This window comes from Aotus nancymaae, unplaced genomic scaffold, assembly GCF_030222135.1.
Source record: "Aotus nancymaae isolate 86718 unplaced genomic scaffold, 86718_ANA_hifiasm-v0.15.2.pri h1tg000155l, whole genome shotgun sequence".
Lineage (NCBI taxonomy): Eukaryota > Metazoa > Chordata > Mammalia > Primates > Aotidae > Aotus > Aotus nancymaae.
Genome location: NW_026988570.1, coordinates 5,287,916 through 5,430,933, shown reverse-complemented (window position 1 = coordinate 5,430,933; position 143,018 = coordinate 5,287,916). Strand labels below are relative to the sequence as shown.

Here is a 143,018-nt window from a genome sequence, read left to right as displayed (position 1 = left end):
TCCCCACCCCCTGCTGTACCTCCCCTATTTCTTTCTGATAGACCCCAGTGTGTGATGCTCCCCTCCTTGCGTCCATGCGTTCTCATTGTTCAACACCCACCTATGAGTGAGAACATGCGGTGTTTGATTTTCTGTTCTTGTGTCAGTTTGCTGAGAATGATGGTTTCCAAGTTCATCCATGTCCCTACAAAGGACACGAACTCATTGTTTTTGATGGCTGCATAGTATTCCATGGTGTATATGTGCCACATTTTCCCTGTCCAGTCTATCATCGATGGGCATTTATTTGGGTTGGTTCCAGGTCTTTGCTATCGTAAACAGTGCTGCAATGAACATTTGTGTGCATGTGTCCTTATAGTAGAATGATTTATAATCCTTTGGATATATACCCAGTAATGGGATTGCTGGGTCAAATGGAATTTCTATTTCTAGGTCCTTGAGGAATTGCCACACTGTCTTCCACAATGGTTGAACTAATTTACACTCCCACCAACAGTGTAAAAGTGTTCCTATTTCTCCACATCCTCTCCAGCATCTGTTGTCTCCTGATTTTTAATGATCGTCATTCTAACTGGTGTGAGATGGTACGTCAATGTGGTTTTTATTTGCATTTCTCTAATGACCAGTGATAATGAGCATTTTTCATATGTTTGTTGGCCTCATGTATGTCTTCTTTTGTAAAGTGTCTGTTCATATCCTTCTCCCACTTTTGAATGGGCTTATTTGTTTTTATCTTGTAAATCTTTTTTAGCTCTTTGTAGATTCTGGATATTAGCCCTTTGTCAAATGGGTAGATTACAAAAATTTTTTCCCATTCTGTTTGTTGCCAATTCACTCTAATGACTGTTTCTTTTGCTGTGCAGAAGTTGTGGAGTTTGATTAGGTCCGATTTGTCTATTTTGGCTTTTGTTGCCAATGCTTTTGGTGTTTTAGTCATGAAGTCATTGCCTATGCCTATGTCCTGAATGGTTTTGCCTAGGTTTTCTTCTAGGATTTTTATAGTGTTAGGTCTTATGTTTAAGTCTTTAATCCATCTGGAGTAAATTTTAGTGTAAGGTGTCAGGAAGGGGTCCAGTTTCTGCTTTCTGCACATGGTTAGCCAGTTTTCCCAACACCATTTATTAAACAGGGACTCCTTTCCCCATTGCTTGTTTTTGTCAGGTTTGTCAAAGATCAGATGGTTGTAGATGTGTGGTGTTGCCTCCGAGGCCTCTGTTCTGTTACATTGGTCTATATCTCTGTTTTGGTACCAGTACCTTGCTGTTTTTGTTACTGTAGCCTTGTAGTATAGTTTGAAGTCTGGTAGTGTGATGCCTCCTGCTTTGTTCTTTTTGCTTAGAATTGATCTGGCTATGTGGGCTCTCTTTTGGTTCCATATGAAGTTTAAGGTGGTTTTTTCCAGTTCTGTGAAGAAGGTCATTTGTAGCTTGATGGGGATAGCATTGAATCTGTAAATTACTTTGGGCAGTATGGCCATTTTCACGATATCGATTCTTCCTAACCGTGAGCATGGAATGTTTCTCCATCTGTTTGTGTCCTCTCTTATTTCATTGAGCAGTGGTTTGTAGTTCTCCTTGAAGAGTTCCTTTACGTTCCTTGTTAGTTGTATTCCTAGGTATTTTATTCTCTTTGTAGCAATTGTGAATGGCAGGTCATTCTTGATTTGGCTCTCTTTAAGTCTGTTATTGGTGTATAGGAATGCTTGTGATTTTTGCACATTGATTTTGTATCCTGAGACTTTGCTGAAGTTGCTTATCAGTTTCAGGAAATTCTGGGCTGAGATGATGGGGTCTTCTAGACATACAATCATGTCGTCTGCAAATAGAGACAATTTGACTTCCTCCTTTCCTAATTGAATACCCTTTATTTCTTTTTCTTGCCTGATTGTTCTGGCTAGAACTTCCAATACTATATCGAATAGGAGTGAAGGCATACTTGTCTAGTGCCAGATTTCAAAGGGAATGCTTCCAGTTTTTGCCCATTCAGTATGATATTGGCTGTTGGTTTGTCGTAAATAGCTTTTATTATTTTGAGATACGTTCCATCAATACCTAGTTTATTGAGGGTTTTTAGCATAAAGGGATGTTGAATTTTGTCAAAGGCCTTCTTTGCATCAATTGAGATAATCATGTGGTTTTTGTCTTTGGTTCTGTTTATGTGGTTGATTACGTTTATAGACTTGTGTATGTTTAACCAGCCTTGCATCCCAGGGATGAATCCTACTTTATCATGGTGGATAAGCTTTTTGATGTGCTGTTGCAATCGGTTTACCAGTATTTTATTGAAGATTTTTGCATCTATGTTCATCATGGATATTGGCCTGAAGTTTTCTTTTCTTGCTGAGTCTCTGCTAGGTTTTTGTATCAGGATGATGTTGGTCTCATAAAATGATTTGGGAAGTATTCCCTCTTTTTGGATTGTTTGGAATAATTTCAGAAGGAATGGTACCAGCTCCTCTTTGTATGTCTGGTATAATTCGGCTGTGAACCCATCTGGACCTGGGCTTTTTATGGGCGGTAGGCTCTTAATTGCTGCCTCAATTTCAGACCTTGTTATTGGTCTATTCAGGGTTTCAGCTTCTTCCTGGTTTAGGCTTGGGAGGATGCAAGTATCCAGGAATTTATCCATTTTTTCCTGGTTTACTAGTTATGTGCATAGAGTTGTTTGTAATAATCTCTGATGATGGTTTGAATTTCTGTGGAATCTGTGGTGATATCCCCTTATCGTTTTTTATTGCATCTATTTGATTATTCTCTCTTTTCTTTTTTATTAATCCAGCTAGTGGTCGATTTTGTTGATCTTTCCAAAAAACCAGCTCCTAGATTTATTGATTTTTTGAAGGGTTTTATGTGTCTCTATCTCCTTCAGTTCTGCTCTGATCTTAGTTATTTCTTGTCTTCTGCTAGGTTTTGAGTTTTTTTGATCTTGCTCCTCTAGCTCTTTCAGTTTTGAAGACAGGGTGTTGATTTTAGATCTTTCCTTGCTTCTCATGTGGGTATTTATTGCTATATATTTTCCTCTAGATATTCCTTTAAATGTGTCCCAGAGATTCTGGTACATTGTGTCTTTGTTCCCGTTGGTTTCGAAGAACATCCTTATTTCTGCCTTCATTTCATTGTTTATGCAGTCAACATTCAAGAGCCAGTTGTTCAGTTTTCATGAAGCTGTGCGGTTCTGAGTTAGTTTCTGAATTCTGAGTTCTAACTTGATTGCGCTGTGGTCTGAGAGACTGTTTGTTATGATTTCTGTTCTTTTGCATTTGCTGAGGAGTGACTTACTTCCAATTATGTGGTCAATTTTAGAGTAGGTGTGATGTGGTGCTGAGAAGAATGCATATTCTGTGGATTTGGGGTGGAGAGTTCTGTAAATGTCTATTAGGTTTGCTTGGTCCAGGTCTGAGTTCAAGTCCTGGATATCCTTGTTAATTTTCTGTCTCGTTGATCTGTCTAATATTGACAATGGGGTGTTAAAGTCTCCCACTATCATTGTGTGGGAGTCTAAGTCTCTTTGTAAGTCATTAAGAACTTGCCTTATGTATCTGGGTGCTCCTGTATTGGGTGCGTATATATTTAGGATCGTTAGCTCTTCTTGTTGCATTGATCCTTTTACCATTATGTAATGTCCTTCTTTGTCTCTTTTGATCTTTGTTGGTTTAAAGTTTATTTTATCAGAGACAAGAATTGCAACTCCTGCTTTTTTTTGCTCCCCATTTGCTTGGTGAATCTTCCTCTATCCCTTTATTTTGAGCCTTTGTATATCCTTGCATGTGAGACGGGTTTCCTGGATACAGCACATCGATGGGTTTTGGCTTTTTATCCAGTTTTCCAGTCTGTGTCTTTTGATTGGGGCATTTAGCCCATTTACATGTAGGGTTAATATTGTTATGTGTGAATTTGATCCTGCCATTTTGATGCTAGCTGGCTGTTTTGCCCATTAGTTAATGCAGTTTCTTCATTGTGTTGATGCTCTTTATCATTAAGTATGTTTTTGGAGTGGCTGGTACTGGTTGTTCTTTCTATGTTTAGTGCCTCTTTCAGGAGCTGTTGTAAAGCAGGCCTGGTGGTGATGAAATCTCTGAGTACTTGCTTGTTCACAAAGGATTTTATTTTTCCTTCACTTATGAAGCTTAGTTTGGCTGGATATGAATTCTGGGTTGAACGTTCTTTTCTTTAAAGATGTTGAATATTGAGCCCCACTCTCTTCTGGCTTGTAGGGTTTCTGCTGAGAGATCTGCTGTGAGTCTGATGGGCTTCCCTTTGTGGGTAACCCGACCTTTCTCTCTGGCTGCCCTTAGCATTGTCTCCTTCATTTCAACCCTGGTGAATCTGATGATGATGTGCCTTGGGGTTGCTCTTCTTGAGGAATATCTTTGTGGTGTTCTCTGTATTTCCTGGACTTGAATATTGGCCTGCCTTGCTAGACTGGGGAAGTTTTCCTGAATAATATCCTGAAGAGTATTTTCCAACTTGGATTCATTCTCTCCATCACATTCAGGTACAGCTATGAAACATAGAATAGGTCTTTTCACATAGTCCCATATTTCTCGGAGAGTTTGTTCATTCTTTTTTACCCTTTTTTCTCTAATCTTGCCTGCTTGTTTTATTTCATTGAGTTGATCTTCTACCTCTGATATCCTTTCTTCTGCTTGGTCAATTCAGCTGTTGAAACTTGTGTATGTTTTGCGAAGTTCTTGCGTTGCGTTTTTCAGCTCCATCAATTCACTTACATTCCTCTCTAAGTTGTCCATTCTTGTTAGCGTTTCGTCAAATCTTTTTTCAAAGTTCTTAGTTTCTTTGCATTGGGTTAGAACATGTTCTTTTAGCTCACAGAAGTTTCTTATTACCCACCTTCTGAAGTCTGATTCTGTCAATTCATCACACTCATTCTCCATCCAGCCTTGTTCCCTTGTTGGTGAGGAGTTGCGATCCCTTGTAGGAGGAGAGGCATTCTAGTTTCAGGTGTTTTCATCCTTTTTGTGCTAGTTTCTTCCCATCTTTGTGGATTTATCCATCTGTCATCTTTGTAGTTGTTGACTTTCAGATTGGGTCTCTGAGTGGACATCCAGTTTGTTCATGATGAAGTTATTTCTTTCTGTTTCTTAGTTTTCCTTCTAACAGTCTGGCCCCTCTGCTGTAGGAGTGCTAGAGGTCCACTCCAGGCCCTGCTTGCCTGGGGATCACTTGCAGCGGCTGCAGAACAGTAAGGGTTGCTGCCAATTTCTTCTTCTGCTATCTTTGTCCCAGAAGGATACCCGCCAGATGTCAATCTGAGCTCTCCTTTATGAGGTGACTCTTTGGATATACTGGGGTCAGGGAGCTGAGTGAGGAGACAGTCTGTCCTTTATAGGAGCTCAAGTGCTGAGCTGTGAGCTCCGTCATTCATTCAGAGCTGCTGGGCAGGTACGTTTAAGTCTGCTGCAGCAGAACTCATAAACCCCCCCTCTTTTTTTTTTTCCCCAGGTGTTCTGTCCCGGGGATTTAGCGCTTTATTTATGAGTTTCAGTTGTGCTGCTGACTTTTTTCAGGGCTGCCATGCCCAGCGAGTAGGCAGCCTAGTCACTGTCTGCCTGCAGAGGCTTTGCTGAGCTGCTGTAGGCTCCGCCCAGCTCCCATGTGAACTTCCCTGCAGTCCTGTTTATACGGGTATAGTTAGAACTGCCTTGGCAATGGTGGCCCACCTCTATAATGGCAGACTCTCTGTGTAATGGCGGGCTGCCTTGGCAATCGTTGGCTGCCTCAGCAATGGCAAACTACCTCCGTAGTGGTGGACTGCCTTGGTAATGGCGGATGCCCCTCCCCCACAGAGCTGGACTGTACCAGGTTCAGCTGTGCTTGCTGTGGAACTCTCAATCCAGAGCGTTTCTGATTGCTGTTTTTTTGTGGGGGTGGTACCAGCCGATCCTGATCACCTGGCTCCCTGCCTCAGAGCCCCCCCCACCGTTTTTTTCTTTTTAAGTTGAACGGTTGACTGCCTGCCAGGTGTTCCAATTGCCTGTTGAAAAGGTGCCAGGATCTGTGTGGTTTCCCATGCAGTGACCCACTGAACTGGCTGAAACAGCCATGCTGAGATTCATGGCACTTTTTTGCCCAGGAATCTCCTGGCCTGGCTCTCTGTTTCAGTCCCCTTTTTAATCAGATGAATGGGTGACTCTGACTTCCTGGAGCTCCAGTTGCCAGCTAAAATGGCACCCAGACCTGTGTATTTTGTACGGAGAACTGCCGTGCTGGGGTGTCAGCAAAACAGCTGCACAGGCGAAAACAGCCTTGCTGGCCAAAACAGCCACGCTGGTGACCCGTGGGGCTCCTCTGCCTCGGAATCTCCTGGTCTGTGGGCAATAAAAATCTGTCTGGAAATGTGGCATCCACTCACCCTCTGTGCTTTTGCTGGGAGCTGCAATCCTGAGCTGCTCCTAATTGGCCATCTTGGATCCCTCCACTCTACTCTTGTCTTTTAAAGGTCTAAGAATCCCACACACTTACCAAATGAATAGCATATTTTATATTTAATGTTTTATTCCATTTCATTTAAAGGACTAAAAGAAAAGCGCTTATGTGGGAGTCGAACAATGAGAACACATGGACACAGGGAAGGAAATATCACACACTGAGGACCGTCCGGGTGGGGGGCTAGGGGAGGGATAGCATTAGGAGAAATGCCTAATGTAGATGACGGGTTGATGGGTGCAGCAAACCACCATGGCACGTGTTTACCTCTGTAACAAACCTGCACATTCTGCACATGTATCCCAGGACTTAAAGTATATTTTAAAAAAATCCTACTAGTAAGAGATAAAATGGTACAGTTTGAAGGGCCTTTGGTAATTTGATTGAAAACATTAAAATGCATATTTTTTTCCAAAAAAAAAAAAAAGAAAAGCTATAAATATATTCTCTCTCCATCTGTCTCTCTGTCTCTCTGATTACTTACACTTGGCATTCAAGGACAAGTGGTGTATCACTGGATGAGGAAGTTAGGGTCCAGGTCCTGGTTTTGCTGAAAGGGCCATTAGCCAGGTCCTGCTTTGGGCTATCTGAGAAGCCTGACTCAGGGTTAACTGGCAGCATGGAGGCCTGATCGCCATTGGCCCCACCATCGAGGTGCGTGGCTATATCTTGGCAGAGCTGCAGCTCCTGTGTTGCTACAGCTTTTTTCTCCAATAATTTACTTTCCGGGATCACCATATCGGGAGACTGATTAATGAGTTTACCTTTGATAGCATTGGTCACACCTAGGTACCAAATCAAGGTTGGATTTTTGTCCTCTGGTGATACACACACACAGGGTGAATTCATTCTCCAGTGTGGGAGGAAATCACTGAGTGAGCAGCCTCTGTGAACATCGGGCCACAGAGAGAGGGCCATGTGCTCTCCTCAGTTCCTGTAAGATTAAGGGGTCTGCCCTTAAATCTCTTTTTCATGGGGATGGCTACTAGTTTAAATGTTGCTGATGGCATTAAGATGCTGTTACAGAAATCCAGAAACTTGGAGGGAGCCTAGGAATTATATAAAAACACGTAGAAGGGCCCAGATGACTCTTCCCTCAAAACTAAAAGAGAAGGCATACAGCGATACTGAGATTGTCATAGTAGACCAGCAAGGACCATAATTCATTCATTCATTCACCATTCATTGTTCACCAGGCACTGCATTAGGCACTGAGTAAGCAGAGAAATAAGAGCTTTATATAATTTATGGAATTTAGCACTTGTGGATTTTGGTACTTCCCTCTTTATTTCCTTATAGTGATGAGATACAAAAATCTTAAAATGAAAGGGTCTGCAATCCCAGTCTTAGGGGCAGGGGGAAGTGGAATGCTGGGCCATGCTTCCCTCTGTGGAGTCCCCAGCAGAGAGAGGAAGGCAGGAGGTTCCAGCAGAAGCTAACAGCTCTGGGGAAGAGAAAGAGACTGATGGAGTTTGGGGGGCCTGTGAGAAGAAAGAATATGATACTGGAGCAAGTATGCTCTCCTTGTTCTCCATCAAACCACCCTCCAAGTAGCCAGCAAAGATACCTACCTAAATACCCTAAGGGCTTCACCCTGTGCATAGCAGGGGTCAGCACGCTTTCTTTGTAAGAGGCTGAGTGGTGACTGCTTCAGGCCTTGCCAATCACATGGTGTTGGTTGCAGCTACTCAAGTCTGCTGTTGATTTGTGACAGCAGCCACAGGCGATATTAAACAGATACGTGGGGCTATGTTCCAATAAAACTTTATTTACAAAAACAGGTGGGGAGCTTTGGTTTGCCCTCTCTGCTGTATTGTATAAAGAGAAAACTCTTTAACTTGACATAAAAGTCACTTTTAGCCAACTTTTTCCTCCTTGAACCTCTGGCTGTGGTCATTCTCCTCATGTGAGTGGCCAGTGTCATCTTGAAGGCCCCATATTGCTGGTCTTTTTTTTTTCTTTTTATAACAACTTTATTTATATATAATTCACACACCATACAATTCACCCACTCACTTAAAATATACAATTCAGTAGTTTTTTAAGGCATATTCACAGAGTTTTACAATCAATTTTAGAACATTTTCATCACCCTCCCAAAATGCTGCGCCCTTTAGATGCTGTCCTCCAGGTCCCTGTTCCCAGTCCTCAGCAATCTCAATTCTACCTTATATCCCTATAGATTTCCTTAGTCTGGAAATCTCATATTATTGGAATCACACAGTATGCAGCCTTTTGTGACAGGCTTCTTTTATAATATTCTCGATCTTACATTTTAATTTCATTATCTTTTCAAGGTTCACTCATGCTGTAGCCTGTCTCACACTTCATTCCTTTTTATGGCTGAGTTGTATTGTGTTCTAGGAATATACTACATTTTGTGTATCCATCCATCAGTTGGTGGACATTTGGGTTGTTTCCTTCTTTTAGATGTTGAGAGTAATGCCACTATAGACATTCATGTATAAGTTTTTGTGTGGACAGATCTTTTAATTTTTCTTGAGTGTATACCTAGAAGTGGAATTACTGTGTCAAATGATGACTCTATTGAACTTTTTAAGGAACTGCCAAGCTATTTTCCCAAGTAGTTTCATCATTTTACATTCCTACCCCCAGTGTATGAGTGATATAATTTCTCTACATCCTCCACCAATCACAGTTATCATCTTCCTTTTTTATCATAGTCATCCCAATGAGTAGGAGGCGGCATCTCATGGTGGTTTTAATTTGCCTTCCTTAATGACTCATTAAGCTGAGTATCTTCTGGTCATTTGTGTATCTTCTTTGGAAAAAAATGTCTATTCAATTTCTTTTTTCATTACAAAAAAACATTCTTAACAGTTATATAATTACATGTATGTTTCAGTCAAAGCATTTAAAGTGGAAAAATTTCTAACTCTTATAGGTTAGCAAAATCACACAACACAGTATATAAGGAGGAAGGAGGTACTACAAAACATTCAAGTAAGAGCTAAGTATTTGAAAACAAAATAATATTTTAAAAATTCAAGATTTCTTTATGAGAGTTTGACACTACAAGCTAAATGTATTTTTTGAATGATTCTGTAATCAAGGCAGTTTCTTCTTTTAAAATATCATGAAATGCACAAATGCTTATTAATAAAGCCACCCTCAAGATTTCAATCTTGTTGGCTTTTTTAAATTAAAATTCACAAAGTATACAATTAAAATATGTAAAAAAACTGAATCTGCTACTCTGACAGGTGTCCATGCTTAACACTTAGAAGTTTATTTGACTAGGTCTTTTTAGGGGAAGAAAATGAATGACTGTAAAGTAGTTAGTTTGAAATAGTTGCTAATATTTTTATTACAAATAAAAATTTATGGAGGAAAAGTTATCATAAGGAAAATAAAGTAAAACACTAGAATGAGCAAACATTTTCAAAGAACAAGCACCACAAAGGACAATTACATTGCATTTTTAATATTTATCAGTGCATATTTCTTTCTCCAACCAGTCTACTTCATCAAATTTGGAAAATTGTGTGGGGTAGAGCTCACAGAGACAGGTGTATTGCCTATAGCTGGTGACCGAAGGTGATTTTCTATCACCTGCAGCAGCACTTACACGGGTGGTCAAGGATTTTGCACCTCCTCTTCCTTTAATTGGTGGAGGTGGTTCATGTGGCCTGACTGAGACCTTTTACTCAGCTCTCATCTGAGTCTTAGTTGTCTGACTAAATGACAAGGCAGAAAGCTGAAAGATCCGTCCATATGATCCACATGCTTCAGGGGCTTTGCTGCAAAGAGATTGGCATCATCTTCAGTCAGCTCCAGACTTGGGCCAGCTTCTGCCATCCTTTGTCTGGCTCATGAGAACAATCTAGATTTTTTTAGCTTCTCCTTTTGCTTTACCTTTCTCTGATCTAAAATGTTGCAACATTTTTTCTTTCATAAATCAAACTAATATCAAGGATTGGCACAAGTTTGCCCATTTAAAAATTGGTTTGTTTGCCCTTTTATTGAGTTGTAAGAGTTCTTTATATATTTTAGGCTGAAGTCCCTTTTCAGATATAGTATTAACAACTGTTTTCTTCTATTCTGTGGGTTTATTTTTCAACTTTCTTGATAGTATTTTTTCTATTCTGTTTTATTTTTCAACTTTCTTGATAGTATCTTTTGAAATACAAAAGTCTATAATTTTGACAAAGTTTCATTTAGTTATTTTTAATTCTTTTTTGTGCTTTCTTTGAGGATGGACCTCAATGCATCACAAAAATTTATACTGTTAATGTTTCTTTCATAAAAGGGTGATTATGCATTGAGGAAAATAAGATAATCAGACCCTTGGGGGACTACTAAATGCATAGACTTTGAACTGACACTGAGTTCCAGAGATCCAAAATTTCACTGTGGCCCATTACAGTCAGAGTAGCGGCTTATGGCGGTCAGATGACCAGTGGAACTCAGCTCAGGTGCATCTCACAGTGGGTCCAGTGTGTTTCTGAACCCATCCTGTGGGTATTTCCCTAGTTTTGAAATGCACAATTGCTCTAGACATATTCAGCAGATGGCAGAATCCTCACATTGTTTCCTTGGCTTGTGGAGTGAGGGCTCTTAAGGTGAGAAAAACCAAGTGGCAGTCACTAGATCTGCCTTTACCTAGGAAAGTGGTAAATCGAAAGCAAATCCACATTTCTAGAGGAACTGCAGAGACTAGTGCCACAATCAAGTACTTGAAAGATGCAGGGATGGTGACTCCCACCACATCCCCATGTAACTCTCCTGTTTGGCCTTTACAGAAGACAGATGGATCTTAAAGAATGACAGTGGATTATCGTAAGTTTAACCAGGTGGTGACTCCAATTACAACTGCTACACCAGATGTGGTTTCATTGCTTCAGCAAATTAACACATCCCTGAGGGCTGTCATGCAGCTTTTTATCTGGTAAATTCATTCTTCTCCATGCTTGTCCATAACACTCACAAGAAGCAGTTTACTTTTAGCTGGCAAGGCCAGCAACGCACCTCACTATTGTTCCTTGGGGGCTCTCAGTTCTCCAGCTTTATGTCATAATTTAGTTCACAGAGATGTTATCACCTTTACCTTCCATGAGATATTTCACTGTTCTGTTTATTGATGACATGATACTGATTGGACCTTGTGAGAGAGAAGTAGCAACCACTTGGGGCTTACTGGTGTGATATTTGAGTGTCAGAGGGTAGGAAATAAATTTGACTAAAATTCTGCCTCAGTGAAATTTCTAGGGGTCCAGTGGTGCAGGACATGTCGAATTATTTCTTCTAATGTGAAAGGTAAGTTCTTGCAACTTTTCCCTTCTACTTCTTCAAAAATGAGGCAGAGTGCTCAATAGGCCTCTTGGGATTTTGGAGGCATCATCTTCCTCTTTGTGTGTCTTATACCAGCCCATTTGCTGAGTGACCTGAAAATTCATTATGTTTAAGAAGGACCCAGAAGATCAGAAGTCTCTGCAATAGGTCCAGGCTGCCACACAGGCGATTCTGCCATTTGTGCCACACGACCCAGGATATCTGCTTGAGGTGTCAGTGGCAGACAGGGATGCTGTGTGGAAGCTTTGGCAGCCCATGTAGGTGAATCAAAGTCCAGGTCTTTAGGATTTTAGAGCAAGCCCATGCTATCTTCCACAGATAACTACTCTCGTTTTGAGAGATAGCTCTTGGCCTGCTATTGGGCCTTGGTAGAGACTGAATGCTTAACCATGGGCCCTCAACATACCATGTGATCTGAGATGCCCATCATGAACTAGTATCTAATCCACAAAGCCGTAAACTTGGGTGTGCAGAGCAGCAGCTCAACATGAAATGGAAGTGATGTATACATGATTGGGCCTGAGCAGGCCCTAAAGGCACAAGTAAGTTACATGAAGAAGTGCCCCAAATGTCCATGGTCCCCATGCTCCAAGATAGAGACAAGAAAGAGTTTGTCTGGAATCCTGGAGATAACTTTGAGTATTTGTGTACCATGCCTTGTGATTAAGTTCAGTGGAAAACTACAAATGAATTTGGGCAGGACTACTTATAGTCCAGGCCTTTCAGGATGAAGGCTCAGATCACCTCACCAGGTAATGGTGTATGACCAGCTGAGGTGTTTGCTGGAAGCATGGGAATATGGAATGGATAGTGAAAGAAGGTAGTTACAAATATCAGCTATGACCACGTGACCATTTACAGAACTAGGCCTGTAATTGTCATGAATATTTTTTGTTATGAACGTGTGTATATAAACGTGTATTAAGCAAAGTCTTTGTTTTCTTCCTTCTCTCATCCCCATCAAGTAACAGAAGATATATTGCTTTTAAATTATAATGCTAAGGTATTATTAATTTTATATCATAGTGTTGAAGTTACTGGATATCAAGGGGAAAGATACCCAATAAAACACTGTTTTTGTAAACAGCAAATTGGAAATCAAAAATTACAAGGAATAAATGGTTAAGGAGGAGAAGGAGCAGCAGCAGGAGGAGGGTCATTTTAAACATTTCCAGCACTGAGGTGCTGTGGAGGGATATTACTTGTGGAGGTGGGAAGATCTACTGGGCAGCTGAAAACATAATAATTCTGGAGAAGATTTGGAACTGGAGATTTAGATGTGGGACCAAACCACATAGAGGTGCCATTTGGAACTTTTGAAGGGAGAAGATGATCTATTCATATTTGAATTTCAAGTTCATTGCCTCTAGGTTGGAACGATCCTTAGAGTGTTTTCTTATTTCCATCTCCCAATCAGTTGGAAGCTTGTAATGTTCCATCTCTCACTCTGTCTCTCTTTTTTTTCTTACAATGAACCCCTATCTCTCACTCGCTTTCTCTCTCTCTCTTTTTTTTGAGATGGCATCTTGCTCTGTCACCCAGGCTGGAGTGCAGTAGCGCTATTTTGGCTCACTGCAACCTCTGCCTCCCAGGTTTAAGCGGTTCTCCTGCCTCAGCCTCCTGAGTAGCTGGGATTATAGGTGCCCACCACCACAGCCAGCTGTTTGTATTTATTTTTTTGTTTTTTAGCAGAGATGGGGTTTCAACATGTTGATCATGGCTGGTCTCAAACTCCTGACTCAAATGATCCGCTTGCCTTGGCCTTCCAAAGTGCTAGTATTTGGCATGAGCCACTGCACCCAGTCTGAGCCCCATCTTTTAATCAGAAATATATTTAAAGTGAAATGTCCTTAGATGGGTTGGCAGAGGTATAAGCATGCTTGAGAAGCAGCGTCAGGTCCCTGTGCCTGAGACATGAAAGACTTCCAGTTCTATCGATTGCTGACTGACATTTATGACAACATTCCAGAAACAAGGCTGAAACTCAAGGCTTTTAATCACAGACCTTCACAGGCACATTATGTAAAGTCTTGTGTTCAGATTGCTTTATTATTTCCAAATAGTTTTTCAGCTTTAGATTGACTTTGGCATAATCGCGCACCAGGCTGAATGTCCAAAGGCTTTTTGCAAAGGCAAACCCTTGGAAGACAGGAGCATCCTGCTGGAGGCTGATTGCCAGGTAGTCACCTCTGTGAAATCCCATGGCATGCAGGCATCAAGATGTACCCACAAAGCTAAATACACTGAAAACTGAAAAGCAGTTTTCAGTGTCTATATATATCTCTGTCTCTATATCCTATCTATCTATTTATCTATCTATCATCTAATCATTTATCACAATAAAAGATTTCATCATAAAATTCAGTGTCAGGTGGAAAAGTATAGCAGTTTCACATTTTCAGCTTTCTCTCAGAAATTAAAGATCCATTTAATATACCCCAAAAACAAACCATTATTTTGTCCCTTTAGTTTAAGTGGAGCAAGTCTGCGGTATGAGTTTTGGCATCATCACAGCCCAGCGTTCAGGCATTTTTCCCAGAAATCCTTTCTGGTTGTTTATTTTCCCTGTTCTTCCCTGTTCCCCTTGTGCCTTCAGCATTGTGTTTTAGTCATGAGACATGCCTCAGGCTGTCCCCAGAGTGTCTTCTCCAGCTTCCTGGTCTCAGGCCCCATCTTCGTTTCTGTGACTTTCGACTCCGACCCTGGCTCTCTCAGTTACTGGAGGTCCTGCTGCCCTAAGTGGGAAACACCCTGGCCTAGGACCTCCGTGGCTTGGACCTGTACCCCTGCCCCGTGGAAAGGGACTAGGATGTTGCATCTCACATTCTAGGTGTTTCACACCTAAGTGGCCACACTCTCTATCAGGGCAGCAGGGTGTGGAGCTCTAAGAAGGGGGATTTCCCCTTAAGGTTGCAGGCTCTCCAATTTGGCTGGCAAAGACCAGGGCAGAGCTCACAGATCAATGTTGAGCTGGCAGATCAATCAATCCCACATGTGCCAGCACTACAGTTCATTGCCCTCAACAGTCCTCATGTGGGCACCCTGTATTACTGACTACTCAGCTTCCAGCTTCAGAGGGAAACTTTTCAACCATACAGAGGTCAGGGTTCTTGGTGGCACTCAAACAGTGCTGAGTTTTTCATGTGGGATTCAGAAGTGGGTTCCTCCTCACTGATGCTCCCTGGTAATGAAGCTGAGCTCCTAATGCTCTGCCCAGATGCTGTCAGGTCCCCACCGCCAGTCCACACCTCATCCCCTACCCTTTCTTCTACGAACCTGGACCTTGGTATCTGAGTGGCTTTACCCAGAGGCTTAGAGACCACAGGCTAGAGAACACAGGTACGGGAGCTGACATTTCCCCGGGGCATCTCAAAGGGAGTGACTGTGAGATGCCCCAGGAAAGTCCAGCTCCCTGCCTCAAGTAGGGATAATCTCTGCATTGCCCCTGAGGATCAGGCTGCACCTAGGACTGTGCTAAGTCCATACCCTTGCTTGGCTACTTCCCCTCCAGCCTGCCTCACCACACCCTGATCATTCTCTCCTAGGAACACTTTTTAAATAAATCACTTACACAGAAATTCTCATACCAGGGTCTGCTTATGGTGACCCAAACCCAAATACAGGATGGCATATGTTGCTTGCACACTGTGGGATTTCACAACGATGTCTTACTGGCACACCAGCCCCTAGCAGGATGCTCCTGTCTTCTAAGGTTTTGCCTGTGCAAACAGCCTTTGGACATTTAGCCTGGGATGCAGTTATGACAAAGTGCTATGGCTGCAGTTTCCTACTTGATCACAACCAGGGTGTGACCTGACATTCCACCAAATTCCAACTCCCTGGGACCTTAAGGGGCATGACTGGAGATGTTTTGTGCTAGTTTCCTGAGCTCATGTCCATGTAAATTGTTGGGGAGGGTGTCTGAACTTTTATTTGGCTGTTGTAGCTGATTCTACTCTGAGTCTTGTGTAGGAAGCCAGCTTGGCCTGCCTCTCCCTGCACCTGTATTGTTCCGTAATTTCCATGGTTAGTACTGGTGGTGATCGGGGATGTTCTCCATCAGTTTGGAGCTTAAGGGGGCAGCCAGTGGCCTCCTGGTTAGGGACATGCTGGACTCTGGAGTTTTAAACCTAGGGGTCGACCAAACCCTAGCCAGTTTGGCTACCTTTTTCTGCTAAACTTTGCACCTAGGGCTGACCTCTGTGAGTAGACACCACTAATGACTGCTCCTGGGGGCCTGAAGACCCATAAGACCACAGCAATCCAGCCGGACAGTGGGGATGACCTAACATGTGCAGAGCTGTCTATCAGCCACACATAACCTTTCTTGATCCTTATATTCTGGCTGGAGGCCATGTTCAGGTCACTACCTGAAAACTGCACCTGCACTTTACGGTCCTTGCCATCATGGCCCACATACACCATTGGTCACTTCTGTGCCCACCTGCTTGTTCCTGGGACCACAATATGTACACCACTTCCCAGGAGGTTCTTCCAGATGGGAGGGTGGGTGGAGGAATAGCTCCTGCCTCAGGAGCATGAGAGCTGTTGTGGCCTGGGACCTCCCTTGGCTTCAAGAGCTGGGAGTACTTCCCCCACACGCTTCAAAGGGAGGCAGGCCCTTTACCATGCACAGGTTCCTGTTGTTGGGAGTGCTCCTCAGAACTCTTTGGGAAGAAGGCTGGGAGGATCTCATGATGTCTGGATTTCTGGGACTCCCATGAGATCCTCACCCAGGACCCCTATCTTCACAAATACGGATCTGCAGGAGCCTTCTCATTCATCCACATAAGACCCAGTGCAAGCTGACTCAGAAACTCAGCTTGAGCCTACTGAGGTGGGCTGCCTTCATCAGCTGAGGTAGAAGGAAGCTCAGAGACATTTTCCATTTGTCTGAACTCAAACCATGCTCACTCTGACTGGACTTTCCTCACTTAACCCCAGTTAAGACTCAGACGAGTCAATTCAGGGATGGTCAACCAAGGCAGACAGAGATTTACGAAAAGTGCTAACATCCCTGAGTTCTGCCTGGTAGGGTTTGGAGGAAGTTGGTGTGACACATTCTATGGGTTTTCCAAGAACCAGCTGCCAATGTAAGGCAATTCCAGGACCTAGCCATGTGAGCATGTCCCCGAGAAGATGTGGCCCTGGACACATACAGAGAGACAGTGTGGGGAGGGAGATTTCTCAGAGGACTCAAACATGACAGGCAAAGGCTCTCTTTCTAGCTTTGTTTATGGTGAAGATGGAACATGAATGGTTGATTATTCTCATGAAGAGGCTGCAGAATGAGGAAGTGGAAGCCATGGCGTGCTTGGGAGTCACTGAAATGCAGAGACCGATCATGGGTCAGGGCTGGCGAGAGGGAGGAGAACAAGCACCACTGAGGAGAGACGGCCACATCACCTCTACTCTTCCATTGTGCCCCTGGGTGGAAGGTGGTGCCCAGAGATGGACAGGAACGATGACCCTGAGGGAGATGAGTTTGCTGGAAACAGCTCACATTGCCAACAAAGACGCAGCACTCGGGGCAGTCTGCAGACAGCTGAGGACCCCTGATTATCTTAGACCCATTGGAGGGTCCATGACTCCTGCTGCCCACAGCCCAGTGCTCAGCCCTCCTTGATTTAAAGGTGTCTCTGAGGAGCGCTGCCTCTTCTTCCCGAGGAGCGATTCTGAAGCACTTGGTGAAAGGGAAGACATTACGATGTCCCGAGAGAGCTCAGATACACAGACTGTAGGAAGCACTGCTGATGGGGCAGGGCATGAGGGAGGAGGACACCAGGGCCTGGATGTTTGTGCCAGCCATGCATAGTGGTCTTGGGATATGCTCTGTTCCTGCCACAGCGGGGCTGAGGGTGTTTGTCAATATTTATTCATTTGTAAAGCCAAATTTGGCAATTTTTGTTCCCTTCTCTTTTCCTCTGCTCTCCCTCCAAATAGCAGGTGTGCAGCGGTTGCGTCTGTGTGGCCGTGGTGCCTACAGCAGGGCTGGGTGGATGGTCATCCAGGGCCTCTGCCTAAAGAATAGGCCTGCTGGGGAGTTCTCCTAAACCAGGGGTCAGAAAACAGTTTCTGTAAAGGACCAGATAGGGAATATTTTAGGCTTTGTGGGTCACATATTCTTCTTTGTCATTTCTGTTGTTTTTATAACAACTGTTTATAAAAACAGTTTATTCACAGCTCCCAGTTATACTAAATAGCTGGATTTTTGGCCCACAGGCCACCTCTGTGGCCTAGACCAACCTCTGTGAGCCTAGACCAACAACCCATGAATGTAGAGAGAGAAAGGGCACTGATAATGGAGAAGGGCTGGGAAAGTCTTCCACTGATGAAAAACCTCTTTGGAGAAGACTGATCATTAGATTCCCCTAGTATGAACTCTAATTCTACTAAGCTGAAAACAATAGGAACTGTTAAGAGGTAAACTCTGACATTTTAAAGAGTTTGAGCAGGCAGTGATTCCTGAATATGGCTCTCCAAGCCGGAATGATTCAGGGCTCCTTTGAAGGAGCATGTGAGGAGACTTTTATATAGTGAATGGGAACCAGTGTAGGGGAAATGTTTAATTGGTCAAAGTGGAGCAATAAGTGGAAAGTCCCTAATCCGAGGTTGGCTGGTGGTTTCTGACCTGGTTGAGTCCTCAGTGTAACTGAATTTGGTCTCGGTTTGCTTCCATAGGAACCTGGGACACTGGAGGCACTCAGGTCTGATGGCCTTTCAGGTGATCATTTTAACAACCCCTATAAACGGTTAAGGATTTTTATTCCTGTCCTTAACCCTCCTTTCTGTCATTTGTTTATTGGCATTCCCCATACTTGAGTTTATACGGACTAAAATTTGCCTCACATGTTTTGAAGTTCCTGTAACAGCAAAACCCACAGTAGATTATTAGTGGGCAAAGGAACATAGCCTTTGGGGCTGCATAGGGAGCTCAGTTCACTCCGTTGAGGGCAGGCCCTGTGGGAGATTTGGTGAGATTGGGCAGGAGGCAGGGGGTGTCTGCCTGGTACCTACAAGCCAAAGAAAGCCCAGAAGCCCTGTGATGGGGATGGAGGGCAGAACTGGACTTTACTCAGCTTTCGGAAAGGGCAGTTTCTGCTGGGGTCTCCTTCGTGCTCATGGACATCTCCAAGATGCTCTAATGCAGAGACCCTATCTGGGAAGGGTCTCTAAGTGGATTCCTATTCAGGCTTTGTTGTTTTTCTTTTTCTAAGCAGGTCATTAGAAAAGTTTTGGAATCTCATGTAATCAGAAAATCCATAGAACCCCCAAGCTGTTCCAAGTGCAAAGAGGAAGTGAGTGAGTGCAAGATGCAGTCTGCAGAGAAGACTTTTGCAATCTGTGTGACTCCTGAAGTGTGTAGGGAGCTAGCCAGGGGCTGGGGGATCCTGATTTAACCGTGTCTGCCGTGACCTGTTTGTGAGGGTCATCTCTCTCTCCCCCTGGTTCTTATTCTTCTTATCTGAAAAGTGAGATTGTTGAATGATGTGATCTTTCTGATTCTTGTAATTCTCACTTTGAAATTTATGATTTTAACTTCCCATTGCTGCTTTTTATTTTCTTCTAAGTTAATGGTTCTAAAGTAAATTGAACATTTACAATTTGATCTTCTATGACTGTGGTGTATTTAAGAGTCTCTCTCTCTCTCTCTCTCTCTCTCTCTCTCTCTCTCTAAGTATGCAATAAGTGATCGGAACACAAGTTCTTTTGAAATTATCCATGACCATCAAGAATGTTAGATTAGGATACATGGATGGTCATCTTTATCATGTTTATTTTATGCAGCTGGACCAAAGATATTTTAAGATTGAATTAAACCATTAATTATTCTTCACAGTACTTTTAGCATTGCTTAAAAGGACATAGCAGAGCTTTGTAAAAGAGGATTCTAGAAATATTTTCTGTGGCTGAAATTTATAGAGAATATAAGAATGAAATCTATTTTTACAATTAAAGTAAAAATATTAGCCTTATAAAGGGAGAAAAGCAAGTTTTGCCTATTCGTACACTCTAGACCTTTGCCTATATTCTGATCAATACTGCCCATATGTCCAGTTTCTATCATAGTCATAAAGGGAGTCATTATGTGCTTGCCACCTACGTTGTTAGGCAGCTCTTGGAACATGAACCCAAGACATTTGGCGTGGGTGTTTCTGATAAAAATTCATTTGCTGTTGAATCACGCTGATTCAGTTCACCATATCTTTCCTCAGTGCAGGTCAGCACTCTGCATATATACTATACTGGGATATTTGTCATGTGGTTAATGATTTGCATGCTTACTTTAGAGAGGGAATGATGAAAGAATGCAAAGGGATATACTTTGTTACTGGGTGGGGTAGATAATTTTTTGTGTTGTATGATTTAATGATAAGGAAATCACCCATCCCACAAAATGTACCTTCCTCACATTAAAAAAAATAATACATGGATCTTTGTATAACTTGTATAAATGATGGCAGATATTTTCTTGGTACAAGTTTTGATAAAAAGAAGAAAAAGAATATAATCATAAGTGTAGTTGATCAACTTGGCAATGCTGACAGTTTTGCTAAGAGCCCTTTTTAAAAAAAGATAAAAATCCCAGCACTTTGGGAGGCCGAGGTGGGTGGATCACGAGGTCAAGAGATCGAGACCATCCTGGTCAACATGGTGAAACCCCGTCTCTACTAAAAATACAAAAAATTAGCTGAGCACGGTGGTGCGTGCCTGTAATCCCAGCTACTCAGGAGGCTGAGGCAGGAGAATTGCCTGAACCCGGGAGGCGGAGGTTGCGGTGAGCCGAGATCGCACCATTGCACTCCAGCCTGGGTAACAAGAGTGAAATTCCGTCTCAAAAAAAAAAAAAAAAAAAAAAAAGACAAAAAATGATTTTCCACAGAGGTGTGAAAGTTTTTCTTAATTTGCAACAGTTACTGAATATTTCATTTTTTCCTTGAGCTCAGTGAAGACTCTCTCTCTCTCTCTCCCCCCACCCCACCCCCTTCTCAGAAGTCCATCTGAAAGACAAAATCTTTCTCTGCTTTCCAGCCTTCTGTTGGCCACAGAACTAGGCTGAGTTTCTTGCTCATCTTGCATTCTAATTCCTCTCCTGTGGCCTCTCTATTTGGTTTTGGGACCGTTTCAGCTTGAAGCCACCTGAGTCAGACCCAGCTCACAGCATTCCATCCTTCATGCCACCCTCTGCACGTCCTAATCTGATATCTTCAAGAGTAGAACTATCCTCTGCCTCTCATTCTTGACCTTTAAAAATAAAAACCAGTTCCCCCTCACATTCTCCCTAGTGCCCACTTCTCATCCTCATTCTTCTCTTGTTCACTTTCTCTTATGTTGAAATTACACTCTTACTTATCTCTTTATTTATTTTACTATTGTAAACCAGTGATGGAACTAAGTTACCTTTATTTTGCCTTAGGACAGGTGAGTACATTATGTGGTTGGTGTCTACATGAGGGATCATGTATCTTAATTAAAAACTACCTAGGATTTGGTTACATTTTGATGAAGTATTATCATAGTGGCATAGGATCTATAGCTAGTGTGTAATAGCTCCAGACTGGAGGAAGGGTGTCTTTGTTTTAGGTGTCCTTGATCATGAGGCTTGAATGGCAAAAATCTGGTAAGAAAGTCCAGGGCAGACTCCCTGACTGCTCTCAGATCTCTGTGCGAAAGGTTAGGGTGCTTCCTGCCATCTTCTTCTGGTAGTCTTTATCAAATTCTTCATTTTGGGCCACAGTAAAATAGTTCTTCCAGTCTCCAGGCATCCCTGAAACAAGGCAAAATCTCACTGATTGCTGCAGGAGTACAGGGAGAGGTGAGCATGCACTCTTAGGACCCCACAAAGAATGGGGAGAAACAGGCAGCTTGCCTCTCAAAAGATGTACAGTGGTGCTGCTGGAAATAATATATAATGGAGCATGAAACATTACTGGAAAATCTAACCAGATCATGGGGACCACAAAGTTCCATTTGACACCTTAGACTACAAAGCTTATCTACCTTTCCTCATAAAAGGGGAGATGGAGTGGTCCATGAGGCTGGTGGGCAAAGTGGTATAGTTGGCCATTGGGTTTTGCTTCATTACATCAAAGGAGGTGTGATAGATGATTTTATTCAGAACTTCCTCTGATACGTCTTTCTCCAGGAACTTCAGTATCTTCTCAATTTCCCGCTTTGGGTCCTGTATGGGGAACAGTCACACCAAACAAATCATGTTGGGTCTTCCCTTGGGGATGATGTTCCATTTGGACAGTATTTTGAAAGAAATGAGTTAAAGGATCAATTCAAACATATTCCAAAAATATTTCACAAGTGACTCCTAGCGCAAGGCACTGTACTGTCTCAGATGCTGCAGCAACACAAAGGCGAGGGCTGTCCCTGCCCTCAGGAGGCTTCCCTTGCAGGAAGGGAATTAAACATAAACACAAACAACCACACTGCTGGTTGAAAAAGTACATATTGCCTGCAGAGTAGTACAGGGTGCCAGAAGATTTGGTGGGAAGGAGCAATGATATCTCCTGGGAGAGATCAGGGATAGTTGTGTGAAGGAAGAACAATGTTGGTGGTGAAGCATAGTATGACTAACTCTAGTATTTAGACTACAACAGATGGCAAAAAGAACCTATGAACTTACCAGAAGGTCACTAAGAGGAGGAATAAAAGGAATCTCTAGTTGACCTAGAAATATAAATCCTTATTTTTTGGATCCTTTTCATCAAAGAGATACAGAAAGAGAGAAAGCTATAGCTTTTGATTACATTTCCAAGGACATCTTAGATGCTACTTTTTAAATTCTAGGATGCTGATGTACTGGGTCATGAGAGTGAGTTTGTGCAGCCACTCATACACCATGGTTTGAAATTCATAAATCAGTCCACTGTCCCAATATATGGGATGAATCCTACCAGTGTTTTTGTGGAGTAAACTTTGCTTTATGATATGGGGTTGAGGTGTGCAAGAGGGAGAAGGAAGCTAAATTTCTTGAACACAACTATGTACACTTTACAAATGTGATAGTGTAAATCTTTAAAAAGATCTCATGAGATAGACATGATATCACTCTGTAGATAAAGGTATCTGGCTCGTAAGTATCAGGATCCAACAGATTGATTCAACTATAAAGCATGTGCTATTTCCTGTGGAAGAAGAATCTTTTGAAAACTGTATTAAAGCAAAGAAAATTTATAATACCAAAACAGTAGTTAGACCTTTGAGGATAAAACTGAGTTGCAAAGAGTGTTATGGACTTGCACTGAAGGCTCTTCTGTAGGAAAGCCCATGCGCTAGGGTTCTAAATGGGGATTGGTGTATCCTAGGATGTGGGAGGATTTGATGGAGATGGCACTGCCCTCACCTCCTTCATGTCCTCGTAGAAGAGGTAGAGAATGCGGTGCTGGTCTTTTGCATCCCACCATCCCTTTACGTGGTCATACCAGGAACCCCACAGCACTGAGGGGAAGGAAAGAGATAAGATGTCAATGCCACGATGAAGCTTGTAAAACAAACCTGAATGTTTCAAATAAAAGGGAACATTTAGTAAATACAACCAGAAGACCAAAGACCCTGGGGAGAATTCTCATTTGCAGAAGACAGGGATTTTTTTTTTTTAATTAGGATGACGATAAAAAGTATTCTGGATCCCTTGGTTTATATTTCCACCCTTGAACTTACTACTCCATGAAAGATTGTCTTGTGGCCAAGGATTCAACACCTTTATTTTCCTTGCATCATCACATAGTGCATTGGTCAATATTATACAATAAATATTGTTTCGGAACAGGCTGATTTTAAAAAGAAGACTTTTATTATGAAAAATTTATAAATACTGGGATATTTAGGCACCTTCACTCTCTTTGGTGGTAAATAGAAAAAAGAGAGGCTCGCTGGGTATTTTCTGTTGTCTCTGCCAACTCCACTCTCCATCCTCTTCCTCTCTGCTTGGTGCCCTGCATAGTGTCCTGCATCGACTGTGTCGATGGGCTCCTTTGCCCTCAGGATTGCAGCTGGACTGTGTCAGTAAGAGGCAGAGGAAGGCATTTAGAGGCAGAAGGAGAGGAGGACATTGTGTTTATTTCCCTGATGCCTTTCCTGTTGGCTCACTGTGGTTCACTACTTCCCCCACCAAAGGCCTTAGCTCCTGTCAAGGGGTCCTCTTTTGTCTTAGAGAGATCTGGCTCCCTGCTGGTACTCTCCCCAGAATACTGTACTAGCCCTTGCCAGTTTCCTCAAACTCTGCTCATAGCCTTGTAAATAGTCTTGTTGTTAGAGTCTTCCCAGATGACCTTGTTTGAGTGTGCCATCTACTTCCTCACAAGACCATGATGGATACAGCCATTCACTGAAAATTATCTTCCTTTCTGCTGTCAGCAGGTGAATGAATAAGGACATATGAATTCTTCCACTCACCTTTTCCAGCTTTGAATGTCTCAACATAGTCCTCCCATGTACCAGGGTCAGGCAACATTTTATTCATTCTTGAGAAATGGTAGTAGGAGACCAAACAGTCCTTGGCATTTCTAGCCATATAGATAATCTGGAATCGGCCAGCAAGAGGAATGAGAAGCAGAGAGAAAGCAAGACAGCAAAGTATCATCCAGTACAGAGGACCATAATCTTAGAAAGCCTCTTTGTAGAATCTTGGACTATCCTATTTGAATAATTGAATGTTTATGCATTTTCTATGATCAAAGGTGACTATCCCTTTCAGTTTGTCTAGGCACAGTTCCAATTTATAGCTGTGGTCTTAGCATGATCATTAAGAGCACCCCTTTTCTATGACAGAAGTGTCCTAGTTTGCATACTACACGGTGCATACTACATTTACCCTAACTGTGATATTTCTGGAAGTTAGGAGGATACCCATGTTGTTTTCATCCATCCAGGATTCTATAAAAAAAAACCACAGGCTGAGTGGCTCATAAGCAACAAAATCTTATTTCTCACAGTTCTACAGGCTAGAGAGTCCAAGATAAAAGTGCTGGCAGATTTGGTATGTGGTGACAATCTGCTGTCTTGAGACAGTTGTGCTTTATAAGACATGAATCCTATTCATGAGGGTTTCCCACCCATGGCCTAATCTCCTCTCAAAGGTCCTACCTCCTAATATTATCACTGTTGGGACTAAGATTTCACATATGAATTTTGACGGGACAAATGCAGATGATAGCATGTGGTATATTTTTCAGTGTGTGAAGGTTCCCATTGGCTTTCACTAAGCAAGGAATCTTAACTAGGTTCTAGGCTGGGAGGAGCTAAAGCAGCTAGCCATTTGGTTTAATTTCCATGATATGAATCCCAGCCTTAGTGATAAATTATCACTTCTACATCCATTTGCTGATGAGGTTCAAGGACCCTTGAGGACAGTGCTAAGTCCATCCTTGGAGCTGTGTGTGATGGTCTTCTCATAGGATAGGCAGTGCGTGGTCTGGTGAGAAGGAGCTGACCTCTTGGCTTCTTGTCCTGCTGACCCCTTTCTCCCCTCATTACTCTGGCTTCCATCCCATCTTACACTGCTGTATGATTCTCCGCAGGGCTGGAGAGGAACCATTCTCAGTGGTTTTTCAAGAATTTTTGTGCTGTGTCTTACTATGGAACTTCTGTATCCAACACAACCAATCATCCAGCCCTATTTTACTCTTAGTGAATTGCCCTAGGTTCTTGCTTTCCATCTTTGCTCACTCAGATGAACACAGTCACACAGTCCTGTTATGACTCTGTTTCTCTGCCTTGTTTCTTGCTACTGGATTTCTATCCAGCATTTATGAAAGCATTTATGGTATCAAAATAATAAATGATACAAGTGTAAAGTCTTATTATTATGTACATATATTTTGTGTAATATTCCTTAATGCTTATGTTGGTTATTGCCTTCTAGGCCTAAATGGAAATGGGAAGTCCTAGGCTAAACAGGGAACATATTCAAATGTACATTAGGTGTGGGGTCCAATGTCAAATACAATTTCTGAGAATCTTTTGATTCATCTGTATTAATTTTCAATTGCCGCTTTAATAAATTGCCACAAATAGCTTAAAACAATGTAGATTTGTTCTCTCGCTGTCCTGAAGGCCAGATTTCACTGGGTTAAAGTCAAGGTGTCAGCAAGGCTGGTTCCTTTAACAGATCTGGGGAGAATTCATTTTCTTGTTTTTAGTATCTAGAGGCCACCTGTACTCCTTGGCTCTTGACCCCTTCCTTGAATCACTCCAGATTCTTGCTTCAGTTGTCACAGCTCCTATTTCCTCCCTTGGTATGCTTGTTTCCATCTTTTAAATACCCTTGTGCTGATATTTAAGACCAAGACAATCCAAGATAATCTACCCATCTCAAGATCCTTAACTTAGTCACATCTGTGTAGCCCATTTTGCAGTATGTGGTAATATCTTCAGGTGCTGGTGATTAGTAGATGTAGCTATCTTGGAGTGACCATTTTTCAGGCCACCATACCATCATAAAATGAAAAACTTGGAATAAGCTCCCTACAGTCATTTCCTACTCAAATAATTCACACCAAGTCTAAATGGATAAATGGAAGTCCTACCACTGAGATGTTTACATTATTTAGAAGACCTGATTTTACAAAAAGAAGATGTTAGTCTGATGACTAACCAAGTGTTAGTGTGTCTTTTGACAACGAGTCTATAAGATTTGGAGAAAATATTGGTTCTTGAGGAATAAAATGAACATACAATTAATGAAGATATTTATCTGTGGAATAAACCAACAAGTTTTCGCACATCCAGGTGACCTGGGCATGATCTTAGGGAAGCAAATCAGCAAATCAGGGAAGCAAAGCAAGCAGATAATTGAAAAACTATTCAATTGTATTGTACCTTATTTGGAGATAGGAGATGGACAAAATAAAGAGCTGGTGAGTCATGAAAGCTCAGAAGAAAGAGGATGTCAAAAGCAATTACTCACATCATGTATCTGAGCACTGCACCAAAGAGAGAGTATTTGGTTAGATTTGACCGTTATGATTTTCTTGGTAAGTTCAGTCTAGAAGATTGTTAAGACTCTGCAGTTGTCTTAGCTGAAAAACACTTTTTAATATCAGCTGACTCTCTCAGCAATCTTCAGATAACTGCGTTTACAAAGCAGGTTGCTTAGAAAGAGATGATGTGCTGGTCTAGCTGATACAAGCATTTGGTTCTGCTGAATGGCTATACTTTTTATTACGAATGTATAAGTCAATATTTTGTTTATATTACACATTTCATTAATTTAAGACTAACTTATAAAGCAGAAATCAAAAGGAAACACTGGTACATTCAATGTACACTGCATTTATAGGATCTGAATTAGGAAGTGTCAAAATAAAAATATATATTTTTTGAAAGTGGAGGAAATAAAGGTGTAACAGTACCTAGGAGCTTGCTTCATGAGATATGCTTTCTGAGAGTCTGTTGATCTCTCAGCTGTCTATTAAGGTGTGTGTGAGGGGGGACAAACTAAAATAAGACAGACTCATACTTCTCATCCTGAAAGGAAGAGGAGCAGATTTTGGATACCAAGGTGTACATTATCTCATCAGGGCAGCCATATGGTGGCTATGAACATGAGCTGTTCAGATCTCTGGATGTGGAAAGTGTAAGTGATGGATAACCTCAAATGCTGTACTCTGAATCCACTATCATGTTCTTTACAAGAACACATTTCCAAATGGCTGCTCTTGGCTAATGAGTAAACACAGGAGGCATGCCTAGGCAGGTCCAGTCTATGAGATATGGGACTCTCTGATGGCTGACTTTGGCTGGAGGACTCCCCATCAGCTTGGATGAACCTTGCTCATGGCTGCACTATAGTCTGAGTCTTCAACTTTCCTTCCTTGCCTCTCCTTCATAGGGGTCAGACTTGCATCATGATCTTATTGCTCTCCATATTTACTTGACTTACTCCGCTTTTCACAGGTTTTCCTCCAAACAGTTTTCTTTCAGGTCTGACTCTGCTGGTTCCTTACAGGACAATCCAAGAGATCAGTCTTCCTCAGGAAATACCTGCTTGTTTCATTGATCACCTTCCTTGAATGTGGCTTAGATGGCAGACATTCAAAATAATTTTGTCTGAAAATTTCCCAATATGTACCCCAAAATAATATTTTGAAGGAAGATGAATCCAGAATGGAGTACGTGGAAATGTGGGGTAATGCCACCATCTGCGCTATTGATCCACTGGCTTTCTTTTAGTGTCTTTTATTGTTTCTACTTGGAGACATTATTAGGCCATGCTGATAAAATTGGGTTTGAAGAGTTGGCTCTTCTTACCTTTGAATTTTCTTTCCAGAAGGAAGGTGGTAGCATCTGAACAGGCAGATGAGTCTTCAGAGTTCTAGGAGAAGGCATTTTGTTAGCCAGATCCAGACCTGGGAAACAAGGCCACACCATTCAGCCAAACATTTCTCATCAGTGCATAGATTCGATATTACTGCTGTGCCAATCATTTGAAATCTGATTGAACCAATAGTCAGCTCTCTGTCTAAACTAATAATTTTTATGCCTATGTTTCCTTTCTGATGACAGCTTTATTGCTCATTCTGGTAGAGGAAAGCACTGATGAAATATTGAAAACTATGGAAGCATATTACTTCCCGTACTTGTAGGACATCAGTGTGTGCTTTTGTGGTCAGATAAATACGGTTGATGAGAACAGCTCTATAGCCCAGTAGCTCTGTCTAAAGAATGCAAAATTTTCTTTCAACTTTTACTTTCAAGGCCAAAAACTACAATAACCATAAGGCACGTACAAGCATTGTGCTGGGAAATATTTTCAGCTGAAAAACTGCCTTATAGTTATCAAGTTATTTTTCCAAGTCAGTAAATGTGAAAGCCAGGATTAGAAATCAGTCAGTCTGTGAGTGTGGAGAGCCAAGGAGGAGAAGCTTTGTAAAAAACAGTAGAGAGACAAGAAAGACTTAAATAAAGCACAGACAAAGTCATTCCTGGAAATAGAAAGTCCAATGCTGACTGCTAAAATGCTGAATATAAAAGGCTGGATGCTAAAATGCTAAAAGGCTGGATGTAGTCATATGCAGCACCAACCTCAGGGAAGGGGCTTGCAAATAAAGCTTAAATGTCAGCTATGGAGAAGATAGCTTCTGATGGAGAATGAGATATGTAAGGAAAGGGAGGTTCTCCTTGGAGGTACAGCAGTAAAGGGATAGAAGGAAGCAAGAGAGAGAAAATTAAAAATTCTGCATAAAAGAGAGAAAGTAAAAGGATGCCAATTTCTTCTCCTCCCAACTAACCTGTACTAAGTAATTGTAAACAAAACTGCACAGAAGAAGGCAGAACTGATGGAAGAGGACATTTTCAAACTAGAAACTATGTTCATGAAGTAAGTAAAAAAAAAAAAAAAGATTTCACTCACACAAAACTATTATAAAGATCAAAGAGTCAAATAAAAAAATCAAAGCAAATCCCCACAAAATCAACTACAAAGCTTAAAATGAAAATGCAACATTTTAAAATAAATTAAATATCTTGAAACAAACATTTGGGAATATGAAAATAAAATCTGAAATCAGAAGTACAAAAAGTACAAACAGATATGGACAGAAAAAGAAAGTGTAAAAGATTCAGTTGAACTCAAAGAAGTAGAAGAAAAAGGTAAGTTAGCATTAAAAATGAAATTATAAAAATGATAATGGGAAATAGAATAAAATGAAAATATAAACGCTATTGAAGAATAGCATTAAACCAATTAAGACAACGACGCAAGGAAAAGAAAGAAGTAAAAAGGTTCAGAGAGCAAGTGGCTGACACTGAAGACAGGTAAAGAAAGTCTAACATTAGTAGCAGCTGGAGTTCCTGAGAAGAAAATGAAAACAGTGGAATAAAACTAGTATTTAAACTTGTAATCTAAAACAGTTTTCTGGAGAAAAAGACTGGAATTTATATGTTAACGATGGGGCATCAGGGAAAGTTGATTCATAATGATCAATTTTGAAACATATGGTAAAATTATTATATTTTATGATTTAAAAAAATTCATGCTTCATGCAAAATATGAAATAATCCTTAAGGTCAGTGGAACCAAACTGGCATCAAACTCTTGAAAACATCATAAAAAGCAAGGAATCTGTTGATCAGCATTTTAAAGAAATTAAAGACAGAAAATGTAAACAAAAGATGTTATCTCCAGGCAGGCTGTGCTTCAAGTATCAAGGATAGACCAAAAAAAAAGGTTTAAATGTGCAAGGACTAGGGAATATAGTCCAGATGTAGCTTTCCTGATCAATTAGCTAGAATGAGTTCCATTCAATCAAGAAATGACTTGGAAATCTTTGCAAAAAGGATTGATGGTGAATATTTCACATTATATAATATTACAATTAAATTAATGAGGGTAGATCATGAGTAAAAGAATAATGTGTAAACTGTATAGGTTCCCATAAAGTAGTAATACAACTTAATATTTGGAATATGATTATTTGCTGTTGTATAATCAGTAGGAGGAGTCACAGATCCTTTGAAACCAGCAGACCAGATAGTAAAATATTAAGTAAGAGAAAAGAGGAATCAAGGTTTTGTAAACGGTAATAATACACAAGTAACCACTAGGAAAAAAAAATACAAACTTTCCTAAATACCAAGCACACCACCAAAACAAACGACCTCCTGCTTTTTTTATAACAAAAAGGAAAATGAAAAGGATACACTAAATAGGGAAAGAAACACAGTAAATATTACTTATTACCACAGTAATTTGAACAAATGATGATATGACATAATTGTGACCAAACATATCAGTCATATCAATAAATGTGCGTGGCTTAAATAACCTATTAATATTTTTCAAATTGGCTCATAAAAGAGAAGCCAACTATATGCATTGTTCAAGAGAATTCCCTAAAACATAATAATTAATATAAGGTAAAAATAAAAGAATGGATAAACATATAACACACAATGAAAACTATAAGAAAGCAAAGATTGTGAAGAGCAAGATGATGAATAGAAGGCTCCACTGATCATGCCACCCCTTTGCCCCCACGGCATCCAATGACTATCAACTTAACAACTATCTACACAAAAGAAGCACCTTCATAAGAACCAAAAATCAGATGAGCAGTCATAGTACTTGGTTTTAACTTTGTATCCCTGAAAGAGGCATTGAAGAGGTTAAATAAAATGACTCGAATTGCCAACAACAGCCCCCGTTTCGCCCCCATGAAGTGGCGGTGTGGTGCTGAGAGCATTTCTGTGCACTGGGGTAGGGAGCGCACAGCAATTGTGAGGCGTTGAACTCAGTGCTGTCTTCTTATAGCAGAAAGCAAAACCAGACAGAACTCAGCCGGTACCTACCCACGGAGGGAGCATTTAAACCAGCCCTAACCAGGGGGGAAATCACTGATTACCGTGGTCAGAATTTGAGTTCCTGCAAGCCTTGCCACAGAGGACTAAAGTGCTTTGGAGCTGTAAATAAACTCAAAAGGCAGTCTAGGCCACAAGGACTGCCACTATTAGGAGAGTCCTAGTCTGAACTGAACCCAGAGACAATGGACTGGTGGGGGCACATAATCTATTGAGATACCAGCCGGTGTGGCTAAGGAGTGCTGGCATCATTCCTCCTCTATTTCCAGACTGCACAGCTCACAGGCCCAAAGGGATCTGTTATTTCCACTTGAGGAGAGAAGAGGGAAGAGTGGGGTGGAGTCTTGCATCTTGAATACCAGCTTAGTCACAGCAGAATAGGGCACAGGTCAGAGTTTTAAGGCTTCCCTTCCAGGACCTAGTTCCCAGACATTTCTAGACACACTTTGGGCCAGAAGGGAGTCTGCTACCTTAAAGGGAAGGACCTTTAAGAATGAGTACCGGCAGCATTCATTTCCTGCTAACTGAAAAGTCCCTGGGCCCCAAATAACCTGCAGCAATTTTCAGGTACTATGTTGAGGGCCTTGAATGAGACCTTGAGGCATGCTGGCTTCAGGTACCAGCTCGGCCACGGTGGGGTACAGCACCAAGTAGGCTGTTGGAGACTCTGATTCCAGAACTTGGCTCTTGGATGACATTTCTGGACCTTCTCTGGGGCAGAGGGGAGCCCACTTCCCTGAAGGGTGTATCCCAGGCCAGGCAACATCCACCATAAGCTGACTGAAGAGCCCTTGGGCCTTAAGGAAACATCAGTGATAGTCTGGCAGTATTCCCTATGGGCCTGTGGTGGCGGTGGCCATGGGATGAGGCTCTTCTGCCTTTGGGAAGGGGAAGGAAGAGAGGGAAGGACTACATCTTGTGGTTTCAGTGCCAGCTTAGGCACAGCACAATAGAATATCAGGCAGATTTTCTAAGGTTTTTAACCAGATGGCACCTCTGGAGCATGTGGGAACTAATGATAAAAACCCTAGCTGGGCATAGAAGAAACATACCTCAACATAATAAAAGCCATATATGACAGACCCACAGCTAGTATCACACTGAGTGGGGAAAAACTGAAAGCCTTTGCTCTAAAATTTGGAATATGACAAGGATGCCTACTGTCACCACAGTTATTCGATACAGTATTGGAAGTCTTAGCTAAAGCAATCAGAGAAGTGAAGGAGATAAAGGGCAACCAAATTGGAAAGGAAGACATTAACTTATCCTTGTTTGCAGATGATATAATCTTATATTTGGAAAAACCTCAAGACTCCACAGAAAAACTATTAGAGCTGATAAAAATATTTGGTAACACAGCAGGATACAAAACCAAACATACAGAAATAAGTAGCATTTCTATATAACAACTGAATGATCTGAAAAAGAAAATTTAAAAGTACTCCTGATTATAATAATTACAAATAAAATTAAATACCTAGGAATTATCAAAGAACTGAAAGATATTTATAATCAAAACTATAAAACACTGGTGAAAGAAATTGAAGAAGACACCAAAAAAATGGAAAGATATTCCATGTCCATGGATTAGAAGAATCAATATTGTTAAAGTGATCATACTACCCAAAGCAATCTATATATTCAATGTAATCTCTTAACAAAATACTGATGACCTTTTTTCATAGAAATAGAATAAACAATCCTAAAATTTACATGGAACCACAAAAGACCCAGAATAGACAAGGTTATCCTAACCAAAATGACCAAAACTGGAGGAATCACATTACCTGACTTCAAATTATACTACAGAGCTACAATAACCAAAGCACCATGATACTGGCATAAAAACAGACACATAGACCAATGGAATGGTATAGAGAACCCATAAACAAATCCACACACTTACAATGAACCATTTTTGACAAAGGTGCCAAGAACGTACACTGGGGAAAAGAGAGTCTCTTCAAAAAATGGTGCTTGAGAAAACTGGATATCAGTAGGCAGAAAAATGAAACTAGACCTCTGTCTCTCACCATATACAAAAATCAAATCAGAATGAATTAAAAACTTAAACATAAGACCTCAACTATGAAACTACTACAAGAAAATATTAGGACAATCTTCAGGACATTTGTCTGGGCAAAAATATCTTGAATAATACCCCACAAGCACAGGCAACAAAAGCAGAAATGGATGAATAGGATCACATCAAGTTAAAAAGCTCCTGCACGGCAAAGGATACAGTCAACAAAGTGAAGAGACAATCCACAGAATGGGAGAAAGTCTTTGCAAGCTACCCATTTGACAAGGGATTAATAACCAGAATATATAAAGAGCTTAAACAACTGTGTGGGAAAAAGTCCAATAATCCAATAAAAAATGGGTAAAAGGATTTGAATAGACATTTCTGAAAAGAAGACATACAAATGGCAAACAGGCATATGAAGAGGTGTGGAACATCACTGATCATCAGAGAAATGCAAATCAAAACTATAATGAGATATCATCTCATCCTAGTAAAAATGGCTTTATCTAAAAGACAGGCAATGACCAATGCTGGTGGGGATGCAGAGAAAAGGGAACCTTTGTACATTGTTGTTGGCAGTGTAAATTAGTACAACTACTATAAAGAACATTTTGGAGATTCCTCAAAAAGCTAAATATAGAGCTGCCATAGGATCCATCAATCCCATTGCTGGGTATATACCCAAAAGAAAGGAAATCAGCATATTAAAGAGATATTTGCAATCTCATGTTTGTTGTAGCACTGTTCACAATAGCCAAGATTTAGAAGCAACCTAAGTGTCTGTCAACAGATGAATGGATAGACACACTTTGGCCAGAAGGGAATCTGCTGTCTTAAAGGGAGTAAGACAGCATAAAAAAAATAAGATCCTGTCATTTGCAACAACATGGATGGAACTGGAGATCATTATGTGAAGCGAAATAAGCCAGGCACAAAAAGACAAACATTGCATGTTCTCGCTTATTTGTGGAATCTAAAAATCAAAACAATTGAACTCATGGAGTTAGAGAATACAGGGATGGTTACCAGAGGCTGGGAATGGTAGTGTGGGTGTGTGTGGGGGATGTGGGGATGGTTAATGGGTACAAAAATTAGTTAGAATTAATAAGACCTACTATTTGTTAGCAGCACACAGTAACTGTAGTCAATGATAATTTAATTGTAAATCTAAAAATAACTAAAAGAGTATAGCTGGATTGTTTATTACCACAAAGGATAAATGCTTGAGGGGATGGATACCCCATTCTCCATAATGTGATTATTATGCATTGTATCCTGTATTATGACATCTCGTGTACCTCATAAATATATACACTTACAATGAACCCACAAATGTTAAAAATTAAAAAAGAAAGCAAGGATTGTGATGCTATAAGATAAATTAGTATTCAACCCCAAATATATATGACACAAAGAAGAAACTTTATAATGTGAAAGATTCCATTATATTAATAAAATATAGTAATCATGGATATCTGTGTACCACATAATCCAGTAACCACTTATATAAAATGGAAACCACAGTAGATGCAAACAGAACATGTTAATCATAGGATGTTTTAACTTTCAGTGCAAAATAAGTCAACTGGAAAAAAGAGAAGATACAAAGTATTTAAACAACATAATATATTAGATATTTTGGGTAATAGAGAATATGTTTTCTTCTCAAGCAAACATAGAAAATTCACAAAATAATGATATATTAAGGCACAAATAAAACATCAGTAGATTTCATAGTGTTGACATTTTACAAACAAATCTCTTATCACAATGCAATAAAACTAGAAATCAAACACAAAGCAAAAATCAAAGAAGCACTTTCATCTGGAAATTAAAAACTTCTACTAAACATTTCTGGCATAAAGTTTCAAAAATTCTGAAAAATGTAGAAATTAGATGTAACAAAAACACTACATATTAAAAATAAATACATTTAACATGATGATGAGATAAAAATTGATAGCCCTAAACAAAGAATGAATTAAAATAAATGAATTCCCAAGTCAAAAAACATTTGACTAAATCTAACAGTGGTTTATTATTAAAAACTCTGAGAAAACAAGGAATAAAAATAAACTTCTTAGTCTGATAAATGCCACGTAAAAAAATTTGCATCTAGCATTATGCTTAACGGTGAAAGAATGAATGCTTTTCCACTGAGATCAGGGACAAGGCAAGAATGTTTGGTCTTATTATTTCTATTCAATACTACACTGGAGGCTCCAGATGATAGTGAAATAAGGCAAGAAAAAGAAATAATAGAAATCAAGCCTAGAAAGCAGAAGTAAAATTGTCTTCCTTCAAAGAAGACATGATTGTCTGTGTAGAAAATCCAATATCCAATAGAAAAGTACAAAAAATCTAAAACTAATAAGCCAAGTTGCAAGATACAAGGGCAAAGAAAAATCAATACATATCTGCAACATATAAATAAACATTAAAATACAGCAATATCAAAATAGAGTATTTTAATAAAATAAAACAATACTTATGATTAAATTTGACTAAAGATGTGACAGACATAATGAAAGCTATAAATCATTACTGAATAAAATTTAAAATGTTCAAAATAATTGGAGACTAGATTTAATGCAATCCCAACCAAAATATGAGGAGACTTTTGTTTCTTCGTTTGCTTGTTTGTTTTGATAGGAACTGACAACTTGATTACAGTATTTATATGAAAATGCAAAGATCCTAGAATAGCTAAAGCAAAAAAAATAAAAAAAAATGAGAGAGAAATTGGGAGGACTTATTTCTACTTAATTTCAAAACTTATTACCAAACTATAGGAATTATTATAAGACTGTGTAATATTGGCATAAAGATTGATGCATCAATGACAGAAGTAGAATAGAAAATCCAGAAATATACCCACATATAAACAGTTAATTAATTTTGGCAAAAGTTTCAAGACAATTCAATGGGAGGAAAGATTAAAAAATATTTTTCAATAAATGTTGCTGACTTAATTGGCCCAATCAACAATAGGTTTCAATAAATATTAGGTATTATTATTTTACAAATGAAGAAAAATTAGGCTTTGCGATACTTAATGACTTGCTCAAGGTACCCAGATAAAAAATCCACATCAGCATTTGAAACTGGACTGTGTGATTTTAACGTCAATGCCTTCTCACCAAAGGGTTGTCTCCTACTGTGAAAACTACTGTTTTTTACTATTGGCTTTATAAAAACATGTCCTTTATTTCCAACACGATTACCAAATCTTCAAGGGTGCAGTCTGTGTCTTGTATTTCTTAGTGTATTTGGTGTAAAGTCTAATCATTTACGGCAGTACTTTTCTCCCCAGGTGTTTTGACCTGAACCTCCTTCAGACTCCTTCCCGGTTCCTTATGGACATAGTTTCTAAAGGGCTAACTGCAGAAATGATTTTCCTCTCAGGTGAAAACTGACCCAGTATAGTGGTTTCAACCCCGCAGACCTCACTCGGGCAATCTTACCTGAGTTGAGAGGTGGGGGCAGTGTCCACTCAATGAAAGGATGGCGATCAAAGGTGTTGGCCCTCTGGCACTTCTGCACATCCCCATCATTTTGGATCATGTCCACAATCTCCTGTGTCCAGGTTGTGCCTAGAAAGATTAGTTATTCTCATCTTCACCCACTTGTGGTACAATTTAATTCTATTTTCATGCTTACTCGTGTATTTATAGTTAATCTCCCAATTGCTGAGTGTTGAGCAGGATCAGCTCACCTGCCCTGTCTTCTGCATGATCCTCAAGGTGAGCTGGGCTTCTGCATGCCATCTAGAGTGGGTGAGGCCTCTCCTCAGAGCACCAGCCCCCATCTGTGCTCATTGATTATCATGGTCTGCTTACTTATTGGCTTCCTTGCCACACTAAGTGCTCTTTGGAGGTAGGGACTCATTCTTTTTTTTCCCTTTGTTCCTAGTACATACCATAGGGCTTGGTACCTAATGAAGGTAGCTGCATGGATGAATATTGAAGCAAATAAAAGTAGGGAGATATAAAGATGAATTAGCCATTGTATCTGCTCTAACAAGCTTATAATCTTACAATATTTTGGGGGGAGATAAGATGTGACAGAGATTGCTTCTTGCCATAGCTATTATGCATTCATCCCTTCTCTTTTCAAATTAATAGATTCTAAATTTTTAGCTTGGGATATAGCTATTTGGCTCAAAGGTTATATTTTCTACTATTTTCTTGCAGATAAATGTGGCCATGCCAGTAAATTCTGGTACCTGTCATGAAAGGAAAGAACATGACCTTATTCCTTCCTTCCTATCTCCTTTCTAGTATTTGGAATGTGCCTGTGGTGATTGGAGGCCCAGCAGTCATACTGGACCATAAAATCACAAGCTAGACCTGAGGATGGTGGAGCAGAAAGCAAGAACCAGGTGGCTGATGACCAAGGCAGCCACTGTTTCAGCTCCAGGATACCAGCCTCCTGACTGCTTTTCCTTTTATGTTATTTTGGGTTTTCTAACACTTGTAGTCAAATAGAATCTTAACTGATACAGAAGAGGACCGTGAATAGACATGTGTGTAGGCAAAAAGGTGGACTGCAGCACAGAGAGCTAATTGTCCACTAAATATCCATTTTGTTCTTACTACGTTTGATGTCTCTGTGGCTTGCAGCCAAACCTGACACTCACTGAAACATGAGACATATGCAGATAACTGAAAGAGAAACTTCCGTGAAGGGCTGTAAAGGTATGTAAAGTGCTCTAGGAGTTCAGAGGAGGGTGGACTCACTGCAGAAGGCATCAGTAGAGCTCAGTGAAGGAGGGGGACGGTAGCTCTGAAATGAAGGGCTGAAGTGGGAATAAAATGTCAATCTTCACTAAGGAGGCATGGCATCCTAGGCGGGGAGCCTCAGGAGCAAAGACAAAGGCATGCATATTCCACACTGGGAAGGAAGGAGGGCTCCCAGGAAGCTGAGAGGTGCTGGGAGACATGGGGAAGTAAGACTGGGGAAGCACTGAGGCCTTGAGATGGAGGGCCTTGGGGTCATCTGCATAATTTCCCATGTAAGCCGACACAAAATTTCTGCCCTGAGGTAATACAGGTTTACCTTCACATCTGGGCAGGAGGAGGTGTCCAATGCAAATCAAACAGAAAGGAGATTCTAGAGAAACTGATACCTACTAATAGCAAGCCCCTATGTAAGTTTATTAAGAAAGCCCTGGCCAGCCAATGCTGAGTTAGTAAGAAGGGAGTGAGGCTAAGGAGGGGAATTTGGAGCCAAAGAGAGGACAGGAACACATTTCCAAGAACTGTGGTGAAGGGGCCCTTTCCTGAAATCTTTCTGGTTATGGATATCTGGTGTTCTTCCTGTTGAGTCAAGTGGCCACTGAGAGACTTTCCCAAACTGATTAAAGTTCTTTACTTTACTTGGTCACACTATCTGAAATTATATATTCAGATAACATGGGGATTATTAGTCATCATCACAGTCTTGCTGGTGGTGATGTTCCCTATTCCTCCACCCTACACAAGCCTAGAACACTTTGCTATTTCTGACTCTTGCTTTTTCCACAAACTCCTCTTCCTTTCATAAGAGTCTGGTAAATGCCACCTTCCCTTTCTCACATCCTTCCCATCATACTCACATAGATCTTGGCCCAACTCTATCAGTACTTTTATAGTGGGGTGAAAGCATTCAGTTCCCCATCTGTCTCCTCCACTGGAAGGAACTTCTTAGGGGCAAGGACTGTGGTTAATTCCAGGAGGGCTTAGCAGATGGGAGCAAGGACTGGCTGGTTGGCAAGTTTACTGTAAGAACTTCTGTGCTCTTCATAATTCCTTCAGTCCTTTGGGGATTTGGGATTCTGGCTATCTCTTTTACAGGGACCAAATAGGAAGATCTTGAGTCATAGGGGATTAAAGATCATAAGCAAGTCTGGTTTTCATTTTTTTCCAGGGCCAGCACTGGTGAAAACCTGCATTTTTAAAGTGGGAGACCCACTCCAGGTGCCAGTGCTCTTCCTAAATCTGGCTTTCCTGCCATTTTCTCATACTCACCTGCTTTTGCATAGGTTGCAATGAGGAGATCATCAGGTTTTGCTTGGAAATTCCAGATTTTGTCCCAATTATCACTAATCATTTCGGCCATGAGGATTCCATTCACTTCTTTAGTTTCTGGGTGTGGATAATTTTCCTCCAGATGAAGCTCTTTCATCTTCTCCAAGGACATCTTACGGGAGGACTGTACAGCTGCTTAAAACAAGAGTGTGCTGTGTCATTTCTAATACTTAGAACAGTCGATCCTTTTTTAAAAAAAGATTATTATCTGAGAGAATCAGAGGAGACATATAGTGGGAATTTATTACTGCATTTTAATTTAAGTGAGAGAAGTAAAAACCGTGGGAGCCTGAACATTGCAAATACCTTTGTTTCAGGGTAAGGAAAGATGGTAAAGAAATAAGTGCACCTCTGGTGGGGATGGACGTCAGGTAGGACTACAAACCTGGGAGACTTTTTTAGCCAAGAGCTGCTTTGAGTTGGCTCATCAGAGATGCCTGAGGCCTGAGCCACAGCAAAGGCCTTGGTGTGGAGCTCAGGGACAGAGAGGCCACTGAGTTCACAGACTTTTGTCAAGTTTGAGCAAGGAATAAGTTCCTTGGAATAATTTTGAGATATTAAAGAGATGGCATGATTTTTCCAGTGTGCAGAAATGCGATCTATGAACTATTCCAAAGAAAGCCTCAAGGAAGAGAGAGTGTGGTCCTTGATGGGCATCCCTTTTCATCTCCCATCACTCCCTTGCCCCCCCATGACCTGTGTTTTCTCATCATTGGACTTACTTCAATCTCCTGAACAACCTTAGCCCTTTTGTGACCCTGTATTGTGTCCTTACACCCACGCTCTTGGGTGATCAGTCTTCAACTTGTTCTTTAAAACACTCTAAAATGTAACTTCACTAAGCTTTGATCATGTCTTTTCATGCATGGTTAACATTCAGAAAAAACTCTATTTCTACTTTAGACACTATGTTCTTGAAGAGAAAGATTAAGTCATTTATTTATCTCAAAAAAAAAAAAAAAGTCAAATAGACGTGCTCTGTTCCAGGGAGGTAGCACAGAATGTATAAAGAGTTTATCCTCTAAATTGGAAAGTGTACCCCTGTTACTTGTTCATAACTTTTGTACCAAACCATATTTCTTTGTGATATTTTATGAATGGAAGTAGGCAGAACCCCTGTGACCAGAAATATGACCTCTAGCACCCCTTACTCAGCAGACTCCTTCAGCCTGAGCATTGCAAATGCCTTTGTTTCAGGGTAAAGAAAGATGGTAAAGAAATAAGTGCACCTCTGATGGGTATGGACATCAGGGGGGACCACAAACTTGGGAGATTTAGCCATCAGTGTTATGTTGAGGGAATGTAGAGCTGAAGTTGAATCCTGTCACTGGGGACTATCATGACCTCCATGTATGTGTTCAGAGGGACACACTTTACCTTGGCCTCTGAACAGGAAGCAGCACTTTCACTAAATTTCTCTGCAATCACACAACACTGGGAAGAATGATGCAATAGGCATGATAATGTCTCCCGAAAGTGTCTATGTCCCGATGCCTGGAAACTGTGAATGTCACCTTTCATGGCAAAAGGCACTTTGCACATGTGATTGAGTGAAAAAATCTTGAGATGGGGAAATTATCCTGAATTATCTGGGTGATCCCAATGTAATCAGAAGGGTTCTTACAAGAGTAAGGCAGGAGATCATGTAATAGTGAAATAGCAAAAGAATTAATATAACTATTTTTGTATAAGGGGCCTTTAACCTATTTTATATGTAGGCTAAGGTAATTTTGGAGTACTAAGATAATATATAAAAATAACAATCCTCTAGTTATAAAAAACTAACTCTGGGATAAAAAACAACAACTTATGTTAACAACTATGTTTTGTGAAAAATTTATAAAAACACGGTGATCTGATCAAAGACCAAAAAGTTCTAACCTCCTCAGACCCTTGCTGGCACTCAGATTGTGGTAATCAGTCATCTCTTTATTGCACCCTCTCTTCTTCCCACTTGCCCTTAACATAAAAAGAGCCTAAAGTTTGTACTGACTTGAGATGATACTTTAGGACGCTAGTCTGCCATCTTCTTGGTTTGCTGGCTCTCTTAAAAAATCTGCTTTTCCTTTCACCAACTCTTATGTCTCACGTTTGTGTTTTGAGTGGCGAGCAGCTGAACCTGGGTTTGGTTAAAACTATGGAGTCCAACATGAGGCTGTGTGCCTCAGGTGGTCTATCCTGCCTGATATCCAACGGATGGGGCAATTGTCTGTAGCAGCACAGCAGGGCTGCTACCTGGCAGAGTTACACTACCAGGCAGAGCAACAACCACTCATGAGTGCCATCTGCTGGTGGTTAGCTGATATCGTGGCCAGGATTCCAGGGTTATCCCAGCAACTGTTGAGAACACTTTTGTCTTGGGGATCCTCCATTCTCTCCCCTTTGAGGCATCAGCTACCTACAATGCTTCACTGGTGCAAGGAGAAGCAGTGTCTGGGAGAGTCAGTGGACTGCAGGACTGGGTAAGTTGCTCCAGTTTGTACAACCAGGAACTCTCTTCCCCTCCATTTGGGCTTTTCCTCTGAATAAGCCGCTTTGTGTTTATATTTGATTAGCATACCCTGTTGGATAAGGGAGTAGTTGGTGCACTTTTACTCAATTTGAGAACTTCTTTATTTGCATGTGTTTGTCAGTTATCTTTAAGCACCCTTGCTTACATGTTTAAAAACACGAGAAAGTTCAAAGGCAAGCCAGGCTGTCTAAGACAGCAGCTAATTACAGATTAGGGCCCATTTCTATACACATATTGAACTGATGGATAAATTACAGCAAGAAAACTTCAGAGCTCAAATGGTTTACCTACAACTATAGAATTAAACAGTCTTCTAAAACTCTTTCTTTCTTTATTTTTTTTCCTGCCTGCTTTGAATCTACTGCTATTAAACTCCTGGTATTGCGATAAAACTCACTCTTTATAGTACCACCAATTCAAGGTTATTTAGAGATTTTGTTTTTCTTATACAGTTCAGCCAGTTCTGCAGAAAATAAACACTCATTTAAAACAAAATGTAGACAATAAACACTCATTTAAAACAAAAATAGAAGGATAAAAAAAATTTTTTTTAATCAAACTGCTATAAAAACCACCTTAGCCAAAATTTTTGTCCACGGTCTTTACTGAATTGCCTATTGACAGGTCCCAATTTTACCAAAAATAATTTGGATCTAGCTATCTTTTATAGGTCTGTGATTTCTGTGATGCTGTCTCATGGCAAGAGTTCCAGGGTAAAAGCTATTAAATCTTTGTTTATGTATATGTGTTTCAACATCAGCTCCTCCTCCTGTAATTTTCCCCTCTAGTTCTAACTTGTGGTCTGAAGCTAAAATGTTTTATCTGAAAGGTCTAAAAAAAACCAATATTTTCCTCCAGTATAACTTGATTCTATACTTCTGGCTTTTCTTAATATGTCTAAATTTTTCTAAATAATCAAGTAACTTCTCACACAATTTCTAAGAGTGATGTATAAGACCCATCAGTGTACTCTATTCAGGAGACCCATCTCACATGCAAAAACTCACATAGACTCAAAATAAAGGGATGGAAGAAGATTTACCAAGCAAATAGAGAGCAAAAAAATGCAGGGGTAGCAATCCTAGTCTCGGATAAAATGGACATTAAACCAACAAAGATCAGAAGAGACAAAGAAGGGCATTACATATGGTAAAAGGATCAATGCAACAAGAAGAGCTAACTATCCTAAATATATATGCACCCAATACAGGAGCACCCAGATACATAAGACAAGTTCTTAATGACTTACAAAGAGACTTAGACTCCTACACAATAATAGTGGGAGATTTTTAACATTCCACTGACAATATTGGACAGATCAAAGAGACAGAAAGTCAACAAAGATATCCAGGACTTGAATGCATATTTGGACCAAGCGGACCTAATAGACATTTACAGGACACTCCACCACAAATCCACAGAATACACATTCTTCTCAGCACTACATTGCACTTACTCCAAAATTGACCACATAGTTGGAAGTAAATCACTCTTCAGCAAGTGCAAAAGAATGGAAATCATAACAAACAGTCTCTCAGATCACAGCACAATCAAATTAGAACTCAGGATTAAGAAAAGCACTTGAAACTGCACAATCACATGGAAACTGAACAACTTGCTCCTTAATGATGAATAAACAATGAAATGAAGGCAGAAATAAAAATGTTCTTTGAAACCAAGAAGAACGAAGAGACAACATACCAGATCCTATGGGACACATTTAAAGCAGTGTCTAGACGGAAATTTACAGCAATAAATGCCCACATGAGAAAGAAGGAAAGATTTAAAATCAACACCTTATCATCAAAATTGAAAGAGCTAGAGGAGCAAGATAAAAAAACTCAAAAGCAAGCAGAAGACAAGAAATAACTAAGATCAGAGCAGAAGTGAAGGAGTCAGAGACTAAAAAAAAAAAACCCTTCAAAAAATCAATGAATCAAACAGCTGTTTTTTTGAAAAGATCAACAAAATAGACTGCTAGCTAGACTAATAAAAAAGAAAAGAGACAAGAATCAAATAGATGCAATAAAAAATAATAAAGGAGAGATCACCACCGATTCCTCGGAAATACAAACTACCATCAGAGATTACTACACATAAACCAGTAAATCTGGAAGAAATGGATAAATTCTTGGACACTTGCACACTCCCAAGACTAAGCCAAGAAGAAGTTCAAACCCTGAATAGACCAATAATAAGGTCTGAAGTTGAGGCAGCAATTAATAGCCTACCAACCAAAAAAAGTCCAGGTCGAGATGGGTTCACAGCTGAATTCTACCAGATATACATATTCTTTGAAACTATTCCAAAGAATACAAAAAGAGGGAATCCTCCCTAACTCTTTCTATGACACCAACATCATCCTGATACCAAAATCCAGCAGAGACACAACTAAAAAAGAAAACTGCAGGCCAATATCCATAATGAACATTGATGCAAAAATCATCAATAAAATACTGGCAAACAGAATCCAACAGACACCAAAAAGCTTATCCACCATGATCAAGTAGGCTTCATCCTGGGGATGCAAGGCTGGTTCAACATATGCAAATCTATAAACATAATTCACCATATAAACAGAACCAAAAGCAAAAACAACATGATTATCTCAATAGATACAGAGAAGGCCTTTCACAAAATTCAACAGCGCTTTATGCTAAAAACTCTCAATAAACTAGGTATCGATGGAACATATCACAACACAATAAAAGTTATTTACAAGAAACTCACAGCCAATATCATACTGAATGGGCAAAAATTAGAAGCATTCCCTTTAAAAACTGGCACTAGACAAGGATGCCCTCTCTCACCACTCCTATTCAATATAATATTGGAAGTTCTAGCCAGAGAAATTAGGCAAGAAAAAGAAATAAAGGGCATTCAATTAGGAAAAGAAGAAGTCAAATTGTCCCTATTTGCAGATGACATGATTATACATTTAGAAGACTCCATCGTCTCAGCCCAAAACCTCCTTAAGCTGATAAGCAACTTCAACAAAGTCTCAGGACACAAAATCAATGTGCAGAAATCACAAGCATTCCTATACACCAATAACAGACAAACAGAGAGTCAAATCATGAGCGAACCCCCATTTAAAGTTGCTACAAGAGAATAAAATACCTAGGAATACAACTAACAAAGGAGGTAAAAGATATCTTCAAGGGGAACTACAAACCACTGATCAAGGAAATAAGAGAAGACACAAACAGGTGGAAAAACATTCCATGCTCATGGTTAGGAAGAATCAATATTGTGAAAATGGCCATACTGCCCAAAGTAATTTATAGATTCAATGTTATCCCCATCAAGCTACAACTGATCTTCACAGAACTGGAAAAAACCAGTTTAAACTTCATATGGAACCAAAAGAGAGCCCACAAAGCCAAGACAATCCTAAGCAAAAAGAACAAAGCTGGAGGCATCATGTTACCTGACTTCAAACTATACTGCAAGTCTACAGTAATCAAAACAGCACAGTACTGGTACCAAAACCGGTACTGTGATATAGAGATATAGAGATATAGAGATATAGAGATACAGACCAATGGAACAGAACAGAGGCCTCGGAAACAAAGTCACACATCTACGACCATCTGATTTTTGAAAAACCTGACGACAATAAGCAATGCAGAAAGGATTCCCTGTTTAATAAATGGTGTTGGGAAAACTGGCTAGCCATATGCAGGAAGCTGAAATTGGATCCCTTCCTTATACCTTATACAAAAATTAACCCCAGATGGATTAAAGATTTAAATATAAGAACTAACACCATAAAAACCCAAGAAGTAAACCTAGGCAAAACCATTCAGGACATAGGCACAGTCAACGACTTCATGACTAAAACACCAAAAACCTTGGCAACAAAAGCCAAAATAGACAAATGGGATCTAATTAAACTTAAGAGCTTCTGCACAGCAACAGAAACAACCATTACAGTAAACCAGCAACCAACAGAATGGGAAAAAATTTTTGCAATCTACCCATCTGACAAAGGGCTAATATCCAGAATCTACAAAGAACTAAAGCAGATTTACAAGAAAAAAACAAACCCATTCAAAAGTGGGTGAAGGATATGAACAGACACTTTTCAAAGGAAGACAAATATGAGGCCAACAAACATATCAAAAAATGCTCATCATCACTGGTCATTAGAGAAATGCAAATCAAAACCACATTGAGACACCATGTCATGCCAGTTAGAATGTCGATCATTAAAAAATCTGGAGACCACACATGCTGGAGAGGATGTGGAGAAATAGGAACACTTTTACACTGTTGGTGGGAGTGTAAATTAATTCAACCATTATGGGAGACAGTGTGGCGATTCTTCAGGGATCTAGAAATAGAAATTCTGTTTGACCCAGCAATCCCATTACTGGGTATATACCCAAAAGATTATAAATTGTTCTATCATAAAGACATATGCACATGTATGTTCATTGCGGCGCTGCTACAATAGCAAAGACCTCCAACCCAAATGCCTATCGATGATAGACTGGACAAAAAAAATGTGGCACATATACACTATGGAATACTATGCAGCCATAAAAATGGATGAGTTCATATCCTTTGTAGAGACATGGATGAACCTAGAAACCATCATTCTCTGTAAACTGACCCAAGAGCAGAAAACCAAACACCGCAGGTTTTTACTCATAGGTGGATGATGAGCAATGAGAACACTTGGGCACAGGAAAGGGAACAACAGTCACAGGGCTAGGTTGGGAGGTGGAGGGTAGGGTAGGGGAGGGACAGTGGGAGTGGGGGCAGGGGCAGGGAGGATGGGGAGGGATAACACTGGGAGAAATGCCTGACGTAGGTGATGGGGTCGGAGCAGGGATGGAGACAGCAAACAACTATGGCATATATGTACCTATGCAACAATCCTGCAGAATGCAGGTTGTGCACATGTACCCCAGAGCCCAAATACAAAAACAAAAAACGAAAAACTCCCACCTGCCTACCTCCACTTCCTAAAATGGCCTAAAATGCTTAATTGGCTATAAGTCTTTTTGACTGAGAGACATAATTAATGTCACACCACTCTGACATCAACATGGGACAAAACAAAAATTTGGCCATGGATATTGCCTCTGGTATATCTTGATCAAAAGAAGAGAAAATATAAACTAATAAATAAAATCCTAATCCCTCCACAGACTAGACAGGCTCCTCTTTGGCCAACAGAACTCCAGGGGAAAAAAAAACCTTAAAAGCCTAGTTCCCTAGCCATAATGGGATGAGGAGTCAGACACACCTCACTATTCCCCCTCCCTTTTATGGTTTAGACACAACAACTTACCAATATTAATATTAAAATAAAAATCATAAGACTGACAAAACAGACTCTTTGTAACAATGAAATTCCAAATTATAAACAAGACCTAAGGCCACGCCAGGCAAGAGTTAAGTCACACAACCTACTCTTACAAAGTAAACTGTGTTCTACCTGCCATAGGTTTTTTCTTTTTCTTTAACAGCTGAACACTGGCCTCAAAATAAACATTATTAAGGCAATTTAACTAACGCTTTACCAGATACTGACTAACCAAATGCAGCCCCTGTTACAGCAGCCATGACTACAGCTTTAATTAGACAATAGACTGATTTCAGTAACTTTCTCCTAATGAAAAGACCACTGGCCATAGACTAGTTCTGGTTGGTTCATAAATATTACACATTTGCATAACTTTGAATCCTAAAAAAATTTCACATATATGGCCTAATTGTAATACATTTAAATATTAAGTCTGCACCCTAAAGTAAACATAAGTCATATGTTACCTACATGTTTTTCAATACACCTTCATAAATATTTGTAACTCCTCCTATAATTTATTAAATGTATTATGGTTTAGCCAGCTTGTCATCAGATCTCCATGAGAGGCCCATGTACAATTGACAATGGGAAACAGATTTATTAACTTCCTTTTTTTTTTTTTTTTTGAGACGGAGTTTTGCTATTATTGCCCAGGCTGGAGTGCAGTGGCACAATCTTGGCTCACTGCAACCTCCGCCTCCTGGGTTCAAGAGATTCTCCTGCCTCAGCCTCCTGAGTAGCTGGGACTATAGGCATGCGCCACAATGCCTGCCTAATTTTTTTGTCTTTTTAATAGAGAGGGATTCCACCACATTGGCCAGGCTGGTCTCAAACTCCTGACCTCTGGTGATCTGCCCTCCTCGGCCTCCCAAAGTGCTGGGATTACAGGTGTAAGCCACCGTGCCTGGCCAACTTTCTTATAAATATGGGAGACATATATTCTATAACTAACACCTCTCTAGCCCCTAATTCAGAAGAGACTATGATAATTACAAAGATGTCAGGAAAAGCTATGATTTACACCTTCCTACAACCTTTAGTTTGTCATCTTAATAACCACAATTGACAAAAAAAAACCTTAAAAAAATTGCCAAAATGTTTTATAAAAACTACTTGGACTTAAGGTAAGACATTACTGATTTCCTGTTACAAATTAAAATGACTCCCCAAAGTAGACTCAAATTGAGCACCTTTAAAATACTATATGTAAACCATTCCAGGTTTCTGTCCTGATAAAAAAATCAATTGCTACTTTAAAAAAGATTGCATAATATATGGTACACTTGTCCTGTCACCTTTCTTTCCATTTACTCTGGTCCTGGAAATGTCTGGACCCGGGGCTTTCTGGCAAGTGACTGTGGACTGTAGGAAAGACTGCATGAAAAACATCTTCGTAAAAGCGTTAAGATCATAGAGATATCATCCATAAAGCACCTGTAAGACTTCCCAGTATAGAAAGGATGGTCCTGTGGGCAAGAGTGAGACCAGACTTGCAACACAGTCAGATCCTGTGTGCAGAGGATGTGGTGACACTCCTCCTTGTGGTTTGGAGCTCGAAATAGGTAGTCCTTGTTACATAAAGTGGATTCAGCTATTTTCAAGTTCTTAGTGGATTTGATTCTTCATTGCAGGAAACTTCTCTTCAGATATGAATCCTGGTGGCCAGGGTAGCCAAAAATAAACCAGTTGCTTTCCTCCTAACTTAAATAATTAGGTCCAAACAAGGCTGAAGTGTCTTACAGTGGAGAGAAAAATTACTCCACTTCCCACCTAACTTCCATTGAGAAAAGGAAATTCAAGAAGGGCATTAATCACATGTTAGCATGAATATTGGAAATCTGTGGTAACGGCTCCCATCCAGCAGAGACATCATGGAAGGTTATGCTGGATTTCACTCTCCTGCCTGTTTCTACATTCTCCCCCCTGCCCCCACTGCACAAATGAATGAAATTATTATTTTATATTTTACATTTTCAATTATTAATTATGACATAAGTCACTTATACCAAAAGAACAGAGATAAACCTAACAGACACTTATGTATGTACCAGTAAAGTTCAGAAGCTGTTAACATTTTGCCTTATTTAGTTAAATAGATACATTACCGATAACTAGAACCCTCTTGCCAATTGCTATCCCTTCCTCTTTTCCTAGAGTGAAAGTTGTAATCATATAATAAATTGTAATCATAATTCTGAATTGGTTGTGTGTCATCCTCATATTTTTAAAATTTTAGTTCATTATTTTTATTTATAATAAATAATAAAAAAATTTCTATGAGTTAAAATTTTCACATAAAAATATTGCACACATCCTTTTAATTTTTCACTTATATTTTTAAAGATTTATTAATTCAGTTAATATCTGGTTAGTATATTCTACCATGTCTTGCCAAAATTACTTAATCTGAATCTAAACAGAAGAAACAATCATTTAAAGCCCGAATGTGGAACATTCTACATTGCAACTGACCTGGATTCCTCAAAAAGATCAATACCATGAAAAACCAAAAAAGACTGGAGACTATTCTAGATGAAAAGAGGCTAAAGACACAGAACCAAATACTTTGATTGGATCCATTTTTTTTTAAAGCTATATGTGATATTCTTGAGACAGTTGGGGAAGTCTGACTGTTGATGTTTAGTGGGATTATGGTTATGTGAGAGAGTCCTTTCATGGATTTAGTTCATTTATCCTAATCACTGTGTTGTGATTCATTATGATAATCTCAGTTCCTTTCCTCATTCCTTGGTTAACGTTTGTTACTTGGGTTGTTAAAATTCTCAACAGAATTACCATATTATCTGATTCATTATTTAGTGGAAAAGGATGATAGAACAGCCAAAATAATTATAAAATTGGTCAATTTCTTCTTGTAATCTCAATTTTTGCTCACTATAACTTTGAGTCTGTTAATGGGTGCATACTAGTTCAAAAAAGTTTTCCTTGCTTGGTGAGTTTTTCCTTTTAACATTATGAAATGCTATCTTACTAATATTGCTTTTTTGGTTAAAGTTTAACTGGTCTGATACCAAGAGAATGTCCTCATCCTTAGGTGGTAGTAGCTGAAGTATGTAGTGATGAAGTGTCACAGTGACCTTAACTTACATTCAAATAGCTCAGTGGAGTAGAGTATGCTTATGTGTATGCACAACATATGTGTATATACAGAACTGGCAGTTTTTTTCATCTATTATTTTTGGCTTAAGTAAAAAAGCTACTTATTCTGTAAATTGGCCGAAAGAATCTCTCTGGATACTTGTTTTCAACTTTTTAACGTTCTTACACCTAGACTGGAAATAAAAACATTTACCTAAAAAGCAAATATTTTCTTCATTAAAAAGCTAAGCTAAACAGATCAAGTTTAGTGAAAACAATTTCAGTGACATAGGAAAACAGTGACACTTAAGCAGAAATCTATAAATAAATGAGTTTCAGCTTTCTGATTGCAGGAACCGCATCTAGTCACCTTGGTGCCTCCATGCCTGGTGATAAGCGATACAGAGTGGGTGCTGTGTTTCTGTTGTTGTTGAGTGACTTTGAACTTGCTTATCCACTTGGGAGATAGGAAGACATATTTTTCTTCTTTAGTTAAAGCTTGCATCCTGCCTAGTGCTAACCAATTGCTCGCCCTCATTACTGTTACTTGAAGACTCAGCCCCAGCCTGTGCGAAATGAATTGGCTCATGGCCAGCTCTCCCATGCTTGTGGAAGCAGAGGGTTTCATGCTGGGCTCCCAAGGGAGATCCAGGCACTCTGCATCCAGCCTCTACCACAGCCAAGCCTGTGGTAGAAGTATGAGGCTGGACTCACCCAGAAAACCAGCCTGTGAGTGTTCCCTGCAGATGCCCAGTCCAGTCACCTGCCCTGGTGGATCGGATTGTACCCTGTTAGGCTAGGGATGTATCTTCTCTCCCAAGCTACACGTTTTCTGTGTCCTCACACACTTCTGCTGGGCTCCAAGGCAAGGTGAAGGGTTCAGAAGCCAATACTGCTGCAGAGGCCCCTGTAGAGTGGTCTCAGGTAGGTCAGTGGGGGCCCGGCCCCTCCATGCTCATTACCAGTGCCCACCTGAGAAGGGGCTAAGCTCTGAGGTTCTTATTCAGGTGGAGCCTTGATGGTGCAGAGAGGTTACAGAACAGTCCACTACCTTGCTGGTGCCAGGCACACAGGTGCTGTCTCCACCACTCAAGTTCTTGCCTAAGGGCCTCCAGCACATGGGGAGCCTTCAGTAAAACATCCACCTGTTACTGGGGTGAAGGGCAAAGCTCTCAGGGAATCTCTGGGCCTGGTTAATCTGAGGTCCAGGTACTTGCTGAAGATCCCCCTTCTGCCTCTCCTGTGGCTTTGGAATGTCATGACTACCTGGGCTGCAGCTCCAGGGTACCTGGAACCCACCTCTTGTGTGTTGCCCCCCTGCTGTCTGGGTATAGGGCTTTTTGAGGCCTGTCTGTGAACATAGACTGTGTTATCTAAGTGTCTGTAGTTGTATACCCTGAGCCTTTTGTGAGGACAGTAAGAGGAGAAAATTATTTCTGGAGCCAGAGGAAAGGCACAGAAGCCTCTGCTCAGCCCTTGGTCCCCACTCTTCCCCTGGAGCTGTAGCCTGCTTGTTTGGACCCCTGAATCTGCTGCCAGTTTGCTCCTCCGTTCTTTTCAGAATAATTTCCTGTGAACAGACAGTAAAAGATGGCTCTGTAGTTTACACCCTTGGCCACAGAACCTGGGACTGGGCATGACCTTAGTCTGTGTGGGCTCCATTGAGAAGATCCTGGCCCTGTTTTATACAGACAAATTGAAATTGGATGTATATGCCTTGGAGGTGGGTCAAGGTGTCTCCCACCTGCAGGGAGGGGAAGGACCTGGTAGTAGCTTTCTCAGGGTGAATTAAGTTAATTCTTTAGGAAAGAGTTTCCCTGTGATCTAATAAGGCCACCAAAGAACCAAAGGACAGAAGCCTTGGGAAATTTGGGACTAAGGGCAGGAAAATTCGTTTTTTTCCTCCTTCCTATCTTTGAAAACAATTTTCTTCTCTTCCGTGCCGGAGAAAGTGACCAATTCTTTCCCTTTCTTCCCTGACCTTGCTATCTGTTCGCCGTGAAGGAATCTAACCTGGGCAATTCAGTGGGAGGATTTTTAGCCAGTACTCACAAGATTCCAAGAGAAAGTGGTTTTTCAAGACCTTGATCTTTGCTTTCTGTTTGTGGACTCTTGATGTCTTTGCTTCCTTTAGTCTCTTCCTCCAGAATTTTTCGTGAGTTCTGAAGCCCTGACATACAGAGGAAGGCCGGTGGAGAGGTTCTTGCATTAATCCTTCCCCTTTCTTCCCTTGATATAGGACCTGCTTAAGGCAGATTAGGGATTGAGTTGCACCTAAGTGCTTAACAACCGAAGGAGGAGATCAAGGCAGTAACTGATGAAAGCCCTGGTGATGAACTCCAGCCAATCATCTCAGCAGCATAGCCTGACCCTTGCTTCAAACTGTTTTGTCCCATGATCATTTATTTCTTGGCAGTGACAAACCACTTTGAAATTACAAGTTTGGAATTGTAAGGGGCAGTATTAGGAGGCATACGCAGCATCTCATTCCCTCTTGTACCTGTAGTGTACATTAATAAATGAACAGGGAACTCTTTGCCCATGAAACCATATGTGTCCTCAGAATTCTCCTTAACATAGTTTTCCAGAGAGTCACTTTCAATTGAGAAGAACTGGCTAAAAGATAAGACCTGTTAGTTATTCCTGGTTTATGGTGTTCTGGTGGAATTAAAGTCAAAGGTTTAAAATGTCATAGGCCTTTTTGTTTGTTTGTTTAGTATTCTATTTTTTCATTTATCAATTATTGAAAACCAAGCATTTTTATTTAGTTTTAATTGTTTGGTTTAGTCACTCTGATACTTCAAACAATTCTCTTATAAAATGTCCTTGTGGACACACTGACTGCGTGGTTATCTCGCACATTTGCTAAAATTACTATCTGTTTTCATTTATTCCATAAAGTTATAGCTGCTTTTGTCCTAATGCTATTTTGCATATGTTTTTGTTCTACTTGCATTTTAAACAGCATATAAGTATATTTTATTATAGTAATGAGACTTAATATGAAGCCTCATGAATATTTATTAATGGCTTAACATTAATTGATGGTAATAATTAATATTAATTTTAATTCACTTATGGTAGGTAGTTATGCAAAGAACCTGTGGACCCCCAAATGAAATAAGCCAAACAGTAAATAGCAAACCCTCATTAAAGGCTAATATATATTAAGCCCAAGTTCTAAGTGCTTTACTTGTCTTTTACGATATCAAAATCCTTCCTACAGTTCTGCCAAATAGATATATCACTTTTTTTGCCTCCATTTTATGGGTTAGAAATGTAAGGCCTAGAGAGCTTCAATAGTACACCCAGAGTTACACAGCTAATCTGGGAATCCAGGCAGTTGAGGTCAACATGGTTTTTCCTATGGTGGAGAGGTCTTAATGTAAAGGAAATTAGTGCAGTTCAATGCCAGGAGGTTCATTTTAAATATATAGAATGTTTGGTCTAGTGGACTCTCCAGATTTTTAAGCAATGACTTTGAAAGAAATTAACAAATATATGATTATTGAAATAAACTGAACTTCAAAATTATATGTTATTCTATAATATTAGAAGCTCACCAGTCATATATATGTATATTAACACATTTAAAAATACTGTTAAATCAAGTATCTCCTAAAGATGTTTGCTCTAAGCTATAAAGCTTTAAATTTTTAGATGCTAAGTATTTGATATCAATTTGCTCCAAGTTTCTATTTTTTCTAGGAGAAAAGGGTGAAGTGGGAGAAATAGTATATTTTCTTTTTTTGGTGATTTCTAGAAATTTTATATTCTAGATTTTTAGTGACACTATGAATATTCATCAACTTTTGAGGCCCACATTCAGAAGTTCTATGATGGTTATCTGAAGATGTGTGTTTAAAAAAATTGTATTGATTCTGCTACTCATGTACAAATGCCTTGATACCTGTAACTGGACCAAGCCAATGGTAGGGCTGGAATCATAAAGGGGAAATGACCAAAGGATGTGAATGGCAATCTGTGTCCTTTGGTTGTTAGAAAAACCACAACAACATCTGAAAATCATAAGTGAGTCTACAGGTACTGTGGAGTGAAATACAGACTATAGGCACTTACTTGGATAATTCCAAATAAGATAACTATGGAGTTTCTTCTTTCAATCTGAACTTTATAGGTAGGTAGATGGTTCTCATTTGTCTATCTACCCATCCATCCATCCATCCATCCACCCACGCACCCATCCACTACCCATCCATTCAACAAATAATTACTTGACACCTTCTACATGCTAGGCATTATTTAACTGTTGGGAGAGGTTGTTTCCAATCAGGTATGAGGAGACAGATAATAAAATAATAAGATTTCAGCAGACGTTGTGCTATGATAAAAGCGAGAGTTAGTAATGAAAAGAAATGGGGTGATCGCCAAGAAGTCATGAAACATGATCTCTGAGGTAGGTGAATTTAGACCTGAAGGAGTCAGGCTAGAGAAGACCCTTGGCAAGGGAATGCCAGGCAGAGGGAGTCCCAGTTATAAGACCTGGGGCTCGTCCTGCTCCTGTAGCCAACAGGGCACTTGAGCCCATGTGGTCATCAGGGGCAAGTGGCACAAGTGAGATCAGAAAGGTAGGTAGAGATGAAAGAGGCTTTGGGACTGTGAGGGAGTTTGGGTTTTATTCTAACTCAAAAGGGGTCCTTTGGAGGGTTTAGATCTCTTTCTTAAATAAGGCCCAATTACAGAGGGAACATCTGCTGGAGTGTATTGACTTACCACTTGGACACCTGCAGGGATCATTTATCCCTCTCCATAATAGAAATATTTTCACAGGAAACCGGACTCTCCATGCTCAGTTACCCGGAGGACTTACAGGATTTCATCATTGGTGGAAATAAGCTTAATCGTGTGCGACCACAAAGGGATTAAAGAAAGTTTACCTTCTCCTGAGGAGGTAGAGCATGTTTGGTGCCTGTGAACAAATGTGTGGGCTGTGGAAGGTGGGTTTGGTGGGGTCTCCCACTGACTTCCTTCTTCCTCACAGAGTGAAGAGGAAAAATGCTGTGGAGTAAAATTCACCTCTCAGAACGTGACAGGGCTATAATTTTAGGTAAATCTGTATTTGGAAAAAAACAAATAAACAGCAAAAAAATTAAAAATAACAACCCAGGTGAAAAAAGTACACTTTCCTGAGAGATGGAGTCCCACCCCTAGGAAATGTGCTGTCCCACCGTTGATTTCCTGAATAGACTCTTTTGTAAAGACTTAGTTTCCTGAGGTCTGGGGCCAGGCTTATCTGCATGTCCACAGTGTTGTTTATACTAGTTTGGAAAAGGCAGTCCTAGGCAGTGTGTGACCAAGAGTCAGTGGGACTCTGCTTTCTTACCCACCTATTCTTATATGTTTATTAATAAAGCATTGCTTCGTTATATTCTAAAAAATAAGAAAAGAAATCCTCCTCCAAAGAAAAAAGAAGAATAGAAAAGTAACAACAGAAAGGAAATAATAATATTTGAGTTGTGAAATTGAGACTGCATTATACTTTTGGTTAATTTAAGGAGAATTGAATGACAAATTTCAATATTAAGTATTTTCTACACCAAGCCATGATATTATTAAAAATTATTCAAATCTTTTTTAATGTCTAAAGTTTTTAATACAAGAAGATGTAATAAACATGAACATTTACATACTAAAATGCATTGCATTAAGTCATCCAAAGTAAAAATTGATAGTTTAACAAATCTTCTGTTTCATGGTAGAATTTATTACATATTTCTCTGAATTTGGGAAATCACATAGTTAAAAATAAACGAGTATTCAGCAGGGAATAAATTAAAATACTTTAAGCACAAACTGGTAAAATTATTGTGAAAGGGAGGAGGTATGGTAGGACCTTTGGTCAACTGCACAGACTGTACATGACCTCAAGGCAGTCAAAGTAAAGGAATTTTTTGAAGATAAAAGTAAACACTATGAACAGTGTAAATACTAGATTTTCACTAGTGTAAATAGTGTAATCACTATATGTTGTCTCAAAAATTAGGAATATATCAAGATGTAAAGGCAGAAGTGGAAATCACTTGAAATCTCACCATGCAGAGAAAACCACCAGTAATATATTGGTGACCTTCATTTGTGCATCTCCACATCCATAGATATAATCAAATATAAATATTTTACATCTATCATTATAAATATATCTATAAATATTTATATTTACATATTGTGATGATTAGTTTTACGTGTCAATCTGGTTGGATTGAGAGATGACTAGGTGGCCAGTGAAGCATTGTTTCTGAAGGCTTCTGTGAGGATGTTTCCAAAGGTGATTGACATGTGAGTAATGTGTATATGTACATGTTTATTGTTTATTTTGCATAACGGTCACATTTTATCCACTAGTCTGCATTTTATCTCTGTGTAAATTCTGCTAAGCTAACTAATAGTTCATACTCATTAATTTTTTAAAACCCTCACTCTAACCCTAACCCTTCCAACTCATTTGACTTGGTTTGGATTAGCTGAATAATATTCTATTGGAATAATATTCTGTTGATTGAATAAAATTCTATTCTATAATATTCTATTGGCTGAATAATATTCTATAAGGTGCACAGATGGGGAAATAAAACTTCCCCAGATGGATCAGTGCTTGTGTAAGAAGCTCCAGCTTCCGGAGACTGTCTGCATTAATGAGATTGGATCTACAGCAATTTGTTTTGTTCATTGCTCTGATTCAAAAAGATAATAAAACTTCTCCTTAGCTCTTTCCAGAGGACCAAAATGTATGGTCTACAATAGGTCTCTAGGTTACGCCCCAGGTTGTCTGGGAGTCTAATGTAGCCATCTTCCTAGATGTTTGCATTTCAAAGAGCAATGAGCCCCAGACCTTGGTGACATCTCTAGGTCAAAGGTGCTCTCTGCTCCTAGAGAGATTTTACTTATATAGCAAAGGGTTGTATTAAGGAGGAGACCCTTTCAGGAGAGGAGGGAGACAGCTCCCTCTTTCCCATTTATAACGAGGGCATTTATTTTGTCATCTCTGGCCTATGGGATGTCTGGCTGTTGTGTAGAAAGGTCTCCCATCTGACTTTCATAGTGTCAGTGCAGGTACAGGTCTGAGCTTGAGGGTTAGGGGTTAGTGGGTTTGAGGGAGGGTGGCATTCATATATAATAGTAAGTTAATTAATAAGAAACCTATTTCTTATCTGGAATACCTCCTGTGAGCAATGAAGACAAATATGAAAAACCAAACAGGATGTCTGTCAAGTTATTACCTCCTTCCTTTTTCATAGGCACTCATGTGGTTTACAGATTATAGCCACTATTCTATAAACCATTATTGCAACACGCATCCTATATGTGTATCAGTATATACTGTGTTTTTTTCTGAAAAATTCCCATAGTAGTAGGAAGGTTTATGGCTCAGACTGATTATGTTTTATTTTTAACAGATACTAATTTCCAAAAGGTTCATAAGAAATTAGATACTCTTGAGACATGAAAAACCATTCAAAAGATCAACAAACTCAGGAACTGTTTTTTTGAAAAAAATTAATAGGATAAGTAGGCTGCTAGTTAGACTAATAAAGAAGAAAAGAGAGAGGATCCAAATAAACACAATTATAAATGACAAAGGGGTTGGTACCCCTGGCCCCACAGAAATACAATATGAACACTTCTATTGACACAAACTAGAAAACCTAGAAGAGATGGATAAAGTCCTGGACATATACACCCTCCCAAGACTGAACAAGAAAGAAACTAATTCCCTGAACAAGCCAATAATGAGCTCCAAAATTGAATTAGTAATAAATAGCCTACAACCAAAAAAATCCCAGGACAAGATGGATTCACAGCTGAATTCTACCAGATGGATAAAGAAGACTTATTACCATTCCTACTGAAACTATTCCAAAAAATTCAGGAGAATGGACTCCTCCCCAACTCATTCTGTGAGGTAAGCATCACCCTGATACCAAAACCTGTCAGAGACATGCACACATACACAACATAAAACTTTAGGCCAATATCCTAGATGAACACTGATGCAAAAATCTTTCACAAAATACTTGCAAACAAAATCCAGCAGTACATCAAAAAGTGAATCCACCAGGATTAAGTCTTCATCTCCAGAATGTAAGTTTGGTTCAACATATGCATATCAATAAATGTGATTCATCATATAAACAGAACTAAGACAAAAACCACATGATTATCTGAATAGATGCAGAAAAGGCATTCCATGAAATTCCATATTTCTTCATGATAAAAACTGTCAATAAACTAGGTACTGAAGGAACCTATCTCAAAATAATAAGAGCCGTCTGTGCCAAACTCACAGCCAACATCATGCTGAATGGGCAAAAGCTGGAAGCATTTTCCTTGAAAATCATAACAAAACAAGGATGCCCTCTCTCACCACATTTATTCAACATAGTATCAGAAGTCCTGGCTGGAGAAATCTGGCAACAGAAAGAAATAAAGGGCATTCAAATAGGAAGAAAGGAGGTTGAACTATCCCTGTTTGCAGATGACCTAATTCTGTATGTAGAAAATCCCATTGTCTTGGCTCCAAAGCTCCTTCAGCTAATAAACAACTTTAGCAAAGTTTCAGGATACCAAATCAATATACAAAAAATTCTAGCATTCCTACACACCACCAACAACCAAGCAGAGAGCCAAATTGGGAATGCAATCCCATTCACAGTTGCCACAAAAAGAATAAAATACCTAGGAATACAACTGACAAGGGAGATAAAAGATCTCTAAAATGAGAATTACAAACTAGTGCTCAAAGAAATCAGAGATGACAGAAACCAATAGAAACACATTCCATGCTCATGAATAGGAAGAATCAATATCATTCAAATGGTTCTACTGTCTAACGTGATTTACAGATTCAATGCTATTCTTATGAAGCTACCAATAACATTCTTTACAGAACTAGAAAACACTTTAAAAATGTATATGGAACCAAAAAAGAGCCTGGGTAGCCAAGACAATTCTAAGCAAAAAGAACATAGCTGATGGCATCAGGTTACCCAACTTCAAACTATACTACAGGGCTACAGTAATCAAAGCAGCATGGTATTGGCACAAAAACAGACACATAGACCAATGGAACAGAATAGAGAGACCAGAAATAAGGCCACACATCTATGACCATCTGATCTTTGACAAATACGACAAAAACAAGCAATGGGGAAAAGACTCACTATTCAATATATGATTCTGGAATAACTGGCTAACCATATGTAGAAGATTGAAACTGAACCCCTTCCTTACACCATATACAAAGATTAACTCAAGATGGATTAAAGACCTAAATTTTAAATCCCAAACTATAAAAACGCTGAAAGATAACCTAGGCAATACCATTTTGGACATAGGAACGGGCAAAGATTTCATGGTGAAGATGCCGAAAGCAATCACAACAAAAGCAAAAATTGACAATCGAGGTCCAGTTAAACTTAAGAGCTTCTTCACAGCAAAATAAACTATCAACAGAATAAACAGATAACCTACAGAATGGGAGAAAATATTTGCAAACTATGCATCTGACAAAGGTCAAATATATAACTTCTTTAAGGAACTTCAATAAGTCAACAAGAAAAAAACAAACAACTCCATTAAAAAGTGGGCAAAAGACACAATCCTGATACTTTTCAAAAGAAGACATGCATGTGGCTAATAAGCATAGTAAAAAAAGCTGAATATCACTGATCACTAAAAAAATACAAATCAAAACCACAATGAGATACCATCTCACACCAGTCAGAATGACCAATTTTAAAAAATCAAACAATAATATATGCTAATGGGGTTGTGGAGAAAAGGGAACACTTAATACATTCTTGGTGGGAGTGTAAATTAGTTCAATCATTGTGGAATGCAATGTAGTAATTGCTCAAAGAGCTAAAAACAGAAACACCATTTGACCTAGTAATCCCATCACTGGTTATATACCCAAAGGAATATAAATTATTCTGTTACAAAGATACATGCACATGTATATTCATTGCAGCACTGTTCACAATAGCAAAGACATAGAATCAACCAAAATGCCCATCAGTGACAGATTAGATAAAGAAAATGTGGTATATATACACCATGGAATACTATGCAGCCATAGAAAAGAAGGAGATCATGTCTTTTGCAGGAATGTGGATGGAGCTGGAGGCCATTATTCTCAGCAAACAAATGCAGGTACAGAAAACCAAATACCACATTTATCATTTATAAGTGGTAGCTAAATGGTGAGAACTGATGGACACAAATAGGGGAACAATACACACTGGGGCCTACTTGAGTGTGGAGGATAGGAGGAGGGAGAGGATCAGAAAAAAAAACTGTTAGGTACTAGGCTTAGTATTTTGGTGATGAAATAATCTGGACAACAAACCCCTGTGACATGATTTTACTTATATAACTAACCTGCACATGTACACCTGAACCTAAAAGAAGAGTTAAAAAAGATAAATATAAATGACCAGAAGAGAAAAATATGATAAAACAACATAATGTAATCTCTGCACATACAAAAAAAGAAATTAGATTTCTCTGGAAATATAGAACAATATATTTCTTCCAAACTTTATCCAATCCTAGCCAATAGTGTGTGTTGTCATTCTGTGCATTTTCAAAACTTTTGCCACTTTTATTGGTAAGAAATTTCTGTCCATTTCTACTTCATTTGCAGTTCTCTGACAACTGGGGATGAGACTGAGAATCTTCATGAGGTATTTATATTTGGCCTTGTGGGGTGTGTATGTATGTGTGTGTGTGTGTATTGCCTATTCATATTTTTGCTCATTTTTCTATTAGGATGTTTACCTTTTTCTTGTTTGTTTATAACAGTTATTTGTATATAGATAACTTATCGAGCTGCAAATATTGTTTCAGAATTATTTGTTTGTTTATTTATTTCTTTTTAAAATTTTTATTTTACTTTAAGTTCTGGGATACATGTGAATGTGCGGGTTTGTTACATAGGTATACAAGTGCCATGGTGTTTTGCTGCACCTATCAACCCGTCATCTAGGTTTTAAGCCCCACATGCATTAGGTATTTGTCTTAATGTTCTCCCTCCCCTTTACCCCATTCTCCAACAGGCCCCAATGTGTGATATTCCCCTCCCTATCCATGTGTTCTCATTGTTCAACTCCCACTCATAAGTGAGAACATGCAGTGTTTGGTTTTTGTTCCTGTGTTAGTTTGCTGTGAATGATGGTTTCCAGCTTCATCCATGTCCCTGCAAAGGACACGAGCTTATTCTTTTTTATGGCTGCATAGTATTTCATGGTATATATGTGCCACATTTAAAAAATTTATTTTATTTTATTGTACTTTAGGTTCAGGGGTACATGTGCAGATCATGCAGGATTGTTGCATAAGTACATACATGGCAATTGGTTTGCTGCCTCCATCCCCCATCACCTTTATCTGGCATTTCTCCCCGTGTTATCCCTTCCCAACCTCCCCACCACCCACTATCCCTCCCCTAGGCCCCCCCAAGAGACCCCAGTGTGTGATGCTTCCCTCCCTGCGTCCATGAGTTCTCATTGTTCAACCCTCACCTATAAGTGAAAACATGCGGTGCTTGATTTTCTGTTCTTGTGTCAGCTTGATGAGAATGTTGGTGTCCAGATTTATCCATGTCCCCACAAAGGACATGAACTCATCATTTTTTTATGGCTGTGTAGTATTCCATGGTGTATATGTGCCACATTTTCCTTGTCCAGTCTGTCATCGATGGGCATTTGGGTTGGTTCCAGGTCTTTGCTATTGTAAACAGTGCCACAGTGAACATATGTATGCATGTGTCTTTATAATAGACCGATGTATAATCCTTTGGGTATATACTCAGTAATGGGATTGCTGAGTCAAATGGAATTTCTATATCTAGGTCTTTGAAGAATTGCCACACTGTCTTCCACAATGATTGAAGTAATTTACACTCCCACCAACAGTGTAAAAGTGTTCCTATTTCTCCACATCCTCTCCAGCATCTGTTGTCTCTTGATTTTTTTTAATGATTGCCATTCTAACTGGCATGAGATGGTATCTCAGGGTGGTTTTGATTTGCATTTTTCTAATGACCAGTGATGATGAGCATTTTTTCATATGTTTGTTGGCCTCATATAGATCTTCTTTTGAAAAGTGTCTGTTCTTAGCCTCCGCCCACTTCTGGATGGGTTTGTTTGTTTTTTTCTTGTAAATCTGTTTTAGTTCTTTGTAGATTCTGGATATTAGCCCTTTGTCAGATGGGTAGATTGAAAAAAATTTTTCCCATTCTGTTGGTTGCCGGTTCACTCTAATGATTGTTTCTTTTGCTATACAGAAGCTCTGGAGTTTAATTAGATACTATTTGTCTATTTTGACTTTTGTTGCCAATGCTTCTGGTGTTTTAGTTATGAAGTTTTTGCCTATGCCTGTGTCCTGAATGGTTTTGTCTAGGTTTTCTTCTCGGGTTTTTCTGGAATTAGGCCTTATGTTTCAGTCCTTAATCTATCTGGAGTTAATTTTAGTATAAGGTGTCAGGAAGGGGTCCAGTTTCAGCTTTCTGCACACTGCTAGCCAGTTTTCCTAACACCATTTATATTAAACAGGAAATCCTTTCCCCATTGCTTGTTTTTGTCAGGTTTGTCAAAGATCAGATGGTTGTAGATGTGTGGCATTGCCTCCAAGGCCTCTGTTCTGTTCCATTGGTCTATATCTCTGTTTTGATACCAGTACCATGCTGTTTTGATTACTGTAGCCTTGTAGTATAGTTTGAAGTCAGGTAGTGTGATGCCTCCAGCTTTACTCTTTTTGCTTAGGATTGTCTTCGCTCTGCAGGCTCTCTTTCGGTTCCATATGAAGTTTAAGGTTTTTTTTCCAGTTCTGTGAAGAGGGTCATTGGTAGCTTGATGGGGATAGCATTGAATCTATAAATTACTTTGGGCAGTATGGCCATTTTCACAATATCGATTCTTCCTAACCATGAGCATGGAATATTTCTCTATCTGTTTGTGTCCTCTCTTATTTCATTGAATTGTGGTTTGTAGTTCTCCTTGAAGAGGTCCTTTTCATCCTTTGTTAGTTGTGTTCCTAGGTATTTTATTCTATTTGTAGCAATTGTGAATAGGAGTTCACTCATGATTTGACTCTCTGTTAGTCTGTTATTTTTGTATAGGAATGCTTGTGATTTCTGTACATTGATTTTGTATCTTGAGAGTTTGCTGAAGTTGCTTATCAGTTTAAGGAGATTTTGGGCTGAGATGATAGGGTCTTATAAAAATATACAATCATGTCATCTGCAAATAGAGATGAATTGACTTCATCGTTTTCTAGTTTAATACCCTTTATTTTTTTTTCTTGCTTAATTGCTCTGGCTAGAACTTCCAATACTATATTGAATAGGAGTGGTGAGATAGGGCATCCTTGTCTAGTGCCAGATTTCAAAAGGAATGCTTCCAGTTTTTGCCCATTGAGTATGATACTGGCTGTAGGTTTGTCGTAAATGGCTTTTATTGTTTTAATATATGTTCCTTTGATAACTAGCTTATTGAGCATTTTTAGCATAAAGGGCTGTTGAATTTTGTTGAAGGCCTTCTCTGCATCTCTTGAGATAATCATGTGTTTTTTGTCTTTGGTTCTGTTTATGTGGTGGATTAGGTTTATAGACTTGCGTATGTTGAACCAGCCTTGCATTCCTAGAATGAAACCTACTTGATTGTGATGGATAAGCTTTTGGATGTGCTGTTGCAATCGGTTTTCCAGTATTTTATTGAAGATTTTTGCATCTATGTTCATCATGGATATTAGCCTGAAGTTTTCTTTTTGTTGTTGACTCTCTGCTGGGTTTTGGTATCAGGATGATGTTGGTCTCATAAAATGATTTGGGATGGATTCCCTGTTTTTTTATTGTTTGGAATAGTTTCAGAAGGAATGTTATCAGCTCTTCTTTGTACATTTGGTAGAATTCAGCTGTGAACCCATCTGGACCTGGACTTTTTTTGGTTGGTAGGCTATTAATTGCTGCCTCAACTTCACCCCTTGTTATTGGTCTATTCAAGGTTTCAACTTCTTCCTGGTTCAGGCTTGGGAGGGTGCAAGTGTCCAGGAATTTATCCATTTCTTCCAGGTTTACCAGTTTATGTGCATAGAGTTGTTTCTAGTAATCTGTGATTGCTGTTTCTATTTCTGGAGAATCAGTGGTGATATCCCATTTATCATTTTTTATTGCATCTATTTGATTCTTCTCCATTTTCTTTTTTATTAATCTGTCTAGCAGTCTGTCTATTGTGTTGATGTTTTCAAAATACCAGATCCTGGAGTCACTGATTTTTTGAAGGGTTTTTTTGTGTCTCTATCTCCTTAAGTTATGCTCTGATCTTAGTTATTTCTTGTCTTCTGCTAACTTTTGAATTTGTTTGATCTTTCTCCTCTAGCTCTTTCAATTTTGATGATAGGGTGTTGATTTTCAATCTCTCCTTACTTCTCATGTGGGCATTTATTACTATCAATTTCCTTCTAGACACTGCTTTAAATGTGTCCCAGATATTCTGGTACATTGTGTCTTCATTCTCGTTGGTTTCAAAGAACATCTTTATTTATGTCTTCATTTCATTGTTTATCCAGTCGACATTCAGGAGTCAGTTGTTGAGTTTCCATGAAACCTTGTGGTTCTGAGTTAGTTTCTTAATTCTGAGTTCTAATTTGGATGCCCTGTGATCTGAGAGACTATTTGTTGTGATTTCTGTTCTTTTGCATTTGCTGAGGAGTGATTTACTTCCAATTATGTGGTCAATTTTAGAGTAGGTGCAATGTGGTGCTAAGAAGAATGTATATTCTGTGGATTTGGGGTGGATATTTCTGTAGATGTCTATTAGGTCCTCTTGGTCCACATCTGAGCTCAAGTCCTGGATGTCCTTGTTAATTTTCTGTCTCATTGATCTAATATTGACAGTGGAGTGTTAGCATCTCTCACTATTATTGTGTGGGAATCTAAGAGTCTTTGTAGGTCTTTAAGAATTTGCTTCTTGTATCTGGGTGCTCCTGTATTGGGTGTGTATATATTTAGGATCATTAGCTCTTCTTGTTGTATTTATACTTTTACCATTATGTAATGTCCTTCTTTGTCTCTTTTGATCTTTGTTGGTTTAAAGTCTATTTTATGAGACACTAGGATTGCAACTCCTGCTTTTTTTTGCTCTCCATTTGCTTGGTAAATCTTCCTCCATCCCTTTATTTTGAGCCTATGTGTGTTCTTGCATGTGTCATGGGTTTCCTGAATACAGCACACTGATGGGTCTTGACTTTTTATCCAATTTTCCAGTCTGTGTCTTTCGATTGGGGCATTTAGCCCATTTACATTTAAGGTTAATATTGTTATGTGTGAATTTGTTCCTGTCATTTTGATCCTAGCCGGATGTTTTGCCCATTATTTGATGCATTTTTTTCATTGTGTCAATGGTCTTTATCATTTGGTACTTTTTTGGAGTGGCTGGTACTCGTTGTTCCTTTCCATGTCTGGTGCTTCCTTCAGGAGCTCTTATAAGACAGGCCTGGTGGTGAGAAAATCTCTCAGCAATTGCTTGTCTATAAAGAGTTTTCTTTCTCCTTTGCTAATGAAGCTTAGTTTGGCTGGATATGAAATTCTAGGTTGAAAGTTCTTTTCTTTTAGGATGTTTAAATATTTGCTCCTACTCTCTTCTGGCTTGTAGGGTTTCTGCTGAGAGATCCACCGTGATTCTGATGGGCTTCTCTTTGTGGGTAACCCAATGTTTTACTCTGGCTGACCTTAGCATTTTTTCCTTCACTTCAACCCTGGTGAATCTGACGATTATGTGCCTTGGGGTTGCTCTTCTGTAGGAATATCTTTGTGGTGTTCTCTGCATTTCCTGGACTTGAATGGTGGCCAGCTTGCTAGGTTGGGGACGTTCTCCTGGATAATATCCTCAAGAGTGTTTTCCAGCTTGGATTCATTCTCTCTGTCACATTCAGGTACACCTATCAAATGTAGATTAGGTCTTTTCACATAATCCCATATTTCTTGGAGGCTTTGTTCATTTCTTTTCACTCTTCTTTCTCTATTCTTGCCTTCTCATTTTATTTCATTGAGTTGATCTTCAATCTCTGATATCCTTTCGTCTGCTTGGTGGATTTGGCTATTGAAACTTATGTATGCTTCACGAAGTTCTCATGCTGTGTTTTTCAGCTCCATCAAGTCGTTTTTATTCTTCTCTAAGCTGTTTATTCTAGTTAGCATCTCATCTAACCTTTTTTCTAGGTTCTTAGTTTCTTTGCATTGGGTTAGCACATGTTCTTTTAGCTCTGAGAAGTTTGTTATTACCCACTTTCTGAAGCTTGTTTCTGTCAATTCATCAGATTCATTCTCCATCCATCTTTGATCCCTAGCTGATGAGGAGTTGTGATTCTTTGGAGGAGGAGAGGCATTCTTGTTTTTGGTGTTTTCATCCATTTTTCACTGGTTTATTCCCATCTTATTGGCTTATCTACCTGTGGTCTTTGTAGTTGGTGACTTTTGGTTGGGGTCTCTGCGTGGTTGTCCTTTTTGTTGATGATGAAGTTATTTCTTTCTCTTTCTTAGTTTTCCTTCTAACAGTCAGGCCCCTCTGCTGCAGGACTGCTGGAGATCCACTCCAGACCCTGCTTGCCTGGGGATCACCTGCAGGAGCTGCAGAACAGTAAGGGTTACTGCCAGTTTCTTCTGTTATCTTTGTCCCAGAAGGGTACCTGCCAGATGTCGGCCTGAGCTCTCCTTTATGAGGTGTCTCTGGGTATATGTGGTCAGGGAGCTGCTTGAGGAGACAGTCTGTCCTTTATAGGATCTCAAGTGCTGTGCTGGGAGTGCTGTTGTTCCATGCAGAGCTGCTGGGCAGGTACTTTTAAGTCTGCTGCAGCTGAACTCATAACCACCCTTTTTCCTGGGTGCTCTTTTCTATGAAGGTCAGCTTTATTTATAAGTTTCTGTCATGCTGCTGCCTTTTTTCATAGATGCCCTGCCCTTCATGGAGTAGTCTAGTCACAGTCTGCCAGCAGAGGTGTTGTTGAACTGCTGCAGGCTCTGCCCAGCTGCTGTGTGAACTGCCTCGGTAGTGGTGGTTGCCGTTCCCCTCACTGAGCTGGGCCATCCGGGATCCAGTTGCACTTGCTAGGAAGTTCTCAATCTTCTGCCCCCTCTCTTTTAGTTGACTGGGTGGCCCTGTCTCCCAGGCATTGAAGGCACCAGTTGAAATGGCCCCTCAGATTTGTGTGAGTTTCTGTGCACCAAGCTGGCACTGGCTGAAACTGTCATACTGAAAACTCACAGTGCTTTTCAGCCTGAGAATCTCCTGGTCTGTGGGCAGTGAAAATTCGTTTGGAAATGCAGTGGGCACTCACCCTGTGCATTGTTCTTGCTGGGAACTGCACTCTGGAGCTGTTCCTTTTTGGCCTTCTTGGATCCTCCAATGTGTACATTTTAAAAACAGTTTTGTAGACAGTAAATATGTATCATTTTGCCAATTAACAATAGATTTATTAATTAGAAAATATGAATAAAAATATCAATAAGAAAAAGATTCTCTCTTTGTGTATAATATTACAAAGTTTGAATGTAATGTGTCTTGCACTGTTCTCTTTGGATTTACACTTTTTAAATTTTGAGTTCCTAGTTTGTTAAGTATTTTTATCATGAAAGGATGTCAGATTTTCAAATGTTAACACAATGGTTCAGTGTAATATCAAATGGACTACATAACTTTGTCTATTATATTTCAGAGCCGAATAAACAATCCTGGGGCAAAAATATGACTCAATATTGTGCTTTTCATACAACTTCAGTTAAGACTTGTGTTCTGATCAGAAGAGGCAAGAGCATATTCTCCAATTCCGTGTTGCATACCAGGTGCCTGATGCTGTAGGATTTCACTCCAACAATAACAGTGCACATGGATCTGCAGTTGTCATCAGGGCAGCCACTTGGTTGAGCTTATGGTGGTCTCCAGTCCTCCATTAGAATCCATTCTACTTCTGAAGAGGCTGCGCTGAAGAATTAAAAGAAAACATCATAAAGTCCTCCTCCGCTCCACAGCCACTTCACATTTAAGAACTTTACAAATGGAACTCATCTCTACCACCCAAATCCAGCCCGTTGCAAACAGGCAATATTGTTATTGATTTGCTATCTAGGTGAATCAGAGCAGTTAATCAGCTGCCACATGGCCCTCTTACTTCACAGGCAAAGGGCCCAATGTGGGAGCTTCTCCAATGGCCAATAATACCAATCCAATTATACAGTCAGAGACAGGGAAAAGGACCATCCACTGGGTAAATCTATAAAATTTAGCTAGAATTTAGCCAGGACTCTCATTATTATGTAGCCCCATATGCTCTTGCTTGGACCATAATGATGCTTTGGGTCTTCCAGTATTGTTAGTCCATTATGGGTTACTATAAAGGAATACTTAAGGCTAAATAATTTATACAAAAAAGAGGTTTATTTGACTTATAGTTTTGCAAGCTGTATAAGGATGGTGCTAGCATGTGCTTCTGGTGAGAGGTTCAAGAAGCCTTCAGTCATGACAGAAGATGGAGATGAGCTGGTCTCTCACACAGCAAGAGCTGGAGGAAGGGGAGGAAGAGTGGTTCCAGGCTCTATTACCTGAACTCACTCATTACTCATATGAGTTCAAGAACTCATATGAAGTCACTCATTACTACTAACGGGACACCAGGCTATTCATGAAGGATCTGCCCTGTGATGCAAACACCTCTCACAAGGCCTTGATTTCAACACTGGGGATCAAATTTCAACATAAATTTTGGAGAGGAGAAATATCAAAACCCAAAGTTTAACTTCAATTTAATCATGAAGAAATAGTAAGATACATCAGGAATGTAGAATGTTCCATGAGACAACTAGCCTGGATTCTTCAAAAGATTCAATATCGTGGAGATATAAACAGAAGGAAACAAACTGATTTGGGCTTGGAGGGTTGTTCTCAATTAGAAGAGACTAAAAAGACTCCACCAAATGCAATGCAAATATTTCATGGAATCTGAATTGTGGAAAAAAAGGCTTTATGTATTAGGCTGTTTTTTTTAAATTGCTGTAAAGAAATACTTGAGACTGGGTAATTTATAAAGAAAAGGGGTTTAATGGGCTAATGATTCTGCAGACAGTACAAGAAACATGGTGCTAGCATCTACTTCTAGTGAGGACCTCAGGAAACTGCCACTCATAGCAGAAGGTGAAGAAGGAGCAGGCATCTCAGAATGTGAGAGCGGGAGCAAGATAGGAAGATGATGCCACACATTTTTAAACAACCAGATCTTACATGAACTCACTCATTAATAAAGGGATGGTGCTAAGCAATTCATGAGGGATCTGCCTCCGTGATCCCAACACCTCCTACCAGATTCCACCTCCAATACTGGAAATCGCGTTTCGATATAAGATTTAGAGGGGACAAACATCCAAACCATATTACTTTGGAAGATATTACTGAGACAGTTGGGGAAAATGGAACAGAGATTGTATGTTTTCTGGTGTTATGCTAAGACAGAAGAATGTCATTATTCTTAGGAGATAGCAAGTAAAGTGTGTATGGGAGAGTGTCACAGTTGACACCAACTTACACACAGATGACTTATTGAAATAGAATATATTTACATATGTGTACATGCACATATGTGTATACAGTGTCTGTATAAGCAAAGATGCATATGCAGTGCTTATACATACCCATATGCATATATAGCACATATGATTGAATATATACATATATGTGCATATCCAGTGCATATAAATGTACATATGGACATATGCATATATACTGCCTGTACCTGCACACATGCTTATTTATACACATATGGATGCACAGTGCATAGGAATGCACATATAAAGTACCTACATGTGCACCTATACATACACAGTAATCTTAAATGCACATATGCAAAGCAATGGCCTATACATGCACCTATGCACAAACAGTACCTATACACTTACTTATGCATAAACATGTCCTATATAAGCACCCATGCATAAAAGGGCCTACATATGCACCTATGTGTATTTAGAACCCACACATTCACCTATGCATAAACAGTGTCTATACATACACCTCTATATGATCACGGCCTATAAATTCACCTGTGCATTTATAGACTCTATGCTTGTGCCTATGCATAAACAGTGCCTACACATAACATAAACAGTGCCTACACAAGTGCCTATGCATAAACAGAGCTTATGCATGTTCTTGTGCATATATGGGACCTATACATGCACCTATGCCTATTTAGGGCTTATAAATACACCTATGCATTTACAGAGCCTATATATGCCTATGCCTATGCCCAGGGCCCATACATATGAATATGCTAATACATGGCCTATACATGCTCCTATGCTTGTACAGTGTTTATGCATGTACCTATGCATACAAGCCCCATACATGCAACTATGCATACAGAGTACACATACATGCACCTGTGTATACATAGTACATATGCGTGCACACATGCTTACAAGCAGGAGTCAGGAGGATGCAGCAAAATATAGGTAGGTGAATCTAGGAGTTATTCATATGTATTCTTTGAACTGCTTTTCAACTTTTCTGTAGGTTTAAAATTATCTTAAGAAAAAAATGAGAGAATGAAAGACTCATTCATTTGTCAGAATGATGTGAATGTGAATGGCCAACGCACATGATAGCCAGCTTATGGTTTCATAATCTCAGCAAGAATTGTTCTCCTCCCTCCCATACTCATGCTGGTATGGGAGTTGTGTTCTGCCCCGCTTCTCAGGGTGCACTTTCCCTGGATCTGGTGTCTCTCAGAACCCTGCTCCTGTGGTCCTGGGCTTTGCGTCATGGCTCCAACTCATATTTCTTCAGAAGGAGAGCACTCTGCCCTTGGGAAGCTTTCATTTTCCTTTCATTTTTCTGGATTTCCCATACAGGTTTGCTAGTTCAGCAGCACATTTACGAGGACATATTTTAGGAAAAAAATTATCTGGCTTTTAAGAAAGATGTTCTGTACAATGAGAATACATGGACATAGGGAGTATTACACACCTGGGCCTATGTGTGTGTGATAAAGGGAGAGCATTAGGACAAATACCTAATGCATGCAGGGCTTAAAACCTAGGTGATGGGTTGATAGGTGCAGCAAACCACCATGGCACATGTATACCTATGTAACAAACCTGCACATTCTGCACATGTATCCCAGAACTTAAAGTTAAAAAGACGTTCTGCAGTTATAGGCTTGTTAAGGATATTTACTTTTCCATACTCATTATTCTCTCTCTTTGGTTATGTCTAACCTATATGATAAAATATGAATGGCTATATATTTATGCTCCATTACCTGACGTTCTAGGAGGTCTTGCTATGCTACAAATTATTTCTGCTAATTTTTTTCTGAGTGGGGTTTTAATTTTGGAGGATGAGTACAGTTTCTGGGAGGACGTTTTTCACAATCCTCTGTAGGCTGGTTGAGGGCTTCTCTCTCCAGAAAGGTTCTGAACCTGTCCCTGACAAGTGGTTTAAAAATATTACTAACTTGTGATTTATTTTGTGTTCATTTATTGCTGGGCCAAACGAGTCATATAGTTGGCTCTGTTGCTTGGGCCCACACTCACAAATCCCAAGGAGAGTCTCTTGTTTACATACAGCCCAGGATGGCCCTATCTAGATTCTCCAGGGTATCCCTGATGGAGACCAGCTCTTTCCATAGAAGGTTGAAGAATACAAGTTTGTATTAGGGTTGTTCCATTCCACCTCTCCTCACTGCAGTGGCTCAGTTTCTCCTCTTCTGACCATCCAGGCATGAAAATGCAGCAGTGGGTACTCACCATCTCCTGCTGCCCTGCCTGCCATGTGTGGTCCTGGGCTGCAGTTTCTTCCTTCTGGGCACCATAGAATGCCCTTTCCTCCCCCCATTCCCAGCTCCAAATTTAACAGAATGTTTATTGTCTGTAGCTAAAACTCCTGGTGTTTGTATTGAAAGGTTTTCATGTCATCTGGTGTGTTTTGTTATCAGAACTGGAAGTTTCTTAATCTATTATTTTTGGCTTAAGTGAAAAAATCTATTCTGTAAATTAGCAGGAAAAACCTCCCTGAAGACATGTTTTCAACCTTTTAAAGTCCTTATACCTAGACAAGAAGTAAGAAACATTTAAATTAAAATATTTTGAAATTAATTATGTATTTTAAAAAATCTTTTTATTTTTGTAGGTACATAGTAGCCATATATATTTATGGGGCACGTTAGAGGGTTTGATTGTGGCATGCAATACATACTAACCATATCATGGAGAGTGGGTTATCTATGCTCTCAAGTATTTATTCTTTATGTTATAAACAATCCAATTATACTCTTTTAGACATTTTAAAATGTACAATTGTTATTATTGACTATGGTTACACTGTTGTGCTATCAAATTGTAAGTCACACTTATTCTTTACATATTTTAGACCCACTAATCATCCCCAGCCCCCTTCCCAGACTCTGGTACCATTCTTTTACTCTCTAGTCCATGTGTTCAATTGTTTTCATTTTTTAGATCCCATCCATAAGTGAGAACATGTGATGTTTGATTTTCTATGTCTGGCTTATTTTCACTTAACATAATGATCTCCACTTCCATTCATGTTGTTGGAAATGACAGGATCTTACATTTTTTTATAACTGAATAATACTCCATTGTATATATGCACCACCATTTCTTCATCCATTCATTTGTTGATAGACACTTAGGTTGCTTCCAAATCTTAGCTATTGTGAACAGTGCTGTGAAAAACATGAGAGTGCAGACGTCTTTCAATATACTAATTTTCTTCATTTTGAGTATATACCCAGCAGTGAGATTGCTGGATTAGATGGTAGCTCAATTTTTAGGTTTTGGAAGAATCCCCAAAATGTTCTCCATAGTGGTTATACTAATTTACGTTCCCATCAATAGTTCAGGAGGGTCCCTTTTCTCCACATCCTTGCCAGCATTTGTTATTGCCTGTTTTTTGGATATAAGTCATTTTAACTGCAGTGAGATGACATATCTCATTGTAGTTTTATTTATCTGATGATCAATAATATTGAGCAACTTTACCTATACCTGTTTGCTGTTTGTGTATCTTCTTTTGAGAAATATGTATTCTGATCATTTGCCCAGTTTTGATTAGATTATTATATTTTTTTCTGTAGATTTGTTTGAGACCTTTTTTTTTTTTTTTTTGAGATGGAGTTTCACTCTTGTTACCCAGGCTGGAGTGCAATGGCGCGATCTCGGCTCACCGCAACCTCTGCCTCCTGGGTTCAGGCAATTCTCCTGCCTCAGCGTCCTGAGAAGCTGGGATTACAGGCACGCGCCACCATGCCCAGCTAATTTTTTGTATTTTTAGTAGAGACGGGGTTTCACCATGTTGACCAGGATGGTCTCGATCTGTTGACCTCGTGATCCACCCGCCTCAACCTCCCAAAGTGCTGGGATTACAGGCGTGAGCCACCACGCCTGGCAAGACCCTTTATGTTCTGGTTATTAATCCCTTGTCAGGTATGTAGTTTGCAAATATTTTTTCCTATTCTGTGAATTCCCTCTTCACTTTGTTAATTGTTTCCTTTGCTGCACAGAATCTTTTTAATTTGATGTGATCCCATTTGTCCATTGTTGCTTTGCTTGCCTGTACTTGTGAGGTATTACTCAAGAAACCTTTGCACAGACCAATGTTGTGGAGATTTTCCTGAAGGTTTTCTTGTAGTAGTTTCAGAGTTTGAGGTCTTAGGTTGAAACTTGTGCTCCATTTTATTTGATTTTTTTGTTCATGGTGAGAGATAGGGTATAGTTTCATTGTTCTGCATATGAAGTTCCAGTTTTTCCAGCACCATTTATTGAAGAGACTTTTTCCCAGTGTATGTTTTTGGCACCTCTGTCAAATATGAGTTTATCGTGAGTGTATGAATTTTTTTCTGGGTACTCTGTTATGTTTCATTGGTCTATATGACTGTTTTTATTCCAGTGCCGTGCTGTTTTGGTTACTATAGCTCTGTAATATAATTTAAAGTCAAACAATGTAGTTTTCCTCATTGTGGTTTTCCTCCAGTTTTCTTCTTTTTGCTTATGATACTTTTGGCTATTCTGGGTCTTTTGTGGTTTTATAGACCTTTTATGATTGTAGTTTTTATTTCTGTGAAGAATCTCATTGGTATTTTAATAGGAATTGCATTGAATCTGCAAATTGCTTTGAGTAGTATGGTCATTTTAACAATGTTGACTTTTTTCAATCCATAAACAGAATATCTTTCCATTTTTTTGCATCTTCAATTTCTCATTAGTGTTTTATAGCTTTCATTGTGGAGATATTTCATTTCTTTGGTTAAGTGTTAATTACCAGATATTCAATTTTATGTGTTGCTTTTATACATGGGAATTAGTTTTTTTTTAATGTCTTTTTCAGATTGTTTTTATTTTTGCATATAGAAATGCTACTAATTTTTGCATGCTGATTTTGTATCCTGCAACTTTGCTGAATTTGTTTATTGGTGCTAATAGTTTTTCTGTGGATTCTTTAGTTTTTTCCACATCTAAGATAATATAATTTGTGAACAAGGATTATTTGTCTTCTTCCATTTCTATTTGGATGCCCTTTATTTTTTCTCTTTTCTGATTGTTCTAGCTAGGATTTCCTGTCCCGTGTTGAATAAAAGTAGTGATCCCGAGTATCTTGTTGTGCTCCAGTTATTGGAGGAAAAGGTTTCAGTATTTCCGCATTCAGTATGATACTAGCTCTGGGTCTGTCATATATCACTTTTATTATATTGAGGTACCTTCCTACTATACCCTGTTTTTTTCATGATTTTCTCAATGAAAGATGTTGAATTTCACCAAAAGCTTTCTCAACATCAATGGAAATGATCATATGGGGTGTTTTCCCCCTTCATTCTGTCGATATGATGTATCACATTAATTGATTGGTGTGTGTTGAACCATCCCTGAATCAAAGAGATAAATCCCTCTTGGTAATGATGAATGATCCTTCTAATGTGTTGTTGCATTTGGTTTGCTAGTATTTTGTTGAGGTTTTTGGCATCAATATCTATCAGAGATATTGGCCTGTAGTTTTCTTTCTTTGATGTGTCTTTGGTTTTGAATCAGGATAATACTGGTCTCATAGAATAAGTTTGGAAGTATCCCCACCCCCCTCTATTTTTTAGAATAGTCTGAGTAGGACTGGTATTAGTTCTTCTTTAAATGTTTTATACAATTTAACAGTGAAGTCACTGGGTCATAAGTGTTTCCTTGCTCAGAGATTTTTTTATGGCTTCGGTCTCGTTACTGGTTTGTTCAGGTTTCCCTTTTCTTTCTGATTCAATCTTGTGGGTCATATGGGTCCAGGAATTTGTTCATTTCTTCTGGAGTTTTCAATTTATTGGCATATAGTTTCTCATAGTAGCCACGAATAATTCCTTTAGTTCTTCAGTATCAATTGTAATGTCTCCTTTTGTATTTCTAAACTTCTTTATTTGCATGTTCTTTTTTTTCTTAGTCTGGCTAAAGATTTGTCAATTTTGTTGAACTTTTTTTTCAGAAGATAAACTCTGGGTAAAATGTTCTGTAAATATTTGTTAGATCCATTTAGTCTATAGTTCAGATAAAGTCTGATATTTCTTTGTTGTTTTTCTGCCTGGGCAAGCTGTCAAATGCTAAGAGCAGGGTGTTGAAGTATCCAGCTATTATTGTATTGGGATCTATCTCTCTATTTAGCTCTAATATTATTTCCTTTATATATCTGGGTGCTCCAGTGTTGGGTACATATATATTTGCAATTATTATATCTTCTTGCTTAATTGAATCCTTCATCTTATACAGTGACATTATTTGTCTCTTCATAAAGTTTTTTTCTTAAAATCTGTTTTGCCTGATATAACAACTTCTCTCTCTTTTTTTTTGGTTTCTATTGCCATAGAATATCTTTTTCTATCCCTTTATTTTTAGTGTATTGTGTGTCTTTATAGGTGAAGTGTGTTTCTTTTAGGCAACAGATCAATCAGTCTTGTTTTTTCATTCATTCCATCAGTCTATGTCTTTTGATTGGAGAATCTAGTTTATTTACATTCAGTGTTATTGAGAATTAAGGACTTGCACCTTCCATTTTGTTATTTGTTTTTTGGTTGTTTTGTGGTCTTCTCTTCTTTCTTATTTTTTTCCTGTTTTTCTTTTGTGAAGATAATACTTTTCTAGTGATATCACTTAGCTTTTTGTTTTTAATTTTTTGTGTATCCATTGTGTGTTTTTCAGTTTGAAGTTACCATGAGGCTTGCAAATACTATCTTATAATCCATTATTTTAACCTGATAACAATGTAACTCTATTTGCATGAACAAACAAGAAAAAAGAAAACTAATAAAAACTCAATGCTTTAACTTCATCCCCCTTTTTAAACTTTGTGTTGTTTCTCTTTATATCTTATTTTATTGACAACGTCTTAAAAAGTTGTTGTAGGTATTATTTTTAATCGGTTCACCATTTAGTCTTCCTACTTAGGATAAGAGTAGTTTACACACCACAGTTACAGTGTTATGATATTCTGTGTTTTTCTATGTACTTAATATTACCAGTGAGTTTCATACCTTCAAGTGATTAATTATTTCTCATTAGTGTTCTTTTTTTTCTAATTGAATTACTACCTCTAACATTCCCTGAAAGACAGGTCTGATGTTGATGAAATCCCTGAACTTTTGTTTGTCTGGGAAAGTCTTTATTTTTCCTTCATATTTGCAGGATATCTTTCAGTGGATATACTATTCTGGGGTAAATGTTTTTTTTTTCTTCATCACTTTAAATATGTCACACCACACTTTTGTGACCTGTAAGGGTTATCCTAAAAGTCTGCTGCCAAATGTACTGAAACTTCATTTTATGTTATTTCTTCTTTTTTTTTTTCTTGCTGCTTTTATAATCTTTGTTTTGTCCTTGACTTTGGGACCTTGATTATTAAATACCTATATGTCGTCTTCTTAGGATTAAATCTAGTTGGTGTTTTAGAAACTTCTTGCATTTGCATATGGACACCTTCCTCCTAATTTGGGAAGTTTTTGGTTACTATATCTTTGAATAAATTTTCTACCCTTATTTCTGTCTATACCTTCTTTTTAAGGCTAATAACTTTTAGATTTGCCCTTCTGAGGCCATTTTCTAGATCCTATAGGTGTGGTTCATTGTTTCTTATTCTTTTTTCCTTTGTCTCCTCTGACTGTATTTTCAAATAGGCTGTTTTCAAGCTCACTAATTCTTCTGCTTAATTAATTTTCCTTTTAGGGTTCTGATGCATGCATCAGTATGGCAATTGGATTTTTTCAGCTCCAGAATTTATGCTACATTAAAAAATTATATAAATCTGTTTGCTAAACTTATTCAATAGAATTCTGAATTCCTTCTCTGTGTTTTCTTGAATTTTTTGAGTTTCTTCAACGTAGCTATTTTGAATTCTGTTTCTGAAAGTTCACATATCTCTGTTTTTCCAGGCTTGGTCTCTGGTGCCTTATTTAGTTTATTTAGTGAGATCGTGTTTTCCTGCATGGTGTTGATACTAATAGATGTCCTTTGGTGTGTGAGCATTGAAGAGTTAGGTATTTATTGTAGTCTTTACTATCTGGGGTTGTTTTTACCTATCTTTCTTGGGAATGCTTTCCATATATCTTACAGCACTTTCTTGTTTTTTGAAAGGGTATTGTGATCTAAGCTGTATCTATTCTAGCACCTACTCCCGACCCCCACCAAGTTCAGTAATGCTGTGGTTCTTGCAGACTTGTAGAGGTTCCACCTTGACAGCTCTGGACAAAATTTGGAAGAATTTTCTGAACTACCAGACAGTGACTCTTGTCCTTTTCCCTTACTTTCTCCCAAATCAGTGGAGTCTCTGTTCTGAGCTACCTAAAGCTGGAGGTTGAGTGACACAGCATGCCTGTGGCCACCACCACTTATACTTCACAGGGTCAGACATGAAGTCAACACAGCCCTAGTTCTTGCCTAAGCTCTGCTGTAACCACTTCCTGGCTACTGCCTATGTTTGCTCAAGGCCTAGGGACTGTACAATCAGCATGTGGCAAAGCCGGCCAAATCTGTCTCCTTTCCCTTAGGGTAGTGGGTTCTCCTAGGCCTAAGGTGGGTCCAGAGGTATTAGCTAAGAGTCAAGGACTAGAATTAAAAAAACCCTAGGTGTCTAACTGTTTCTCTACTGTACTGTGGCTGAGTTGGCACTAAAACCACTAGATGCAGTCTTTTCCACTCTCCTTTTCTTTCCAAACACAGAGGAGACTCACCCCATAGCTACTGTCACCAAGTACACAAGGTTTGCTGTCAGACTACTGCTGATATTCCCTGAAGGCCCAAGGGCTGTTATGTTAGCTTGTGGTGAATTCTGCCTGGCCTGAAACTCACCCTTCAGGGCCGTGGTTCAGAAATGCCATCCAAAGTCAAGTCCTGGAATCAGGGATCCCAAGAGCCTGCTTGGTACTCTACACCTTGTGGCCATGCTGGTGCTTAAGGTGCAAGACAAAGTTTCCTTTACTCTTCTGTTTTTCTCAAGCAGAAGGAGTTGTGCCACATTGCCACTACAGCTGGTTATGTGCTGATTCTCATCTGAAGCTGGCAAGTCTCAGAAAATCAGTCAAGTCCTTCAATGCAGTACCTGGGTATTGCTGTTGGTAATTCAGACTGCAAGTGCTCTTCAGTTAGCAGGTGATAAGTGCTGACAGAACTGGGTCCTTTCTTTCAAGGTGGCAGGTCCCCTTCTGGCCCATGATACATCTAGAAATGTCTGCGAGCTAGGGCCTGGAACAGGGGTCTCACGACTCTACTGGTGCCCTATCCTCCTGTGGCTGAACTGGTATCCAAGATGTAAGACACAGTCATCCCAACTCTTCCCTCTCCTCTCCTCAAGCAGAAGGAAGGGGTCTCTTTTGGAGCTCCAAGCTGCGCAGCTGGGCTCTAAAGAGGGGCAATGCCAGCATTCCTTTGGCTGCCCTAGTTGGTGTTGTGGTATGTCCTGTCCCCATGCTCCCAGTTCACTGTCTCTGGGCCTAGGTCAGCACTAGACTCACCTAAAAGTTGTAGATCTTATGTGACATTCAAATTTACTAGCAGACAGAGTGCTGTAGACCTGGATGGTGAGGTTTGAAGGCACTAAAGTTCAGTCTACTGGGATCAGCAATTTTCCTCTGGCTAGGACTAGTTTATATGCTCCCTCCATGTACAGGTGTCAGGTAAGTTTGGTTGGTTTTCTTTTCTGCTCTTACATGACAGCACTGAGTTCAGTTCCTCACAATTCTTGTGTTCTCCTTCCCCCTGTGCCCAGAGTAATATCCACACCTTGCATCGGGTTGGGAAGGGTGGCATTGGTGATTCAAGAGTTTTTTTCTGTCTCTTCGGTGCCTCTTTCAGTGACATGAAATTCAAACCAGGTAGTATGTGTGCTCACCTGATTTTTGGTTCTTATGAAGGCGCTTTTATTTTCTGTGTAGATAGTGGTTAACTTGGTGTCCTTGTGGTGATGGGAGAGACCATTGGTGGAGCCTTACATCCCACCATCTTGCTCTGCTTTCCTCCTAAATAATTATTTTTAATGATTAAATGTAGTTCTTATGTAAAATATATAAAGTTATAGACCCTGTCTTTTTTCTTTTTTCTTTTTCTTCTTTTAATTATACCTTAAGTTCTGGGTACATGTGCAGGCCATGCAGGGTTGTTACATAGGTATACACATACCATAGCATTTGCTGCATCATTCCCCCTGTCATCTACATTAGGTACTTCTCCTAATGTTATCCCTCCATAATCCCCCCACCCCCTGCTACCCCTCCCCTAGCTCCCCACTACCCCCCAACAGGCCCCAGCATGTGATGTTTCCTTCTCTGTGTCCATGTGTTCTCATTGTTCAACACACACTTATGAGTGAGAACATGTGGTGTCTAGTATTCTGTTCTTGTGACAGTTTGCTGAGAATGATGGTTTCCAGCTTCATCCATGTCACTGCAAAGGACATATACTAATCATTTTTTATGGCTGCATAGTATTCCATGGTGTATATGTGCCACATTTTATTTATCCAAGTGTATCATTGATGGGCATTTCGGTCGGTTCCACATCTTTGCTATTGTAAACAGTGCCACAATAAACATATGTGTGCTTGTGTCTTTATAATAGAATGATTTATAATCCTTTGGATATATACCCAGTAACGGGATTGCTGGGCCAAATTGTATTTCTATTTCTAGGTCCTTGAGAAATCGCCACACTGTCTTCCACAATAGTTGAACTAATTTACACTCCCATCAACAGTATAAAAGTGTTCCTATTTCTCCACATCCTCTCCAGCATCCGTTGTCTCCAGATTTTTTAACGATTACCATTCTAACTGGCATGAGATGGTATCTCAATGTGGTTTTGATTTGCATTTCTCTAATGACCAGTGATGAAGATCATTTTTTCATATGTTTGTTGGCCTCATGTATGTCTTCTTTTGAAAAATTTCTGTTCATATCCTTTGCCCATTTTTTGTTGGGGTTGTTTGTTTTTTTCTTGTAAATTTTAGTTCTTTGTAGATTCTGGATATTAGTCCTTTGTCAGACGGGTAGCTTGCAAAAATCTTACCCATTCTGTTGGTTGCCAGTTCACTGTAATGATAGTTTATTTTGCTGTGCAGAAGGTGTTAAGTTTAATTAGATCCCATTTGTTTTGCTTTTGTTGCTAATGCTTTTGGTGTTTTAGTCATGAAGTCGTTGCCTGTGCCTATGTCCTGAATGGTATTGCCTAGGTTTTCTTCTAGGGCTTTTATGGTATTAGGTCTTAAGTTTAAATCTTTAATCCATCTGGAGTTAATTTTTATATAAGGTGTAAGGAACAGGCCCAGTTTCAGCTTTCTGCACATGGCTAGCCAGTTTACCCAACATCATTTATTAAACAGGGAATTCTTTCCCCATTGCTTGTTTTTGTCCGGTTTGTCAAAGATCAGATGGTTATAGATGTGTGGTGTTATTTCTGAGGCCTCTGCTCTGTCCCATTGGTCTATATCTCTGTTTTGGCACCAGTATCATGCTGTTTTGATTACAGTAGCCTTGTAATATAGTAGGAAGTCAGGTAGCGTGATGCCTCCAGCTTTGTCCTTTTTGCTTAGGATTCTATTGGCTATGAGGGCTCTTTTTTGCTTCTATATAAAGTTTAAGGTGGTTTTTTCAGGTTCTGTGAAGAAGGTCAATGGCATCTTGATGGGATAGCATTGAATGTATAAATTACTTTGGGCACTATGGCCATTTTCACAATATTGATTCTTCCTAACCATGAGCATCGAATGATTTTCCATCTGTTTGCATCCTCTCTTATTTCCTTGAGCAGTGATTTATAGTTCTCCTTGAAGATGTCCTTCACATCACTTTTTAGTTGTATTCCTAGGTATTTTATTCTCTTGTAGCAATTGTGAATTGGAGTTTGCTCATGATTTGACTCTCTGTTTGTCTGTTATTGGTGAATAGGAATGCTTGTGATTTTTGCACATTGATTTTGTATCCTGAGACTTTGCTGAAGTTGCTTATTATCTTAAGGAGATTTTGGGCTGAGACAATGGGGCCTTTGAAATATACAATCATATCATCTGCAAATAGACACAATTTGACTTCCTCTTTTCCCAGTTGAATACCTTTTATTTCTTTTTCTTGCCTGAATGTTCTAGCTAAAACTTCCAATACTATGTTGAATAGGAGTGGTGAGAGAGTGCACCCTTGTCTAGTGCCCAATTTCAAAGGGAATGCTTCCAGTTTTTGCCCATTCATTATGATATTAACTGTGGGTTTGTCATAAAGAGCTTTTATTATTTTGAGATACATTCCATTGATACCTAGTTTATTGAGAGTTTTTAGCATAAAGGGCTGTTGAATATTTTCAGAGGTTTTCCCTGCATCTATCAAGATAATCATGTGGTTTTTGTCTTTGGTTTTGTTTATGTGGTGGATTAGGTTTATAGACTTGCATATGTTTAACCAGCCATGCATCCCGGAGATGAAGCCTACTTGATTGTGATGAATAAGCTTTTTGATGTGCTGTTGCGTTTGATTTGCCAGTATTTTATTGAAGATTTTTGCATCAGTGTTCATAATTGATATTGGCCTAAATTTTCTTTTTTAGTTGTGTCTCTGCCAGGTTTGGTATCAGGGTAATGTTGATCTCATAAAATGAGTTAGAGTGGATTCCCTTTTTTTGTATTGTTTCAAATAGTTTCAGAAGGAATGGTACCAGCTGCTCTTTGTACATCTGGTAGGATTCAGCTGTGAATCTCTCTGGACCTTGACTTTTTTGGTTGGTAGGCTATTATTTGCTGCCTCAACTTCAGACCCTGTTATTGTTCAATTCAGGAATTCAAATTCTTTCTGGTTTAGTCTTGGGAGGGTGTAAATGTCCAGGAATTTATCCATTTCTTCTAGATTTACTGGTTTATGTGCATAAAGGTGTTTGTTGTAATCTCTGATGGTAGTTTTTTTTTCTGTGGGATCAGTGGTGATATCCCCTTCATCATTTTTTATTGCATCTATTAGATTCTTCTCTCTTTTCATTTTTATTAATCTGGGTAGCAGTTGATCTTTTCAGTAAACCAGCTCCTGGATTTATTTTTTGAAGGGTTTTTTGTGTCTCTCTCTCTCCTTCAGTTCTGCTCTGATCTGTTATTTCCTGTCTTCTACTAGCTTTTGAATTTATTTCTTCTTGCTCCTCTAGTTCTTTTAATTGTGACCATAGGGTGTCAATTTAAATCTTTCCTCACTTCTCATTTGGGCATTTAGTGCTATAAATTTCCCTCTAGACAATGCTTTAAATGTGTCCCAGAGATTCCGTTACATTGTGTCTTCATTCTCATTGGTTTTGAAGAACATTTTTATTTCTACCTTAATTTTATTATTTATCCAGTAGTCATTCAGGAGCAGGTTGTTCAGTTTCCATGTGGTTGTGTGGTTTTGAATGAGTTTCTTGATCCTGAGTTATAATTTGATTGCACTGTGGTCTGAGACAGTGGTTGTTCTGATTTCCATTCTTTTGCATTTGCTGAGGAGTGATTTACTTCCAATTATGTGGTCAATTTTAGAGTAAGTGTGATGTGGTGCTGAGAAGAATGTATATTCCATGGATTTGGGGAGGAGAGTTCTGTAGCTATTAGGTCCCCTTGGTCCAGATCTGAGTTCAAGTTTTGGATAACCTTGTTAATGTTCTGTCTCATTGATTTGTCTAATATTGACTGTATAATTTTTATATCAAATAATTTATAATTTTATAATTTGATATAAAAATTATACAGAGACTCTTTATTAAGAGAAATAGCAGTGCAGAGTCATGGTGCTTTTGTTCCAGATCTCAATTTATAAATCAGTTACATTAAGCAATTTTATTTATATTATGGAAAGATTTTTTTCAGGGGAACTCACTACCTGATTTGTCTAATTCAAACTCTTTTATTAAAAAATTAGTTACAAGACAAATTTAGATGAATAATAATTTTCCAATTGATTGATTTTTTCAGTAGTAATTTATTTTTATATTATTGTATTACATAAATTGTGACTCTGAAAACTACTTATCAGCTCTTTTCTCTTGGAACTTATTATTTATGTATAAAAATATAGAATAATCATTCCAAGGCATTGCATTTTCTCTTAATAATGAGACTCGTAACACCTATGCATGATTTTCTTGTGAAATATACTTGGGATCATACATGGGAATGCATGATGCAATGGTTTGTTTTGCTTTATCTGTCATGCCCATTAAAACATACCAGTACTTAAAAAAAAAACTCATGTAGGCAGACAGTTCTCTATTTCTCATATTTTGTTTATAGGAGTAGCTGGTTTATTAATATTTTAAATCATGTTTTAATATTGTAGCAGACTAGCCACACTATAGGAGACAGGGACTGAAGCTCATAAGCTCCACATTCATCACAGTTCCTTTCCTAACAGAATGAAAAGCAAAATCGTTGGCACAGACTCTGTTCCTTATTTTGCTTTTACCGTCTCAGATCTCCGTGCAGAAGGTCAGCGTAGTTTCTGCCATCTTGTTCTCATAATACTTATCAAAGTTCTCATTCATAGCCACAGTAAAATGGTTCTTCCAGTCTCCTGGCATCCCTGTAGGACATCAAAAAAGTTCATGACAGACTCTGCATCCATTCCACCTAACCTTTCTATTGTGAGTGTTTCCTAATCTACCCACATGATCTTCCCATGAGTGAGGGTCCCTCAGTCCCACTCCACCTGATCTTCCCACTATGAATGGTCCCTCATTTTCAATCCACTTGGCCTTCTTACCACAAGGCACACAGCATCCTTATATTTCTTCCTCAAATGCTGCAGGCCCCACTGAGGTGCTCCACTGGGCTGAATCTTCTGCTCCTGTTCACAGTAGGCTCTAGTGTACCCAACCCAAAGTCTACAGCTGGTTACCATCATGGGCTTCTTAGGGGAACGTCCTATCTTGATCTCTCAGGGACAGTGAAACATTTTACAAAATGTCATTAACCTCACTGGCGAAGATATTTCTTATTAGGCAAAATTAAAGAGTAAATCTATCAGATGTGACATTTAGATACTAGCGATCTTCTGCAAACTGTTTTACCTTGTCAGCCTAACAAATGCGGAGCTAATAAATTGTTTATCTAAATTATCCTAGTGCTTTATTTCTACTGGTTTCCTGCCCTTTGACAAGAAGATCAATCTGAAATTCTTGATCATGATGTCAAATTCCAGATTCCAACTTGCAACTAGGTAACTGGAATCTTCAGGAATGGGGTCTCTATTTTTAAAGGCAATTTTGATACAGTCAGGAGAACTGGTATTAGGGAATTACTAGTGTAGCCTCTACTTTACTTTCTTTTTTGTGACTTTCAGCTATTTCTGCATCCATCTAGAATGTTAACCTGTTGAGAACAGAAATAATGTTCATTCATCCATGCACTCACACAACAGGCCTTTATTGAGTTTTTTGAGGTATGAGCCTCTATACTAGATTCTAGTGGAACAAACTGAGCACAGCTTTCTCTTCTGGAAGTCTGTCGTCTTATTTTGGAGACAGACATGAATACTAATAGTTACAAATCTAAGTAATAAGTGCTAAGCTAGGGTTTGAACCGGAATAGAATAAAGATGATTGTCCAAAGCTGCTCAGAGTATGCATGAGCCTTCAGCGAGGAGTTCATGGTTGGGCTGGGTATTATAATCAAAGTGATCAGCACCATTAGCATCACCTGAGAACTTGAGAGATAGGCAAATTTGAGGGCTACTCCCGGACCTATGGAAACAGTATCTTGGAGTGGGGACCAGCAATCAGAGCTTTAGCAAGGTCTCCAGGGATTCTAATATGACTCAAGTTTCAGAACCACTGACATTGGTTTTCAGCAAACAGGCAGGGTGAAGGGAGCAGAGATTCACAGTTTAACTGAAATGTGTCACTTCTTCCTGAAAATTAGGTTTAAAATTATTTTAGATTATAGGGCAGACATTTTTTTTTTTTGAATTAAGTAAAAGAAATGCCACCAACCTTTCCTCATGAATTTTGAGATGGAGTGATCAAATATGTGAGAAGGTACAGCAGTGTGGTTGGCCATGGGGTTATGCTTCATTACGTCAAATGAAGTATGGTGGATGATCTTGTTTATAACATCATCTGACAAAGTTTTCTCCAAGAATTTCAAAATCTTGAGGATCTCTTGTTTTGGATTCTGACCATGGAAGAAAAAGGCACTGTGAAGGGGGTGGAAAGAAGAAGAGCTTGGCCAATTAAAGTGACAGCTTGTTTAACAGATGGACATTGTCAGGAGGGTTTCTGGGTCTGACCTATATGTCTCAGTGCCACTTGCCTTTTTTATGTCCTCATAGAAGAGGTAGAGGATCTGGTGTGTGTCTTTTGCAGCCCACCATCCTTTCACATGGTCAAACCAGGACCCATAAGCAACTAGAAGATGTCAGAGCACTGTTAGTTCCCGGTACCAGGACAAAACCCAAGACTATAAAATAAATTAGCACTCATTTGAAATAAGCTTCTGTAATTTTCATTCTGGTTACTTAATGAAGTGAATGTAATTTTCTACTAATAAAATTTGTTCATACTTATGGAGTAAAGCAGAGATTTATAGTACACATTTATTATATGTGACTTTGCACACATTGATGATTTATTGAGACAGACCTTAAAAGATTAGACAATAAAATACTTCCCCTGTTCCTAGTAAATGGTGCTTAGTTTCAGATTCAATTACTAATTCAGACCATCTGATGTAGGACTAGGGTCCTCCTGCTGCTTTCCCTGTTTAGCTGTGCTAAGCAGTTTGCAAGTTCCTGTTCTGAAAGAGATACAGCAGTAGTGGAGAGGTGGGCTCGAGGAGAACTTCTATTTACATGTGAGGCTGCGTCTATGTGGTAAACATGCAATGCATTTTCTTATCACCAGTAGGTAAGAGAGTGAATGGACACCTGAGTTAGCCTGTACCATATTTTATTTCAGTGATATTTTAATGTTTCTGATAGGTTGTCTCTTCTCACAGCTTCCTGGTTTGGTTCTGGGTAGTCATTATAAACACAGGAGTTATCTTTATTGAGGGTTAGCTATGTTGCAAGCATTGTGCTAAGTGGAAGATTTGTCTGAAGGATGATGGAAAACATTCTCCAGAGGTAAAATGACCACAAACCAAGTCAGCAAGGAGTGAAATGCTCTCTTTTGAATCAGGATGAAGAGAGATGTACGTTTGCAGTGGCTTGAACCTTGGCATGTGTCATGGTGACTGGTATCTGTGTCAGCTAGGTTCTACAGAGAAACAGAACAACAGGCAAATCCAGAGAAGAATACATTAGTGCCCCTTATTCACAGGTGATATATCGCATGACCCCCAGTGGATGCCTGAAACCACAGATAGTACCAAATTACATTATCATCGTGTATATGTTTTTTTCTATACATACATATGTATGTTAGTTTAATTTATATATTAGGCACTGTGAGTGAATAATAACAAAACTAAACAGCTATTACAAAAATACTCTATAATATAGTCACATCTTATGTGAATGTAGTCTCCCTCTCTCTATCCTTCTTTCCCTTGAAATACTGTAATATTTTTGAATTGGGGTTGACTGTGGATGGCTGAAACTGCAGAAAGTGAAATCAAGTATAAAAGGGACTCATATATGTATGTATGTGTGTGCATGTTTCATATATGTGCATAATATATATGTGTACATATAAAATTTATTTTAAGCAATGGCTATATCATAGTATATATATATATACAGATAAAATATAAATTATGTATATATTGTTTATTTACAGGAATTGGCTTCTACAATTGTGGAGCTTGGCATGTTTGAAGTCTGTAGGGCATGCTGGAAACTCAGGCAAGATTTGATATAACAGTCCTAAGGCAGAATCCTTTCTTTTGGAAACCTGAGTTTTTTTCTCTTATGACCTTCAACTGACTGCATAAGTTCCATCCATATTATTAATATTTAACATTATCTCCTTTTCTTAAAGTCAACTGATTATAGATATAAATTACAACTACAAAATTGATACTTTCACAGAAACACTGGGATTTGTGTTTGATTAAATAAGTAGGTGCCACAGTCCAGCCAAAATGACACAAAAACAGTGGCACACCTCTGGCCTTGGGAAAAATCATACAAGAAAAGAAGCTTGGATCCTCTTTTCCTTTCCTTTCTCCTACTATGCCTGCTCTCAAAATTTCTCTTCATAAATATTGGAAATCTATTCACCTGAAGTCCTATCTAGAGTTGTTATTTTTCTCTTTGCATCCGTCAGTACTTTTTTTTATGTTTCTAGAGAAATTGTTCTAATGCGGTTATCTCTCTTGATTCACTAGAGTGATGTGCTTGATGGAAATTATTATTTATTGACTTTTCCACAGATACCTGTTTTTCATGTCACAGAAGTCACTTTATTTTGATTCTTTCCCCTCAAGAGAATATGAATGCTGTGGTCAGGATTGATTATAATGAAACTCAGTTCTCTGACAGACACTTGTTCAGGGATAGTTAGGTTGCTCAAGGACTGGGAGCCTTCAGCAACACAACTCAGCCATTTCACTTGTGGAAGTTCTAATTATTTGAGAGAGGTTAATGAAATGGAGCAGACACCATGTAATTTTCATCAATTTTTCCAGGTCTGCTGACTGCATTGCAATGAAATACTATCATCATGTTTCTGTATTAAAGCTCATACAAATATGTAAAGATGGTCCTTACATCCTAAATCTCCTTATGTAGCCATCTTGTCTCTTCTTCTATCTAGAGATTGGTGTTTCCATGAGATAGTCTTCTTCCGTGAAGGGGTTGAGGTCCTTGCCAATTTGATTTGACACCTGGTCAAATCTAGTCAAATACTATTTTGTCAAGTGTGGCCCTAATGTGTTCACTGGTTTTCTGGAAAGTGTGATCTTGTTGGTAAGTGGATGAGGGGCCATGGCTGCTATGATTTTGCACTGTGACCTGTGGGAAAGGCTCTCTGTGGCTGTGCAGTGTATGACTTTTGTGACTACAAGTGGCAGCCCAGCAGTCCAATAATGCTGCTAGGGAAAACGACAGGAAGTCATCTCCTGCCTTTCCACTGCCAGGTCTTTCCAAAGAAAATGTCTCCTCTTTTTATTTTGAAGTTGACTGTTTGAAACTCAGGTCAAGGATTTGAGGATTGTTACCTTTGTCTCAACATTTAAGACATCAGTTGACCTCAATTTACATTTGTATTCAATTTTGGAAAAATACCTCTTCTACTTGGCTTATCCAGTTCCACATTACCAACATAGGACCTCTTCACTCAGGATGGCCTTTCGTACAATTATATTTTAGTTTACAGAGGTGCTTATTGTTAAAGTCTCCTGAAAAAGGGTACCACAAAATTGGTTTTCACTCACCTTTTCCTGACATGAATTCCTCATAAAATTCCTCCAAGTTCTGAGGATCATACAATAAGGAAGTCATCCTGTGAAAGTGGTAGTAAGATACCAGGCAATCCTTGGCATTTCTGGCCACATAGATAATCTGAAATCAAGGAGGGGGAAGGAAGCCAGGAAGAGAAAAATAAGACTGAGAAAAAAATACTCTAGGAGAGTGTTTCAATACAACGGTGACTACATCCTGTAAGTTCATAGCATTGTGTCCATTAGTTATGAGTTAAAATATTAAATAAATGGAGCCATTTCTGCTCTGCAACCCTGCTAGCCATGGAGAACACCAAGACAAATGAGAGTGCCCCACTTCAGAGTGGTTATGAATAATGCAGGAGGATGAACACAATGTTTGGACAGCACTGTCAGTCATGGTTGGAACATGATGTGATATGTGAGTAGTCATGGAGGAATTGACAAAGCATTCCTGAGCATTCAGGGATGGGCCAGAAATGGTGAATTTCAGGTGTGTTTCACTGTGTTGAAAGAAATATTCCAGATTCACAACAGGGAAAAGATTCGAGAGTGAGAAAACATTTTTGTGCATACCATCTCATTTGGCTCCTAAAAGGGTTAGTGTTAGGTGAGGAGAGAACAGGTATTATTCTTCAATAGAAGTAAATGACCTTCAGATAATGGGAGGGACTCCCACTCATTCATGCTTAGTACATGAGTGGGTCAGGCCTGGTCACAGAAATGGGGAAACGGAGTCCGCAGCTAGTTCCTGGATAGTTGTATGAGACTCACACAGAGGAATGTTTTAGTGTTCCTCAAAGATTAGAATGCTTTTCTTGGTTGCTATATATATATATAAAATGTGTATATTCCATGCCTCCATAATCTACTGAGTAGACTAAGGTCAAACCTGTCCTCATTTTTATCCCCCTCACCTCTATATATGATCTCTCAGAAAGTCCAGTTAATTCTTTCTATCCTTCTAACCTGTACACTGCACTGCATAACTACCTCCTGTACTCCAGTCAACTCACTGCTATCTTTTCCCTCCCACTTTGTCAGCCTGCCTCTAGAAAACACAGCCTGCCTTAGAAAACATGGATGCTTGCAGATTTCAAATTATGTAATTCTTGATTTTAAGTACTTCATCTAAGAAAAAATAGCAAATTATATTTAAAAAATATTTTTCAATGTAAATTATTTTGAAAGATATCTTCAGTTGTATAGTTTATATCACCAAGCTAAAAGAAGTTTGAAAAGCCTGCTCTTTTTACCTTGCAGTTTTCTTTCCAGATAGATGGTGGAACCAGATGTGAAGGGAGGTGAGTTTTTATTAGTCGTGGTGAGGACATTTCAAGAGCTATCTCCAAATCTAGAAAAAGTAATTTATATTGTTTATTTATTCTTGACACTTTGCCAAAATACTTGAATTCCATTTGTATCTTTGTCTAAAGAATGATTACATTATGTTTCATTTTTGTTAAAGATATTAACTGTTTATCCACAAGGACATACAAAGCATCTACTCCTGCCTAACCATCTAGGAGATTTTTGCTTATTTCCTCTTATCCTCTCAGCTTTTAGACTTTCAGGAAAGCTCTTTATCACCCTCAATAAATTCTGAGAATGTTCAATATATATGTGGTTGTTCTTTTCCTCTCTCTCTCTCTCTCTCTTTGTTTCTCAGAAATCACACCCATCCTTTTACAATATTTTGTCATTCTTGGAAAATCTTTGAATTTACATTTGTGTCTTAATTTAGAGAGAGGTTTAATTTTTTCCATTGGAGACACTAGTCGTCTATCACAAACACATGTAAAGCATTTTTCGTTCCAAAAGTCTTTGAGGAGGTTTTTCTTTATTTCATGTTACTCACTGGGTTTTACACTCTTAGGAAACCTTTTTAGCTCCCACAATTAATGCTGAGAATGTCCACGGTATATCCTCAATACTTCTCCTTTTTCTTCAGAAATCACACCTGTCCTTTTATAATAGCTGATTGCTAATTTCTGGTCTTTTCACTGATTCAAACATATGAAGGAGAATACAAAGGAGAGGGAGTGTTCTTTATCATAACATTGGGAAGGAGAAATACGAGAAAGAGAATGAAATCTTATTGGGTAGCTAAAGGCCACAAGCTAAGAACAGGAGGAAGCCCTGAAGACCCAGTCTAAGGTTTTACTTATTGGCTTGTGAACAATTTGACCTCATGAAAGATGCAGGCTACATTTGGCTACCATGGAAGCTCTGTCGAAGACAGTACACATTGTTCTGGAATCCTGCATTGAAATCCCTTTCTGTCTTGGTGCATATTACTCACCTGTTTTTTCTTTATGGGGAAATTTCAGTTCAAGGAGAGGGCATCTCTCTAGAGAACTGTCTCTTTTGCATTTCTCCACATCACCATCATTTTGAATCATGTCTAAAATTTCTTGCATCCATGTTGTACCTGAAAATATTTGAAATAGTTCTTTCATTTTATCAACTAAACTTTCATCCTAAGTTATTGAATATTTTGAACAAAGGCAGCAACATGAGAGTACTTTGAAATTTGATCAATGTTGCCGAGGCAGAAGTGAAAACTGTTATATACCTGCATCTATCTATATCTATCTATCTATTTATCTATCTATCTATCTATCTATCTATCTTCTATCTCTCCATGTAGCTATCTATGTATCTATATTTCTCTATGCATCTATGTATGTATGTATCTATCTATCAATCAATCATCTATCATCTTTTAGTATTTAATCTCTCATCTATCATGTTTGAGTGATCCATTTTTATGTTTCCTATATTATGACACTTCATGCCTAAAAATGCTGTATCTCCCAATATGACATTCTCTTGTAATGGTTACTAAATGTTTCTCAGAGCATCTAGTTTATAATAAAACCTTAATAACATGAGATATTCAACCTATATTAAAATTTTTTCAATTGTGTTGTAATGTTATTTATCACTTTTTCCCAATTAAGATTTATAAGCTGCATTACTTTGGCTGCCCTTTTTGTCTCAGCTTAGAATCATCCTTCCATATTTTTTCTTCATGACACTGATTTTTGTTCTTTGACATTGGTTTTTGAACAGATCAGCCAGTCGTCCTGTAGTACTTACTCTGCATATTCTGGATTTGTCTGATTGTTTCCTCATAGTACATTTTTGTTTCTCTATTTGCCATAGACTGGAATCCAGGTCTTGGTTAGTTTCTGGTGACCATTTTTGGCAGGTTTCTAGGCACTGCTTGGTACTTCTTCTACCATGTATGCCAAGAAGTACATACATCAGATTGCCTCACTACTAGTGATACTACTGTTTATCTTTCAGTTTTGGAGATGACCACCAGATTGCTCATTATAAAGGTCCACATTTCCATTTGCTTTTAGGAATAAAACTGTATGGTGACATTTCAGTACCATGTGACCAACCAGTTCCTCTCAGATTTTACCTAGTTATTTTAGGATTCATTCATTAATGATCCTGCTTGACCTAATTTTTATTGTGGGTAGCAAATTGTTTATTTTCTAATCACATCACTTCTCTATTTATTAGGTAGATCATCATATAAAAAACTTTCCCTCATGAAATAGGGAAGAACTACAATTCCTGTAAATTCTTTTTTTTCTCCCCATGTTATCCCTCCCCAACCTCCCTACCCTCAACTGTTCCTTCCCTATTCCCCCACAACAGACCCCAGTGTGTGATGCTCCCTCCCTGTATCCATGTGTTCTCATTGTTCAACACCCACCTATGAGTGAGAACATGTGGTATTAGTTTTTCTGTTCTTGTGTCAGTTGGCTGAGAATGATGGTTTCCAGATTCATCCATGTCCCTACAAAGGACGTGAACTCATCCTTTTTTGTGGCTACATAGTATTCCATGGTGTATATGTGCCACATTTTCCTTGTCCAGTGTATCATCGATGGGCATTTGGGTTGGTTCCAGGTCTTTGTTATTGTAAACAGTGCTGCAGTGAACATACTTGTGCATGTGTCTTTATAATAGAATGATTTCTAAGCCTTTGGATATATACCCAGTAATGGGATTGCTAGGTCAAATGGTGTTTCTATTTCTAGGTCCTTGAGGAATTGCCACACTGTCTTCCACAATGATTGAACTAATTTACACTCCTACCAACAGTGTTAAAAGTGTTCCTATTTCTCCACATCCTCTCCAGCATCTGTTGTCTCCAGATTTTTTAATGATCACCATTCTAACTGGCATGAGATAGTATCTCAATGTGGTTTTGATTTGCGTTTCTCCAATGATCAGTGATGATGAACATTTTGTCATATTTGTTGGCCTTATAAATGTCTTCTTTTGAAAAGCGTCTATTATGTCCTTTGTCCACTTTTGAATGGGTTTGTTTGTTTCTTTCTTGTAAATCTGTTTTAGTTCTTTGTAGATTCTGGATGTTAGCCCTTTGATGGGTAGATTGCAAAAATCTTTTCCCATTCTGTTGGTTGCCAGTTCACTCTAATGATTGTTTCTTTTGCTGTGCAGAAGCTCTGGAGTTTAATTAGATCCCATTTGTCTATTTTGGCTTTTGTTGCCAATGCTTTTGGTGTTTTAGTCATGAAGTCCTTGCCTATGCCTATGTCCTGAGTGGTTTTGCCTAGGTTTTCTTCTAGTTTTTTTCTGGTGTTAGACTTTATATTTCTGGATTTGTCTCTCTTTAAGTCTGCTATTGGTATATAAGAATGCTTGTGATTTCTGTACATTGATTTTGTATCCTGAGACTTTGCTGAAGTTGTTTATCAGTTTAAGGAGATTTTGGGCTGAGATGATGAGGTCTTCTAATTATACAATCATGTCGTCTGCAAATAGAGACAATTTGACTTCCTCCTTTCCTAATTATTCCTGTAAGTTATTTTTCTTTATTATTTCTTTTTAGGCTAAGAGATGAATAATAGTTATCTTTAATCATAATAAATAAGTTTTGCTTTCTTTTTCTTTTTTTCATCATTATGGAATCATGTTTTTTGAAATAAACTTCAGTGTGGGTGAGAATTACATAGAAGAGAATGAACCTATTATAAATGTATAGTTTAATGAAATTTGACAAATATATGCAGTCATTACCATAATCAAAATTACAACCGTGTGTCTACTGCAATCAATCATTCCTTTTGCCACTTTCAACTCCATGGAACTGCTGATCTATTTTTGTTTTTGTCAATATAAATTAGTTTTACAGATTGTAGAATTTCATAAAATGAAACCATACAGTGTGTCCTCATACATCTGATTGTTTTCACACACCATCATTATTTTGGGATTCATTCATGTTCTTGTATATATCTGTAGTTTATTTCTCTTTATTACTGAGAACAACTCAATTTTATGGATAAGCAATTACGTGTTTATTCATTTATATAATAAAAATTTAGGTTTTTGTCAGTGTTGGGCTATTTTTGAATAAATGTGCTATAATATTTGTGTATAAGTTTTTGGATAAACATAGATTTTTATTTTAGAAGGTAAATCTCTAGAATTGGAATCGCTGGGTTGTGTGGCAGGTGCACATTTAATTTTATAAGAGAGTGTTGAACGTAATACAATGTTATGGCCTCCCCAACAATGCATGGGAATTTCAGTTCCTCTGTGTCCTTATAACGCTTAGTATTCCCAGGTTTTTAGCCATTTGAAATGGTGCGTAGTGGTATTTCATTATGGTATTAATTCACATTTTCTCATAATAAATAATGTTGAGTATCTTATTCTGTGTTTATTGGTTAGTAGTATAGCTTTTTTGGTGATAAGTGTTTTTTATATATTTTGTCCAATTTAGTACTTTTTTTTTCAGTTGTAACAGTTCTTTATGCCTTCTGCCCAGATATAGGTATTGTGAATATTTTCTCTCCATGTGTGTCATGTATTTTTATTTTTTTAACTGGGTCTTTAGAAGAGCAGAAGTTTTAATTTTGATGAAGTCCAATTATATTGAACTTTTATGAAATACAAATCATAAAGTTAGTGTTTTCCATTATTTTCCAAAATTATTGTTGTATAATCTAAACTTTGAAGCTATTTTTCTATCTATACTCTCATAGTTTTATAGATTTAATTTTAATATTTTGAAGTCTGATGCATTGCACTTTTACATTTTTGCATGTGACACAAAGTAAAGGTCAATTATTTATGTCTGTCCTGTCCATAAAACAAAACCACACTCCTTTGAATGCTGAAGCTGAGTTAAATGTCATTAAATCAGCTAATATAAACCCAGCCACTTTACTCTTTCTATCAAAAATATTGGCTCTTAAGGACATTTATATTTTCATATAAATCTTGGAATCAACTTGTCAGTTTGTGATTCAGATTAAATTGAATATATAGATTAATTTAGAAATTAATGTATCTTAAAAGTATTGATCCTTTTGATCCATAGATATGGTATGGCTCCTTATTTATTTAGGTCTTATACAATTTCTCCCCATAGTGTTTTCACTTTCAAGTTGTGCACAGCTTTGTTAAATTTATTTCTGAATATTTCATGTTTTCAGGTGCTATTTGTTTTATCAATGGTGTTTTTTAAAATTATACTTTAAGTTCTGGGGTACTTGTGCAGGATTGTTATGTAGGTATACACGTGCCATGATGGTTTGCTGCCTCCATCCCTGCTTCACCTACATTAGGTATTTCTCCTAATGTATCCCTCCCCAACCTCCCTACCTCCTGCTATCCCTCCCTTAGCCCCCCACCACCCAACAGACCCCAGTGTGTGGTGTTCCCCTCTCTGTGTCCATGTGTTCTCATTGTTCAACACCCACTTATGAGTGAGAACATGCACTGTTCGGTTTTCTGTTCTTGTGTCAGTTTACTGAGAATAATAGTTTCCAAATTCATCCATGTTCCTGCAAGGACATGAACTCATCCTTTCTTATGGCTGCATAGTATTCCATGGTGTATCTGTCCCACATTTTCTTTATCCAGTCTATCCTTGATGGGCATTTGGGTTGGTTCCATGTCTTTGCTATTGTAAACAGTGCTGCAATGAACATATGTGTGCATGTATCTTTATAACAGAACAATTTATAATCCTTTGCATATATACCCAGTAATGAGATTGCTGGGTCAAGTGGAATTTCTATTACTAGATCCTTAAGGAATCGCCACAGTGTCTTCCACTAATTTACACTCCCACCAACAGTGTAAAAGCATTCCTGTTTCTTTACATCCTCTCCAGCATCTGTTGTCTCCAGACTTTTTTAATCAACAAAGCATACATTCTTTTCAGCATCACATCGCACTTACTCTAAAATTGACCACATAATTGGAAGTAAATCACTCCTCAGCAAATGCAAAAGAACAGAATTGATAACAGTCTCTCAGACCACAGTGCAATCAAAATAGAACTCAGAATCAAGAAACTCATTCAAAACCACACAACTACATTGAAACTGAACAACCTGCTCCTGAATGACTACTGGATAAATAATAAAATGAAGGCAGAAATAAAGATGTTCTTCAAAACAAATGAAAATGAAGACACAACGTACCAGAATCTCTGGGACACATTTAAAGCAGTGTCTAGAGAAAAATTTATAGCACTATTATTTTATTTATTCCCACATGAGAAGCGAGGAAAGATCTACAATCGACAGACACCCTAATGTCCAAATTAAAAGAAGTAGAGTAGCAAGATCAAACACATTTAAAAGCTAGCAGAAGACAAGAAATAACTAAGATCAGAGCAGAACTGAAGGAGATAAAGACACAAAAAAACCTGCAAAAAATCAATAAATTCAGGAGCTGGTTTTTTGAAGATATCAACAAAATAGATCAACTGCTAGCCAGAGTAATAAAAAAGAAAAGAGAGAAGAATCTAATAGATGCAATAAAAGCTGATAAAGGGGATATCACCACCAATTCCACAGAAACACAAACTACCATCAGAGATTACTACAAACACCTCTGTGCACATAAACCAGTAAATCTAGAAGAAATGGATAAATTCCTGGACACTTACATTCTCCCAGACTAAAGCAGGAAGAAGTTGAATCCCTGAATTGAACGATAACAAGGTCTGAAGTTGAGACAGCAATTACTAACCAAAAAAAGTCCAGGTCCACACAGGTTCACAGCTGATTTCTAGCAGATGTACAAAGAGAAGCTGGTACCATTCCTTCTGAAACTATCCCAAACAATACAAAAACAGGGAGTCCTGCCTAACTAATTTTATGAGACCAACATCATCCTGATACCAAAACCTGGCAGAGACACAACTGAAAAAGAAAACTTCAGGTCAATAGCCATGATGAACATGGATGCAAAAATCTTCAATAAAATACTGGCAAAACGAATGCAACAGCACATCAAAAAACTTATCCATCACAGTCAAGTAGGCTTCATCTCGAGTATGCAAGCCTGATTCAAAATATGCATATCTATAAATATAATACATCACATAAACAGAGCCAAAGACAAAAACCACATGATTATCTCAATTGATGCAGAGGAGACCTTTGACAAAATTCAACAGTGCTATATGCTAAAAACTCTCAATAAACTAGGTATCGATAAACTAGGTATCAATAAACTAGGTACCTCAAAATAATAAAAGCTATTTATGACAAACCGACAGCCAATATCATACTGAATGGGCAAAAACTGGAAGCATTCCCTTTGAAATCTGGCACTAGACAAGGATGCCCTCTCTCACCACTCCTATTCAATATAGTACTGGAAGTTCTAGCCAGAGCAATCAGACAAGAAAAAGAAATAAAGGGTATTCAATTAGGAAAGGAGGAAGTCAAATTGTCTCTATTTGCAGACGACATGATTGTATGTCTAGAAGACCCTATCACCTCAGCCCAAAATCTCCTGAAACTGATAAGCAACTTCAGCAAAGTCTCAGGATACAAAATCAATGTGCAAAAATCACAAGCATTCCTATACACCAATAACAGACTTAAAGAGAGCCAAATCAAGAATGAACTGCCATTCACAATTGCTACAAAGAGAATAAAATACCTAGGAATACAACTAACAAGGAACGTAAAGGAACTCTTCAAGGAGAACTACAAACCACTGCTCAATGAAATAAGAGAGGACACAAACAGATGGAGAAACATTCCATGTTCATGGTTAGGAAGAATTAATATTGTGAAAATGGCCATACTGCCCAAAGTAATTTACAGATTCAACACTATCCCCATCAAGCTACCAATGACCTTCTTCACGGAACTGGAAAAAACCACCTTAAACTTCATATGGAACCAAAAGAGAGCCTGAATAGCCAAGTCAATTCTAAGCAAAAAGAACAAAACGGGAGGCATCACACTACCGGACATCAAACTCTACTACAAGGCTACAGTAATCAAAACAGCATGGTACTGGTACCAAAACAGATATAGACCAATGGAACAGAACAGAGGCATTGGAGGCGACACAACATATCTACAAACACCCGATCTTTGACAAACCTGATAAAAACAAACAATGGGGAAAGGATTCCCTGTTCAATAAGTGGTGTTGGGAAAACTGGCTAGCCATATGCAGAAAGCAGAAATTCGACCCCTTCCTGACACCTTACACTAAAAATGACTCCAGATGGATTAAAGACTTAAACATAAGACCTAACACCATAAAAATACTAGAAGGAAACCTAGGCAAAACCATTCAGGACATAGGCGTAGGCAAGGACTTTATGACCAAAACACCAAAAGCATTAGCAACAAAAGCCAAAATAGACAAATGGGACCTAGTCAAATTCCACAGCTTCTGCACGGCAAAAGAAACAGTCAATAGAGTGAATCGGCAACCAACAGAATGGGAAAAAAATTTTGCAGCCTACCCGTCTGACAAAGGGCTGATATCCAGAATTTACAACGAGCTAAAAAAGATATACAAGAAAAAAACAAACAAGCCCATTCAAAAGTGGGCGAAGGATATGAACAGATACTTTACAAAAGAAGACATACATGAGGCCAACAAACATATGAAAAAATGCTCATCATCACTGGTCATTAGAGAAATGCAAATCAAAACTACATTGAGATACCATCTCACGCCAGTTAGAATGGCGATCATTAAAAAAACTGGAGACAACAGATGCTGGAGAGGATGTGGAGAAATAGGAACACTTTTACACTGTTGGTGGGAGTGTAAATTAGTTCAACCACTGTGGAAAACAGTGTGGCGATTCCTCAAGGACCTAGACATAGAAATTCCATTTGACCCAGCAATCCCATTACTGGGCATATATCCAAAGGATTATAAATCGTTCTACTACAAGGACACATGCACACGAATGTTCATTGCAGCACAGTTTACAATAGCAAAGTCCTGGAACCAACCCAAATGCCCATCGATGATAGACTGGACAGGGAAAATGTGGCACATATACACCATGGAATATTATGCAGCCATAAAAAATGAGGAGTTCGCGTCCTTTGTAGGGACATGGATGAACCTGGAAACCATCATTCTCAGCAAACTGACACAAGAACACAAAATCAAACACCACATGTTCTCACTCATAGGCGGGTGTTGAACAAGGAGAACACATGGACACAGGGAGGGGAGCACTATACACGGGGGTCTGTTGGGAGGGAGTGGGGGGGACAGCGGGGCGGTGGGGAGTTGGGGAGGGATAGCATGGGGAGAAATGCCAGATATAGGTGAAGGGGAGGGAGGCAGCAAATCACACTGCCACGTATGCACCTATGCAACAACCTTGCAGGTTTTTCACATGTACCCCAAAACCTAAAATGCAATAAAAAAAAGAAAGAAAACTAGGAAAAAACAAACAAACAAAAAAAAAAACAAGTGAGTTTTGGGCATCAGGTGTGCTCATTGTTACTAGAATGTATTTCAGTCTAGGAATTTTTAGAGAAGAATTAGAAATCTAAGGCATTTTAAATCAAGGTCAATATTTGTGCTTCTCTTAATAAGACTTATTTGGTACAGAGCAGAAAATCCATGATTGACATCCCCAGGAACTTTAGAGGATTAGAAAATCAATTTCTGTTTAATATCTGGAATAATAGATTAATATTTGGAGCATGACATGTTTATAGGAGGCTTCCCTGAGTGAGGGATGATGTTTAAAAAAGTCATATGTCTTTCAATTTATTGACCTCATATTTGATGTGTGTTATTGGTTCTGGAATGGGGGCATTATCTGCCCTATTTCTAAGGCATTTAGAAATCTTTTATCTTGAGAGAGTGCTATTGGAAATTGTTACCCTAGGGATCACGAATGCTAAATGTCCTGCAACATCAAAGAACAGATCGCCATAATAGGAATTTTTTCTTTTGAAATCCCACTCATGCTTCATTGATCAATACAGATTATGCCATAATTTCACAAGCAAATATTGAATATTTTTATGTTTTGATAGTCTTACCTGACTTTGGGTAAGTTGCCAGAATAAGATCATCAGGCCTGGCTGGGAAATTATATATTTTATCCCACATTTCTTTTGTTGATACCAACACAGGGACTCCATCTATATCCAGGATGTCCAATAGTGTTGAGATTTTATCCATAGTGGGAGCATTTTTCTCATTCTTTGCCATTGGGAATCTGGGATGGGTATGAGCAATAGTAATTAAAATTTTAAAAATGTTTTATGGCTCATAGCATGGGTTATCATCTTACTACCATTGATTAGAATAATATAAAATAAGTAAAAGCTAACATATAACATGCCAACAAGTTACTCTATGTGCCTTAATTATTTAATCTTCATAGCCACCACATAAAATAGGTAATTTTCCTCTGTTTTCCTAGATGTGGAAGATTCAGTCATTATACATTTAAGTAATTTGAAAATAATCAATACCTGTTGTTGCTGGGATTTATACCCAAATATTCTTTATCCTACTATCTGACCTAACAACCATGTTATCTCTTAATAGGGAATATAATGAGCAATGTATCATATATTGCTTCCGTGTCTTCAAGATGCTATTTTATACAATTAGAAGTGAGACTATTACATTGAAGAAAATTCAAAATAATGTTTTTAAGGAAGTTTTTATACTCAATTTTCTTGAATAGTTTTTACAGAGAAAATTATCAAAAAACAGAATTTTATGTAGCATGCTTTTATTCATGGAATCATTTTTGAAATATCGGCCATGGGTTACAGCTTAAAAAACTCTCATGTACCCATGTACCCCAAAACTCTCACGTCTACTAACTCTGGAATTTGAAATTAAGTTGAGGTATGATAAGGTTTGGCTCTGTCCCCACCCAAATCTCATCTTGAATTCCCACATGTTTTGGGAGGGACCTGGTGGAAGGTAACTGGATCGTGGGGACTGGTCTTCCCCATGAAGCTCTCATGGTGGTGGACAGGTCTCATGAGATCTGATGGCTTTATAAGGAGGAGATCCCCTGCACAAGCTCTTTTTTTCCTTCCCTGCTGTCAGTCACATAAGATGTGACTTGCTCCTCCTTGCCTTCTGCCATCACTGTGAGGCTTCCCCAGCCACATGGTACATTAAGTCTGTTGGATGTCTTTCTTTTTTAAATTACCCAGCCTCAGGTATGTCTTTATCAGCAGAGTAAAAAGGGACTAATACAATATATTTGCACTAGTAGGGTGGGGCGCTACTGTAGATACCTGAAAATGTAAAAGTGACTTTGGAATTGGGTAACAGGCAGAGAATGGAACAGTTTGGAGGGTCAGAAGAAGATAGGAAAATGTGGGAAAGTTTGGAACTCCCTAGACACTTGTTGTTGAATGGCTTTTACAAAAAGTGCCAGTAATGATCTGAACAATGAAATCCAAGGTGATGTGGTCTCAAATGGAGATGAGAAACTTGTTGGAAACTGAGGTATAGGTCAATCTTGTTATGTTTTAGTGAAAAGTCTGGTGGCATTTTGGTCCTGCCCTAAAACTCTGTGGAACTTTGAACTTGAGAGAGATGATTTAGGTATCTGGTGGAATAAATTTCTAAGCATCAAAGAATTCAAGAAGTGACTTGGGTGTTGTTAAAGGCATTCAGTTTTTTTTAATTTTTTATTTTTTATTATACTTTAAGTTCTGGCATTCAGTTTTATAAGGGAAGGAGAGCATAAAAGTTTGGAAAATTTGCAGCTTGACAATGCAATAGAAAAAAAATATCTCATCCTGGGGGGAGAAATTCAAGCCAATTGCAGAAATTTGTATAAGTATATTTGCATAAGGAGCTGAATGTTAATCCCCAAGACAATGAGAAAAATGTCTCTAGGCCATGTCAGAAGTCTTCATGGCAGCCCCTCCCATCACAGACCCCGAGGCCTGGGATTAAAAATGGTTTTGTGGGCTGGGCCCAGGATCCCCACGTTGTATGCAGCCTAGGGTCTTGGTGCCCTGATTCCCAACTGCTCCAACCATGGCTGAAAGGAGCCAACACAGAGCTCGAGCCATGGCTTCAGGTGGTGGAAACCTCAAGCTTTGGAAGCTTCCACTTGGTGTTTGGCCTCTTAATGCACAGAAGTCAAGAATTGAGGTTTGGGAAACTCTGCATAGATTTCAGATATATGGAAACACCTGGATGCCCAGGCAGAAATTCCTGTGGGAGGAGGATGCCCTCATCGAGAACCTCTGCTAGGGTAGTGCAGAAGGGAAATGTGGGGTCCAAGCCATCACACAGACCACTGGGGCACTGCCTGGTGGAGCTGTGAGAAGAGGGCCACCACTGTTTTCCAGACCCCGAATGGTAGATCCATTGACAGCTTGCACTGTGCACCTGGAAAAATCACAGACACTCAAGGTCAGCCCATGAAAGAAGCTGGGAGGGAGGATATACCCTGCAAAGTCACAGGGGTAGAGCTGCCCAAGACCATGGAAACTCACCTCTTGCATCAGCATGACCTGAATGTGAGACATGGAGTCAAAGAAGATCATTTTGGAGCTTTAAGATATGTCTGCCCCACTGGATTTAGAACTTGCATGGGGCCTGTATCCCCTTTGTTTTGGCCAATTTCTCCCATTTGGAATGTATGTATTTACCCAATGCCTGTACTCACATTGTATCTATGAAGTAACTAACCTGCTTTTCATTTTACAGGATCATAGGTGAAAGGGACTTGCCTTGTCTCAGATGACACTTCAGATTGTGGACTTTTGAGTTAGTGTTGAAATGAGTTAAGATTTTGGGAGACTATTGGGAAGGCATGATTTGTTTTGAAATGTGAGGACATGAGATTTGGGAGAAGCCAGGGGTTGAATGGATATGGTTTAGCTGTGTCCCCACCCAAATCCCATTGTGAATTTCCACATATTGTGGGAGAGACCTGGTGGAACATAACTGGATCACAGGGGCAACTCTTGCCCATGGAATTCTTGTGGTGGTGAGTGGGTCTCACTAGATCTGATGTTATTATAAGGGTGAGTTCTCCTGCATAAGCTCTTTTTATTTTTCTTTGCCTGTTACCATCTATGTAAGACATGACTTGCTCCTCTTTGCCTTCTGCCATGATTGTGAGTCCTCCCCAGCCACATGGAACTGCAAGTTGATGTTAAATCTCTTCCTTTTGTAATTTGCCCAGCCTTGGGTATGTCTTTATCAGCAGCATCAAAATGGATTAATACAGTAAATATGTGAAACATTTAATCTTGTCATACTCATTGAGGTTCTTTGTCCCATTTGGAAGGAAAAAAAGGAATCCTCTCAGGATCAGACATATATTAGTTTGCAGAAAAGAACTTAAGTATGAGATTAAAGAAATATTTAGGTTGAGAGTGACATAATATATGCAAAAATATGTAAACTCTCATTGTACAATGCCTTTAATGTAGTTGAAATTGAATAAATGTGAATCCTCCCTTCTTCATTGTGAGGGAAAATGATAAACATACATCAAAACATCCAGAGAAATGTATTTCTATAGTTTGTTAATCAGAGTTCTGAAAGAAGTAGATTCCATGGGGTTGTGAATTTGAGGACTTTCTGGGAAATAGTGAAATAGGCTTCCTTCCTGCAGAATGTCTTGGATCATTGAATTCATCAGTGGGAATTTTGAATCCTTAAAAATAGAATCTGGTTGGTAGCACTTTCAAGTCCTGTAAGTCTTTTACTTTTTTAAAAACAGAATTTTCATAGAATTTGCATTCTTGAAAATATACTATGGAAAATTCTGACCATGTCAATATGTAAAATCAGTGGATGGCTGCAGTGCTGAGGTGGCCTCCTGGTCCCATACTCAACCAACCTTTCGTCTTATATCCAATTCTAAGAAACACACATAATTTCACTTACTTTGTGCACCAGACCCAGGTAGAATGACCTTTTATGGGTTTCATTTCAAGGTGCAAAGTGTCTTTTTTCATAAGTGTGGTATTTGGAATGCTCAGTCATTTTTAGAAGCAGGGCCAAGTGTCAGTTTTGCTTAATTTCCCAAGTTAGGAATGCAAAGTTAAAAAAAATTTCTTTCTGCCATTACACTAGGAACTCTCCTTCATCAAATATAAGGCCCAATCTACCAGAGAATAAACATTAAGCAGAAAATGCAGAATTTATGCAGCCCACTTGTGCTTAAAGTCCTGGAGGTTTGGGTTCCTGCCCGTGTCCCAGCTTTGCGTTCTGCCCAGGTGGTCTCATTGGCAGGCAGGATATGCTCTGGCAGCATCTTTGACCATGTTTAATATTACTCATCAATGCTCTTTCAGTATCTTGGACAATGTGTATCTACTCACATGGACAATCTTGTGAAGCAATTTGTTGCTTGAATAATGACTGTCATCTTGAATAATATAATAGTAAAACACATGAAGTTCTTCTAATTGGACATTTATTTTATAGGAATTCCTGAGAGCCAGATAATCTTTGTTTACAAAGTATTTGGAAGATGTAAACTTCCCCAAATTATACTTGTCCCATCATTCTTTTATTGATTCTTTTATTATTGTTGGTTGGCAGGTTTGGCCTACATCAATTAATTTAAACATTTCAACTAATTTAATTTATGTGAGAAGTTTAAATTTCAAAGGTTAATTGAAGTTTGTGACAGCATAGCCAGTTTGGAAATTTTTGGTGTTAAATTTTTTTAAAGTAAACATCATAAGGCAAAATTAAATCAGATGATTAAAGGCAGTCTTTGTTCCTAACAGAGGTTAAGTAACCATTGGATTCCTCTTCAGGTAAAGAATGAAGGTGGCTTGGTTAAAGTGTTACTGAAATGAACATTGAGGGTCTTACTTTGGGCCTTGGGTAAAATAATATTTCAAAGGAGGTTAGATCACCAGCTCAAATTTGGTAAACATTTTCTGTCAAGAGAAACTTCTTTTGAGGAATCTAATAGAAGATTTCAGTCACTGAAAACGTAAACGTAAAAGAAACAAGAGAATAATTAGATGAGAGTCTGCAATCTATTTAACAGCAATATTAAAGATAAACAAATTGAGTATTAGAGTTACCTGAAAGAATGTAAATTTTATATATCATAATGATATATCAACACTTTTGAGGAGACCAAAATAAACCTATGTATATTATTATTTAAAAGCAGGGGTTGGAGGGATAGGGGAGGGATAACATTAGAAGGAATACCTAATGTAGATGATGGGGGATGGATGCAGCAAACCAACATGGCATGTATATACCTATGTAACAGTCCTGCATGAGCCTGCATGAACTGCACATATACCCCAGAACTTAAAGTATAATAATAAAAAAAGCCATGTGGTTATTTTCTAAGAAACAGACCCAAAACATTTGTGAAATACTTTAATTTATCCTCATTTCATAAAATAAAAGTCAATTATAACTAACAGTGATGTTTACTTTTGAAGTAACCTTAAGTGCCCAGGATTCCTGGGTTTCACTGAAACACGTAAGAGGGGTAAGCGATTCATGAGTGACACCTCAAGGTGTACTCCCTATTAAGCAGCATGCCAGATCCCAAACGTCTTTCCCTTTCAGTCTTTTGTCATTTAAAAAGAGAATCCAAATGATAGACAATTATACATTCAAGTCTGTGTCTTCCCCCATAAGCAGAGATACACTTTTGAGAACTCCAGCTAGATTCATGTATAGTACTTATGGTAACACCTCCTGTTAATATCTAGAATAATAGTCTCACTTAACCCGTGAAGACTCCAACCTACAATGACCAAAATGGGGTAGTTTTGATATGCCTAAATTACTTTATTTATGTGCACAATTAGAAAAAGTGCCTCTAAAACTAAACAATTAGCAGAGTTACTTTCAATGGTACTTAGAAGAAAACCAAAGAGGCCTTGGTAAAGCTCTTTGCCTACAGGAAGAAAATAGAAAGCACTCTAAAGTTATTTCTGAATTAAAGAAAACTGCTAAAGCTTTTCCTCTTCCTCCTTCTTCTGCATCTCTTTATCCCTCCTTATCTGAATTGCCTCACTCAGACTTGCCTTCTGTTCCCCTTTCTTCCACTCCTGCTGCTACAGCTCCATTTCTTGAACAGTCAGTATGTGGTAGCAGAGAACTTAACATAGTTTATCAACCATGGTGAAAGATAGAACTTAGAGACGTCATTAAGGAATCTCCTGATTGCAACAGGGTCCTAGTGATTTTGCCAGGAAATTTGAACTAAATATTTGACTTTATGACCCTACTTTTTCTGATTTATATCAGTTAGTTCACATTAGCATCAGAAAGTAAAGTTGAAGATTGCCTAGTTAAGGAAAATTGGAGAAGCTTATTGAAGGACTTTTATAAATTTTCAGAATATTGAAGACATGCCTGTGAGTTTTCCAAATTTTGCTCCAAGCCATGCTTTAGTATTCCAAAGAGTTGTTGACTTGGACAAAATATAATAATGTCAATAAAACCCAGGCATGTTAGTAATGACCTATTTTGATAGATTTGAAAATATTCTAACGATATTGAAGATTCTTTAAAAAGAGCTATGGCCATCATCAAAATGATACTCTCCTTAATTCCAATTTCTTTTCTTTTCTTTTCTTTTTTAATTTATTGCATCCTTTATTGAATTCTTATTAGGTGCCAGGTCACTGTGCTAATCACTTTACATGCATGTTCTCATTTAATTCTCACCACAAACCCATGAGGTAGGTACTATTATTGTCTACAACAATTGAGAAAACTGAGATCCAGTGTAGTTAAGTAACTTATTTAAGGCTTTGTTGCTAAGTTTCAAGACTAGAAGTTGAACTCCAGCAAACTGCCCAAGAGGCTGTGTACTAATAAACAGCCAGCCACCAGGACATGTGATAAGCATATGAATGACAGAGGAAGTCCAGGTGCCTCAAGAGTACTGCAAAGGCACCTAGCATGCTCTGATGGGCATCAAGGAGAGCTTCCTGGAAGAAGAGACAAGATGGTGAGGAGTTTGCTAGCCAGATGAAGAGGAGAAGGAAGAGTGTCTGAAAGCCTAGAGCCAAGAGATGGCTTAGCACGTCTGAGGATGTGACTTGAATGTGACGCTGTGAGTGGAAGGAAAGAAGGGTGACTGAGAGGCGAGCAGGGACCAGAGTTAGAAGGGCCATGCGGAATAAGTGAAGAGGTTCAACTTTATCCTTAGGGCAGTAGGGCATATCTGAGGATGCCCTACTCACCAGCATGAATACACTGGACTTGGCCTTTAGAGAGACGACCCTGCTGCAGGGTGGAAAATTGAGCCAAGGCAAAAAAGCTAATTGGAAACCCATTGCAGGAGTCCATCTCACTAGAAATGATGGTACCTGGGCAAAGGGCAGAGATGTTGGGCATGGATATATAAATCCTATCTATCTGTCTATCTGTCTATTTATCTATCATCTATCTATCTTTATACAGTTGGGTTTTGGCAGAGGTGAGGGATATGGCTGGCTACAACTTATTGAGCTGTACCAGGTACTTTGTATGTACTATTTTTTTATATAATGAGATAAATTTTATTCCACTAAGGGGAGTGGGGTGTGGAGATGGGGGTTGTCTGGTTCTAACAGGATGTCCCCGGTCCTTTGCTACTGCTGCTTCTATTTTTATATAATTCTGGGCTGTAACCCCTTCATCACACCCTCTGCACCCTCCTCATAGTGCTGTGGGAACTCTTCCAATGTCTGTTTCATCCTGCAGACAGCAAGGTTCTTGGCTTGGACTCATACAGTTCTTTCAGCCAGAATCAGAAGTATTCTGCAGAAGCTATAATATCTCACTGGGGTTAGTAATTGGACAAAACTGCTGAACTCTCAGGCTGTGATGAGCTTTTTTTTCCCCTTTAGATTTGTTTATTTATCTATTTAACCGGACATTAAATTTCTTTACGTGTGTGTGTGTGTGTGTGTGTGTGTGTGTGTGTGTGTGTGTGTGTATATATTTTTTAATTGTACTTTAGGTTCTGGGGTACATGTGCAGATCATGCAGGATTGTTGCATGGGTACATACAATGCAATGTGGTTTGCTGCTTCCATCCCCCTGTCACCTATATCTGGCATTTCTCCCCATGTTATCCCTCCTCAACCTCCCTACCCCTAACTGTTCCTCCCCTATTCCCCCACAACAGACCCCAGTGTGTGATGCTCCCCTCCCTGTGTCCATGTGTTCTCATTGTTTAACACCCACCTATGAGTGAGAACATGCAGTGTTTGATTTTTTGTTCTTGTGTCAGTTTGCTGAGAATTCCAATTTCTTAAACAGGTAATATAAAGAATTGGCTAATAGTAAAAAGATAACAACTTAATTAGGCTACTTCCCAAGCTTATGATTTGGTTAATCTTATTGATAAATTATTTCATGCCTTAACTAAAGAAGAGAGACTGTGAGAAAAGGTAAATAGACAAAAAAAAAAAAAAAAAAAAAAAAAAAAAGGCTTATAAGATTATGAACTTGTAACTAAAACAACTATCCACCTAGTTAGAATCTCCAAAATACTCCAATAAATCTCAGAGTGGACATCACACTCTGCTTTGTAATTACTGCAAAAAACCTGGACACTTTAAGTAAGGTTCTCAGAAACTACAATGAAGGGAACGACAACAGGCAAAGGAAGAGGGGATATAATGGGGTTTCTGCAAGCAACTGACAGACTTTCTTTCCTTCCTACTAACACTATGAGAGAAATAGAAATTATTTAAAATGGAGAACAATCACAAGCTCTTATTGACACTGAAGCTACTTATCTGTAGTAAATCCCACCTTACTACAAGGCCTCATTCCTTGGAGCAAACAAGCACTTCAAATGGTGGATATAACTAATACCCCCATACTGACGTATAAATCTTAGCCTGTGGCTTTTCAGCTAGGACCTTTACAAGGAACTCAGGTTTTTGTCTTAGTTTCCCCAGCCCCCATTCATTTGAGAGAAAGAGACTTCTTAGAACCACCTAATGCTCATGCTTTTATTTTTTTTTTCAAAAAGTGGGAACTGTGATTAGAATTAGAAGACAACATTGAATTACCAGATACGATGAATGTTTTGGAATATGATGCTTTTAAATTCACAAATTGCAATTCATATTGCCATAGAGGACATCAAATTATTGAATAATGAAGAATCACAAAAGCTCTTAAAGGTAGTAGCTGATCAATTGTGGTCAAAGTCATGAACAGGTATTAGAAAAAAAATCATAGTTGTTCCAGTCAAAATTCAAACGGACTCTTCAAAAGATTTTCCAAACCCTAACCAACAGCCTTGAAAACAGGAAGATTTAGAAGGAGTTCTACATATTTATATAAAAATAAATCTGGTTATCTCCTGTATAAGCCCATGTAATACTTCAATCTTTCCCATAAAAAAATCCAACAATAAAGGATGGAAGGTTTGTACAGGATCTGAGAGCAATTAACAACATGGTCTCTCCTCACCATCCAGTAGTTCCAAACCCCCATTTATGGTTGACTGCCGTTTCTACCAAAGGCAAATTCTTTTCTGTGATAAGACTTATGTAGCGTATTCTGTAGAATTCTTATGAATAAAGACAGTCACTTCTCTTCACCTGCATTTGGGAAGACAGACAGCACATATGCCTCAAAAATGCACTGAGGGCCCAACTAATTTTTCACAAATATTAAAAGGAGATCTCTATGATACCAACTTCCTTAGGAAATCAATTTTGATACAATATGTGATGATTTGCATCTCTGCTCAGAGGGTTGGCAAGTATATACAGAAGATGGAATTCACTTTTTATAATAATCAGCCTCAAAGGGACACAAGGTCTCAGAAAAAAAACAAAAAAACTTCAGATTTTTAAAAAGCAAATAAGACATTTTGGACATATAATATCAAAGGAGAATCTTTTTTTCCCACTTGAAGAGGGTAAAAAGACTATTGGCCTTCCCTTTTTCCCCAAACTAAGAAGCAACTAAGAGGATTTTGCGGACTGGTATGATGCTGTAGAAACTGGATTCCAATTTTTTTTTTTAATTCAATCTTTACATACTTTTTGAAAATAAGGCAAGCCAGACCTCTGGAATGTACTGAGGAAAATTAGTTAACATTGGAAGAGATGTCTCCATTTGGAATAACAATTAGCAGACCTATGTATCTGTTCCTAGAAAACTGTAACTCCTTAATTTAAGGGGAAGCATGTTGCTTTATTGTTTCAACACTGTACAACAATTAACTAAAAATTGTAACCTAGTGAAAGATTGTTTTCTTAATGAGTTCTCAGGAAGTGAAGAATTCAAGGCCTTCAATTTTCAGTCAGGAGATTTTGTCTACTGAAAACACCTTTAAAAGACTCTCTTGAGGTCAGGCATGGTGACTTAGGCCTGTAGTCCCAGCACTTCAGGAAGCTGAGATAAGCAGATCGTTTGAGGTCAGGAGTTCAAGATCAGCCTGACCAACATGGTGAAACCCTGTCTCTACTAAAAATACAAAAAAAATTAGCCAGGTGTGGCAGCTCATGCCTATAGTCCCAGGTACTTTGGAGGCTGAGGCTAAAGAAACACTTGAACCCAGGAGGCAGTGGTTGCAGTGAGCCAAGAAGGCACCACTGTACTCTAGCCTGGGTGACTCCATCTAAAAAAATAAAAGACTCTCTGGAAACAAAATGAAAGGGAAGGGCTCTTATCAAGTGCTTCTTACTAATCTTGTGCTGTCTTGGATCCACAATTCTCATCAAGAGAAGGCTCCATCTCTTGAGTGTACTGTTTCCCCAGAAGGTGACCTCTGACTCATAATAAATCAACACTAGGTTGAGAAGAAGATGTCTCCATGATATCTGATGTTTCAAGCTAAAACCCAAGACTGTACCAGGCCTATATCTGAATGAATGCTTATTATTAATAACTATTAATAAATGGGAAAAATTTTTTCTACAAGCTCCCACTAAACTTCTTTTCTTTCCTACTTTGTTGCATGCCTTGGGTTGACTATTACTAGCTGTTGCACACAAAGCTAGTGCTTCTGGAATGGGCCTAGTATTAAAAAGCTAGTCTTTTTGCAATGGGCCCAGTATTACACTAATAGATTACAAAAAGATGCTTGTTGGGTATGTGATCTCATGCCCTATTCTAGTAGTTCTGGCCTAGCATTGTGGCTATCTCCTCTCAAAGACAAGATTGGATAGAATATCAGAAATATATCCATGTTTCTTAAAAGCAGTCATTGGTGCTTGACAGTAGTATGACTAAGAATGATGTACATCACTGGCCCGTTAATAACACTTTAGAGAACAAAGGTAATATGAAGAACTTCTTGGTAAAAGAAACTAGTTCATTAGCTTTAACACAGTCACTGTCCCAACTGAGGGATGGAATGAAAATGCCTCAATTGAAAGATAAGATAAGTCAATTTCAGAATGGTTTAATACAAATTTGGGGTAGTCTCATCTAGCTTACTCACTGCTTTCATCAGCTCAGTCAGCTTTGCTCCTTTACATTGGGAATGGGGAAATCATAACAAAGATACCTGGCCCAGTGACAGTAGTTATATGGGACAGATATCCAAACAATGATATATCCACACCATTATATTACAAAGTACGAATTGGCATGCCACAACGATTGAATATTTATTGATTTGTTCCAAATGAAATGCTTTGGCTATGTGGCACTAGTTTAAGGCCACGATTACCCCCATGATGCTTAGGACAATGTTCCTTGGGTCAGGTTATATGTGGGCACAAGCTTGATTAGCATATATACTATCAAAACTTGCAACTTTTTTTCTCGTTTACAATCTCATTAGGTTCATTATGTGTTCACCGATATGCTCATTTAGCTTCCATCTTTGTCCCTTAACTAGATAGTGAGACTTGTCATTTGGCATTAGAGACTCTAAAAAATTTTACACAAAATGCCCTAAATGATAGCCACATGGGTATCAGTATAAAATAATGAAGTTGCTCTTATAAGGCAGGCTGTATTACAGGAGCCAAACTATGTCCAATAAAATGGGGAAAATGTGAAAAGGAAAGAAAATCTCAGAATTCCAAAGTCACTGAGCCAAAGGGAAAAGTCAGGCAAAGGTAACTGGGTCACACAAACTTGTCTCCCATTTTGTTTCTGAGTAGATAGTTTCATAGTTCCCTCACATTTTCTCAGAAGAAAATTCCCTGTGGTCTCCAAGATCTTTATCCAATGGCAGTTCTCTTGAAATTCATCTTGACAATGTAAATTAAGGGTTATCTTCACAGGCAAAGGACAGAACTGAAAGTCATTCCTCCACTTACCTGAAACAAATGCATATCTGACTGCTTCCTACACTCTATAATTATTTTATTCACTCATCATTTTATTGACTCATTTTACTTATGTAAAAATGCAGATTCATCAAATGACTGCATAATTGACTATTCTGCCACCTGCTCCTTTTACTTGAAAAATGTGGATTCAGAGAAACTAATCAAAAGACTCAAAGGAATTCAACTCTTGATTCTTTTAATTGGAGGGTTCCTTTCTCGACTTTAGAGCCCCGCTCTCTCTTTCTCTGTACAAGGGAGCTTTTCCTTCTGTCTTCTTCCTTCTTTCTTGCCTGTTTAAACTCTCCACTCCTTAAAACCACTCCACATGTGTCCATGTAATTTTATCTAATTTGTGTGAGACAAGAGCACCTGGTGTTTCTCCACTCATTGGAGCTGTATCATTTTGGTGCATTGTCCAGGAAAGGGAATTCATTTATCAGACTGGTAAGTATGGAGTGAATCTCAACTTTAAATCTGTCCTTTAATCTCAAGGCTCTCTTTCAGCTACCCTGTTGCCAAACTTTCTCTTTTTATCTGTGGTATTTTACTCTCTCTCTGTGTGTCTAATGTGCAGGAATCTTTACAGTTCAGGGAAACAAGTCTGTTAGAAAAGATCACGAATCACAGCAGGCAGGAACTCAATAAATGTCCATCTCTCTATACAGTTTCTCTGGTAAGCACATGATATTTCTAAGTCACGATCATGAATCGCAGCACGCAGGAACTCAATAAATGTCCATCTCTCTATATGGTTTCTCTGGTAAGCAAATGATATTTCTAAGTCACCTAATGAAAAATCTTCAACATGAGGCACACTTTGTTTCTCTTTTTTCATGGTAACACCGCAGCTTTCTATTACACTGTTAGAAGTAAGCCTCTAGGCCTCTTCTGGGAATGGGAATTTTCTGTCTTTAGCAGTTAGGAGTAAAATGTCTTCTGTAGCCACATTTTTGTGTTGATATTGTCTCAGGAAAATGGCCATCTGGTTTCTATGTTCCTTTAAGGCACTTATTTTGTCTCCTATTAAGACAGTGCTTAATTAGTAAAGGGATTTTAAGTCCAGAAGTTAACTGAAACCCTTTTTCTCTGGGTAAATGTTTTATCATGGGTCATGATAGCAGGATACCGAGTTCAATCTAGCATGCCCCCTCCCTTAAAGTGGCCTTGCCCAATTACATGATTTTTCTTGAAATCTAATTTTTTTTTAAAGGCATGCAGGCCACACAAGTCTAGGAGATCAAAGGGAAATAAAAGGCAGAGGACTAAGACTGCTTGGGGACAGTGTGACTAAGGCCCAGAAGTTTAGTTCCTCTGGTACCATGACTTGGAGGGTCATGTCTGCAGTCATGGGTGGCACATTTAAATGGGTGCCGGGATTCAGGAGCCAAAGAGTGTTTTCATCTCCATCTGGGATTACATACCAAAAGGAATGAGACTGAAAAGATACCTTTATTCTCTCTTCTCTTTCTAGATGGGTAACAGATCGTCTTCAACATGGGTAACAGATTGTCTTCAACATGCACTGGGACTCCTCCTTTGACCTTGAAACTTTGATGAAAAAGTAGCTTATTTTCTTTTGCACAGGGTATGGCCTTTTAACTAAACCTTTGCAAGTGTTTCAAAATCAACCCAGATCTTTTAGAAATCATATCAGGCAGGCCCAAAAGAATTATTGCCCAAAACTAGAAAAGCAAGGTCCAAGTGAACCATCTGAGGATTCCCTTACTTAGGCCCCCTTCGATCCCTTCTCATTGCAGGACCTTAGGCAATTAAAGGGAGACTTAGGCCAATTTTCTGACAACCCTGATAGGTATATAGTAACTTTCCAAAATTTAACTCAGGTATTTGCCCTCTCATGGTGGTGTGTTATGCTGCTCCTAAGCCAAAACCTAACTGCAGCTAAAACAGGCAGCTCTGCAAGCAGAAGAGAATTTTGGAAATAAGCGATATGTCTCCTATAGTATGGCAAAAGGAAAAAGGAAAAAATAGGGAAGATGAAGAAATAGGGGAAACACCATTCCCAATAGAAAGAGAGGCAATACCTCTTAAGAACCCTAATTGGAAATTTTCTCTGTGGTATTTTTTCTTCTTTCATTGTTTAAAATGGCTTCTATCTCTTTTATAATATTCTTTTAACCTGGGAAAAGTTAATTTTCCAAACCTGAAAATGCTTGCCTTAGAGTTGAGCTGGGGGAAGGGAACTCACAAGCCTAATAAGCTGGCAAAAGGGCAAAAATTTCTTAGCAGTTGGGCTTTTGGGTTTTTGCTCCCTGTTCAAGCCAGTAAAGGGGATACTGAGTGTTGGAAACAGTGAGTTCCTCTTCAGATGTTCCACTTGTCCTCTATTTTCAAACCCTAACTTCCTTGCCTATTTGCCCCTAATTACAGTAAACAACCTTCTAACCATTCCCAATCTGTAACCCGCATCCATTCCCAGTCTATAGCCCACATCCATTCCCAATCTGTAACCCACAACTATTCCCAGTCTATGACCTATATTCATTCCCAATCTGTTAACTACATCTGTTTCCAATTGGTAACCCACATCTGTTCCTTATTTGGCATGCTTAGTTCTATAACTGCCCTTCCCACCCCCACTCCATTTGAAGTAGCCAATCAGGATCAGCCTAGATTGTGAGGTCCAACCCCAGCCAATGGGGACCAGACACCGTAGCAGGGACTGACTCTGATAAAAACCCCTTCCTTCCTTTGGTGTGCTTTCGCAGTGACCAGAAGAATGACCAGCACCCGTCTGCAGAAGCAAATTCACCTTGCTGAGAAATCCTTTATTTGAGTGCTTGTTTTCTTTGCGACTCTGAGCTCTTATTTCCAAAAATTTGGGGGCTTGTCTGAGATTCCCATTCTCCTCTGGAAAAGGGTCTCCAGTCCCCTCTCATAAGGAGACATGTCTCACTGTCTTGTTGCGGTGGCCTCAGTGTAAGGAATTGGAACCCACCTGGTGTGATTCATAAACCTGGACTCTTAGCAATGCAGGCAGAAAGGATCCTCACATAATGCAGTGACCAGGTAATTCTATGCACAGACCAAGGTAAGAAATGTCTCAGCAGTGACAAAGTATTTCCTTTGTGGTCGAATAAAGGCAAGAAATCTCCAGTAAGGGGAGTTGAGCCTTTAGAGAAAGGAAAGGCAAGAAATCTCTAGGATGAGGGATTAAGCCTCAGGTCAAATCTTCAGGATGGAAAATTCCATGAGTAAATAAGTCAGAAACTAACTCCTCATAGAAGAACAGGTTACCTACCCCCAAACAGTTCATCAGCACATGGGATCCCCTAGACCACCTTCTTCCAACTTCATGTCAGGTAGAGCAATGTAAAATGGATATTCAGAACTTCCCTTTCCTCTCTGCCTCTAAGGAATATGCTCCAATACTCTTCCCCATAAGAGAGATGCCCACAGGTGGGGGAGCCATTGATTTTATAAATCTTCCCTTAACCAAGTTCAAAATTTGAAAAAAAAAAAGGACTGAAGCCACTGTTAGATGACCCTTATGGAGTGGCAGATCAAATTGACCAATTTTTAGTACCCCAGTTGTATACTTGGGTCAAGTTGATGTCCATCATGGGCATCCTCTTTTCAGGGAAGAAAGAAGCATAATTCATAGGGTTATTATGGTAATTTGGGATAGTGAACATCCTCGCAGTCAAAACATTCCCACTGTGGACCAAAAATTCCCTGCCCAAGATCCCCAGTGGGACAATAACAATCCAGCTCACCAGGAAAATATGCAAGACTTTAGGGAAATGATAATAAAAGGAATTTGGGAATCAGTACCCCAAACCCGAAATCTTTCCTGAGCATTCAACATACAACAAGGCAAAGATGAGGGGCCTATAAAATTCTTAGAGTAAAAGAGCAAATGAGATAGTATGGGGAGAAATGCCAGATATAGGTGATGGGGAGGAAGGCAGCAAATCACACTGCCACGTATGCAGAGATAGTATGGGGAGAAATGCCAGATATAGGTGATGGGGAGGAAGGCAGCAAATCACACTGCCACGTATGCACCTATGCAACAATCTTGCATGTTTTTCACATGTACCCCAAAACCTAAAATGCAATAAAAAAAAAGAGCAAATGAGAAAATATGTGGGCCTAGATTTAGAAGATCCCCTTGGGCAGGAAATGCTAAAGCTTCATTTTGTCACTAATAGTTGTCCAGACATCTCAAAGAAATTACAAAAAAATAGAGAATTGGTAAGACTGTCCCATGAATGAACTCCTTAGAGAAGCTCAGAAAGTATATGTAAGGAGGGACAAAGAGAAGCAAAAACATAAGGCAAAAATTATGTTGTCCACTTTCCAGGAGGGGACTCCAAAGGATAAGGCCCACCAAAATTACTCTCCATCAGCCTTCTTAACCATGTAAGAAGAAAAGGCATACAGGTTTCAAGCTGAAAGCTCCAATTTGTAGAGCCCGAAGTTAAATACTTAGGGCACTAAATATGTAAGAGCAAGAGAAGGATAGGACCTGAGCAAATTGAAGGAATTATGTTCTTACCTTTCCCTAAAACTTAGCAGGAACTCCTATAAAAGTCATTTCACCTTTTTATTAATGTAAACAAGGGAGTAGCTTTAAGGGTACTTAGCCAAGCACATGGGGGCCACTGGCAACCTGTAAACTTTCTGTCAAAGGTTTTAGACCCTGTCACCTGTGGGTAGCCTGAATGTGTTCAATCTGTTGCAGCCACCACTTTGTTAATTGAAGGAAGCAGAAAGCAAAACTCAAACCCTAACCTCCTTGCCTACTTGCCCCTAGTTACAGTAAGCAACCTTCTAGCCATTCCCAATCTGTAACCCACAACTGTTCCCAATCTATAACCCATATTCATTCGCAATCTGTAAACTACATCCATTTCCAATCAGTAACCCACATCTGTTCCCTATTTGGTGCCCTTAGTTCTATAACTGCTCTTCCCACCCCTACTCCATTTGAAGTAGCCAATTGGGATCAGCCTAGATTGTGAGGCTGATCCATATTGGCTACTGGGGGAATTTTGGTTGTACACACACCCTATCAAGTTAGATCTATTTTAAATCAGAAAGCAGGAAGATGGCTCACTAACTCAGGATTTTAAAGTATGAAGCTATTAGAAAGAGATGATTTAACACTAACCACTGATAATTTACTTAATCCAGCAGGTTTCCTAACAGGGAATCCAAATCTAATAGGACCTGGGCATCAGTGTTTTGATTTAACTGATTATCACACAAAAGTCAGGCCCAATTTAAGAGACCCCTTTCAAACCAGAGCAGGATTTATTTATAGATGGCTCTTCCTGGGTAAGTGAAGGAAAAAGACATAATAGGTATGCAGTAGTTGATGGGGAAAGAGTCAGGAAGATTGTGTAATAACTGGTCTGCCTAAAATTGTGAATTTTTTGCATTAAATTAGGCTTTAAAACACTTGCAAAACCAGGAAGGGACTATTTATACTGACTCCAAGTATGCCTTAGGGGTAGCTCACACCTGTGGAAAATTTGGACTGAACGGTCTCATCAATAGCAAAGGTCAAGACCTTGTCCACAAGGAATTAATCACTCAAGCATTAGATAACCTCTAGCTGCCAGAAGAGTCACTTAAACAAATTAGTTTTAGAAACTAGGTTGCCATGAACTAAATGCCTTACCATTTTCTTAAGAATCTGAACTGCCCCTCAGAAAGATGTTAGTTTATCTTTGTATGAGATGCTGTATGGATTGCCCTAGTTACACTCCACTGCTGACATTCTTATGTTTGAAACAAAAGATCAGTTTCTCAGAAATTATATACTTGGTCTATCTTCCACTTTCTCTTCTCTCAGAACTAAAGGTCTTTTAGCACAGGTGCCACACCTAGAGTTCCCAGCACACCAGTATCAGCCTGAGGATTACATCCTCATCAAAAATTGGAAAGAAGAAAAACTCTGACTGGCTTGGGAAGGACCCTACCTAATGCTTCTAACCACTGAGGCTGTAGTCTGAACAGCAGAAAGAGGATAGGCTCATCATACTTGAGTCAAGAAGGCATTGCCACCTCCAGAGTCATGGGCCATTGTTATGGGGAAGAGTCCTACCAAACTAAAGCTAAGAAAAATTTAGCCCTCCTATACCTCCTTTATCCCTTCCATACCCAATGACCACACAGATGGTCTTCCAGCAGACAGGGCATGAGCTGTATTGTAGTTCTCGTCCAAGACCCCACAGTCTGGAGTAATGAATTCTGCCAATCTTTCTCTCTCTCTCTATGGTATTCCCTGAAGTCTGACACTCTGTGGGTCAGGCCCTGATGGCCATCCAGCCTCTGTCTCCTGATGCCAATTTACCTCATGTCTCATGACAAGGAGAAAACTTAGCATTCCTTGGAGACCTAATGGGATGCAGTGAGCTTAAACCATTCCAAGAGCTTACCAATCAGTCTGTCCTTACTCCAAACCAAATAACACAGCCCCTGATGGAATAATTACAAAGGCATCACAAGGCCTTACCTCTTGCAATTGCTATAGATGTACTTACTCTTGTGGGATGTTGCATCATATCCTGTATTTATGGATTAGTGCAGCCAATGGGTACTGGACACAGTAGCAGGGACTGACTGTGTTAGGGATAAAAACCCTTTCTCTCCTTTGTTTGGTACAGTCTCACAGTGACCAGAAGAATTAACAGCACCCATCTGCAGAAGTAATTTTGCTTTTCTGAGAAATCCTTTATTTGAGTTCTTATTTGCTTTGCAAGTCTGAGCTCTTATTTTCAACATAAGAATTATTGTTTATATTCTCTGTGAATTTATAATTAATGATAAAGGATTTGTGAGGTTGGTCGTAAGCTGTAGATAATTTGGTGTGCTTTGCATGTCTTTCTGTATCCTTCTGTCAAAGAAAGATGGAAATTATCTACCACACTTGTGAGAAATGCTATACTCACCCTACTATTTGCAATCAGGTTACAGGTATTTAAAGATCAGATCAAAATTATTGACAAGCTCAGGGAAAATGAGGGCTTCAGCTCTCGGTGGTTACAATCCTTCTTTTAGTGAATTCCAGTCTTCTTTGTGGAATTGGTTAAGTCCTTTAAGTCCTCTCTCGCTTATATGTCTTGCATTAATATTTGGACCCTGCATACAAAATACTATAACTCGAATTGTTTCTTCTCACCTATAAGTAATCAAACTCCAAATGGTACTGCAAACTGAACCATGCATAGACATGACATTCTTCTGACAACCCTTAGATCAACCCCAGGAGGAGCCCTAGTTGCTGTTCTCCATTCAACGCCCCTTTTTGACAGTAAGTAGCTAGAAAAAATTATTATCCAAAACTCCTTAACAGCAGTTAGGGTGATGCCTCCACAGAGGAATGATATAGCAGTTACTAAGAAATAATTTTAGGCAGAGAGGAAAAGGGGTCCTTGGAGAGTTTTTGTCTTTTTTAGAGCAGCCCCAGAAATGTTTGTCTAGCAGGAAAGCCCTGGCTCTTAGAGCCAGGCTGGTAGCCTTTGATATACAAATTCCAGATTTTAGACACTGGATCCACCCAACACGGCGATTCCCACCATTGTCCTCTAGCCCTTGCCCCAACATGTACCCAGCACCAGGATCACCCCCATGTATACCCAAGTGTGTGGAACATCATGGCACCCTGAATTTACATATTAAAAAGCTAGGGTGGGAGGGCTATTTTTTTTGTGGGTTACAAGAATGACATGCCTGGTCAAACCAATCCCTTGAGCCCTATGCAAATCAGACACCACTTCCTCCAGCTTCCTCCTATAACTAGCTAGAATCTGCTCCACATGGGGTCTCCTCTCTCGGCTTTGGAGCCCCTCCACACCTTTGTACAGGGGAGCTTCTTCCTTATTTATTCTCCCTTCTTTCTTGCCTATTAAACTCGTCACTCCTTAAAACCACACACATGAAAGAAATGATTGAAACATGCCTTGGTAATTTTTTTTGAATTACAATATATTAATTTGTTCAATTTAGCCACTTCACAATGTATGCATATTCCAAAACATTACACTGTACATTTGAAATATATACAATTTTTAGTTGTCAATTAAAAAGTAAATATAATTTAAAAAATCATGCTCTTTTGCTTATTGATATAAACAACAAAATAGCTATAATTTATAAAAGATTAATCTGTGATAAACAATTGGCAGAAATTCTTATTTTAATTTTTATAACTGGAAGTAGATAATTCTGTTGGAGATAGTGAAACTGAGACTTAGAGGGCTAAAGTCATTCAACTAATAAGAAACAAAGCTGAGATTTGACTCCTGGCCCATCACCCTCTGAAGGTAAAGGTTTCAACAGCATAACTGCAGTGTCCCCTTCCCGTGGGTTGCAGCTCTAACCTGCTGCAGCAGCATAACACAGTTGTACACCACAGCCATGCCTTTAGCATCTCCTTCATTCTCTCAGCCCTTCAGGCAAAGATATCAACAGAGTTATATTTCTGCTTGAGTGTTACCTCAGGACCCTACAACTTCTGAAGATGCATGAGGTAATTCAGTTCACAACTTACCTGAGTTTCATTTGGATTCACCAAGTCTGAAGACACCAAAGCTATTTTTAATATGATTAATGAGGGTTGAATATCTCTACCCTTTTCCAGGTCCTGGTGGTGAACAGGCACTAGAGTGAGACTCTCTAAGCTGGCGAGGCTTACCTGGTATCTCAGGGACCAGGGGAAGAAGCTTGCTGTTCTTAGTCAAACTGGTTCCTGCAAACCCAGGGCCAGGTCCAGGACACTGCACAGGCAAGAGCACAGCAGGTGAGGATGGTGATGACTGTCCAGAGCTTTTCAATCTGAAAGGAGGAGGAGTGTGATGGGTGTGTCAGGCTGGCATAGGGCCTGCAGTAGGTGGATGCCAGAGCAGAACTTTGCACCTGTTGCTGTGTTCTGCCTCCACTGGATCCTGATGTACCCGCCAAAGCACATTTGTACAATGGGATGTACAAATCCAGTCCTGGCTTTGCTCTCTGCAGATAACACAAAGTTGAGGGTCCCTGCTCCCCTTCTGATACCAGCTACTCAGAATGTAAATGACCAGGTCCAACATGAGTGAATACAAAACAATAATCCATTCATTATCCCAGTGAGTCCATATTTGTACTGAAGGAGTTTTCAGACCAGCTCCCAGTATTGGAACTTGCACAATTTTTTCATCCTGTTCCCTTTGACCCTGTAGAAGACATATTCTACTGCCTCTTCACTGAATCCATAGTTAAAATTGGTGTAGAAGAATGTTCATTTTAGGAAACCACAAGGCCTATTAAAAAAAAACAAAAACATGAAACCTCCATGTCCGTGTGTGTGTGTGTGTGTGTGTGTGTGTTTGTGTGTGTGTTTGTGTGTGTGTGTTTCAGGGAAAGAATGTCAGGGTTAATGGATGCAATGGGAAACACTGTGGCTGTCAGTCGGTGTGGAGAGGGGAGAACAGTCTCCAAAGCTTCTGACCTTGAACCCCTCACCTGGTGTTTAATAAAATTTTCATCAATTGAGCTGATCTAACTATTGATTTTACTCTTCTCATTAGACATAGTACTGCTCAGTATTCTAGATTTAAGTAAATACTGGTACAGAAATCATTGTTAAAATTCCATATGTTTGCATTGTCTGTCCTCTGTTTTCAAGACTCCCAGACACCATTCCCAAACTACAATTTCAGTTATACTTTTGAGACTTTGTCTCAAAATTTCTTTCTTTCTAAACTTTTTTTTTGTGATGATGGAGTCGTAGAACACAGACCCTTAGAGCATGATTTTGAAGCAATGTGGCTAGGTTCTCTACTATCTGGAAAGCTAGTTGTAAGGATCACATGACATAAATTACGTAAAGCATCAGAACAGTGCCCAGATCAAAGGATGCCAGCCATGTGGTGGTTCATATTATGATTAATCTTGCTTCTGAGCTGATATCTTGTGGAAAACCTAAATGAGGTCTGTTTGTGAAAACTCCTACTGGAGAAAGAGCATTAAAATGTTCCCTTCATAGTTGCCATTTCGTGTGCATGATTTAGAATGTGCTGGCTGTGAAACATGACCACTCCTGCTGCAGGCCTCAAAGAGTGAACATATCAAAACAGGAGAAATGTGAGTGTGAAAAGAGATTCTGTTGATTACATTGTCTGTCAAGATATGAAGCGGGACTTTTCCAGCGAAAAGAACAGTCCCAGTCCAATTGGATCATTTGTTTACCCTGTCATGACAGACTTGAGACCAATAACAATTTTGATAATTGGCCCAGGGGCTGGCATATGCAGAACTGAGAGGTTTTCTTGGATGGAGTCCCCTTGCCTTGAACAGATTCTGTAATTTTCACAAAACCATGTGCCCCATTGTTGTGTGCTGTCTCTGGTCTCTTGTTGGAGGGATGACCTATGTGTGTTAAGACCCAAGGGCAGAGCCCCTGGTTTATTTGCTTCTCTTTTTCCCTCCCGGGGGTTTCTTTTCACTGCACATATTTGACAATTTGATCCAATGTCTATGTGGTCTCTTTTGTTAGGCTTTGGCCAATTTTAGCCTTTTTCCATTTTAACAACATCAAAAGGCTTAGAATTGTACCTGAGGTTTTCCACCTTGCTAGAATTTCTAGTTTAGGGCCCACTATTTAACTTTTTTTATTTGGATTTTTTTTTTTTTTTTTTTTTAAATTTTGAGATTGAGTCTCACTTTATCACCCAGACTGGAGTGCAGTGGTACAATTTTGGCTCACCGCAACCTCAGCCTCCTGGGTTAAAGTGATTTCCTAACTCAGCTTCCCAAGTTGCTGAGACTACAGGCACTTGCCACCATGTCCAGCTAATTTTTGTACTTTTAGTAGAGATGGAGTTTCTCCATTTTGGCCAGGCTGGTCTTACACTCCTGACCTTGTGATCTGTCTGCCTCTGCCTCCAAAAGTGCTGGGATTACAGGCATGAGCCACCACGCCTGGTCCCACTGTTTATCTTTACATCAGTCTAACCTAGATCAGCATGTTGTCTTTCCTTGAAAAAAATTGTTATTTTCTCCTTTTGCCCATGTACTGTAAGCATTTCTGGACTCTTTTCTTTTGTTTGTGAACTTAACGAGAATGCATCTAGAGATTCCTATGTGATGTTTGCTATATAATTTTGGTTGAGACTCTTATTAGGTAAATCTAAACCAAACCAGAAATAAAATGTAAAACAAAATAAAGTAAATCTTTACCACTTTTTGGGCACAATTGAGGAAAATCTATTTGTTACTATGAGGCTTGGCAGAACTTATTAAATAAAATATAAAATTCACATGTATTAAAAGAAAAAATATTCTATAGTAAACAGTTTTGATAATAAAAAAACCAAATATTTGGAACACACAATTCAGTATCCGTAATACATAAAATACTTTAAAAATAAAAAGTATAGACCATGAAAAAATCAATAAATATGCAAGCACGCAATTCACAGAAAAGGAAAACCTGATGTCTAAATAATATATAGGAAAATGTACAAAAGTATGAGTTTTCAAGGAAATGAAAATGTTAAAAATGTGAATCTTTTAAATTATTTTAATTGGAAAAATTGACACACTTCGATAATTGCCAGGTATTGGCAAAGATCTGGGCAAGTGGAAACTTCCATAACTTAATGTAAGATGATATTTTCTCTCTGTCTGGAGTTAGTTTTGAAATACTATATGTTCTTGGAATTTTTCCATTTTGCATATATTTTCAAATATACTGTCATAGCTTCCATTATAACATTCTTTTATTACTTTTATTGTTTGCAGGAATCGTATGATTTCCCCCTTTTCATTACTGGCAATATTTTTTTTGTGCTTGGCATTTATCAGTTAATCTTACAAGATATTTTTTAATTCCACTAGTTGTTCCAAAGAATCTGTTTTTGATTTTTGAGGAAGAGGAGGACCTTAACTATGTCAATAATATTTCATATATTTTAACATTTTATTTATTTTGAAAGATCTTTAAGTAATTTGATAAAAATGTAATTCATTATTCTTTCTATTTTTTCTTTTCAACAAAATAAATTATGCAGTATTGACAATGTTAATTTTGTTAGGATCTTTGTCAATGTGTTTGACACTTAGAGGCTTACTACAAAATCTTGTTGTATATATAGATTCATTATATTGATGTAATCTGTAGAAATACAAATAATTGAGAAGTAGACCATTCCAAATAGACTGTCCTCCTGGTTTCAAAGGCAGTCTCTCATGCAAGGTTGTCCGTATTAGTGGTGTTGTCTGTCAACATTATCTCTCCTTTTAGAGGGTAGTGTCACCTGATAACATTTTTCAGTCATTGGAAATCTCCTGAAACAGAACAGCACACAGAAAGGTACATAGCTCCAAACATTTATTAATTGAACGTGGAGAACATTCTATATCTGGTCATACCAAATAAGTAATAGACTTTATCCTTTTTTACCACATGCTACCAAAGTAGCATCTTTGTTCCCTATCAGTGACTTTCTTTTTTTTTTTTTAATTGTACTTTAAGTTCTGGGGTACATGTGCAGGTCTTGCAGGATTGTTGCATAGATACACACATGCCATGGTGGTTTGCTGCCTCCATCCCCCCATCACCTACGTCAGGCATTTCTCCCAGTGTTATACCTCCCCAACCTCCTCACAACCTGCTGTCCCTTCCCTAGCCCCTGACTCCCTGACAGAACACAGTGTGTGATGTTCCCCTCCCTGTGCCCATGTGTTCTCACTGTTCAACACTCACCTATAAGTGTGAACATGTGGTGTTTGGTTTCCTGTACTTGTGTCACTTGGCTGAGAATGATGGTTTCCAGATTCATCCATGTTTCGACAAAGGACATAAACTCATCTTTTTTATGAGCGCACAGCATTCCCGTAACATCCTCACGGCTCATCCGTGTAAGTTTGTGACAGGATTATTTCTTGTTAAAACTTAAAACTAGTCTGTCTTATGTGTATAACAGATGCTGCTGCTTCATTCATTCCTTGATAGATATTTGGGTTGTTTGGACTGCTTGGTTATTGTGAAAAATCCTGCTTTAAAAATGACGAGGGGGAATATCTCTTTAAGACCCTGCTTTCAATTATTTTGAGACCCTGCTTTCCAGTTCTAACTGTAAGTGGGATTGCTGAATCATATAGTAGTTTTATTTTCAAATTTTTGAGGAGCCATGTTTTTCTTTGCCTTTTGTTTTTATAGTCAGCATTCTACCAAGTGTGAGGTGATATCTCATTGTTTTGTTTGACATTGAGTATATTTTCTTAGGCTTGTTGACTATTTGTTATCGTTTTGAAGAAATGTCTATTCGAGTCCCTTGTCTGTTTTATAACTGGGTTGTTTGATCTACTTGTAGGGCTCCTTTATGTATTTTGGATAGTAACTCCTTATGACATATATAATTTACAAATATTTTTTTCCCATTCTATAGGTTGCTTTTTCACTCTGTTGAATACAACCTTTGATAGAAAAATGATTTTGTTTGATGTAGTTCCATTTGCTTATTTTGCTTTCATTGACTGTGCTTTTAGTGTCATATCTAAAAAATCATTGCCAAATTTAGTATTATGAGTTTCCCCCCTTAACATTTGTTTCTAGGTGTTTTACAGTTTTAGGTCTTTATTATTTTAAATTTTTGAGATATAATTGACAAATAAAAGATGCACATATTTAAGATGTATAAAAGTTGATATCTTGATAGAATATACACTTAAATAATCACCACTATCCAGATAATTAATATAACCATTACATCAGTCTAGTCAGCATTGAGTTATATCAAATGTAGTTTGATCAGCCTTGTCAGTCTTTCCTCTGTTTCAATACAGGCTCAGAGAAACTATCCTTCAACAACTCAAGGATAAGAGAAATTTGAAGTTGGAGATGGCTGAGTGCAATAGTCTTCAAGGCCGGAGTTTTCTCAGTGTTGTTTCTAGAAGACCAGTGAAACGTCTGTTGAGCATGCAGGCAATGTTGAGCTGTTTTAGGGCCCAGAGATGAGGCATTTTAAAAGTGGAATGCCTAAAATGAAAAACATAAATATTCACATAAATATTAACATAAAATGTTGTATTAAATTATACAGCCAGGAGTTGAACCCCAAGGGTATTCAGTCCAGCAGATTCCAGGAGGTCTGTGGATGGAAATCTTTGGATTATGCATGTTGCTTGTTGAGTTTCTTGAAGTGAAGAGTTGATGCTTTGGATGATGTTGTTTGCAGTCTTGTTTCTTTCTTTTTCTTTCTTCTTCTTTTTTTTTTTATAAAGCAAGTGTTTCACCAGACAGCCTTGGTAGCTCACACAGTAGTTTGTCTGTGGATTCAGCCCATGCACAGTCTTCAGTGGTTTTCAGTTTTTCCAAGTTCAGTAAGTTGTCAGCCTTCAACTCTTGGGACTTCTTCAGATCCTGGGGAAAAAGCCAGCTTCAGGGTAACCTAGAGCCTTGATAGGGATCTGTGTGATAAAGTTGTACTTCTCAGTGCTCCTGAGTCAGGAGGGAGAGAGAAAAATTTAAAATATTTGTTTGGAGATTTGGAAACAGATATTGAGGAAAACTGGAAGACCTGAAAACTTGGTAAATGTTTACAGTTTGTTCAAGGTGACAGGCAGGAAATAACACTGTTTTTTTGTTTTCACAGTGGGAAAATCAATAGAGTTTGCTTTTCCATCAATTATTTATAGTTTTTAAAGATATAAAAAGTAGCTAAAGATAATAAATATGATCAGAACTTGATATCCCTGAAGGATGTTGTAGACTGAATTTTGTGCCCCAAAAGATATGTTCAAATATGTACCTATAAACATCATCCTATTTAGAAGTAGTGTCTGTGTTAGTCAGGTCATAAAATACAATAGTCTGAGGGGTTTAAACAACAGAAATGTATTCTTATATCACTGGAGGCAGGAAAGTCTAAGCCACACTAAAGGTGCTCTGCCTGCCTGTGAAGGAGTTCAGAAAGTTCAAAGACCAGGATGTACCCAGGGAGATGACAGAAGGGAAGAGGGCAGCCCAAAGATCAAATATACTCCCAAGCACAAAGCATCATGAAGATACCTTCTTTGAAACAATGTTTTATTGATTCTGCAAACTTATCTCACAGACTTAAAATAACTGAGCAATATTTACTTAGTAATTAGGAGATCTGTGCCCCACTCAGTCAGATAGAACGGCAAGATTTATAGGTTCACTATGGTCAGAAGATGATCTTGCATCAGTTGTTGGAACTGACTAGTTTGCAGTTTTGCCTTTGCCTGAAGAAATGTCAATAAGAACACTATTCTAAGCTGCTATTCATTGATGTTTGAAAAGAAGTAAAATTTGGATCCTCGTCCAAATTAAGAAGTCTGAAATAATCAGTGTTTTGTTGATCCTGGTGAGATCTTTTCTCCTGGCTTACAGATGTCCACTTTTGTGCTGTGTCCTCACATGGCATTTCATAGCCCTACTGAAATTTAGAGCTTCAAAGTATGAATTTGGTTGGGGAACATAATTATTTTACATTTGGGTCTCTGTAAGATATAATCAAGATTAAATGGGGCCATATGAATTAGAATAAGCCATAATTCAATGATTAGTGTCCCTACAATAAAAGGATATTTGGACACAAATACACAGAGGGTCAAATGGGACACACACGCACGGCAGAAGGTCTTGTGATGATGGGCAGAGATTAAAGTGATGTGTCTCACAAGCCAAGCTAGCCAAGGGTAGTTGACCACCACTTGAAGCTAGAAGAGGCACTGAAGCATTCTTCCTGAGTCTCAGGAAGTGGAAGCACAGACCTGATGACACAATTCCAGATTTCTAGCCCTCAGAGCTAGGAGGGAATAAATTTAAGCCACCCATTTTGTAGTACTTTGTCACAGCATCCCTAGGAAATGAATGCAAATTTGCTAGAGTTTTCTATTAAAAGACAGTATGTATCCCTATGGTCACCCCACTCCTCCTTTTGATCAAAGGCAATCTCAAAGAAAGATCGTTTTTTACCACAAAATAATAACATATGGCTCATCTTATTAGATTTGGTCTCATTATTTCACAGAAACAGGAAAAAGGACAATTTGCCATATAGGACTTTTAAAGGTTTTTTTGTAGAAAGTTTCCATAAGGAATCTTAGATTGAATTTTTTAACCTTCTTGGAAACCAAGCCATTAGACTTCACCAGCAGTACCTATAGTTTGGGTGAACTCCTCTCTTCTCAAGGACCTAAAATACGTTAAATTTCTCAAAACTGCCAGGAAGTCATCTCTATTTCTTACCTACATTTGGGAACCTATAAGTCACATACGGTTTTTTCCAAGAGGGCTTTGAAAGTACTGACTCTATAAAGTCAACATTAGTTCCTTAATAATGTCTGGTCACATCTGCGTAAGTGACTACCATTTTAAAATATAATGTCTCAGGCAAGGCCTTGATTGTATAACCAATGTTTTAAATTATATTCTGTTAACAAGAACAGACTCCAACTAAATGCATGTAAATAACTATATTGTCATGAAAATAAGAATTGCTGGATTCTGGAAGGGCCACCCAGGGAGAAAAAGATAAATGTTTAATTTTTTTAGCAAAATCATAGACTATTAAATTGTTATGAGTTATAGATGGCCTATGAGAACAGATAAAGGCTTCCTTGCATTTAGAAAGTGTAACAATAAAGCATCAGCAATATTCCAAGCAAAGCCCACAATCATTCTTCATCAACTCATTCAGTTCTATGTAAATAATTGCTGTTCTGCCTATCTTGGGTTAGCAGTCTTATAAACTTACTTGCTGTTTTACTAGCATTCTGGAAATCTTGACTCAATCCATTGGTATAGTTTCAAATTTATCCAGATGATGCCATCAAATGCCTGTGGTTATTAGTACCTGGTATAGTCATTTACCTTGGAGCCCTGAGAAAGTTCCTTTTTGTTGAAGATGAAGCACTCTGGGTTGTAGGTGATTTGCAAGTGTTTTCAGAAAAGCATCAGAGTAAAAACCAATACAAAACAATACGAAAAACCTATCTGTAGATGACAAAGACTTAAAATGACTCTGATTACCTTACTGCTGACAATTTTCAAAGGTGAAATATCTGAGGAGAGTTCATTACAAAATAATGCGACTGAGAAGGAAGTGTGTTTCTTTCCTGTAGCATGCAAAACAAAATAAATAAATTTATTTTTTGGGATAAAATATCTAAACATAAGCTTTACAGAGAAAAATTCTATTATAGTCCTGAGACATACTATATCATGCATATTGTAATACTATACCAAGAATATATGAAGATCATCAAGTGAAGAGTTTCAATAAGTCTGGAGTAGGTCCTAAACATGCCTATATTAATAAAACTCAATGAATAAGTAGTGTGAATTCCCAGTTGAAAAGATTTCTACCTTTATTACTTGTCTCCATCATTTGGGATAATGTTCTTTTATACTTAAAAGATAATTTTTAATATTTTAAATACCATCACTTGGTTTCCCACTCCAGGGAATGAGAATTTATTTCCATTAACTTTACATTTAATAGAATGCAATTTACTTCTATTAACTGTACAGTTTATTAACTGTATAAACACACACACACACACACACACACACACCCCACTTCCCTTCCCATATCCTACCAAAATAATTCAATCATATTTTAAAAAGTCATGACTATTTACATATCCTTCCTACATGAATGACAAAGAAAAATGTGACCCCCTTAATTGTCTTTTTAGACTTTTGTTTTTCCTAGAGTTAATTATTGCTTCACTTTGTTTTTATCTATTCACATTTCTATGTATCTATCACAATTCATTACCAGAATCTCTTTCAGAGCTCTAAGACTCTTATTAAAATTAAGCATACTTCCAATTTATCAGTTCCACTTTTTAATTTGAAGATATCTATTTATCTGTTTTTATCTGCATTGGTGGCTCGCTAAGCTTGCAGCACAGACTACTGTCTGGTGGTGGGGAAATATGGATCCAACCTTCAAGTAGATCATTCTGTGCTCTTAGTAGTAGTAAGGGCTTTGTAAGCATAAAAATATAAATACAGGAGGCCTTGGATGGCCTGAGAGGAGTAAAGAAATACATTGAAGGGGATGTTGTAGGGCTGTGGGTAATAAGCACTTTAGGCATCCCAGGGTATTAGAGTCACGGAGTATAAAGGAAATGCCTGTCTCTCAAGACCTTAGGTAAAGAGGATCCAGTGATCTGGGTCAAACGAGACCAATTTTGCCTAAGTAAATTTTGTATGAATATTACAACATGGATGTTGCAATATTGCAATATACAAAATTGGATGACAACAGTGCTCTTCCATCCTTTGCCATAAAGTATATTTTTAGTATGCTACACTCAGTCTCAAATTACTCATTTTCCAATTAATTTCTGAGCTGATACTGTTTTTTAGAAAGTTTTACATTAGCATTCCTCTAAATTATGCTTTTTCATTTTACACCAAGTCATTTCAAAACTTCTGAGAAGTAAAAAAATCATTTTTTTAACAAAAGCTTTGGAAATTCTGAATCAAGTGTTAAGTGTAGGTGACCATGCCATAAAGAAATACAGAAATCCAGGATGGGTAGGCTTTCTATTTTGTCTCATTGCCTCACACTTTTTCCTTAAGGATTGGGAGATACAGTGAGGTGCACAGGAACTTTATGCTGTAGGACTCTGTCAATGTCAGCATTTAGAAATCAAGTAATGATTCACAAAGTAAGCAAAGTGTAATCAAGTACTGTGCTTCCTCAGATGAAGAAAATTGTAAATTTAGACCATTAGTTAGATAACTTGAAGAATGGGTATGATACAAGTTGCCTCTCATTCTGTGGCCTTTTTTTTTCTTTTTTCTTTCTTTTTTTTAAGACGGAGTTTCGCTCTTGTTACCCAGGCTGGAGTGCAGTGGTGCGATCTCGGCTCACCGCAACCTCCGCCTCCTGGGTTCACGCAATTCTCCTGCCTCAGTCTCCAGAGTAGCTGGGATTACAGGCACGCGCCACTGTACCCAGCTAATTTTTTGTATTTTTAGTGGAGATGGGGTTTCATCATGTTGACCAGGATGGTCTCGATCCCGACCTTGTGATCCACCCACCTCGGCCTCCCAAAGTGCTGGGATTACAGGCGTGAGCCACTGCGCCTGGCCGTCTGTGGCCCTTTAAACACTGGTCTCAGCTAAATGCTTACAAACCTATAAAATTACATGCAGGATCCTCTTTACTGATTCCTTTGTGTAACCAGCAATATATAGTACTAATTTATTTCTGGAAAAGAGAGCATCATAATATTGGACCTCGTTTTTATCAGACCAGGCACAAGCTTAGTGTTGAATAATGCAACATTACCCCTGGAATGGAGAATTGGGACTTATGCCATGATGATCTCTCATCCTTTGGACACAGGGCATGTTTCTGGGCTGTGGTCCAAAGCTATGTCTTGGAGATAGTTGGTGGAACACATCACACTGAACAGTTACGCATTCTGATAGTCTAGTATTAAATTAAGAAAAAATTTAAAAAGGACGGTACCTGTATTGTGATATTAACTTCCAGAAAAATTTCATGCTAAATCCTATAGCTTCTTTTACATGTTCACTTAAATGAAAATATATGACATATGGAGCTGAGTTTTTTCATATAAGACAAACATCATCCTATATGATCATACCCATAAAGGTCTTTTGCTATTCTCACTTGCATTCCCTTCTTGAATTTTGATCAGCATCCAGGAGTCAGGTGTTCTATCAGTGTTTGCATTCTCTTCATACACAGAGAACAATGGTGATGCTTCCTTTTCTGCATCACACTCGGTGCATCATGGGAAGTGAGATTGGGTGCTGCTGGGAAGAAGCACCTGCCAAGGTGGGCCTACCTATACTCTTGGGGAAGTGCAGTAACAGCTGAACTCATGCTCCATTACAGTGCTGAAAATGGGGACTGGGAACAGAAAGAGTCTCTATAAACACACATATGGGAAAGGCTTTCCTCTTCAAAGTTTTATTTTTTATGTGCAATTTTTAGTAAACTGGGATTTATTTTTGCTTTAAGCAGTTAATTTTTTCCCTAAAAAATTTCCCTGATGGGCTTTAGGAATGATAAAGAAATACTCTAATTGGAATCCACTTTTTCACCAAAAGTTATGAGTGCTAGAACAAGGAAGATAAATTGCTTGGCTTGTTCAGGGCTGGAGAAGAAACTCCTTGGCAAAACGGTGTAATCATGTATATTGTTTATGCTTATATTCATATGTGTCAATGTTATATAAATATGTAAGAACATAAACATGCCAGTTTCGATGCCTTGTTTGGTCTACTTGGGTAGATTTCCTTAACTGTAGGGAAGTACAAGGGGAAGAAACTAAGATCTTGCAGCCAGGCCTTCGATTTGCTTGAAATATCTAATTTCTTAAAAAAATTGATGCAGCTACGGAAAAGTGCTAACATCGCTTGCAACTGAGTAGTGGGTATACACAAATTTTTGTTTTCTATACTTGTCAATATGCTTGAATTATTTTATAAAATTTTTATTTTTAAAATGAATAATTTGAATGCAGGCTGATATTGAGAAGTTTTAAATTATTAACAAGGAAGAAAATTGTTTTCCTCTGAGATGCTCCACTCTATTTAATATCTACTGTTGCCCTCTTGGCAATCTCACAGGCCTCAACCAGAGACTACGGCAGCATAAAGAAGACAAATTGCTGGAGTAGGGAACAGGGAAAATGGAAGACTGAGGGCCAGGAAACAGTTGCTCACTTGAAAAAGACTCAAGAATTGATGGTGAAAATGAAGAAATGGCTAGCGCCCCTTCTGAACTACCCACATTTCAATCAGCCAGTGGCCAGAGTGCTTTCCTTCATATAGGAATTATCTAAGTGACCTTCCAGAATGTGTGGGGCAGAGGTCTGGGATCTCATTTATGTCTCAGTTACGGCTATGCTGAGGGCAGAACATCATGTGGGAAGGACCACTGTGAAGATGACAACAGCCTAGAGAAAAGCAAAGCTAAAAGATATGGGGGGTTTGATCCAGAAGACATGTGTGGCTGGGTGCAGTGTCTCACGCCTGTAGTCCCAACACTTTTGGAGCCCAAGGCAGGTGGATAAGTTGAGGTCAGGAGTTTGAGACCAGCATGGCCAACATGGTGAAACCCCATCTCTACTGAAAATACAAAAATTAGCTGGTCGTGGTGGTATGTACCGGTAATCCCAGCTACTTGGGAGGCTGAGGCAGGAGAATCACTTGAATCTGGGAGGTGAAGGTTGCAGATTGCACCACTGCACTCCAGCCTGGGCTACAGAGCCAGAATTTGTCTCATAAAAACAAAATAAAACAGAGGACACAGAGGTCATATAAACATTGTTTACAGAATCTCAGGAATGATTGTCCTTCCTTGCCCAGTCTTCAGTGTCTTGAAAACCACTGATTCATGTATTTTTTGCTTTCTTGGATTGATTTATGTAAGAAGGTAAGTCTGGTCTGTGTTCATCCATTTTGACCTGAAGTACAGGACCCACTAGAAACTTAAAACCCCAGGTTGTGTGCGGTGAAGAGTATCGTGATTATTCCTCTCAAACTTTCCATGCTACTGGTCTCCTACCAATTGTGTCTGCTTCTTAATAGATGGGTCAAATGACTGTTGGCTCAATTCATTATCTACATCCTGACAGTCTTCTGCATATGAACAAGGCCTTACCTGTTTTTATTTTGGGGATAATTTTTCATCAGCTGAATTAAAAATATATATTTTCTCCAAAGATTCCCAGTTTCTATTATTGAAAAAAAATATATATTTTAAATTTTAAGTTGACAGGTAAAATTTATATGTATTTATCATGTACAACATGATGTTTTGATATATGAATATATTGTGGAATGGCAAATTTAATCTAATTAACACGAACATTGTCTGATATACTTAGCATTAATTTTTTTGTGTGTGGTTAGAACACTTAAAATCTACTCCAGTGATTTTCCAGAATACATGTTTTTATTAACACTAGTCACCAACTGAATTTTTTTGATTCTCATTTTTTGTTTCTTTTTAGAGCAGTTTAGAATGGGTATAGATTGCTTGCATTTCTGCATTTCTGTGGACAGAGCTAGTGATGTTGAGTATAAGATTCCTGCTTCAAAGACATCCTCTTCTATCAGAAAGCTATGATTGCTTTACTAGATAAATTTTTGGTTGTGGGGAGTGGGGACAATAGCGAGAAATTTGTATGAGGTATGATTTTTAAAATATTTTTAAGTCTTGCAGGATCCTACATTTCCCCTCTTCTGTTTTCCTTCCCTGTGCGCTTGTCAGAGCCTACCATCTTCCTTCTCACTCTCCTCTCCCCCAGGGCTGCCCTTCCAAGGGGTCTGCTCAGGTCTTATGCACAATCTCTACATCCCTTCTCCAAGCTGTTCCACACTACTATGATTGTTTTTCAGTATATTGAATACTGGATCTTCACCTTTCTTGACTGGACCTCCTTTTTCATCAAGTGATTTTTTTAAAAAAGTATATATACTTTAAGTTCTGGGATACATGTGCAGAATGCGCAGGTTTGTTACAGAGGTATAGATATGCCATGGTGGTTTGCTGCACTCTCCAGCTTGTCAATTAGTTTTAAGCCCCACATGCGTTAGGTATTTGTCCTAAGGCTCTCCTTCCCCTTGCCCCCCACCCCCCAACACACCCCGGTGTGTGACGTTCCTCTCCCTGTGTGCATACATTCCAGTTGTTCAGCTCCCACTTATGAGTGAAAAAATGTGGTGTTTGGTTTTCTGTTTCTGTGTTAGTTTGCTGAAAATAATGCTTTCCAGCTTCATCCATGTCCCTGCAAAGGACAATCTTATTTATTTATTTGTTCATCTTTCCACTTGTGTATTATTTTTGGGATGTGTTGGGAGATTTGAACTTGTTCAGTTGCCCATACTTCAGTTTACAGCCTTATTTTTAGGGTTGATTTGTGTGTGACTGTGAATGGGTGTGAAAGTGGGTTGTAAAAATTCCTGATTTTATCTTTTCTTCACCTACATGTGATTTTATTTACGTTGGGATCTCTTTCCAGCATCTTAAAATGTTTCCAAAATTTTGATGTGACTGTTTCTTAGTTCCCCTTATCTTGTTTTTTCTCTCCAGTTGGTCAGCCCCATGTAGCTGCCCTTTTGATGTCCTTGTTTCTCTCTTCTTTATTTTTGCTTTTTACAGTCCCGGTGCTTGTACAGGCTGGGCTCAGTATTCTAGGAGAAGGGATTCTATAGTGATGTACTTCATGTATTGTGTATCAATCAAAGGGTAAATTGATGAAGATAATACAGATGCTCAAATATTACATGTAGTTAATAAATATAGAAAGCAAAATTAACAAAATTTGAAGGAGAAACTGAGATCACATTACGAAATTTCATTAACTTCCCCTGATGGAGAACAAGGTGAGCCAACTTGTCCTGCCACGTAGCAAGATGTCACATTTTTACATAAAAATAAATATAAAACTACTTGCTGGGCACAGTGACTCACACCTGTAATCCCAGCACTTTGGGACGCTGAGGCGGGTGGATCACAAGGTCAGGAAATGGGGAACAGCCATCCCAAGATGGTAAAACCCCATCTCTACCAAAAATACAAAAATTAGCTTGGTGTGGTGGTGGTGGGTTCCTATAGTCCCAGACATTTGGGGAGCTGAGGCAGGAGACTTGTTGAACCCTGGAGGAGAGGTTGCAGTGAGCCAAGATTGTGCCACTCCACTCCAGCCTGGGCAACAGAGTGAGACTCTGTCAAAAAAAAAAAAAAAAAAAAATCTAATTAAGATGTATGGTATTGTCCCAGTGATGGGCAGGTAGATTAATGGAATAGAAAAATGACCATAGAAATAGACTTGAGTTATGAAAGAGCTCACACCAGAGATACACAGGGGAAAGAGAAACAATTTAATATATGGTGCTGGGATGTTTGGCTAGGTACCTAAAAATTAAATTGAATTTCTACTTCATACCATACACGAAAATCAATTCCCCATGAATCAATACTTGTATGAACTTAACAATTTTGGGAAGAAAATACAGAAGAATATGACCTTGAAGAAAGCCAGGCTCTCCTAAACCATATTGAAACCATAAATAAAGATTGATAAATTCAACTTCAATCAAACTAAGAACTTTTGTTATCCAAAAACTGATAAAGAAAGTGAGTAAACATGCCAGAGCCTGGAAGAAGATAATCTTCCATATCCATAGTTGTTGAAAAATCCAATTTTGAGAACACAGAAACAAGTACTTTCCCAGTTGGAAAATGAGCCAATGATGTGGACACATACTTCACAGGAGAGGAAACTTGAGTGGGGGGTGATATTTAAAAGACACTCAATTTCACTAGTAAACAGAAATATGCAAATTAAAACCACAATGGAGGACTATTTTAAACTCTCTGGATTGGCAATAATGACACAATTCCATGTGCTGGTGAGGATGGGAATCAATAGAAACACCCACTGATGATGGGACTGAAAAATCAGTAAAAATCACTTTAGAAACAGTTCAGATTTCTCATGTAAAATTGATGAGATATGTCCCCTGTGACCCAAGAATGCCAAATTTCAGTACTTAATTAGAAAGCTCTTTCAAAAGTCACCAGGGGACATGTGTGATAATATTTACAGAAGCATTTTTACAATATAAATTATTACACTTTGCCCATCAACAAAACAGATACATACAGTGCAACATATTCATACAATACATGAAAAAGAAGCACACAATGGCTTTTAACTTCAGCACAATTGCACCTCAGAAATGGAGTGTGGAAAAGCTGGTCCTGAACAAACACTAAAAGTACAACTACATAGTTTTCAAACACATATGTAGAGTAAAACTAAGATGAAGAGGAAGAACATGATAAACTGATGTCAGAGAGAGAGAGATGGGAAGGAGCTACTCAGGATGAATTGACAAAACAAGAGCATCTTGAACAAGCACTGCCATTTTAAAGTTTCCCTTGATCAAAAACCACCTAAATTCGAAGGGCATCAGCCTAATAACTAAGGTCAGCATAACCATAAACCACCAATGACATCTCTGACCAGAAACATTCCAATCTCCTCCCCAACCAGAGACATGCCAGCCCCAAGATAACCTCCCCTCTGGCAGGAGAGATAACAGTCCCAAGATAACCTCCCCTCCAACCAGAGACCTTCCAACCCTGCTATAAACTTCTTCCCTACACAGAAACATTGCAAGCCAGGGTTGCAAGATCAACTCTTTCGATCCTAAAACCAACGAATACTCTCAGTTTGTAAGAGAGAGCACTGAAATTGACCAGAAGCCCTTCTCAGGTTTATTCTCCAGAATAAACCTGTCTTTGTTGATACACTTCATGTTTCTTTCCTCTTTCTTTAACTCTTACATTAACAACATGATTTGTTAATGATAGTCTTAATATTGCTTTAATGATATTCTTAATATTGTACATCTTTAACTGGGTGGTCGGTGTGACACTGAAAAAGCCAAACTGTAAAATATTTAAAAGGTTTATTCTGAGCCAATATGAGGGACCACAGCCAGGGGAACAATCTTAAGAGCTACTGAGAAAATGTGCCTGAGATGGTCTAGTTATAGATTGGTTTTATACATTTTAGGGAGACAGAAATTACATGCAAAGGCTCAAATCAATACATGCATTATAAAGTAGACATTCGTTTGGCCTGTAAAAGTGGGATATTTTGAAGTGAGGGTGGGGGATAGGGACGGAGTTAATATTTGTTTAAAGATTTGAAGTCAGTAGAAAGAAATGCTTGAGTTAAGATGCAGGGGTTGTGGAAGCCAAGGTGATTGATATGAAAATGAAGCCTTCTGGTATCAGGCTTCAGGGAGAATAGATGTCTCTTTTTGGACCTTAAAGGTGTCAGAGTCTCATTTAATCTCTCCTTACTCCAGGAAAGACCTTAAAATGAAGGAGATTCTCTAGAGATGCAAATTTCCTCAATAATAGATGACTTTGCAGGGCCATTTCAAAATACATTAAGGTAGTATATTTGGGGTAAAATATTTTGATTTGCTTTAGGGCCTGCTATCTGTCACATGATGCTATATCAGAATCAGATTAGGATACGCTATCTTACTGCTACAAAGAGTCTGTTTCCTCAGTCTTAACATCTCTATTTTAAGGTTAATGCAGCTCAATTGTGCCTAAACTCCGGCAGAGAGGAGGTATAGCAAGGTGTTTCCAACCTACCTACCTGTCATGGCCTGAAATTTAGTTTTTCATGTTTCTCTAGGGTTCCCTTGGCTAAAAGGGTGTCCATTCAGTCAGTGGAAGGGCTTAGAATTTTACTTTTGGTTTCTGCAGCTGTTTACTGTATGATCCTCTGGGTCTGTTTATACTCTGTATGTTTTACACTCTGCTGGTCTGGAACCAACTGCATCAGCTTTGGTAACAGTTGTGCCACATTCTTGCCTCAGTTTACTACTTAGGCTCTCTCAAAGGTAGAAAACTTTTTACCATCATGAAATCTTTTAAAAAAGTGACTGCAGAATTTTATGTCAAAAAAAGATCGTCACATAGAAACAGAACTTCTTAAACATTTACTAATTTGAGACAAACAATGGTCATAAGCTCTTACCATAAACAATGAGTCAGTCAACTTAAAGAACAGCTGATATATAATAATGTTTTTGGATCCTAAATGTCCCCAAATGGAGTCACTTATGTGAGAAACTCAGTCCACAGTAAAATTGCTGATGCCTCCTAGTGATAAGCACTGGGTAATAATCATTGAGGTGATAATAATAGATCCAGGAGGCAGATAAGGGTGAGTCCCCTGAGAATCTCCAACCCACCCCACAAGTGTTTCCATCAGATGCTTTTGTGAAGATGAGGAACCTGCCCAGGGTAAACTGTATCCCCCTGCCCCATTACTCTCTGGGGTCAGGAACATCAGTGTTGGTTCAACCCAGCCTTTCTATGGCATTTTCCTTCTTCTGGGGTGGGATGAAGAGGTAAACAGTGGCTATGGCCCAAGGGCCCCCATGTGGTAGGCTGGCCAGCATTCCTGCCATGCATCCATGGTCCATGGTGTCTTCCCCTTCCCCAGTCAAGGAGTCCAAATTCATTTTCTCTCCCAGTTGGAGGAATTAAGTTTCTCTCCCAGTTGGAGGAATGTAAATGGTTACATAAAAATCAAACGTTCTTCATTCCAACCCTGCACTTTAAGCTTTTTTTTTTTTTTCTTTTCTCTACCCTGCAGCAGTTAGCACAGTCTTGTACTTTAAGATTTTTTTCTTTTCTCCAAGACAGGAGTTAACTTTTAAGTGAGAGGATTTTTTTTTTCCTTTTAGGAAACGTTTTACTAGCCCAGGATCCCAACTATTATTTATATTCTCTGTAATGTTTTAATTATGAAAAAGGATTTGTGAGGTTGGACTTAAGCTGTAACCAGTCTGGTGTGTTTTGCATGTCTTTATGGTGAGTAGCAAAATTTGCTGAAGCCTCCATCTTTTTTATGTCCTCAGACACATGACCTGTAACCACAGTGGCAGTGCTTCATTCTGACTGTCACCATTTTAAAATGGCAGCCCAGGTTCAATCCTGGCTTAGGTAATGAGTTTTTTCTGTTTTGATATCTGCAGGACCTTTGCCATTTGTTGATTCTCTTCCCCTCCAGGAACTGCCTTGGATTTCCCTTTCACTGAGTGCCTAGGAGTTCACTTTTAGCAAAATTTGAAAGCTGGTAATAGTGGCTGCTTGGTGCAGCTAAAGTCGAGTAACAAAGGATTTAAAAGGATTTTCTTTTTTTAAAAATTGTACTTTAGGTTTTGGGGTACGTGTGCAGATCATGTAGGGTTGTTGCATAGGTGCTTACATGACAAGGTGGTTTGCTGCCTCCATCTCCCCATCACCTATATCTGGCATTTCTCCCCATATTATCCCTCCTCAACCTCCTACACTCCTGTCTCTCCCCTAGTCCCTCCAGCAGATCCCAGTGTGTGATGGTACCCTCCCTGTGTCCATGTGTTCTCATTGTTCAACACCCACCTATGAATGAGAACATGTGGTGTTTGCTTTTCTGTTCTTGTGTCAGTTTGCTGAGAATGATGGTTTCCAGATTCATCCATATCCCTACAAAAGACACCAACTCATTGCTTTATGTGGCTGCATAGTATTCTAGGTGTATATGTGCCACATTTTCCTTGTCCAGTCTAACAGTGATGGGCATTTGGGTTGGTTCCAGGTCTTTGCTATTGTAAACAGTGCCACAGTGAACATACGTGCGCATGTGTCCTTATCATAGAATGGTTTAAAATCCTTTGGGTATATACCCAGTAATGAGATTGCTGGGTCAAATGAAATTTCTATTTCTAGATCTTTGAGGAATTGCCACACTGTCTTCCACAATAGTTGAACTAATTTACACTCCCACCAACAGTGTAAAAGTGTTCCTATTTCTCCACATCCTCTCCAGCATCTGTTGTCTCCAGATTTTTTACTGATTGCCATTCTTTTTTTTTTTTTTTTTTTTTTAGATGGAGTTTCGCTCTTGTTACCCAGGCTGGAGTGCAATGGTGCGTTCTCGGCTCACCGCAACCTCCGCCTCCTGGGTTCAGGCAATTCTCCTGCCTCAGCCTCCTGAGTAGCTGGGATTACAGGCACGCGCCACGGTGCCCAGCTAATTTTTTGTATTTTTAGTAGAGACGGGGTTTCACCATGTTGACCAGGATGGTCTCGATCTCTTGACCTCGTGATCCACTCGCCTCGGCCTCCCAAAGTGCTGGGATTACAGGCGTGAGCCACCGCGCCCGGCTGATTGCCATTCTAACTGGCATGAAATGTTATCTCAATGTGGTTTTGATTTGCATTTGTCTAATGACCAATGATGATGAGCATTATTTCATATGTTTGACCAATGATGATGAGCATTATTTCATATGTTTGTTGGTCTCATATATGTCTTCTTTTGAACAGTGTCTGTTCATATCCTTTGCCCACTTTTGAATGGGTTTGTTTGTTTTTTGTAAATCTGTTTTAGTTCTTTGTAGATTCTGGATATTAGCCATTTGTCAGATGGGTAGATTGCAAAATTTTTTTCCCTTTCTGTTGGTTGTCGATCCACTCTAATGATTTTTTGCTATACAGAGGCTTGGAGTTTAATTAGATTCCGTTTGTCTGTTTTGGCTTTTGTTGTCAATGTTTTTGGTATTTTAGTCATGACGTCCTAGCCTGTTCCTGTATCCTGGATTATTTTGCCTAGGTTTTTTTCTGGGGTTTTTATGGTGTTAGGTCTTATGTTTAAGTCTTTAATCCATCTGGAGCTAATTTTAGTAGAAGGTGTCAGGAAGGGTCCAATTTCAGCTTCCTGCATATGGCTAGCCAGTTTTCCCAACACCATTTATTAAACAGGGAATCCTTTCTGCATTGCTTATTTTTGTCAGGTTTTTCAAAGACCAGATGGTAGTAGATGTGTGGCTTTGTTTCCGAGGCCTCTGTTCTGTTCCATTGGTCTATATCTCTGTTTTTGGTACCAGTACCATGCTGTTTTGATTACTGTAGCCTTGTAGTATAGTTTCAAGTCAGGTAGCATGATGCCTCCAGCTTTGTTCTTTTTGTTTATGATTGTCTTGGTTATGTAGTAAAAGGATTTTCTTAAACAACCCTCACCTTAATTAAAAGTGAATATCCAAGTTGTAGGTATATTTTAAAGGCCTTTATTTTCCTCTATTCTTGGATCTTGTTTTGCCAGAGAAGGTTTTTTTTCTCAGTCAACTGAATTATTTTTCTCCACTTTACCTTGCCACTTTTAATGCACATGTGACAAGGGAGAGATCTCTATATTCCTCACGGAGCCCCAGGAATTAGAGATGGATGGATTTCTCTCAAAATCTGTTTTTGTATTCTGGTTTAATTAGGTCCTAGAAACTGCATGTTTTCTAGTCTTGCTGTTAAAGGACTCCACCAAGATGCCAATGATCCAATTAGGAGATTGGCAAACAAAAAATCTTATAGTTACTGGATTCTTTTCTGCCTGTGTGTGTTATATGTGTAGCTTCTATAAAAATGAACTCTAATTAATTAAAGAAGGATAAGCACTTGGATCAAATATTTTTCAAAACGAAGCTAAAAGCTGTGGTACCTTTTAGTTCACATGACTTTAATCTTTGAGAAATAAAAATAGCCTTAAAGATGATTGGTAACATGCAGATGTCATCAAAATGTAAATTCTTGCCTAGGGTTAAAGGATGGTTTTGAATCAGATAATATAAAGTTAAAACAAATTCTGGAAGGATTGTAAAAATTAATCTTGCAAAAGAAATTCCATGTGTGAACATATTGGCTAAATTCAAAAGTGTAATATTATATAGTTTTTCTGTAAATTGAGCATTGAAATGAAAGCTCAACAAGGTACTCTTAAGACATAAATGTGTTCTTTAGCAAAATTTGTAAAGGTTATACAAGTTTTTGCTTTTTAAAAAAATTTCTGAATCATCATTTTGGCGAAATAAGTAACTTGTGGTAACCTGGAGTTTTATGTTATAACATCAAGTGTTTTTAACTT

At 38.7% G+C, this 143,018-nt stretch overlaps 1 protein-coding gene across 2 annotated transcripts; it reads right to left on the bottom strand.

The window, feature by feature from the left end:
• Positions 1–21,412: 21,412 nt before the first annotated feature.
• SULT1C3 (sulfotransferase family 1C member 3) lies at positions 21,413–121,316 on the bottom strand. Of its 2 annotated transcripts, none has more exons than XM_012474286.3 (8): positions 121,207–121,316; positions 100,347–100,525; positions 91,310–91,438; positions 90,264–90,361; positions 89,002–89,128; positions 85,939–86,033; positions 21,759–21,939; positions 21,413–21,525 (listed from the first exon to the last, which is right to left on the bottom strand). In XM_012474286.3, exons 2-8 carry the CDS (start codon positions 100,516–100,518, stop codon positions 21,413–21,415), a joined length of 915 nt encoding a protein of 304 aa, XP_012329709.2. In that variant the 5' UTR covers positions 100,519–100,525; positions 121,207–121,316. The 2 variants fall into 2 exon arrangements, with proteins under 2 accessions (XP_012329709.2, XP_021524677.2); XM_021669002.2 differs by lacking the exons at positions 21,413–21,525; positions 21,759–21,939 and adding exons at positions 83,896–84,211; positions 85,620–85,800.
• Between the last annotated feature and the right edge of the window lie 21,702 nt (positions 121,317–143,018).

Coding starts and splice junctions, on each gene's coding strand:
- SULT1C3 (XM_012474286.3), bottom strand. CDS start 100,518: ATGGCAAAGAATGAGAAAAATGCTCCCACTATGGATAAAATCTCAACA. Junction 90,362..91,309: donor TCCCCATAAAGAAAAAACAG/GTGAGTAATATG, acceptor TACTTTTTCTAG/ATTTGGAGATAGCTCTTGAA. Junction 21,526..21,758: donor CTCCCCTTTTATGAGGAAAG/GTAGATAAGCTT, acceptor GCCTTGTTTCAG/GGATGCCTGGAGACTGGAAG.